A 144,179-nucleotide genomic window follows, 5' to 3' on the forward strand; every position below is an offset into this window, starting at 1 on the left:
ACCAGGGCACCTACCTTGTTCAGCAGCGGGTCCACATTTACCCTAGTCTTCCTTTTACTGCTGATGTACTTGTTAAAGGTCATCTGATTAGTCAGATAAGCATTGCATCTTTCCTTTCAAACAGTGAAGAGGAAAGCATTTAAAACAAGTTCAGCTATACTGAAAAAATGTGTTTATCTTCTGCAGTCATCAGTCTTCTTCTGGTGGCCTTTCTGCAACATGCTCCTCCTGAGCACAGCAATCACTGCAGGTCTTTTCCCATTCCCAGAACTCAGATTCAGAGGGGCTTTCTCACTGGAAATGACTGATTTTCATAGGCTGAACAGGAAGGTATTAGGGAAGCCAGAGGAAATGAGGTTAAGATAGAATAATATGTGGCTCTGAGTATTACCCAAGTACTCTCATATTACTTGAGCTGCTGTTTGTGTGTATGTGGGTGATGAGCAGTGAAGACTCTGCTCTCTGTGTTGTCTGTGTGGCTGATGATAGTGTTGTGTGTGTATCTGCATCTTTGCAATATGTACTCAGCTAGGGGTTTGGCCGGACTTGCAAAAAGGAGCAGCAGCAGCCTGGGCTTGTGACACCAATAACAGCATTCTGATGCTATCTCCTCTTGATAAGGCACAGGTACGTGTCAAGGAGACCTGAAATTCAAGAACTTGAGAATCTGATATTAACAAAGGATGTAAAGTAAGAGGAGAAGTTGGATTATGATGTATAGGGGAACCTTGTAATGCCTTGGACAAAAATCCTACAGGTTCTTTCTGATTTTTCACCCCAGTCATCTGCCACAACCCCAAACTGTATCATCTGGAATTGTTACTTCTAATTCAAAAGGATATCCTTGCTTAGGAGTGTATAATTGTGCATGCTCAATCAGAGCATTTTTGCAGTCATCAAAGGCTTCTTGTTGCTGCTTGGTACCCTGCCAGTCAACTTTCTTCCTAGTTAATTTCTGCAGAAGGCACCTTAATATCGCTAAATGTGGGATAAAAGTTCTGCAATACCCAAAGAGTCCCCAAATGATCTGTAACTGTTTTACTGTGATTGGTAAAAGAAATTGCTGGACTGTTTGCTGTACCTGATTTGATATTTCTCTAATCTGTCCATGTCAAACTATTCCCCGAAATTGTACAGTAGCACTAGGGCCCTGTATTTTCTTTGCATTAATTGCTCGGCCTCAGTCCTGCAAATGCACTTTCAGAAATTCGGCAGCTGCTTCACTTTCTTGTTGTGACTCTGCCATACTCAATAGATCATCAATATAATAGTAAACAGTAATGGTACCCAACCATACTGCTACATCAGCTGCTATCATCAGGTGGCAAATGGAGGGACTGTGTATCCCTGAGGCAATACTTGTAAAGTATATTGCTTTTGCTCCCAGGTCAGGTCTTGCATTGAGGTGTCAGGCAGGGCGGAGGGGGGGGCGCAGAGCTGGTGGAGGGCTGGGGGCGGTTGGCTTTTCTGCATAAATGCTAACTTTTGCCACCAGGGAAACATTTCTGATGTTGTGGTCCCATCTATTTCTGATTGTGGGATAACAGCTTGCACAAAATCATTCCGCTTTTCTTTCCTTGTCGTCCATGCTGTAACTCCTTCCTATTTTGTCGGCTTTCCTTTATTGACCACCCACACAGATGGTCCTGAAATCACAGCCTCAGTTTCCCTCAAGGTATTTCCTAGGGCACCTACAGTACCCATAGCATTTGTCACTGCTGGTATAATCAAGGGATTTAGTGAGGCAGGCGCTCCTCTCAAAAACTGCATTTTGATACTTCTCATCACTGCTACACTGTCCGGCTTGTATCCTGTAAACAACACATGAGGCATCCCCATCTGCTGCACCAAATTAATACCTTTCTTGGTTGCACACCAGTTTCCGAGGGACGACACTATTTCAACAAGTTCTGTGTATGCTGTTAAGACTGCTGCACACAAACACTGATACAACACAGGTGCAATAATGTCTTGCCTGTCAGGACCTCTGACATTTTGCAGCTGAGCATATCCTTGTATCTGATCATGAATGGGTATAAGGCTTAATAAATCTTTTTCACTCTCTGATAAATAGATAGATGCAGCTCCACTATCCCAAGCTGGTAGAATCCATGCCAGTATACCTTCCCCACTCTTTTGCTGATAAATCTCTAAAAATTCCCTTAACTCTTTCGGAGTGCCAGTATGCATGATCTGCACTCCCTTGTCTGCTTGTTCCTGCTCCCCCCTCATTTGAATGAGGGGTTGTGCTACAACCACCTCACTGCTTTTTAAGTCTGCATCAAATTCAAACTCAGTCTCATAGTCTGAGGGTTTACTCCAAATATTTTCATCCCGTTCCTTGGGATCCCATGACCATTTTGTGGTGAGAGCACGAACTTGGGAAATTGAAAGCTTACTTTTCCCATATTCCTCCCTTTGTTTATTAACAATACGTGCTACCAACCTATCTGCATTATCTTGCAGCTCATGGCACCGCTCTGCTTGAACAGTAATTACTTCTTGCGCAATCACCTTTGCATCCTGTAAACTCCATCCAAATGATGGCCATCAGGTGCCATCATTTACTACATAATGCAACAACTTCACGATTAAGAGATCTAAGACCAGTAGGTAACAGCCATCCCGATTTCCCTGCTAATTCACACGAAGAACAACAGCCATGCGGTTTTCCACGGCAACCGATGCATAGCAGTTTCAACTGCCTGGGGGGTAATCACTGCTCCGTCATCTAATTCAGGATATACCTGTGGGGGAGTCAATTGAGCCAGAAAAGCAGCAATGGGAGTCCAGTATTCACTACTGGGCCATCCCGAAATATAGGAAGACAACCCAGTTTCCCCCCCAGCCCACCATTTTTTCCTCAGCCATGGCAAGGTTGTTCCTGGAGCTACTGACTACACCAAATGTGTGAGCCGATGCAGGCAGGACGCAGGAACAACCACAAACCACGGTTGGAAAGCAAGGAACAAATTTAATCTCGATACCTCACAGACCGTGGAATCTCCGAAGCAACACCTGGGGGCAGAGGCACGCAAGCAGGGGACGCGGGCACTGCGGCGTGAGAGAGAGTTCTTGTTATCAAGAGTCCTTGGCAGCGAGAGAGTCCTTGTTAGCAAGTGCGTGCGTGGACTCCCTTTTCTCACTGGTATTTAAAGGGTTCAAACAGGCATAGTTTTCCCACTGTGCTTTGATCTTCTTCATCAACAGTCCAGGATTCTCAAGCGGCTAGATAAGGTGTCCCTGAGTCCATCGCACACTCACCGCACACTCACGTTATCTAAATGCAAGTGTTTTTCTTGCAAGCACCCGAGACTGAATAACAATTAGTGTGATATATGTGTTTTCCAGTACCCTAGGTGTGAGTCACTTGAGCGTATTTATAATCCTCCTCACCAGTCTTCTGTTACTTTCCCACAAAAGGTCTTTTCCAGGTCTTTTGCCACTGTATCTAGCTTCATCTTTTTTGCTTTCTCAGTGACCACATTGCAAAGTGAACATTATCAGCTTTGGAAAAATCACAGTCTGCCTACTCGCACGATTCAATGCTCCTGCAGCACTAAACTTAAACTTTGCATTTGCAGAGCAAACCAAGTATATGAATCAGGAATGTGAATATTGCTGTATCTGTATAGCTGTTATTAAAGCTCAGGTGCCATCTTTTTCGGGGGGAGAGTACAGGGTGAGTTTGCGACTCACCATCCGCGCTAATCATTAGTCCTCCATTTTGCCTTTTATAAGTCATTAGAAGTCTGCAGTAAACCAGTTTAAGTTACTGCCTTGGCAGAATATCAAGGGGAAAAAAAAAAAAGGGTAGAGTTTTCTTCTGCATTGCTGAGCTGAACTACCCCAGCAAAATCTGACAAATACTGGAGCTAGTGGGAGGATATGGGCGGAAAAACACAGCTAAGATCACAGTTGTGAGAAAAGAAGTCTGGAGGGGTGGGCAGTCCATTTTCAGTAGCAGCAAAGTGTTTAATTGTCATCTGTTTATAACTTCATCTTTAAAGACAGATAAATGGAACTGGATGTGAACCAATTCTTGATTCTCAGGTGGCTTTGGGGGCCAATGCTGAGCTCACTATTGCTGCAGCCGAACACCAGTTTGGATATTTCTGCTAGGGGCTGAAAAACCTCAAGACAATGATTGCATAGCTCAGAGGTATAGCACTCAGCTGCAAATCTCAATGTGGTTCCCCTGTGAGTGTGAGTGCACTGTGCTGTTTCTGCACGGCCTTGCTCCCTGTTGTTACAGGTGTAAATGACTGAACTACCTTGTACTGCACTACATGACAGTTTTGATCAAGTTCCTTTAAATTTAGATTATTAAGGCTCATCAATTGTCATAGCAACTCTGTATCATATGGATTTATATTATGAAGCTGTAATAAGGCTGTTGCTCATCCCTTTGAAATAAGGCACAAATCACTAAAGCAGCTTTTCAGTGACAGGACTTCTTTAAGTATTATTCTAACAGAGAAACTGATTTGCATTAAATGGCATGTCTGTCAGCAGAGAAAGACTATCGGATAAGAGTGAAAATTTCTATATGTATGCTATAGACATTTTTATTTTTAATCACACTGTCAAGTCACCTTCTACATTTAAATGCATTGGTGTCATTAAAAGACCCAGGGGAGGTTGTGCAAGGAATTACTAAACTCAGATAGGATGTCTGAAGCTCTTGCTTTTGTCATGCCCATGCCCCATGTAGGGTATGCTGTACAGAAGTTGAGTGCTACTCACATCAAGGCAAATGGAGAACATATACCATATAAGTTGTGGAATTTTTTTTTAATATTTGTTCCTCATTGACATGATTCTTACAGATGTGTAGAACAGTAGCTAAAGTACCTTTCTGTCATTGCTGTGGAGACAATGTATCTGTACAAACCTAGTATACTTAGACTTTTGTAGGGTGCCATTGATCAAGAAAGCGGAGTCATACAAAATCAGCATTACAGACATCTATCAAATGATTAAAAATTAGGTCTCAAAATATAATGCTAAGTAAGCAAGTCCTGGTCTATAGTGAAGGGGAATGTGTTTTATCAGATCTGTTGGTAGCTTATAAAATCTCCATATTTGGAATTTTTCAGAACAAGTTTTACACGAAACCACAGTGATTTGACATTACTTTGGGGAAAGTTCTGCTTGGAGCAGTAAGTTGGACTAGAAACCTGCGAGATTTCCTTACAACCAACATTTCTGTGGTACAGATGGGAAAAAACAGATAATCTTTTAGTCAAGAAAACCATGCTGCATGTTTGCTTTATATACCAACCTTAAAGCCCAATAGTTAGTCTAAGACAGCTACAACACCCTGTAAGGGATGGCCTGTAAATTCCCTGGCGAGGGGCAGAAGGCCCCCCGAGCCTTCAATGGAAGGCCTCAAACACTCGCAAGGAAATAAATAATGCAGGCCTGGCCTTCAAAGAACTGATAAGGCTAACACTTCTGGCACCTGGAAGTGTGGGAGAACTGTCTTGTGAAGACAGGATAGTTCTGCCACTCCTGTGGTGAGCTTGCTAGTTCTCAGTTCTCAAGGCCATTGTGACCGATAAGTGACCTTTGCTTCATTAGCTGCCAAATGCGTATGAAAGCACACACCCTGCATATGCTAATGAAGGTTATAGCGATCATGCTAAACATGTATGACTATGGCACTTGTCTCTCCACCCAAATCATGCTACACTTCATGCTATCACTGAAGTAGAAGCTAGAAACATCCTGAGATGAAGGAAAAAATCCAGCATATTGTATCTGTTGTTGAAAGAACAAGGATGGGAAGAACATAACACAGTTCCAATGTTCTGGCAAGCAGAAGTGAATTTTGCATTTGGACCTATGAATATTAGGTTGGAAGGGTCTAGGCATTTGCCCAGACTGACAGCAGATGTCCCTCTGCTTTATTAATGGTAGCATTTAGCAATAGAACTCAAATGGAAAATTCTCCCGGAAAATGTTATGCTTAACATCTCTACTACGTTTGTTAGTGTAAAATAGACCAATTTACCTGGTCTTCTGAATATTTTCAGAAGTTTTTTTCTCAGTTATCTCCACATCTTTACTGGTAAAGGACACCTTCAGTTTTTGAATTCTGCTGCTTCCATATCCTCAATTCATAGCTCAAAACTTATTGTCATCATGTGTTTTGTTGTTGTCTATTTGATATACAAATGCGTCTGTTTCAGCTTCATACGCTTACATTGCTAGCCTGCCTACAGTCACTCCACAAGAAAGCAAGCAAAACAGCTATTTTTGCTGAGATGTTCTGTCAGTGGTGATAATAGCATTAATTGAATAATCATACAATTATGGAAGTAAATAGTTTTTGCTTTAATCAGGTCTCATTAGCTAATGACATTGATTTGTCATGCCAATAAATGTGAAAAATATTCACATTTAAAGTACTTCTGCTAAATGATCAGCATTACAATTTACTGTTCACAATGAGTTATATATGCCTTTTTGGACTACCATTTCATATTTGTGCATCAAAATGGTAGAGCCTGTATGGTTTGTGATTAAATCCTGTCGTGATCTTAAAACAGGGGTCCATTTCTGTTGAACTGGAAATGCTGATGGTTCATTTGAGTAAATGGAAATGGCTAGACATGAAAACACAGAACCGAACTGCAAAAGAGGATATTCTGTTTTCCACATGAGGATTCAGGGGTCAGCTCAGGCTTGATTTTGCTGACTGCTGTGCTTCTAAAAGACCGTGTTTGATGATTCAAAGGAATGGCTTGGATTGTAGCCCAAACCTGTATGTTCTGTGAGGAAGTAAGATTGATTTTTCGTTGTAGTTGTCATCTCAAAAGTAACATCGATTCTTTCTGTTTCACAATCACACCGTAGTTCTCTCCAAGCTATCACAAAAAATGCTATCTTCATGAACACTTATATCCAATGTTTTTTTCCACTGAAAAATTAGAAAAATATCAAACATACTAAGAAAAGGAAATGTGAAAGGAGTAAGGGAATTGTATCAGTATCTGCAGAGACCGTAAAGACAGATAAAGAGAACAGCAGAGACTGTAACAATTTTGAGATCATAAAAATCCTTTTCCTTCCCCTTCAGCAGTATCTGTACCCTGGAATAAATTTTTATCTAAAGGATGGGTGCTCTGCTTTAGCAGTCATCTGTGAGCAGTGATCTGCCTCTTTCTCTCACTCAGCTGTGTATAGCATGTCTTTTTTTACTTTTTTTTTGTCTATCCCCAGACGCAGCAGATATTTTCAGGGAACAGTCTTGATCCCTGTAGGCATACTACTGCCCTGGATCACTTCAGTCAACATACATTGGAGAAATTCCAATATTCTGGGTAATGTCTAGCTGATGATTCACATCCTCCTTACTCTAAAACAATATATGAAAAATGAATCTAAAGTAATGTGTTTTTTTCTTTTACAATGAAGTTATTAGAAAACAAACATACTATTACATCAGGTCTGAAATCAGGTTTGTTTCTTTAGATAGTTTAAAAAAAATATTTGTAAGGGCTGTAAATTCACAATTTTTAGGAAGCTGAGATCTGATCTAAAAGAATTGTTTTCCTCCCACCTGCCTATGTTCTTCAGGGACTAACATCTGAGACGATCTCTGAGAAATGTTGAAAGGAGATGTTTCAAAAAAGACTAAAACCCTCCCACTTTTCCAGTTGGAACGAGTCTATGAATGCTTAATGCCTACTGAAAAAGAAATCACCTGGCTACGTTGTATGTTCAGACTAGGCAAGTTCACATGCTGGCATAAACTTACACCCCATATGCCAACCTGAAAATTACTCATTAAATGTGTCCTCCATGCCACCAACACAACATGGTAAGAGAACCTGAAGTTCTCTTTAATTAATGACCCTTGGAGTTACATTCTTTGCAAAACCCTTAGAGATACATTTGTTAAGCAGTGTGTAACAGCAGCAATATATAGAGTTAGAAAGAAAAGTTAGAAGGGAAAAAGGCGGGGAGGGGAGGGAGCATTACAGGTGAATAGGTTCTGTAATTCATATGAAAGGCTAGGATGCAATTAAGGGTTGTATAGGGAAGAGAGGAGCTACCATGAGGGGACCAAGGTGGGAAGTAATTGTATGGGGAGTTACAGTGAAAACAGAACAAGGCATTTCTCAGGGGCAAACAGCAAAAGAATAAGAGCCCACAGTTCCAAGTGATAACAACGGGAATTCCAGTTGAACGTAAAATGCTTTCTTGTGAGATTAGCACAACGTTGCAACAGCTACCCAGAGAGGCTGGGAAATCTCTGTTCTACAAAATGTTCAGCACTTGTCTGGACAAGGCCCCAAGCAACCTAAGTTAAGTCTAAAGGTAGCCCTACTCCAAGAAGGCAGTTAGACGACTAAAGACTTCCAGAAGTCTTTTCCATTACATATTATTCTAAGATTCTATGAGTTTCTATACCAAAATAACTCCAGCTACTCTGTTTTGCTGTTCCCTTTGCATTTTGAATACCTTCTTTTTTCCCCCCTCACCTCACCCATCCTCTCCATATATAGCCAAAGTCATTGCCTGTGGCTATAATCTATTCTTATTCACCTAATAAAGGAGTTCTGAGTCCCTGCCTCCACCTGAACAAGGGAACTGACAGACTGATAAGAGGTAGGTCACTGGTGCCTTCCTGCTCCACCACCCTCCCCACCCCTCTCCTATTTCTGCCTGCAAAAGAACAGCATGCTCACCAATGAAAGCAGCCTTCTAAAAGCTAATTTCCCATTTCTATAACACTGATGGGGCTTTGTAATTTGAAAGTAATTATAATACTATGTTGTTTTGTCTATTATACCAGTGACACTGGGACATGCTTTTGTTAAGTAAATCTTTCTTTCCTAAGTGTTTTTTATGCTTTTTCTTTAAAAAATGGCTTGTGATGTATTCTGATCACAGAGAACATGTTACATCTACCAGTATGCACAGTGCTTGAAGTTACTGATTATGCAACACAGACAGTGTCCTCTATTACACTGAGTTCAATTCATATGAATTGGGACACTTAAAGTGTTATTGACAAGATGTTGAAATGACAGCATATATATGTATTTTTTTGTGTAAGTAGCATGTGTGAGATGTATTTTATAGGTAAAGGAGAGTGACTGTTAGATTATCTTCTTAAAGACGGGATTGATTCTTCGTTGCATGTGTGCCAGGTGTGTGCAGTCCCATGGCCACGATCTCATTGCAATTACTGAGACATGGTGGGATAGCTCACATGACTGGAACACTGTCATGGATGGCTACGTCCTTTTCAGGAAAGACAGGCCAGTGAGGTGAGGTGGCGGAGTTGCTCTTTATGTGAGAGAGCAACTGGAGTGTATCAAGCTCTCCCTGGTGGCAGATGAAGAGACAGTTGAGAGCTTGTGGGTAAGGATTAAGGGGCAGGCTAATATGAGAGACACTGTTGTGGGTGTTTATTACAGGCCACCTGATCAGGATGGGGAAGCTGATGAGGCCTTCTACAGACAGCTGAAAGTAGCCTCACAATCACAGGCCTTGGTTCTCATGGGGGACTTCAATCACCCTGTTATCTGCTGGGAAGACCACACAGCCACGCACGTACAGTCCAGGAGGTTCCTCTAGTGTATTGATGACAACTTTTGACACTCAAAAGTGCACCCTCAGCAAGTTTGCCGATGACACAAAACTGACAAGTGGCTGACACACCAGAAAGCTGTGACGCCATATAGCAAGACCTGGACAGGCTGGAGAGATGGGCCGAGAGAAACCTTAAGAAATTCAACAAGGGCAAGGGTAGGGTGCTGCACCTGGGGAGGAATAACCCCATGCACCAGTACAGGCTGGCCTGCTGGAGAGCAGCTCTGTGGAAAGAGGCCTGGGAGTCCTGGTGGACAACAGGATGACCATGAGCCAGCAATGGGCCCTTGTGGCCAAAAAGGCCAATGGCATCTTGGGGTGCATCAAGAACAGTGTGGCAAGCAGGTTGAGAGAGGTCATCCTCCCCCTCTACTCTGCCTTGGTGAGGGAGCACCTAGAGTACTGTGTCCAGTTCTGGGCTCCCTGATTCAAGAAGGACCAGGAACTGCTGGAGAGGGTACAGCAAAGAGCTACCAAGATGATGAGGGGACTGGAACATCTATCTTATGAAGAAAAGCTGAGGGATTTGTGTCTTTTTAGTGTGGAAAAAAGATGGCTGAGGAGGGATCTTATCAATGCTTATAAATACTTAAAGGGCGGGTGTCAGGAGGATGGGGCCAGGCTCTTTTCAGTGGTGCCCAGGGACAGGACAAGAGGTAACGGGCACAAACTTGAACATAGGAAGTTCCTTCTAAACATGAGGATGAACTTCTTTACTTTGAGGGTAACAGGGCAATGGAACAGGCTGCCCATAGAGGTGGTGGAGTCTCCAACTCTGGAGACATTCAAAACCCGCCTGGATGTGTTCCTGTGCAACCTCCTCTAGATGACCCTGCTCTGGCAGGGGGGTTGGACTAGATGATCTCCAGAGGTCCCTCCCAACCCCTATCATTCTCTGATTCTGTGAATATCATGTATCCTTTCCAAAATTATCTTCTAATTGAAGGAAGTTTCTCTTGATTATTTACAATTAAATTTGTATGTGGTAAATTAATTTATGAATTAATATTAAATTTAAGACAAATCCTGTAAGAAATTATCTCTGAGAAGATTCTTCAAACTAGCTCTGTAATAAAAACATGCTGTCTCGGGTAATATTCTTGTCTATATTCTGGACATTTTCAACCCCTATTAAATGTCTAACATAGTGTAAAAAGGCTCTAAATCTTCCAGTTCTGCACATAGCAAGGCTCCCAGAACAAGTCCTGCAAAAAAGAAAATCAAACTATAAGAAAGGCAGGTATTGCTTTTGCAGAGGAGAAAAGCCGTTTCCATCAGAGATGGCATGATAAGCCAATGACTAAGACAAAGAGGCTCCAGCAAAGGCTTGTAGAACATCTCTTATCACACAGACAAAAGGATAAACTGATTCCTACTGGATTAGTGTCTAGAAGGGTAGTCAAACATTTAACCAGGACTAATGACATTGAGCAATCTTTTACCAAAAAGGAAAGAAATAAACTAGTCAGATAATCCCTTTAGGTGTAGCATAAAGAGAAGTAAACAGAGGCAGGACATGTGGGAAGAATTTTAGGCGCCTCGGACAGACTGTGAACCCTGGAGTACCTAACCAATGGGAAACAGGGGAGGGAAAAATTCATCCGGGATTAGGGAATAAAAAGGTGTGTTTCAAGAACTGGAAGTGTGCCTACTTGCTAGGTCACCCGCTTTTGCAAGAACGTGAATAAAAATGTGCTTCACAGAGGATTCTGCCTGAGCCTATTTCATTTGGACCGGAACTTGTTTCTCACAATACCAAGCCAAAAGTGTGAAACTTTAATTACATCTGGCAAGGGCTAGTTGGTGCTGGGAACAAAAAGTGCATGTGAGAAGAGGGTCATACTATATTGTTCTGTAGTGAACCTTGACAACACAGAGTGGCTTTAACGTTGGGGACTACCTCCCTAATCCTACAAGCACTGGAAGTGTAAATTGCATGCTGTGTCTTTCAGAGGCATGCTCAGTGTCTAGGTTTTTTGCATGCTCCTTCGTGTTTTGAGTGACAGGACAATCCCTGAGAAAAGTTTTAATTGTTTTGCTTTAAGATTAAGGTCAGTGTACAGTTGACCTCCTTTCTCTTTTCTCCAGTTGTTACACATCAGAGACAATACTTTGCATACATGTATTTCAGTTTCTTTCTCATGCTCTGTCCTCAGCTCATGATCTTCTTTTCCTGTCAGTGGGAAGGAAAATAGAAGCTTTAAACATGTGTCTGTGTCATTTTGTCATTAGTATTTTAATGCAAAGCTTTGAAAGTCAGTAGCTTGGGTTCAACCCTGGAGGCCATGGTAGGGCCTCTTATTCAAGCCTTGAGAAGACTAGGCTTAGTCTCTGTGGTAGTTACACAGATTTGTGCGATAGCCAAAGAAAGCCTATCAGCCGACTGCACCTGGCCTGCAAGATCTTTGCATATCTATTTCATTAATGCTGACCTAACAGATCCTATGTATGCTGAACTCATTGATGCTTTCAAAATCTTAGTGGTAGGTAACACCTATAATGGCCTTGGAAGCCTAAATTTTGGTTTTGGTCACTGTGATTTGAAGATACTCAGCACTGTAGTAGGCACTCTCAGTTCTTTCTGTGACAGAGAAATGTGATATGCTTTTGATGTGAAGAAAAGCACAAGCCAGTTTCCCAAGGCTGAATGTGACTGAAGTATGGTTATCACTCCAGAACTGTGCCACTAACAATAACAGCAAGGACTTAATCTTTTGACGATGAAGTAAATGGGCAATTGTAGTAAGAAGACCTACATTTCACTGTCATTAGGTGAGAGATAAGGCAGAAAGGGCAGTACACAGCAGTGCTTAACACCTCTCAAACTGGTTAACGAGCTGTTCTGATTAAGTTTTCTTTGTCAGGCAAAAATGACACATTCTTAGTAAAGCCAGGCAAACCCAATTCTTTTTCTTTTTCTTTTTTTTTTTTTGTGAGTTGTCTTTTCTTTTTCTAAACGAGTTTTTTTTCCTTCTTTATTATTATTTTAATATTAAAGATAATAAAGATTCATACAATGGGCAAGAGAAGTGGATAGTTTGAAGTGCTGTCAAAGTGTAAGTTAGATGTGAAAAATAGTGAAGGTATTGTTGGCTTTCGCCATAATAACAAGGCTATAAATCTTTGACTTATAAGGATAACTAACCTTTAGTAAATTAGGAAACATGAGAAACCTCAAAGATAACAACTAACAGCAACTATGAAGAAAAACATCATGAAGAAAAACATCCGAGAGAAACAAAAGAGAACTTCTCCAAAAGACTCCACAAGTGATTAACAGAAGGGAACAGATGCATAGGAGAAGGGAGTTGATGATAATCGATCCTACCAGAAGGAAACACATGCATGGGAAAAGGGAGCTGATCCTACCAGAAGGAAACAGATGCATGGGAAAAGGGAACTGAAGATCATCGATCCTCAGAAACAATTCAGAAGGAAACACACAAATAGAAGAGAAAAAGGACTAATAATAATCAATCATTATAAACAATTACTCTGTCTAAAATAGTGAATACATATGCAATATTGAATGTATATAAGACATGGTTGAAGTGTTAGCTGGTGTGCCTCTGACTTGAGTCATGCACCCAGTGCTGTGCTTTTGCTTTATTGACTTTGTCCCTATAATAAAATAAGTGCCATTTCTGTTTAAGGGATCTGGCTATTTATTACATTAGACAAACAAAGCATGAGTCCTCTTCCAGTTACAGTCAGTGCAGTGATTACTGTCAAAGGAGAAGATGAAAATATTGTTTATCTATATAAATGGAGGGGACTGAGAAAAAAAATCTGTTAGCTTTCCTTACCTTAAAGTCCTAGAATCAGAGAAGTGTTAGTAGAATGACAGCGATATTTGACAGATAAAATCCTAGTCATTTTGTGAGGTAAGTTGTTCATCCTCCTTCCAAGAAAACAGAAGTACTTTAGAACAACAGGGATGAACTACACAAACACTGTATTTTACTGCTGAATTACAGTTTAATTTCATTCTACAAAGACACCATATGATACACTTCCTAGACCATAATCTTTAGACCGTTAGAAAATGGAGGCACCGTACAGTTTTTGTGAAGGGAAAAATAAAAGAAATACATTTCTAAAAAGTGAAAAGTTGACAAATACTCGCAAGATACATCTTCAACTATACTTTATTTGCAGGTAATTAAAAAAATTTTTAGGCAAAAAACTAGTCAATCTCATCCAATACATGATGGAACATGATTTAGTGCCTAACGCCAAACAGACTGGAAAATGGGTAGATAGGACCACAGATAGGTAGGTAGATAGGATGGAGTTTCTGACAAATTACATGTGAATAAATGGTCAACGTTCATACAGTAAAAAGGCTTGATACATACATTTGAAGAGTTATAAGCAGTTAATATTTTAACTATACGCAGGAGATACTGTAAGAAAAACAAAGGGTGTAAGAGGAAAGAAGAGTAAGAGAAGCTACAGACCTTGTATTAATATCAGAAGCCATAGACATTTTTTAAAGACATTAGCTTGTTCCTGCAAATCACGGCATTCTTGAGAATAGTATTTGCAATTTAAAACCTATCTAAAACATCACCAAAAAGAAACACTAATTCTTATTTTTTTGAAAATTATTTTGTATTAAGAACCTTGTAAAGAACTGAAATATGGCAAGGCCAAGAAACACGAATTATCCACCATTTCAGAGACTTTGCATTCATCACATTTAAATACTAGGTGTCTGATTTTAGAAGGTCTCATGCAAAATCCAGCTATAAAAATTCACCACAGAATATTTTCAAGGATAAAAAGCTAATGTTTTTTAAAGCTCTGACAGACATCCAGGTATGAAGGTGAATTTTAAAACGAATAGTCCACATTTTCCAGAGGACATTCAAAAGATAGTTGTTGAAGTTTCTGTAAGTGCCCAGCTCTTATCTACACTTTGCATGGATTATTTACCAAAGATACACTTTGGACAGTTAACGTAGTATATCACTGCCTGGAGTAGTGCCATCATTATCTTACCATAACTGCATAACGAGAATTAAATAATCACAGAACAAATTCCTATTATGAAATGACATTTTTTTTCTCATATACAATATATATATTCATTTATATTGAGTATAAGTCCAGTAATACTATCACAGTAATGTGCTGTAGTGGTCTTTCATAGTGAGAAAACCGCCCTAATCATCTTCAACATGCAAAGCTTGGAAGAACCAGAAATTCACAGTAAGTAGTACAATTTGTATATGCATCTTCTGCCATCCTAAAGTTAACTGGAACACTCAAGACTGTTGCTTATTTTTCCTATATGTCTGACAAAAGCTACAGTTCTGTATACTGTACATTCACCGTGGGATACCAGCCCCCTGTACTATCTGCAAGAAGGATCAGGTTACCACTTTTCACCAGAGTAAGCATTCTAGTATTTAATATAGTAATCTTGTGAACAGTTGTTTCTAGCTTGAAGTTCAGCAGTTCAGGACTTGATAAAATTCTCCTTTTCATCTCTCTGAAAGATCTCCTGCTAGCGCATTTTGTAGTCGTTAGATACTGACATTTCACATAGCTGTCCTTTAAAATCCAAGTCTACTGTGAAATCCAGGTCACGCTGTAAAAAGATTTAAATGTAACATGTAAGTAAGACCATAAATTTAGTTTATGAATTCAGTTATCATTGCTTGGGTTGAAAAGAACTGCAGATTCAAGAAATACCTACTGCGGTTTCTAACTTCTTTTGTTTCTAAATGTTAAAAACACTGAAAAAGCAGGATGTAGGATGTGTAATAGCATTCACCATGCAATCTGTGTTTAGGGTATATTTGTGTATTCTTCTTAAGGCTGATTTAGTGTCCTGGTTACAAGGAGGAAGCTTCTGAAATGCTGTGCTATCATGCATATAACAATGTTTTCTGTAACAATTTTTTAATGCTCTTAATCTAGGGTAAAGGGCTTTCATGCTAGGAGTTATTCCAGAATATATCTAGTAAACTTCCCATTGTAGAGAAGCCCTCAGTCAGTTTTTCTGTTCTAATGACACGTTTTTTGGAAAGAGGCACTATATAGCCCTACAAAACGAAGCTGTCTCTCTACAAGCTTTTGAAAGGTTTCATGTTTCAGAAGAACAATGCACTAACAAATCCTTTTGAACCAAGGTGGTCTCTCTGTCTCTTGATAACTACCAAGAAGACATTAATTTTAGCACCTAAATCTGCATTCAGGTGCTTACTGCTGTGCAAGTAAATTTGAAATATTTTATTCATTTTTCCCTCAAAAGAAAATTGATACATTCAGCCCCAAAGAAAATGTTCCAGTCCCCCAAGGACAACATAAAGGTGGGAAACAGACTATTTTCCTTTACTTTCACAGGAAACGATATCTTCAGGAGTTAATGTGTTTGTTTTAATGCCAAGTTTATTTTGTGTTTGTTTCTTCCCCTGTATCAATACTACTATGAAAACCATATCCAAATTTTGTATTTGGTACAAAAAAGGAAAAGTAATGCAAAAAAAAGGAAAGCGATGAAATGTTAAATATTTGCTGCAATATTTCAATAATTACAACAACTGCATGGATGGATTATAACCAGGCTATTTTAATGGCTGTATGTTGTAATAGAACATGAAGAGATTCTGCTCAAAGTTTCTGGCAGAAAATGGTGCCAGTGTTTCTCCCAGGAGCCATACTTCTCATGTCTTTTTCACTTCTACACAGGCATAAGTTGTCCATCAGACCATGTCTCATAGTCTCCTTACAAGTTAAAAGAAGCACTGAATAACTGACATACTTGGTGAGGGATTCAGCCCATAGCAGAGAAACTGAGGAAGTTTTCACCAGTCATGATAGTGCGATATCTATGCATCATGCTTTAGTCTTAAATAAAACATCTGGATTTTCTGTGGAAAGCCACAATTTTTAAAGAACCATATCACTTGATTAGTGAGTTCAAGTACATTTTATCACTGAGTTCATATAGATGTTCACCTGAAATCTGTTATTTAATTTCCTAAAGAAGAGTTCTGGGGCTGAGTGGGAAATCCAGCTATAGATATGGACTTTCCTCTTGATCATCCTGTGTTGGCAGAAGGGATCTTACCACTGATTTTAGTGACAATATGAAGAGACCCTTGCCTGCTCGTGTCACAAAATTTGAGCTAAGCTGATTCCAGAGGACAGCTGACTTGGTGATGACTTGAATCATTTCTTTCTTCCCATGATAGTTTGTTTGCAGGCTGATTTCTGTTACATTAGCACTGCATTATCATTGCTGTTACCAGCTTTGGTGAAGCCGTGACAAGAGCTCTTACTAATAAGTATGAATTTAGAGCCTTTAGCACGCTCATTGTTTGACTTGTACACATTTTATTTACTGCTGATTATAGTTTGTGATCAATAGAGTTGCAGTTAGAATCAGTGATGCTGACTCACCACATTTTTTGCATTTGGTTTCATCGATATAGTCCCATAGATTTCTTCTCCTCGTCTCACCGTTAAATAGTCCTCTAAGTAGAAGACAGTTTGCTTCCAGTGAGTATAGGGAGCATCAGGTGCTAAAAGATATACGTGGGTATTATTTATAGAAATTTTATCTTTGTCTTACAAATCAAATTAAGACTTGGTAACAATTGAAAATAGTCTTTCTTCTCATAAAGTGCTTTAACTTATATAATATATTAGCAAACATGCTTTACAAAAAACACAATTCTATTGACTGTCAGTGAGTTATCCTCTGATTTTTACTGGAATATGTCAGATGTGAATCATACCCAGCAAGAAGAATTCCACAAAGGTGGTTACTGGGCATGACAGGCACTTTTTTGATACTTTCCTTTCAACCCACATATTTTCAAATTGGGGAAATCTTTACCACTATGTGCTTTAAAAGTCAGAAGTCTAAATTAGTTCAAAAAACAATTACACAAAACCATGAGAGAAAGGTTCATCAAAAACTATTAATCACAATGATACAGATAAATACTTTGACTCATGATCCTGGAACAGCAGATTTTATAGTTTCCAGGAGGATACAGCTGGGGAAAGGGCACTTGCACCTTGACCTGGCTTTGGACTTTATAAAGGCATATCCTATGGGCAACTTGCCAGAGATGGATACTGGTCTAAATTACTTTCTTTGTATCACTTTGATGACCTTCTGCTATTTCAGAGTTTTATTTTACTTATTTGTTTTTATTTCTGATTTAAATTCAAATCTTGAGCAGTGAGGAATGAACTTGCGTTGGTTACTTCTTGTTCCTAGCATTCTTGCAGTTAAGAGCATCTAGAAACCCAAGAATAGCTGTACAATTTCACAGACTTCCTGAGGTGGCAAAAAGCCTCTGATAAATTTATTTTTCTTCCATTTGTTTCCCCAATCACTTTTTTGATGCAGACACAGGCCCACTGTATTGAATCATGCTAATAATATCTTAACACTGTTTAATAAAACAATTATTTCTTTTCATTCCAACATCAATGATTCAAAAAAATATTTGGCTTTAGAAATTGTTTGCGACTGGGGAAATAATGAAGGTTTTTTTAAAACTGTCAGGACCAGAATTTTTATCAGTTCTTTTTTTCCCCAAAATTGTAGAATCAGAAGACTGATATAAACAAACTTTTGTCAGAAACTGTGTTGGCAAACCAGTATCTTGCAAAAAAAGTATTTTACCAGATAATTTCTGACTATGTGTTTAGACAGTTTTAATGACTGTTAATCTCAATAGCTAAATGGAGAGATCTTCTTTCAGGAGTTCAGATCCAGAATCTGCTTTCCCTTTGGATGTCTCTCTAAAATTTGTAACCGAAAACATGTTAGACCAAAACTAAACTGAAATTATATTTTAAATCATAACTGCAATCTTGTACACACACATGTGCACACACTCTTATGCAGAGCTATCTTCCTTAGAAAAACCTGACATGTCTGGAAACTTGTGCTCCATGAACAAGGGGTGTGTGTAATGTAGGCACAGATCTTTAAATCCACTCTAAATCACACACTTACTTTCTCCATAATTAAAGAAAATTACATATCAATGAAGTAGCACTTCCTCATGTCCTACGAACTTGGATGTTTTACTGAATTCAGTAGAGCTTTGCCAACAGACACTAGCTGAGAATCCAGACCAGTCTTCTAGACAGTTACAGAAGGCCAAATGACCTTTTTATGGAGTAACTTGTTCCACACCTACCTTATCATGTTGTGCTGAATAGAGATTGAGAACCACTTTGTAAACCTCCTGCCTACACTCATGCTAATATAGGTCAGGATGATTAGCCAGATTTGCTGCAAAGGCATACTTCTGACTAACGTTCAGTCTTTTGCTCACCAGAATGCAAGGCTCTTTTCTAACAAATCTGATTTCTATCCAGTTGGCCCAAGCAATAGCATGGACTTATTTGGTTCCAGATGTAGGACTGCTGCTTTGCTGAACTTCATAAGGTTCTAATCAGCCCATTTTGAACCCATGTAGTTCTCTCTAAATAGCAGCCCTTTCTCTCCAGCCTATGCTCCTCTCAATTTGGGATCATTAACAAATTTTCTGAGAGTGCACTCTATCCCATCATCCAGGTTGTTAACAAAGATGTGGAACAATATTTAACCTAATGTTGGTCACCTGTTGGATGCTACTAATAACTGGCCTCTGGTTTGACTTTGCTGATTGACACATTTTTAGCCAATTTTTCACCCACATTATTGTTCACTTACCCAGTCTGTATCTCACCAATATAACTGTAAGGATGCTATGCAAGGTTGTATAAAAGGCCTTGCTAAAGTCAAGGTATACAACAGTCACTTACCCAGTCTGTATCTCACCAATATAACTGTAAGGATGCTATGCAAGGTTGTATAAAAGGCCTTGCTAAAGTCAAGGTATACAACAGTCACTTCCCTCATCCACACAGCTGGTCATCTATAGAAGGCAATCAGATTGTTCGTGTATAATTGGCTTTGGTAAATCCACGCTAGCTGCTCTCAATCACCTTCTTGTCCTTCATATAGCTGGAAATAGTTTCCAGGTGGATTTGTGTCATAACTTTTCCAGGAACTGAAGTGAGGTTGACTGGCCTGTAGCTCCATGGATCCTGCTTACTGTATTTCTTGAAGATGGGTGTGACGTCTGTCTCCCCCATCCCACCCCATCCCTCCCCATCACCATGACCTTTTAATGATGTTAGACGGTAGTCTTACAATGACATTGACCAGCACCCTCAGCATGCTTGGATGCCTCCTGTCTGGTCCTACGGACTTGTTTAAGGTTCTTGTAGTCCTGATCACGTATCTTGAAGCACAACTTGTACTACCAGTTTCATGGTATAAAAAACCCTACTTCTCCAATGGCTGTAAGGCACCTCTCCCATTACTTTATATACTTTGAATAGCAAGTAACCCCTCCACATAAATAGTACTTGTCTTAGTGCAATTAGAGGGGCACCACATGGGACCCAGAGGAAACCCTGGACCTAGTACTGTGCAGAGGGATCACAACCAATTCGTTCCCCCAGGTTTCAGAGTGGTCCCTGGGTTTGCTACAATTGGTGATATGGCTGTAGCCTCATTTAGAATCATAGAATCATCTAGGTTGGAAGGGACCTTTAAGATCATTGAGTCCAACCATCAACCTAACACTGACAAAACCACAACTAAACCATGTCCCTAAGCACCACGTCTGCCTGTCTTTTAAATACCTCCAGGGATGGTGATTCTACCACTTTCCTGGGCAACCTGTTCCAATGTTTGATAACCCTTTCTGTGAAGAATTTTTTCCTAATATCCATCCTAACCCTCCCCTAGCATAACTTGAGGCCATTTCCTCTTGTCCTATCGCTTGTTACTTGGGAGAAGAGACCGACCCCCTGCCTCCCTACAACCTCCTTTCAGGTAGTTGTAGAGAGTGATAAGGTCTCCCCTCAGCCTCCTTTTCTCCAGACTAAACAATCCCAGCTCCCTCAGCCGCTCCTCATAAGACTTGTTCTCCAGATCCCTCACCAGCTTCATTGCCCTTCTCTGGACTCACTGCAGCACCTCAATGTCTTTCCTGTAGAGAGGGGCCCAAAACTGAACACAGTATTCAAGGTGCAGCCTCACCAGTGCCGAGTACAGGGGGATGATCGCTTCCCCAGTCCTACTTTCCACACTATTCCTGATAGAGGTCAGGACGCTGTTGGCCGCCTTGGCCATCTGGGCACAGTGCTGGCTCATATTCACCCATCAGTCGACAAACACACCCAGGCCCTTTTCTGCTGGGCAGCTTTCCAGCCACTCTTCCCCATGCCTGTAGGGTTTTTGTGACCCAAGTGCAGGACCTGGCGCTAGGCCTTGTTGAATCTCATACCATTGGCCTTGGCCCATCGATTCATAGAATCATAAAATGTGTTGCGTTGGAAGGGACCTTTAAAGGTCATCTAGTCCAACCCCCCTGCAGTAAGCAGGGACATCTTCAACTAGATCAGGTTGCTCAGAGCCTCATCAAGCCTGGCTTTGAATGTCTCCAGGGATGGGGCCTCCACCACTTCTCTGGGCAAACTGTTCCAGTGTTTCACCACCCTTGTTGTAAAGAACTTCTTCCTAATGTCTAATCTAAACCTACCCGGCTCTAGTTTAAAACGATTGCCCCTTGTCCTATTGCTACATGCCCTTGCAAACAGCCTCTCCCTAGCTGTCTTATAGGGCCCCTTCAGGTATACTGGAAGGCTGCTAAGGTCTCCCTGGGGCCTTCTCTTCTCCAGGCTAAACAATCCCAACTTTCTCAGCCTGTCTTCATAGGAGAGGTGCTCCAGCCCTCGGATCGTCTTCGTGGCCCTCCTCGGGATCCGCTCCAACAGGTCCATGTCCTTCTTGTGCTGAGGGTTCCAGAGCTGGACACAGTACTCCAGATGGGGTCTCATGAGACCAGCGTAGACGGGGAGAATTACGTCTCTTGATCTGCTGGACACGGTTCTTTTGATGCAGCCCAGGATGCAATTGGCCTTCTGGGCTGCAAGCACACATTGTTGGATCATGTCCAGCTTTTCATCCAAGAGTACCCCCAAGTCCTTTTCCTCAGGGCTGCTCTCTATCACGTCATCCCCCAGCCTGTATTGATAACAAGGATTGTCCCGACCCAAGTGTAGGACCCTGCACTTGGCCTTGTTGAACTTCATAAGGTTTGCTCGGGCCCACCTTTCTAGCTCGTCCAGGTCCCTCTGGATGACATCCCATCCCTCTGGCACATCGACCACACCACTCAGCTTAGTGTCGTTGGCAAACTTGCTGAGGGTGCACTTGATCCCACTGTCTATGTCATTGATGAAGATGTTGAACAGCACTGGTCCCAGTACAGATCCCTGAGGGACACCACTTGCCACCCCTCTCCATCTGGACATCGAGCCATTGACCACCACAATCTGGATGCGACCATCCAGCCAGTTCCTGATCCACCAAACAACCTACCCATCAAATCCGTATCTCTCCAACTTAGAGAGAAGGATGTTGTGGGGGACAGTGTTAAAGGCCTTGCAGAAACCCAGGTAGATGATATCCGTAGCTCTCCCCTTGTCCACTGATGCAGTCACTCCATTGTAGAAAGCCACTAGGTTGGTCAGGCAGGGCTTGCCCCTGGTGCAGCCATGCTGGCTGTCTCGAATCACCTCCCTGTCCTCCATGTGCCTTAGTATAGCTTCTAGAAGGATCTGTTCCATGATCTTCCCAGGCACAGAGGTGAGGCTGACAGGTCGGTAGTACCCAGGGTCCTCCTTTCTACCCTTTTTAAAAATGGGTGTGATGTGTCCCTTTTTCCAGTGGTCCTGGACTTCACCTGACTGCCATGACTTTTCAAATATCCTGGAGAGTGGCTTGGCAACTATATCAGCCAATTCCCTCAGGACTCTGGGGTGCATCTCATCAAGTCCCATAGACTCGCGTATATTCAGGCTTGTCCAGATCCCTCTGTAGAGCCTTCCTACCCTCAAGCAGATCAACCCTCCTGTGTACCTTGGTGTCAATGCAGCCTGCTCAGATCCCTCTGTAGAGCCACTTTGATTTGGATCAAAAAAGGCCAGAATGAACTTTGGTTTTAGAAGAAGCCCTTGTCAAAACCACACACACAACTTGGACTTGAAAATCTTAAGAATTTGACTTTACATGGATATCTGGCTAACAGCTCTTCCTCATTTGCATGCAATGACATCCAACCTTTATTATTTGGTGGGCCATACAGCCTGCTGGAGAAGTTAGATGTTCAGAGAATTGGCAGTATAGCAAAGAAAAGCATTTAATAGGAGAAACGTAGCATTTGCCAAGTGACAGGAGACAGAATTTGGAGATATAGGAAGCCTTTCCATGCAAGCCTCCAAGGAGGCTGAGCCACCAGCAGCTAAGAGATCTAGTTGCAGAAAGAACGATGAGAAAGGGCAAATCATCAAAGCTGAAAGGTTCTTAGAATGGCAGTGTGTGACTAAGCATTCAGAACCTCTGAAGTAGCATCCTGTGGGAGCTACAGATAGTTTAGAGAAGCTAGGTTTTCAGGCACTGATGATGAACGCCATTTTTTATAAAGGTTCAGAACTATTGGAGATTGTGACTCCTTTCCCCTCTTTTTTTGTCACAGGTAGGCACAAAATACCTTGTACATACATTTTCAAGTTGAGGTGGGTCTGCAAAAAACTCTTTGTAAGAAAAAAAAACATGCCAAACGATATCTGCCCTAGGCTTTTGTCCTGATGTAGCCTCTTCTCCCTAATACTATTTAACCTCTCTCCTTCCTCAAGTTCTCACTTCCTATGTGCTAAGGGAAATTAAGCCCACCTGCAGTGGTCTTGCAGAACATTTTCTAAGTGCCTGAATAAGCCCTCTTTATTCCATACACCCAAAAGGCAAGAAAAGTCAAGAAGTCCTTATCCCAGCCACCTTTTGATATACTGATACTAGAGCAAGTCTATGTCTACTCAGCAGACAAGCAACTCCTTGCAATAAAATAATGGGTCCTTTTCCTTGACACTTTTTATGCCTATTCACCAAGATGTCTAAGAGTCAAGCAAAGAATATCTGGGTTTGAGGGCCAGATTTGCTGACGGGACACATTTGACTCAGAAACATTAATAAAATATCCTAATTTATTCAATGAATATTTCTTAAAACATGTATGTTCATATGCATACATAAAACAGAAACACATTCCATTATTCCTTTGCAGATGAAGGCACATACTGAATGATATAAAAGACCTTTCATGTAGGCAATATAAGTACTAAGGTAGGTTTCAGTTAACATCACAACACAGTAAGTACACCCTTTGTGCTAAGCTATTTTTTACAGAAAACTGGAGGTTTGACTCTATTACCTTTTAGAAAAGACTAATAGGCTGCCTCCTGCTGAAAAAATCAGCCTTCTGTGGAAAAAAACCACACACTTAAAACTTAAAAAAAAGTGTTTTCCACCTTAGATTATTTTTTTCAGCACAAACTCAGAAATATTAGCACTTCAGGATACCACTGCAGTGCCTCACAGATCGTTCATGTCTCCCAGCTATGCTTTGTTTCCCAGCACATACTGATGCCTGTCGTGGTGTAGGAAATACAACACATTTACGACACATTTATAGAACGACCAGGGAAACATAGTTACTGAAAAACATAAGAATATGAGGGGCCAAATAACATTATCCATATTATTATACTTCTAGAATAAAACATAAATATTTTAACAAAGTACTTTGAGCTTTGAATCTCATGTAAAGTGTTGAGAGTTCCTGTGAAGTATTAAAAAAGAGATTTCTAATAATTAACTTACATCAGGTCCTATTTACACCTGAGTTGTGTAATGGTGCTAACTGCAATCAGCACCAACTGTAATATGTTGTTCTTGTCATTAAAGAAGACATGAGGTTTTTACATTTCTTACAACAAAGTCTGGTTTATTCACCCTGGTAAAGAATGCCCTACAGGAACGGAGTTATTCCTTTAAATATCTGGTCACCAAGGTAAGTTAGTGTTTCACATATGGGTTGTTAGAGCTGATTTACATAAGCAGTATGTGTGTGGTTGTATCCTGGAAAAAAATAATGTTTTTTTTTCCTAAAAGACTCTGAGATAAGCAAGAGCTTTTGTTGATTTTTGGATTTTGGGGGAGACTAGGAAGCAGGGCTGCTATCTCACTGAGCTGTCAATTCCCTGTCTAATCTGAGAAACTTGACACAAGATTTAGATATGATGGGCATAAACTCCTGGGTCATAATTCCCACTGACCTCTAAGCTAGGTAGCCATTGTGAAATCCTGCCTGTTTTTGCAGAATTCCTACAAGCAGTTGTCCTTTTCCCATCCTGCTCACCTCCCTCAAAATGACAATAATTTTTATCACTGAAATTCAAACCTGGTGGTACAGTAAACTTTCATGTACCATCTGACCAGTAGCACTGATATACTGCTGGCAATATAAATGAAATCAAAAGAAATACAAATTACCTGTAGAAAATCCCATCTTTTTGTGGCACTTTGTAAATTCAATATTAAAATAGGTGACCAAGGCATGAATGTAATCATTACGCTGAATTTGGAGGCAGAATGCAGAAGTAAATGCCAATTCTTCAGTCTTCACTGTATAAATATCTACTTCCTGTTTTGAGGAGAAAGAAGAATCCAATTACATGCGGATGTCTGGGACCCTAAGGTAAGTGTCAAGTGATGTACTTAAACATTTTATTTAATGATCAGCAACAAAGACAACTGGCAGCCCTTTAACACTGTAAAAAATAAATGATACATCTGAATATATCAAATCAGCAAATGATGCAGTTACCCAACTAAGTTGACAAAGTGTGATAAGAAAGGCTACTCACAAAAGAATGTGTGTCCTTGGGTATGGCAGGGAGGGGCTGCGGGAGCTGGAGGAAATCAAGGCAAATCGTGTTTTGACAAATATAGGCACAAAGGATGTTGAAATGGAGATACAGGTTGCAATTCTAAGACCTTTTGTCATCAGGTATTGTCAGCATGAGGAAAGATGGCAGAGTTGGCTTTTTAATAAAAATGAACTTCTGATTTGTTTCAGAATCTCAGAAAGGGAATGTGCTTTGACTGTGTCAAGCAGCCAAAACATTTGAGGCATGACAGAGGCCTGCTTTTTGCTGATAATGCTTTCTAGTCCTGATAACAGAACTAGACAGAAGCAAATAATGTAAATTGTACTGTGGCTTGATTGCACTAGTTGGGAGCAATGATGTAGTCTCCAAGATTGCTTATTTCTATCAATATTTAAATCTCACTGTTCAAGACTTAAACTGAGTTTTTTAGATGGATCTGATTTTCCCAGCTAGGTATGGCTTTTATCTGGGTCGTTTCCAAAACTCATAGTTATGATACTGAATAGTCTGAAACACTGTTAATTGTATTCCAATGCTATGGGAAATGTTTCCTATCAGTGCACTTTCTGATATCCTTCTAAGTGGATCTGGCTTCAGTGCCCTTATTGTCCTTGTCAGGGAATATTTGGCAAGAGCCAGATACCCCCAAGATATTTTTGTCTCTATTATTTGGAAAGCCAGTATTAACAACAGAACTACTCATGCATACAGAGAAATAGAAACTCAGTAGGCAGAAATCCAAATGTCCTCTACTCTACCAACATAAGCCAGGAATCCTATCACTGATCTCACCAGCAATACTTAGACTCACAGTGCAAAAATGGAGAGCAGAGTCTAGAATGACCATTAGAGGGCTCTTTTAGTCTCTTTTAGGACATAATAGAGGGCTCTTTCAGCAATTGTATTCTATAATCTATGAGAAGTCTGCAAAAACAGACATCAAAAGATGCAGCCATAGTTTAGTTACCAAGGTCTTTGCATGGAACGCATATCATGTGTTTCTGAGACTTAGAGAACCTATGGTGGGTGAGCTGATTTAAGCAAGCTATAGTTTTGGCCTGTCTGATTAGCAATATTGTTCAAGAATAAATTAACCATAATGAAAATTATTCTACTATTCTTCTACTATACTTCTATTATACTTCTACTATACTTCTATTGCAACGGCACCCTGAGTTACTAGTGCTTATAAGTGACCATGCTTATAAGTGGTCATTTAAAGCTGGGATAGCCTTAATTTTTTTTTTTTTTTCTCAAAAGAAGGTAAAAAGAAAAAAGCATACTAGGAATAAGAATTTCTGAAGTCTCCTGGCAGACTTCCATATCAGCCTGCAAAATTTGCTTTGAAAAGCTAGACTGGACTGATGTATGGTAGCTGCAGATTTCTGTAGTTTTTCGTGGCTTTTAAATGGTATCACTGTGGGGAAATTGTGAATTAAGTCCGATGATGAGGCACACAAAAGCGATCTAGCTCCCTCTCTCTGAATTGTGTTGGCTCTACAGGGTAAAGTGGAATCAAAAGGAGTAGGAAGTATTTTTTTTAGAGAAGTTAGTGGAAATATCTCAGAAATATTGAACATATGTGCTGGATAAAATGATAGTCACTTCTGCAGTTATTTTTTTAAGGACAGAAACATGGTTTTTTACTCTGCAAGATATGAGACAAATGGGGGATTTTTTATTAATTAACATAGTTTTGAAACCGGCCTGATCATGTTTTGGTGATCTCTTTGAACTGCGCTCTGGCTAGTATATATTCTTATATTAAATGTCACTGCTTATTGAATGTTAACTACAGCTAACAGCACAGGGGACAAATGCTATCTTTGCATAAAATAAGCGGAAAAGTGGTGATTTACCAGATTTCATTCAGATTTCAAAACCACCACCACCACCAAAATGTGCATAGTAAGCACGGATCTGATCAAAATACTGCTCTTAATTATACTAAAAGAATTAAACGGAGAGCATGAGCATGGAGATCAGTTAAAAATTCATATCTCAGTTAATGTCTTGTTTTGGTTGGGTTTTTTGTTTGCTTGTTTATTTGTTTTTGGATTTGCGGTTGGGTTCCCTCCTCCCCCCTCCCCCCACTTCCTCTCTCCCATTGCACCAGCTGTCTTGGTTTAGACAAAGAGGGAACAACATAGGATGGAATGGTGAAGGCAGTGCTAATCATAGCAGGTAAAGGTGCTGAACTGATGTAGAAGCTGGAGGACAGGTGGCATTGGTACAAGCAGTACCGCCAGCTTGAGGAAAAGGTTTGGTCTGAAGGCTGAGAAGTAAAATTAATTGCTAGGGAAAGGAGAGAAGGCCAAATCCCCTTTTCTAACAAACATTCAGAAAATTACCTATATTGTCAGTTGCACACATACATACCGATGTGAGGGAAGCACTGAATGAAATAGTCAGCCCTGAAAACCCATTCATTTTCCAAAAGATTTTTTTTTTTTTAAAGAACGCAGAGAACTAACAATATTAATGTGGGGAGAGAAGAAACAACATTAAATTCTTGGTGTTTTGGGGGAGCAGTGAAAGGAAGAATAGAGTATGTTTTGGCTGAGATTGTTTTGGCTAGATTTTGCGGCATATGTTGGTTTTCTATTAGATGAAATAACAGGGAAGGAAGTGTAGCTATGGCTTCTAGATAACAGAGACCTCAGTACTCCTGCCAGTGCCCCTCTTCTGCCATCTTCTCCTGTTTGCACAGAAGGAAATGCCTGAAAATTACTAGGATATTGTTTGGTTTTGGGGGGGAAGGTGGGAATAGGCAGAGTTAAATCTGAGGATGCTGAAAGGGAAGATTGTGGACTGTGGGGAGAACTGCTGGAAAGGAGAGAGTGACAGGAAAAGTCACTTAGGAAAGAGAAGGGAGATTTTTCATGTAGACAAAAGAGTAGAGAAGAAAAATGAGAAAAAAAAAAGAGCAGTGTTTAAAGAAGGATGGAAAATGAGTGGCATAGGTGCCTCTTGCTTTACTTTAGAAGCTGGGAGAAAGGAATGTGATTAGGGAGTTCACTGAAATTGCAGTGGAGCAAAAAAGTCTCGTGAGGAATGCCTTGTCCTAAACCTTATGGGTCAAGATTATTATGGGAGAAGAACATGGGACCCATTGGAGCTCACAGACAAGTGCCTCCCGTGTGTGGCTGTATCCCTCTGAGCAAAAGTACCTTTTTGCAGAAAATACTGCAGGTCCTTTGAAATAAGGCTTCATACAGGTGAATCGTGATATTTCCAAACAGTGGAAATTTCTCAAAGAACTGGATATTTGCGCATATAGGTCAACTTTTTTTTTGTTATTATGCTATGTTATCTCAGAAACAAGAATGTTGCATAGATTTTTTTAATTTTTTTTTTTTGTGCAGGGAAGGCAGTTTTTGCTTTAAGTAGCATTAAACCGTGTAATCTTAAAGTGGTGCGTGACCTGCAGGAGCTTTAAACTGTTCCTGGAAAGTGTAGGACAAATGGGAGCACAAAAGTAAATTTATTTCTTTTTTTTTGTTCTTCCTCTCTGGCTTGATAGGGGAGAACATTCAGGAAAGCCCAACAGTATTTTTTATTATAAACTGCATGTGTCATGTTTTTCATTCTTGTTCGGTTTTGTGAGTTTTTGCCACTCTCTTCATTGCAGGTTTTTTAACATGGAGAGAAAGTTTTGCGTCATCCCAAACCCATTTGTATTTCTCCAATGAGAAACTCTACTGAGTTTGAAACAAACTTTTCCATTTTTTTCAGGCAGTGTTACTGAAAGCACTAGACACTTGTACATTTTTCCTGAGATCAGTTATTCACTCTGGTGGTTTGAAGATGCTTTGGTCCCGCTATCCTTCCTGTCTGATTTGGTTTGGAATTAAACCCAAGGACTCCTATTTGTCAGGAAAACTCCTACGCCCCTGGGATATATTTAAGAGATGATTCAAATGGGAATTGCTTCCACAACAGAGATGATCCCATTCCCTGCACGCAACCACCACCGGGCACATGCAGCCTAGTGGCTAGAGTGCCTAAAGGATTCAAGACTTGGGTTACATCCAGTTCCTGAAGAGTACAAAGGAGGAAATTTTACTCAAGTCTCCGTCATTCTAGATAAGTGTCATGGTTACACAGCATGCAGGGGTTGATGTCTTATTTTGCTGATAAATAACTGCAGAAGCTGACTGGTCTGTCAGGAATACATCTAGTGACTAGTCCATCTACTGACTAATGTACAGGGAACCCAGACTCATCTGGTAGGCACCTTAAGTTAGCTGGCTTTGCATTGAATACATTCCTAAAAAATCCCTCTGTGAATCTCATATGAATAAGCTGTGCCATCTTGAAATGCTATAATAAAACATTTGAATAATTAAACATTATTGGTTTGTTTATTCTAAAATGTTTTCTTGGGCTAATATTCTCTGAAATCACAAATATTTTCAGGATCAAAGAAATGCATTTTATATTAATAAACCATGTGCAAAAGTAAATTAAATTAACAAAAGAAATGCAGCCTCAGGTTTTTTTTTGCTTCCACATTGCAAGCTTGAACAAAAGCCTTTCATTGAAAATTTTCTCTTTTTTTTAGTGATAACTTTGTGAGATTAGGGACAGATTCTGGAACTGAGAGTGGTTTCTACTTGTGTAGTTATTACCCACTTTGCTCCCAAGGTGCCATTACATGGTAAAGCACCATTCAGTGTATGGATAAAAGATGTCAGCCATGTAGAATTAAATATAAAAACCAAATAGGAATGGTTTGAAAAATTTTGTCTGTCTTCTTAAACCAAGTTATTTTCAAAGACCTTCTAAAGAAAGCATTAGATTTGCACTTCATTTAAGGGCATGCATCGTTTATAACTTTTTATTCCAGAGAAGCCAATCCATTTTGCTACCTGATCTCTGACTCTCCAAACATATTTTATGCAGTCTAAATAACTGTTTATTTTATGTGCATTGTAATTTGAAATTGCTCTGGTTCTGGCTGTTTTCAGACACAAACATCTCGTGTTCCCCTCAGGGCAGATGGACTGTGCATGCTTAGGTTCTCATACAGAATTTCAACACCTGTTTCTTTTTGCTGCTTTCAGTAAAGGTTCTGCAGACTAAAGGTATGTCTTTCCTTTTTGCATATGGTAATACTTAATGCTGTGCTTCTTACTGGCAAAAAGTGAAAGGAAAAAATTAGAACTGAGTCTTTGGGATAAACGAGCACCCCGTTGGATTCATGGACCTGATCCTACCACTACTATTGTTGCGGATAGTCTTATTCATGAGAGTAGTCCCACATGAGAAGGATTCCTTCACATGGAAGGAATTTCAGAGTTTTCATGTATTGCTGCAGGCTATAGATTATTAACCTGGTCTTGTGAACAGGGAGTAGCGACCCTTCCGTCTTATATGTAGAACAGGGTACAAGCTAACCTCTGGCTGCAGATGGTAGGGCTGGGAGAGCACAGTAACTTTCTGGATAAGGCTAAGAATTAGGAAGTTAGACAAATAAATTAGATTCCAATTCTGATTTCATGTTCTGGAGTAAATTAGAGTTATTTCATCAGAGCTGACCAATTCAAAAACTGCCTTTTTTTTTTTTTTTTTTACTGCAAACAGAATTAATTTACCTCTTCTCCTCAGCAGCATTCCATCAGTAATTTCCAAACTCTATTTACAAAAAGGTAGGGCAATTAAAATTCATATCTAAATACACCATGTCTTATTTATCCAGTATTTGCACATGTATAATTTTTAAGTATCTTAAGTTGCAGTTAGCAGCCCCTAGATGAGTATAGAGTCACAAAGAACATCTTCCTTTTGGGTATTCCATAACTGACCAAGGTATCAATGGTCATGATTAGCTCAGGTGACAGTACTGGGCATGTGCAACATACTAGTACTGACTAATTTAAAACTGCACAATTTTCCTTCTTAGTGTGATACCATTCTATGATGATGGCTTCTGCAGCTGGTTAGAACCATACAAAGATAGTAGTAAAACATAAGCAGCAGGTCTCCAAAGAATCCTACAGGTAGGTGTAAACATTCATAATTAGGTATATTTGGAATTACCAAACCTTTATTAAACAGGCATTGGTCACCACTTGCTTTGGATCTACTATGTCCACCAAAGGCTCCTTCATGGCAACATCCCTAATACAGGTCATGTCAAAGCCGTACACATTCTCCCACCCTGTCAATGCAAATGGATGTGTCAAACATTAGCAGCAATAATAAAAATATTTTTTGTTTCCCAAAGCATCTTTCATTTGAAAGAATTTCTACCATCCCCTAACTTTCAGGTCTCCTCTTCAGCTCTTATCTCCCTGACCCAGTTGTTTATGCCATCATTGCCATTTTACAGATAATGCAGTTGTGGAAAAATAACCCCTCAATGTACATCTTTGAACAAGTGGCTCTTGTTTTTTGGTATCCCTAAAACTGTGTTATATCAGAGTTGATGATGATTTTCATGGCTTTAAACCATGAGAGTGTTGCCCAAAATCATATAATATGTCAGGTTGAGACTTGGGAATAGCTGCTGAGATTATTCTATCCTTTCCTATCCATTCTGGTTAATATTTCCTTTTTTCAGTCAGCAGTTTGCACGCTCTTTTAATTATTTAAGTAGTCTTAGTTTCAGCAAGTGCTGAAAGTGCAGAAGTACTGTCAGGACTAGAATTACAGGTGTGTTTCAATATTTGGGGCACACCAAATTTTAATCTGCATGTATATCATGACAAAAGAGCAAAATGTCCCCTTTCTAAAAGATTTAAAAGCCATGCTTCTATATTTGAACTGTTATTCTGATTATTCCGATAAATGCTTCTTATCTTGCCGAGTATTTTTTTTCTTTTTTTTTGAACAAATAGTACCCTAGGGAAGAGTACACTGGCTTTGTTTTTCAGATTGCTTAACAAAATGAAAACAAAAATCTCCAAAAAAAGTGAAATCTTAGACTTATGAATCATATGATTCAAGGTCCATTCAGTGGAAAGTCTAAGTTGAATACTGGAGGAGTTGAATACTCAGGAGGATTGGGCCAGGCTCTTTTCAGTGGTGCCCAGGGACAGGACAAGAGGTAATGGGCACAAACTTGATCATAGGAAGTTCCATCTAAACATGAGGAGGAACTTCTTTACTTTGAGGGTGGCAGAGCACTGGAACAGGCTGCCCATAGAGGTGGTGGAGTCTCCAACTCTGGAGACATTCAAAACCCACCCAGACACGTTCCTATGCAACCTGCTCTAGGTGACCCTGCCAGAGCAGGGTTGGACTGGATGATCTCCAGAGGTCCCTTCCAACCCTACCATTCTGTGATTCTGTGATACTGTGAACTTAAAAGAATGTTTGAACACAAGCAAGGTAAACCAATAAACAGTAATAGTAAGCATGTTTGAAATGTCTTGGTTTTTCAGAGCACAGCATTTTAGCTCCTGGTGTTCCCAGAGGACTATGACTGAAAATGTAGTATAAGCAGAAAATGTGCGTATTTCTAAAATGGAACAAATCTGGACATGAACAGTTCTTTGATATGTTATCCCTTTATTGGGCTGTGAGTTTCTCAATATTTCAGGGGAGCTGATGATCAAAACTTTTGTTTCAGGCACCTTGAGCATGTGGGAACTTCGGATTATACTTATAGAAGCCATATGTTTTTATGTGGTTACTCAGAAAAGACTAACTAGGAAACCCTAGGAACCCTAGGGACAATTTATTAACAGTTGTTTTGCTGGGGCCTCCATCACTTGATGTGCTTTAGCCTATGTGGAATGCCTTTGAAATATATGTCCCAGTCTGTATTAGACAGAGACCTGTCGCAGGAGTTAAAAGACAAAATGATATGTTTTACATATGTTTTAATTATCTATAGTAGTATTCTGTGGCATTAATAAAGCTTGAGAAACCAGAAGTCAGATCTTTTTTAGAAACATCATATTGCATTATTTCTTAATCAACATGATGGTTCTGGAGTACCCTTTGAAATGCTGAGCCCTGCATCTCACATGAAGGCAAGACTCTATCCCCCTTAAGAGAGAACAGAGAAAGATGAAAATTTGAAATGTAAGGAGACATCATTAAGGGTTTATAAACTGAAAAGAGAGACAAGATGGTGGTGCAGATAGGTAGTGAGATGCAAATAACTGAAGAAGACACAGAGGATATAAAAAGTGAGGGGGGAAGGGAAATCAGAAATGAAATCAGAAAAGAAAGTGTTTTAAAGGAAACCAACATTTTAGAAGTGAAAAGGGACCTGAAACATTTTTTTTTAAATGATGAAAAAACAAACCAGTTGAAAACAGGTGTATTGTCTGTGAGAAAAGAAAAAGGCTCATGGCCTAGAAAGGAAGGGGTTCAAAAGCAAGGTGAAAGAAGGCATAAGGGATTCTTTTAGGCCAAAATGGCTTTGATTCCTTTACAGAATCCTGATGCATTCTTTTTTAATCTGTAAATTTTGTAAGGAATTTAGCTATCAAGGTCATCACATAACTGAGGAGAAAAACCTAGGCTGTTCTTGAGGAGTAGATGCAATTCTCCCTGGCACCTACGCAAACATCTTGTCACTCCCCCACTACACTGGGCTTGCTTTTGACCCAAAATGGCAGTTTTGACCCATTGGCAGTTCTGTGTATTGGCACTGAATTTGATTACAGAAACACCAAACTTTCTTTTCTGAAAGGAGCTGAGAGGCAAGGAATGAGTTGTTAGGCATTTTCATTTAAAGGTTGACTGAATCCATTAATTTTACCTAAGCTTTTGCATGTATCCTTAATTAATAAAACTGCTTAGGACATTTGTGGTTTTTTTTTCCCCCTAATGGAAAATGCCTTTAAGTGAAATTGACCAGCTCTGAAAAATAAATAAAAGCCAAAAAAACAAAAAAGAAGAGTGAAATAATGTAGAACTTACTAATTTCATCAAAACTATTATGACCAAATAAATGCAAACTCGGGTGACCTGGGGGAGAACAAGTTGATTGTGAACCAGGAGTATGGCATTGTGGTGATGAAGGTGAAAACCACATGATATGAGGAATGTCCAAGAAAATGGGATTTGCCTAGCTCGGCTTAGCAAAGGCTAATGGTGGGATCTAGTTGCTATCTGCTGCTACTGAAACAGAGAAAAAGTCAGATTTCCTTCAGGTGACAAGGGACAATGAAGGCAAGTTTCAGCAAAGAAAATTCTGACTGGATATTCAGAAACATGTTTACTCATGAGGGTGCTTCAGCATTTGAACAAGCCCAGAGAAGCTATGGAATCCCCACCTCTTGACTCTGCAGGGCACGGCCCTGAGTGACCTGCTTTAATGTGAAATCTGGCCTGCTTTGAGCAGAAGGCTGGACTAGGTGACCTGCAGAGGTCACTAACAGCACCAATAATTCAATTAAACTTCAAGGGGAAAAAAGAATTAAATGTAAAGGAAAGGTTTAGAATTTTTTGCACATCAAAGCAAAATGGAGATTTCATTTAAAAATTGTCACATAAATTGTTTAAAAAAGTTAAAAGAAAATTACATGTTTTTTTCTTCTTGACAAGCATATTAGTGAGATATCATTTTTTCTATGCTTATTTCTTAACATTTACAATTAATTTGCATCTTATTAATGTTTCTGTTCATGTTATTTTAAAAACAAAAAGCAGTATCAGGATGGCAAAAGAATATTACCAATTTTAATGGTAGTTATTTGTGATGTGGCACCATTTAACAAAAGAACAACAAAACTAAATCTAAAATCCACATTTTAAAATAGAGGTTGAGGTTTCAGTATAACTCTAAGCAAGGTCTACATCAATTTATTCACGCATCTTTCCTTTGTGCATATTAAATTACTGCAGGTTTCCTGAATTTATCACCAAACTAGGGTTTTCTCAGATTTCCTGGCATTTGCAAAACTTTGCCAGTGAAGAGATTACAGTAGGCCACTATAAATCAAATATTTTAGGGAAAAAAACACAGAAAAGGGTTACTGTTAAGTATTTACTTACAGTGAATTTTGAAGTCCTTGTACTGTCTGTCTTCAATTGCTACCACGTACAAAGCAGCTCGGTCTGGAAACATTAGCCCTCCAGGTTTCTGTTGATGAATTGTGGGGAAATGGATCTCGTAATCTATTCACCTGACAAAGACATCACATTTTGAACTGCACATACAAAAACCAGACAAGCAGACTTGCATGCCTTTATTGTTTTCCTTCAGATTGTCACATCAGCTTCAATCTCAGCAACTCTTGCAGCCTGTGGCAATGTCGTTAGATAGTGTCTATATGAATTTCACCAGCAGTTAATTGTAAGCAAAGCTCTTTTACTGAGATTCTGTTCGTTAATCTTTTTGTTAAAGCCTTAGAAATGGCACTCGGAGATGTAACTGTGTCTTGTTACGGTGACAGTGGGAGAGGGGAGGCTTGAAGTCAGACAATAAATGACGATTGCTCCAGCAAGGAGTATGACATGCAGAGCACCTACCAGCCACTTGTCTCGTGCGAAGATGACTGTGTTTAACATTGACTCATAGAACAGACAGTAACCCATCCACTCGCTGATGATGATGTCTACTTTATCCACAGGTAATTCAACTTCTTCGACTTTACCTTTAAATATTGTGATTACTGAAAAAAGAATCCAAAGAAATATGTTTCACATAATATAACACCTTATGGTGAATGTCAGGCTGACCTTTTCAATATGATTCTCTTCTTGAATGCCTCTAGATAAGGGGTGTCTCCAAGCGACTCGATGGATTTTATACTATTTTAAAACTACTTGCAATTAATATAACAAACAAAAGTTTTAGTATCTGTATAAAAGGAAAAAAAGAAAAAAACCCCTCAAACCAAATAAAACCCATATATAAAAACCAACAGAAAAACAGGCCTTACCTGGTTACCTGCATGATCTTATTTTACATGCCCTTTGGAATTTGGAAGATTTCTAGATCTTTGACTAACTAATGCAAAGAATTCACCTAGAATCCTTTAAACATCCCTGTATGTTTACAAGTACATGATCTCATCACTGACATATTAGACATTTATGGAACTAGGATCTAATTCTCATCTGCTTTTCAAAGATATTATTCTGGCTTCACAATGAGGAAACTAAGGCTTGTTTCTTCCATGAATTCTGGGGAGCTGACTCAACTGAGAAAGTCAGATCTAGCTTGACGCTACACAAACAAGAACTGTGTACAAACACAGTTCTCCTGTGAAAAATCATTTTTCATTCCTTTCTGCTTCACGACTGAATCTTTTATAACATACTGTCATTCTCACCCTGAATCTTCTGTCTGGTTTAGGCTTGCGTAATTTTCCACAGTTGTCTAAAGTGAATGCTGGAAAACATTGCTGTCAGGTATTTTGTCACCAAATTAGTTTCAAGGAAATTAAAAATGCTGCTATAAGTTTGATGTAGTAGAATACCATATCCTCAGAGACACTATTACAACACAGGGCATTAAATTACTGGCAGTACCATATACTACTTACAGGAGACTGGGTATGCACTGCAAAAGCAAATCGACAAGCAATTAATAGAACTGGTTGATACTAGAACAGATATTTTGCTTAAAGGAAAACTAAATGCTGGTCCATATTTAGTTCAGTTGTAACAAATAATTTCCTTTTAGGATCACTACACAACTTGCTAATTATTCTTGCATTTTTAAAAATATGTTTCCTATTTACAAATGTATTCCAATTTCTTAAGACAAATAATTTTCATCTTGTATTTGTCTGCCCTTTATATTGTTTGTTGCAATGGGTAAAGTCTCATGGTTCTGGATTCTTCCTTGACAAGGTAACTGATGCACTTGAAAATAGGAATAAAGTGAGTAGGGAATATTTTACTTTCCATTACTAATTGATAAGATTACTGTATTACTCTTAATAAATGTCAATTTTAATGATGGCAATTTTTATTGATGAAAGTGGTCAACATTCAGTTATAGGAAGATGAAGGTACTTTCACTTAGCTAAAACTAGGTTAGCTGTTTAAGAGTGGGTTGAGTGATTTTTAGGACTCAGGCCAGGGAAAATGAGGTTTCATCTTTCCAAAATACATGCACTACTAGTATTACTCTAACCAGATGTGTCCACTTTATTTGTGTGGCAAACTCTTAATCCAGACTGGCCCCCTAAGAAGCTGCGAACACTCTGATTCAGACTGGTAACACAAAGTATCAGCTGGTAAGAGCAACCTGATTGGAAAAGAGTGAGTTCTCTTCTTCTTCCGTGTTTTAAGCTTCCTTTCACAGTTAGTAGCTCAATAGTTCATCTGTTGTTATACTGAAGACTCTTCACGTCTATAAGCTCTAGCCATGAGTTCTCTTTAGTTCTCTTTTCTCCTGAGAACTTTCACTGCCACAATTCATTTGGAGTAAATTTTAGCACTGTTGACAGCTGCCAGAGCGAAACACTTGCAGACTTTGAAGCCCTCTGTTTGTACCTAGAACAGTCGCAGTGTAAGCAGCAGCAGCAGCAGTAGCAGAAGTTCCTCCCACCTCCCTTCACTTTGATGAAACATGTTCATAAGGCACTATGTGGGAACAGATTGTACTGTCCCCAGCTTCATTGTATCTGTTCTGAAAATGGGTTTTCCCTTGGTTCAGCCCCTTTTGCTGACTCTGTATTTCTCTAAACAATTAGTGGGAAAAACATACAAATTTCCACCAGCAACAAGATCCTTTGGCTCAGTACCTGGTTGTATTAAAATAAAAGTGAAAGTGGGTCAGTGTCAATTGTGCAAGTGTAAATGTTAGTTCAGGTGTGTAACTTGTTTATATTAGAGACCAAACTGCAGTCTGACAGGCTGCTGAACCAGCCCAGGTAAGTCCTCTGACAAAGGGGAAGGGTCTCTGCTTCTTCCTCCACAAGGAAGAATTCTTACATAAAATTCTTATGTAATTCTCACATGAAAATTCTTATGTAAATTAATTCTTCTTTTTTCCAAGGACTTGCTCCTTGGAGAAACAGGAGGAAGAAGCAGAGATAAATACCTTCTGCAACCTCTGGAGCACACTCGATCCTTCTTATTTATTCTGACAATGGTCCCTTCACACACAATTCCCGTTGCTGGAAGTCTAAATGCGAATTATTTCTGGTATGCTGGCTGTGTGGCTATTTGACGAAAGGCCATTCTGGGAATATACGGGGTCTGCACCAAAGGTGAGATCCACAACTCATTGTTTTAGTGCCTTATCCTTACTGGGGAGGCAAGTATTTTCTGGTTCTTTGCTTCCTTCTTTTTCTGGACCAAAAGTTGCATACACTGGGTGGCCTCATCTCCCACATCACTGCTATTTCTTTCACACCATACCACTTGAATATGCATGCTGTTCAATAAATTCTCCTCCCAAACAGCTCTGTGTTAGTCAGAAGCTGCCAGTGACAGCAATAAAAATTAGAGCAGATCTAAACCAGACAAGAAATCTATTCCTGCATATGTGCTAGCATAGCAGCACTGCAGACACAGCTAAAAGGGGGGGTGGGGGGCAAATGATACAGTCTAGCCAGCAAAGGCATGCTCTTCACAAAGGGCACTTTTAAACAAGAACTGTCTCACAGCCTCAGTTAAAAAAAAGACTGATTTTTTAGGTTGTTACAAAGATATCTTGTGTGCAGTGATTTGGAGGAGGATTGAAGACATGAAACAGAGCTTGCTGGAGATTTTTTGTTATGAGTTTTCAGTAGGTTTGGGGAGTATTTTTAGTGGTTTTTTTTTTTTTTTATTTTTTTTTTAAATTGAAGTGTTTCCGCATCCCTGGAAATTTCAACAGTTTTTCTTTCAAGAAAAAAAAGTTTTCTATGATACTTTTATTCTGAGAATTGGACATTCTAATTTCTGTGAGTGTGTATATTTCAATATGATTTTTTAAAAAACTATTTTTTCAAAAACTATTTTTTCTAAAGTTGGAAGTCAGAAGAAATTCTTAGTGAAAAATCTGTATTGATAGGGAATACTTTTTGCTTTGTACCTTATTTCAATTTGAATGTAAGTGCACGTGTGTGTGTGCAGCGATTCTACTTAAGAGATAAGGTAGAATTCAGATGGCAGAATTAATTTGAAAAGTTCAGCTTTAATATGGGGCCTCCTGTCTGCTTTGCCAAATCAAACTGCCCGCTGATGAGTCCTATTTGCTTCTGTTGTCTGTGAGCCTAGAAGTAAATGTAGAGGTAACTCCTCCCATGAGGAACTGTTGTAGTGCCTTGAATTAGATGTTTAGTTTTGTATTTACATAAGTAAATTACACAAAACTACCATTTACAAATAGACAACACAACATAAATTTATCAGAAGTGAAACAGTTATCTTCTCTTTCTCCTGAAGAAATTTTTATATATGCCTTACTATTGTCCAAGTGGTTGGCCTTGATAATTTTTTCTGAGTAGTCAGATATACTTGAGCATTCGATCTAGGAAAAAAAAAGGAAAGCAAGAGGAAGAGTAATTACGTGTTAGAGATCTCAGCTGTATTAATAAAACCAAAATCTACTAAATGCAGCAAAGACTGTACAGAGCATGTAACCATTCATAAAGAGTAAATCAAATGTGTGTGAGGCAGGATTATGATCAATGATATCTTAATATTTAAACTGCAGTCTGTGTTTGAGTTAAACTGGCTCATATAGAAAAGATTGTTTTTAAAGCTGTTGAGATATGGAAAAAAAGAGATCCTAACTACAAAATTACATAATTTATTAATCATATTATTTAATTTATTCCTCCTACTTTAGAATATTGCCTCCTCCCCCAAAAAAATCTGCTGAAGGGAATGAATTAGCATGGTGCTACATTTCCTCAGGTATTCTAAAAAAGAAATACATTCAAACATCGTGAATGATGTTAAAATTCAAACTATGCCAATACTGGTCTGTGTCAAGGAGCAATTGCTTCGTGAAAAATCTATCATCTTTGGCAATGCATGCTATCAAAAAAAAACATTTTGCACATAAGAAATTACTGAAATTATTGTATTTACAAAAACATCCAGACCTGTATGTCTTTTCTTATGCTTTTATTAGGAAAGGAATTACAAAGTAATTTCTAGTTTTAGATTTGCCCTTAAATTTCTTAAAATCTGAGTTCTAGCATAAAGTCCATGTTTGTAATGACCTTTGATATCTTTTAGAGAAATACTGCATTCCATTAATCTCTCTGGTTTTTGTGCCCTTTTAAAACCATGAAGGCCAAAGTTGCTGGTAGTCACCTAATCTGTTCCTAAGTTACATCTTCCAAATTTGACATTAAACTGCTGATAACACTTTGTATAATCCTTGTCTCTCTAAGACCCTATGAGAATGTCAAATACAATTATATTATCTCTAGTGAGGTGTTTTATATGTCCAGTGAATTCCATTTAAGCTCTAAAAGCCAAACTGTGCTTCACCTCTGTGGTGGCACTCACAGATGGCAGGACAGCGGATGGAAGGACACAAAAAGCCCTTATTCTTTTTATACAGCCCATGAAACAGCTAGACATAATAGCAGTTACAATATCAATCCCTGTCCCCATGGGAACATGAGCATTAATTCTACCTAGCTTGCCTGTGGATGCAAACTGCTCCTTAAGATGTCTGACTCAATGGCCTGAACATAAACCAAAATTGGCATGTAGAAAGGAACACCAGAGTGCCAGTCCAGAGGCTCCAAGAAAGAAATCCCTTGGTGAGAACTCCATCCTTTTTCTCCATCCAGCTGCTTCTACCTTTACTGTAAACTGTATAGACTATATGTCTTATCTGTACTTACAGCCATTATAACATACTCAGTTTTCCTCTCTCTGTCCACATCTGTCTGGCATTTTCAATTCCATTGCCCGTTCTTTCTGCTTGTTTTGGATTATTTTTAAATAAAGTATGGGTATGTAGGTATTTGGAGGTGGCTTTCCAACCTTTCTAAAGAAAAAGATGCAAAGAAATAAAAAGCTCTATTTCATGAATGACTACAAGTTTCTAAAAATCAGCTTCATTCTCAAAGAAGCAAAATAATAAAACAACAACTCTCAAATGTTCTAGGAAGGAAGATATATTTCAGAAAATAAACTTGCTTTAGGGTGGCTGCTACGGTTCTTCTTTACTTTGACTTGGACTCTATACTGTGGTAAAACTTTATTTTAAAAAACAACTAATTTCAGAAAAAGAAAATGCTGAATTTGGTAGCTGAAGAAATAGTAAAAAAAATCAGTGTTGTCAGTTTTTTTCCTCAGTTCACTTTCAAGTCAGTGATCTGCTCAAATCTGTCCAATTTTACAAAGCATTTGGATTTTACAAAAACTGTGTGTTCCAATAAAATATGCCCATACCTCAGTTTACAATCGTAGAATCATAGAATGGTGTGGGTTGGAAGGGACCTTCAAAGATCATCCAGTCCAACCCCCCTGCCACGGGCAGGGCCATCTTTCCACTAGATCAAAGCTCTGTCCAACCCGACCTTGAATTCTTCCAACCATGGGGCATCCAAAACTTCCCTGGGCAAGTTTCTTCAAGAAAATTTCTTCCTTATATTGAATCTAAATCTGCCCTCTTTCAGTTTAAAACCATTGCCCTTTGTTCTGTCACAACAGGCCCTGGTAAAAACTCTTTCTCCACCTTTCTTATAAGGCTACTGTAAGGTTTCCCCAGAGGCTTCTCTTCTCCAGGATCAACAACCCCAGCTGTCTCAGCCTTTCTCCTTGGGAGAGGCATTCCATCCCTCTATTTTTGTGGCCCTCCTCTGGACCTGTTCAAACAAGTCCGTGTCTTTCTTGTACTGTGGACCCTAGAGATGGATGCAGTACTCCAGGTGGGATCTCACCAGAGCAGAGTAGGGAGAGAGTATCACCTTTCTCAACCTGCTGGTCACACTTCTTTTTATGCAACTCAGGATACAATTGGCTTTCTGACCTGTAAGCACACATTGCTGGCTCATACCCAATTTTCCATCCACCAGTATTCTGAAGTCCTTCTCTGCTGCTCTCAATCAATTCATCACCCAGCCTATACTGACATTGGGGATTGCCCTGATTCAAGTGCAGGACCTTGCACTTGGCCTTGTTCAACTTCATGAGGTTCAAACTGGTCCAGTTCTCAAGCCTGTCAAGATCCCTCTGTGTGGCATCCTTTCCCTCAGACGTATCAACTACACCACTCAGCTTTCTGTCATCTGCAACCTTGCTGAGGGTGAGCCTTTGCTTTCATTTTACTTCTCAGTCTTCAATCTAATGCTGTAAACGTCTTCTCTTTTACTGGGGTTGTTTTCTGAAACAGTACCACTTTCCCAGATTTCCTTTTCCCCTGGGCTATGTCCTCATCACCACCTTTTTTTTATCCAAATCAGCTAACATCTGACATGTGCCTTCATTTTATGTGTCTGTTTAACTCCTTCTTACCTACACTGTCTTGTTTGTCTGAAAATATGATAGAATTCAGATAATTCTACTGCAGTGATTGTCCTGAATTTTGTATGACTAAATGCAGCAGATGAACCAAGGTTTCAACTGAATGTATTTGTCTATCCCTTACTCTCCCCTCCCAAGCACCAAAAGCCACATGCCAATCCCATCTCTACATGTCTTACAACAGGTCCCCAGTTAGATGAACATCGTTGCATGATCTACTGCTATTGTCCCATGATGGTTAGCAGTCAGAGCACATGAAGAAAGAAGAAAAACTGAGAGGGCTGCTTCTGTTCAGCTTGTAGAAGAGACCCCCCCCAAGCTGAATTGCTATCTTCCAACTATCTAAAAAGTGCTTGCAGCAAAAACAAAGTCAAACCCTTCTCTGATATGCACAGTGACAGGACAAAAGGAAGTAATCATGAGCGGTGGCAAGTGAAATTCCTGCTGATTGTAGCACTGGAATAGCTGCTGAGAGAGGATTTATTCTCCATCCTTGGAGATTTTTCAAATTGGACTGGACAAATATATTCTAGCTGCCAATTCTGTATATTGTTTCATGCTTAGATGCCAAAACTGGACTGGATTGAGCAACCTGATACAGGTTTAAACTTAAGTCTGCTTTGAGCAAGAGGTTGGATTAGATACTTCCAGAGGTCTTCTAAACTAAATGTGTCAGTGATTCTATGATTTACACCTCTCAAAGACCCAGAGATGATTCTAGCAGTTGGCTGAGATAGTGGCAAGGAATACGTTCCAACAGTGAGTAACAGGGGATAAGAAGGACCAGACAGGGTAGTAGATGAATTTGAGTGATTTCAGCAGCACCGTAGTCAGAAAACCAACACTCTGCATTTGTCAACAGGTCCCACAGCATGCTATTTGAAAAATCACTCTAACTGTATAGAAGAAACTGGAACATCTCAGCTCTATGTAATAACTCATGGCAAATGTTTGCTTTTTAAAAGGAATACTCATGGTTTCCACTAGCACTCTTTGCCAATGGGACCATAAAGTCTAAATTTGACTGTAAGATTGCCACTGCCAGATCTCTGAAATATCTGCTTTTCCAACATAAATACAACTCTGCAGCTTGCTGTGTGACAGGGTTCATGGTGAGGTAGCTCATGTGACAAGAAGGGTGAAACTCTTAGGCTGCAGCAGAGGAGTTTCACACCTAAGTGAGTTCCTTTGAGAGCTAAGTTTCCTGGATAGCACACCCCTCAGCTTCAGCATGGGTGAGCTGATACTCACTCCATGGGTGAGCTGATACTGGTGTGACATTGAGCTTTATTAATGCCTGATGTACAGCCTGAACTGTAAAGAAGTCCAAAGCAAAAAAACCAAACCAAACCAAAACAAAAACCCAACAAACAACAAACCTGTGGAAAATATTTTCTTTTACTGGGTGAATTCTTTGCAAGCAAGCTGGCTTACAGTAGAATCAGATAAGCACCAGTGCCAGCACAAGGGAGGGAGGAAGATCATATGGCCACAGATCTGGGAGACAGGAAGGTGGGAGCACAGCATCATCATTTTGTATATGCTTATACTTTTAGGGCACTGCAACATCCTTGTGTGAGACCTGCATTCCTGCATCAGAGAAGGCTACAGGTTATTCTCTCTGAGGCTTTGAGATAGTAAATTGTGTACTTGGTTTACAAGATATTCAAGCTGCCAAGTCTGTATATTGTTTCAAGCTTAGACGCCAAAACTTTTGCTAGCACCTTCTGATTTTAGCTATCTATACTTCTGTGCTCTAGTCTGATCACTCACTCAGAGGAGGCACTCAGAATTAACACTGGATTTTGAAAATATAAGCCTCAGAACTGAACAGGAATCCTTGCATTTCATGTATCATTACCAGTAATAAAGATGCACAGTTTAGATACCGAGTGACATCAGTGTCTTCAAATACACAGATGTAGCCAACTAAGTTTTAGTAAACAATTTTGTCAAAGAAGTGCATAGAGAAATAGAATCTGGTTCCCCTTCTCTTTGTTGTGTTGTATCTGCAGGGCAAACAGAAGTGCAAAGCAAAAAAATAATTGTATTTGTCATTTTAGAGTCAGTACAAATAACTGAATATACTTAGGAAGCAAATCTATGCTCACTCGAATGACTTCTCTGCAGAGAACTGTACATTCATGCTCCTAGAGTTTAATGTATTTAAGGTAATCATTCCCTTCTGCCTCTGAAAAGTGTTATCGTTGGCACAGAAAACATGCACATGCTTTCCTGCATGATTCTGAGTTGTAACATACAGGGATAAGTGTATTAACGAAATTTGTTTCCACGACTACAAAGTTGCAGAATTTAAGACTTTAAAAAAGCAAGATAGCTCCTTTGACCCCTCTGAGTAGGAGTGAGTCCCATTAACATTTTTTTGCAGCCAAGAAGAAATGTGGATATGTACCAGATCTTATGTTCCACATAAGAAAAGACATTATATCTCTATTTGGAAAAGGCACACTACTGCAGGTCATAGAAAGCAACAGAACTCCACTGAAGCCACTGAAGCCATACAAGATCTTGGAGAGAAGAATTTCAAACCAAGACAAGTAAGAAAAGATAAATCACAAAGTCCAAGGCAAAATGCACAAACATACTCAAAATAGGAGAGAAAGTCTTCTTACCCCATACACCTTCCTGGCTCCTGCCTTTGCAGCAAACATGGAGAGGATTCCCGTGCCACTTCCAACATCAAGGACAATCTTATCTTTAAAAACATGTTTATTGTGATACATTGAGTTTCTATATGTTAATGTGCGCACTTCATCCTTTAACATTTCCTGTGATGAACAAAAAGCATTATGTTATTATTTGAAGTGCTTATATGCATTCAACACTGCCGCTGAATGCATTCCCTTACTATAATTTAAGCATTATTAACACAAAACCTGAAGAACTTTTCAGATACTTTGGGGTGCATACATCAAAGCAACTGTAAAATGCTAGCTACTTAGAATTGAATTATTGAGAAGAAGTATGATGTCCTTTGTACAATTTTATTTCCATAAATATTACTTCACTGTTACAATTGACAACCAGAATGTAATCTAACCACAGCACTGCTTTGGCATAGACAGAAGCCATACAGAAATCCAAAAATCCAAGCCTTCCTTTCACAACCTCAGCAGACAGACTTTCTGAGGTTCCTCTTTGAACACAAAAGAAATCATTCCATAAACCATTATAAGACAGCAGTCTTGATAGCCTTGCCCAAAGTCATGCAGGAAGTCCATACCTGAGCTTAGAGATACTGTGCTGTATGGTACTCCCTTACTGCTCTTCTGTTCACTCATTTATACAACCAATTTCCAGAAGATATTAATGTAAAACCTAGACCACTATCTCACTATTTTAAGTTGTCATTGTTAGGTGCTGATTTTTGCTTCACTGATAGCAGCAGTACATGCATTTCATTCTGTTAACACGTTGCTCTCAAGTGTGCATTTATCAGTCAAACTATATCAATAAAGAGCACTGAGGTCAAGACCCAAGTGCCATTTTTAAGAGACGTGTAGGTAATTTAAGACAGAGTTTAATTTTCTCAAAATGCTTCTGTTAGGTCTAGAAGGGTGAACTTTTGCTTATACTACTGCCATCATTTCATATTTTAAGCAAGTAGGTAAAGGAGTTTTTGCATTTCAGGATAAAAAGAATCAGTTCACTGCCCAGCAGTCTGAAGCACTAGTGCACTGAATCATTACATATATCAGTTGGTCACTTACCTGTCTTGGCAGAAGACCATATATACTTAATAAGTGTAGTTGAATAAAAGACTATTTTTATCATCATAAAGCATGGTTTGGCACCAGGGAAAGAAAGAGGCACAGGAAGAGTCCAACAAGACTGGAAAGGTGATGGAGCACACCCTCATGGAAACTGTTTCCAAACATACTAAGGACAAGAAGGTGATTGGGAGTGTTCAGCATGGATTTGGAAGTGATCGACCACTGATAGCTTTCTATGGTGAAGTAACAGGCTCTGTGGATGAGGTAAGAGGAGTGGAGGCTTGTTTATCTTGATTTTAGGAAGACTTTCAACACTGTTTCCCATAGCATCCTCATTGGAAAACTGATGAAATACGGACTACATAAATGGACGGTGAAGTGGACCGAAAGCTGACTGAACTGCTGCTCTGACAATGTTGTGATCAGCAGCACAAAGTCCATCTGGAGGTGAGTCACTAGTGGTGTCCCCCAGGAGTCAATACTGGTGCCAATATTGTTGGATATTTTCAATAATAACATGGATGATGGCAGAGAGTGCAGTCTCAGCAAGTGTTCTGTTGATAGAAAACTGGGAGGAGTGGCTAATTCACCAGATGGTTGTGCTTCAAAACAGAGGGACCTCAACACGCTGAAGAAAGGACTGACTGGCATCTCAAGAAAGTCAACAAAGGGAAATGCAAAGTCTTGCACATGGGGAGGAATAACCTGATGCACTAGTATAGGCTGAAGACTGGCTGTCTGGAAAGTGGTTGCTGAAAATGACATTGGGAACCTGGTGGTTTGAACATGAGCCAGCAAATGTGCCCTTGCAGCACTTTGGGCTGCACTAAAAAAAGCATCACCAGCAGGTTAAGGGAGGTGGTTCAATGCTGGTGAGACCACATTTGGGGGCCTGAGTCCAGTTCTGGATACCCCAGACAAGAATTGTTGGAGCAGATCCAGCAAAGGTCCGAGAACATGATTTAGGGATTGGAGCATCTGACACGTGAGGAGACACTGAGAGAGCTAGGATTGTTCAGCTTGGAGAAGAGAAGGCTCAGGGAGATCCTATCAATCTGTTTAAATATCTGTTCAGTGGGCATGGAAAGAAGGCAGAAATAGACTCTTCTCAGTGGTAATCAATTAAAGAACAAGAGGCACAAATGACATGAACAAGTTTTTCAGAGCCTTGTCCAATCAGGTTTTAAATATGTCCAAGGATGAAGGCTCTATAGCTACCATTTTACTAACCTCCCAGTAAAGAATATTTTTTTCCAATTAAGTTTGTGACCATGACATCAAACAGCTCCTTCAGCCCTGGTGGAGACAGCACATCAGGTCTCATAGACTTATGTATGTCTGATTTGTTTAAGTGATCCTTCTCTGTTGAGGGAAAGTCCTTCTCACTCTAGACTTTGCTACTCATCTTAGGGACCTGGGATTCCTGAAGGTAAGTCTTACCAGTAAAACCAGAACTGAAGAAGTAATTTTTCATGTCTTTTGTCACCAGATACCCTGCCTCATTCAGCAATAGTTCCACCTTTTCTCCAGTTTTCATTTTGCTGTTAATATATCTACAGAAGCCCTGCTTTGTTACCATTCCCATCCCTTGCCAGATTCATGTCCTGTCCCCTGCAGAAGCGAGCCTTCCACTACTGTCACTTCTGCTTGGCTCAGGGCCAATTGGTTCTGATGCTTCATTGTACAGAACTTCTTGCCCCTCATCTACAATGAAGGCACTGAACTTATTCTGTAGCTAGAGATCTGCAGGTGGATCATGAGTCTTCCTCCTGTTGCCAGAAGTCACAAGTTTCCAGCCTTCACCACCAGAGAAGTTTCCACTTCCAAACCTAGTACGTATAGACTCTGACTGCCCCTCCTTTCAGTACAGTTGGGGATTTAGGCTCTTGTACCTTCAGGATCTTAGAGAAGATCCAGTCAGCCTCTTCTTCATGTCACTGATGCTGCAAAGTCTGCCAACCTCCTCTAGCAGCTCCTTCAGCTGTTGACACGGATTGTCTACCAGTGCACACATCCTGCAGGCAAGGAGGCAACCTCCCACTTCCCAGTCTCAGCAAGAGGCCCCAGGTACTCCCCACACTCCCCGAGACCTACAGAAATGCATTCTTCCATCAGAAGCTCAATCTGATTTGAGGTCTCTGATGTTCTTCAATATTTCTCTTAGCTCTCCTTCCCACTCAATTGTTTCTCTATCTTCTTTCATTCTTGGATTCAATTTCTGAATGCTACACTGGCGAGATGTAATTGGCAGACTGAAATCTTCTGTTTATGTATATGCCCCACAAACAATTACTAGAGTAATGGAAATAGATATTGTTTGTTATGTGGTTTGTGAAAAGCAGCACTGATTTCACATTGTTGGCCTTTTTGCATCCTAGTCTTTCAGATCCCATCCTCTTGGGTTACATAAATGTAAGATATTAGTGTCTTCTTTAAATTGGTCTTGAGTCAACTTTTTGATAGTAAATATGGTCCACTGTGTATTTTGGACTCTTTCTAGGAGTGTATTTACTGGAAGCTATTGGGTTATATGTTCCCATTAATGCAGCCTGTGCATTCGAGTAACATGCCACGAATCAAGAAATTACTTGGCTTTCCATGTCAGTTGAGTAGCTGTACTGCTGGCATCTGTACTCAAATATGCAAGAACAAAAGACCTAACTTAGCAATAAGGTAGTTTCCATGTGTGGTTGGGTTAGTTAGCTGCCCTCATAAACGCACTAAATGGATGCACTCATTTGAAGATCACCACTAGATGGATAGGTAATATAAGCTCTGTGGAGAACTCATATACATAAGGATCTAACTGGGACAGAGGTTTTGAGTACAGGTCTCTAGAGAAGTGGGTGGTATCTTTGGCACTTAACCACATTATACAATCTTTTGAGGAAAGGCAGAGGAATATAATAATGAGCAAGTGGGAGGGGGATAAATAACTAATAAATCAAAGAAAAGATGATGATGATGATGTAATAATTGCAGAAATAAAAATAAACATTACCTCATGAATTCCAAAGTGAGCATAGGAATCAAAGTAATAATCCCTGGATGTCATCTCTTCTGGATTGATGAGCTTTGCCATCTTGCCTCGGCCTGGGCAGCTTGGTTGCAATGGGACATGTATAACAGATTGAACTGGCTTTGGAACAACAGTAGGCTGAGGAGGCTGGGATGGGATAGGGCAAACCTATGAAAATATAGAATATTATTAAAAGGCACCATGAAAAGAAAACATTTCTCTCCGTGTCTAGCATAGTGATATCATTGTAAGTAGCCAGGAGATAGTAAAACCAAAGACATCTGGGGTATCATAAGTGAAATTTAGACTGCCTTCTGTTCCTGCCTCTTTAACTTATTTGCTGTGTCTTGGAAAATTTCCGTAATGGCTTTTTCTTCGATGTTCCTCTGCATATAGTTACATCAGTGCAAAGTAATGGCAAATTATTGGTGTTGGCTGAAGTGGGTGACTCCAAATATTGACACAAAGCAGTTAAGAGCTAGGTTTTCTCCTTTAGTGTCTTTTTCTGTCAAACTGCCACAGCTTTGTAAGAGGTAAGTTGTAATAAATAAATAGTTCCCCTGCAAAGAAGAGGTCATAATCAAATGATTTTGAACACAGTGTTGTCAACAAGGACAGGATTCACAATCGATTCTCTATTGCCAGGTAATATATCTGGCTGTATTAATGAGGTAGGTCTGAGAATATTCACAATATCTGAAAGTCTCTGACATTATCTGAAAGACACTCAGCTTGTCCAGAAAGCACTGTAGGAAGCCGTGTGGGATATGTGATCCCTTAATTAAGTTTCCTGTTCTTGGGAGATGCAGGTGTTACCAACACCCCCTGGCCCACTGCACTTCATTTTTCCTTGCATATTGCATCTCCAACACCAAAATTCCAACAAAGCCAGAATGCTCACACCCCCTGGACTCAAATTTGATACCTGTAGCATCTAAGACAGAAGACAGAATGTTGCACAAACATAAGACACAGGTCATGGTCTTGCCCGTAAGTACCTCTCTATCTTTCATCCTTAACATGAAGCAAAATGCTGAAAACTGAGAAAGACTGAACAAGATGCTACAGCTTCACATGTGCACTAAGTCATCTGCAAATTATGGGTCAACGACTTCATATATTAAGAAGGTCGATCCAACTTAAAATATGTCATCTCCTCTTGCAATTTTTTTTAAAATTTTCAGATATAGTAGATTCCCAGTGAGGACTAGATTTGCCTGAATGGCTCCTAGATACTTTTATAAAGTTGACTCTGTATCTTCTATCGCTTGATACTGCGAGACGACAACCCCTGTACTGCCTCTGAATAGCATCAATTAGCCGAGTTTAGTTTACTTCAATATAAAAGAAAACCAACACATTTTTTCCCTTGTTTATTTGAAGATTGAAATGTGTCATCTTTTGATGGGTTCTTTGGTCCATCTGTGAAAAATGAATACTAGTGATTTACGTTCCTGTAACACCTTTGTCTCCAAAGATCCAGAAGTGCTTTATTTATAGGGTTTTTTCTGTTTCTGATGTTTTTGACTTTATCATCTCACCCAGTTCACCTCCTACCCAGAATACAATTGTTCTCAATTGGTATTTGTATTTCTGTCCTGTCTAATTTTAAAATGTCCATCTGCAGTAATTTTTCTTAAGAGACTATTTCATTGCCTGTCCACTGCAAGCAACACCTTGACAGCTCATTCCAAATGACAGCTCTTACAAATTTAATCCTGATATTTTTAATCACATATTTGAGGTTATATCCTAACACATTTCTCCACTGGTGTACACACTATCAAATTTTTGCTGTTACCTCGCCCTGTAACCCCTTCTGTATTTGTCTGCTGGTTTACAAAGACTGAAACTGTAGATGTTTGGAATTTTGTTTTAATTTAATATGAACTCTGTAAGGTCTTACCCTTTTCTCATAAATCTCGTCTCCACATCATTTTACAAGCGAAATATGTAAACATAACAGTCATTGAACTCTTCACTCTTTTCCTGTCTTAGGTAAGAAGGTCTCCAGACACAAGATAATACATCACAGGCAATTGCTCAAAAGCTACCTACTGTGGAGAAGATCTGTCAGTTTTTGTAAATGAAACCAAAGGAATATTAACATTTCTGTTGCTGTCAAAATACAAATTCAGATGTGGTTTGCTGTACAACAGAAAGCACTTTCTACAGGAAAAGAGACTAGTCTTGAAGATGAATCTTCTGTCTGGGTCCCAAGCAGTGTCAGTTCCACTCCTGGCTGCATGGAATTTGTCTAGACAGGATCATGAGAACAAGGGTTATTCTGACTAAAGATACAGAATGAAACTAAATTCAGCAACTCAGGCTAGGAAAGTTGTCTGAATGGTTTTGTTTGCTGTAAAGGAATTTACATTGTTATCTCACAGTCTGCAAGACAGATGAATTCTGATACAGCCAAGGAGTGGCAAGATAACTTCTATTAAGCTATTGAGGCGGTATTAGACCCTTTGACTCACAGTACTTTTCAGGTTTCTGTAAAGTACCTGAAGACTTACTGCTCTCAACGGTCCATCTACATCTCTGCCAGACAGTACATATCCCATGTTGCTGAAGAAGTAGAAGCCTATTAGGTCTGCTTCTTAGGTCTTAGTTTGTAGCCAAGAAGCCCGCGGTAAAATGTGTTGATGGTGGTTGTGTCACAATGTTAGGGTGTGAATACCATTAGGTCCTGCCCTGTCCATCCAGTGCTATGGGTATCATAGCCTCATGCAGAAGGGGTAATAGAAAACCGGATAGGGGTGGTGATCTTCTCAGCCAGCAGCACTCTGTCACAGGGACCTTAAATTAGCTGCTTCAGGCATATTAACACAGACCTTTCAAATTAAAATGATATAATTTTTTGCAGCATCTGTAATACCCACTGCTGTAATTTCTGGGTGTAGCACTGTAATTCTGAATCTCCAAGGCAAGATCACAATTACAAGAATAATTTTGTGAACAGGGCTCAGGTAATCCCTCTGTCATAGATTTGCTATAGATGCTGTGAACAATTTCAGTCAAGAGTAACTCATGTCTTATGACAACAAATACCTGGGGAAACATACAAACACAGCAGACAATTACAAACTAAAGAATTGTAATGAAAGCTATTATTTGTATCAGGAACAATAAAGTCTTCAGGCGTATAGCTCTGTGCTTGCCAAACTAGAAACAACTAAGCTTTTAGGGATATGGTATAACTACTTCAGGAGAAAACATGCCTCCAAGAGAAAAGCTATCATGGAAAGACTGCTTCCTGTATTCTTTCCAAAACCGAAAAGAATCCTTGACATGATTTACAAGCTTAGCACATATATACCGTACCTGTCAGAAAAAAACCTCATCTTCTCATTAATTCCGGAAAAGGGAAAGTATCTGGGGGTAAACTTCACATCAATGAAAAGAATCTAACAAATTCTATCTGGATAACCCATGTTTATTACAAATACAGATTCCAGGCTAGCTGCACATAGTTCCAGAACACTGGCCACTGCTAATGAAGATGAAGTCTGAAAGAATGCAAGCGGTTGCCTCAGAATGCATTCACCACTGTGCTAAACGTGCAGCACTATTTTTCCATCTCCCATTTGCTACTGAAGATAGAGTTGGAGGGTCTGAAGGATCTGAGAAGCAATCTTTTTCTACCATTGCTATAGGACTTCAGTCCTCCTGCTCTGTACCATTTCAACACTTAAATCAAAGGAAATTAGGGAAATATCTTCCTACTTTTAAAAATTAAATAAAGTTTCTTTCCTCTTTGTAGACAAGGTTGGTAGATTACAGATACATCAAAGGTATTAGCACAGGACCACTTTTTAAAAAGTTTTGAATTCTTAAAAAAAGGGAAGATTCATAACTCTCATTCATTTCTCAAACTCTCACATCTGAACATCTTGACATAAGTTTCTAAAACAAATATAGGTGACTTTCAGACATGTGGAGTTGCCCACAAGCATCAATGGAAACTGTTGAAATTCTTCTTCCTTGACAACTGCTTCTAAGTCAACATGGACTTATGAGGCTATCTGGATGTACAATTCCCATGATACAAGAGAGAACTGGGTATTCAAAAATTACAGGCTATTTTGAAAATGAGCCTTTTATATATATCCATCTGCCTACAGAGAAGAAGCTGGTGAAATAAGCCTAACTCATTTTTTTAGAAGGTTTGTGACAAAAGCTGAGGTGTAGAGTAAAAATAAACTTGAATTTCAATGTTTGTTTCTTGATATTACTATGGAGACGCAGGGCTGAAGGTTAAAATTCCAATCCTTGTAAAACTGTTGTTCAAGCTGCAGCACTTTAGCCTTGGCAAATTCTTAGCTATTTATGATATTTTTATGGCATTGAAGAGGTTACCAATAGCCTCTGTCTGGAAATGCATACCATTTCATTAAGAAACTACACTCATTAAGAATGGAATTATAGTTTAATATGATTAAATTTCAGTATTCTCTTATTTATAAACAAATGTTTTTTATCATATCTAAATTTTGATTATACTTATTTCTTGGGCCAGACAGCTTTCTGTGTCAGAACGACTAGAACAGAATATGCCTAGCACCATTTTCATTAGTCTGAATTTAATAATCCACACCTTTACCATGTAAGCAAGCATGCAAGCATCACCTGTTAGGCACTAATCATAGTCCCAACAATGCAGCTTCTTCCTGCTGCACGTATAAAGGCATAGCCAAATATAAGAGGTATTTGGTATCCTCCTGCCAAAATTTAGGCTTACTTCTACAACAGCTTATCGGACGTCATTACACAGTGGTACAGGCTAAAACCCGCTGCGACTCCTTTATCTTTTGCCCTTTTGAAAGAAGTCTTTGTCACAGGTTTGTGGGAGCAGATCTTAAGCGATGTTTGGATTGAGCAAAGAATCTGCTCCTCACCTACACGCCAAGGAGACCAGGTCCAGTGCAGTTAAGTCCGCACTGGGAAAGGGAATGGCGGCAAAGACAGCCGGCAAAGGGGCTTTTTGGGGGGCTTTTCGAAGCCCGGAGAAGCGGCTGGCCTGTGCCGGGAACCGGCAGCTGGTGGGCGGGCGGCTGAGGAGCCGTGGGCGGAGCCAGCACCCGCGGCGGCAGATCTAAACGAGGTGTACCCGCCGAGACCATTCCCCCCTCAGAAAAGAAGCCCTTCGGGAGCGCTCTGAGCAAGCAAGCAGGGAGCAGGCGTCGCTCAGGGTGTCACCCGGCAGCACCGCGGCAAGGGCGGGCTCCCTGGGCGGGCAAACGGGGTGCGGGCACAGAAGTCCGATGGCAGCAGTTGGCGTGAGAGAGCGCCGAGAGACAGCCCGCTCGGCCAGGAAGCAATGGCATCCGCTCGGAAGAAGACCGCGGCGTCCGTGAGCTCTGCACCCACCGGTTCTGGTGCAGCTTCCCAGCCGGAGCTCTCGTGGGAACCTGCTGCCACCCCGACATCGGAGCTCCTCCGCTTAGTGATGGAGCTCGGGGAGGAGGCAAGCAGGCTGAGGGCCATCAGGGAATGCGAGAGAGAGACAGATGCTCCCGTGGTAGAAACCTGGCAGACAGACAGAGCCCCTGCTACAGAGAACTCCCTGTCCTCTCTCCGCCCGACTGAATGTGTGGCTTGGGGGACAGGGGCCAATGACAAGAAGTTCCTGCTGGCGCAACAGGCGCTGCAGTCGCATCTGCCCAGTGACTACCCCACCTTCCCAGATGCCATTGCATAACAGGTACAGTGCTCTGCAAGGGCAACTGGACAATGACGAGGATGATAGTTCTTCCAGCTTAGAGGTGTCATTGCGGTCTAGTTGGACCACCATGCATCAAAACCTCTGCAGTAAAGAATAAAAGATGGGTCATCGTCACAGGTGACTCACTACTGAAGGGAGCGGAAGGCCCTATATGCAGACCAGACCCACTACACAGGGAGGTCTGCTGCCTCACAGGGGCCCAGGTTAATGATGTAAAGAAGAAGCTTCCTTCCCTAATATGGCCCTCATATTATTACCCCCTTTTGATCTTTCAGGTAGGCAGTGATAAGGATGGAAGAGAAGGCTCCAGGGAGACCTTATAATGACCTTCCAGTACCTAAAGTGGGCCTACAGGAAAGATGGGGAGGGACTCTTTATCAGGGAGTGATAGGAAGAGGGGTAATGGTTTTGAACTGAAAGAGGGTAGATATTAGAAAGAAATTCTTTACTCTGAGAGTGGTGAGGTACTGGAATAGGTTGCCCAGAGAACTTGTGGATGCCTCATCCCTGGCGGTGTTCAAAGCCAGGCTGGATGGGGCTTTGAGCAACCTGTTCTAGTGGGAGGTGTCCCTGCCCATGGCAGAGGGATTGGAACTAGATGATCTTTAAGGTCCCTTGTAACTTGAACCACTCTATGATTCTTTCTACTTGCTCTAAGTTTATTAAGCTAACTGGCTTTTGTTACATGTGTAATGTGTGGTCTCCAGACTAACTATACTGTATGAACAGTAATGAAGATGGAGGAAGAATCATAGAATCGCAGAATGTGTTGGGTTGGAAGGGACCTTTAAAGGTCATCTAGTCCAACCCCTGTCTAGGCAGAGCTCAAAACTAAGTTAGGAGATGAGGGCGTAAAGAGCACATCATAGAATAATTTGGGTTAGAAGGGACCATAAAGATCATCTAGTCCATCTGCCTGGTAATGAGCAGGGACATCTTCAACTAGATCAGGTTGCTCAGAGCCCCATCCAACCTGACTTTAAATGTTTCCAATTGAAATCTACCCTCTTTTAGCTTAAAAACTTACAGCTCAAACTGTTACCCCTTGTCCTACTGCAACAGATCCTGCTAAAAAGTTTGTCCCCATCTTTCCTATAAGCCCTCTTTAAGTACTGAAAGACCACAATAAAGTCTCCCTAGAGCCTTCTCCAGGCTGAACAACCCAAACTCTCTCAGTCTGTCCTCATAGGAGAGGTGTTCCATCCCTCTGATTGATTATTTTTGTGGCCCTCCTCTGGACCTGCTCCAACAGGTCCATGTCTTTCCTGTGCCGATGGCTCTAGAGCTGGACGCAGTGCTCCATGTGGCATCCAGGTTGGCTTTCTGGGCTGCAAGTGCACATTGTTGCCTCATGTCCAGCTTTTCACCCACCAGCACCCCCCAAGTCCTTCTCCTCAGGGCTGCTCTCAATTCCTTCGATTGTATTGATACCAGGGGGGTTGCTCTAACTCAGGTGCAGAATGCTGCACTTGGCCTCATGAGGTTCACATGGGCCCACTTCTTGAGCTTAACCAGGTCCCTCTGGATGGCATCCTGTCAACCATACCACTCAGCTTTGTGTCATCTGCAAATTTGCTGAGGGTGCACTCAATCCCATTGTCTATGTCATTGATGAAGATTTAAATGGTACTGGTCCCAATAAAGACCCTGAGGGTCCATGTTTACTTGCAGGAAACAATATTTCATTAGCTTCCCTTCTCATGGAAAAACCTTTTTATACCAAGGATGTGAAGTTCACAAGGAGTGCAAAATGGTGAGAAATGGCTTCCAACGGAGATCAGGTGAGCCAAACATTCAACCGCAAACAGACATTACTGCTTGTAAACCAGGATGTTATATATATCTGCATTAGGTACATGTTTTCAGGAAGCAGGGCCTTCAAAGACCAGTAAAGTATGTTTGTCTTTTGTTCTGGATTTTATTTTTCTTAGTGGAGGCTTTATGTTATGGTATTTCTCAAAATCAGAATGAAATTGCCAGTTCCTCAGCATCTATAAATCTACTTTTTGCTTGATAAAAATTAGGCTCAGTTTATTTTAAATTGCATATAACTAGGAGTTCAATGCAACTGCAAATCTCTCTAAACTCTGAAACTGCAAATCTAGCCAGACAGACTCTGTAAGAAAAGTAGGAGAGAGAACTGGTCCTTAAGACTGCTTACTTTGAAGCTACTCCATTTTCAGGCACTTCAAAGTGAAGTGCTGCTCTGAACTTTCTACATGGAGTGTAGAAAATAATAAATACTTAAAGGGTGGGTGTCAGGAGGATGGGGCCAGGACCTTTTCAGTGGTGCCCGGGGACACGACAAGAGGTAATGGGCACAAACTTGAGCATAGGAAGTTCCACCTAAACATGAGGAGGAACTTCTTTACCCTTGAGGGTGGCAGAGCACTGGAACAGGCTGCCCAGAGAGGTGGTGGAGTCTGTCTCTGGAGACATTCAAAACCCGCCTGGACGTGTTCGTGTGCAACCTGCTGTAGGTGACCCTGCTCTGGCAGGGGGGTTGGACTAGATGATCTCCAGAAGTCCCTTCCATCCCCTACCATTCCGTGAGTGTCTGAAATGCCAGATGAACCTGTCATAGACAAACCTGTCCATTTATTATCAGCAGGAAATTCACTGTCCTTTACAGACAAATATAGGTTACAGTACATTACAATTGCTACATGTTATCCCTAAGATATTGGTGATAGTAAAAATATTGTGAAAACAGAGGCACATTCTGAAGTTAAAGGCTCTGTTGTTTGCTTTAGAATAAAGCCTCTGTCCAGAACAACTGAGACTGAGCAGTCATACAAGGAACTTGATTATACATTAAGTGTCCAAATCCTCAAAAAGTCAAACTAAAAGATGCAAGCAGGTCTTCAGTATGAAAAAGGCATGGTTGGCATACGTAGGCTGCATCAGAAATAACACTGAGTAGCAACAAAGAATGCAAAGAACACAAAGGTTTGCAAATCTGTTATTTGTTGTTTGAAAGTTAAAAAGGATTTTAGATAACTAAAGGTAAGTACAACACAGGAACTGTGATACCTTTGTGGATCTGACCCAGTACTATATACTGTCAAGATTATTAATGGGGACTATCTACTGGGGAAAAGACAGAAGCTTAATGACAGGTCACAAATTAAGCAAGCAATTTTCCAGTTGGGTATAAGGGAATAATTCTTCCCCCTAAGAGAGATTAAGCACTGAAAGAAGTGCTTAGAAGGTCTGTGGGGTCTCCAACCTTGTAGACTGCAAAACTCAGATGGAGAAGGTCCTTGGCAGCCTGATCTACGTTTAAAGTTATCTCTTATCTGAGCAGGATGCTGGACTAGATGATCTCAAGAGGTCTCTTCCACCCATATTATTCTATGATAGTAAGATACAGACAGTTATATTTCTACTATGCAGGAGATACAGGTGGCAATGGCAAGATAAACTTATAAACCTGACCCTAGTGTAGATTATGGGGTGGGTTATAAATCTGGGTTTATAGATTTATACACACAATAGGAAAAGAACCTGTTTTCATGAGATTAAATAATGCACTATAAGAAGAACACGAGGACATGACGCTCTGGAGTGAAAAGCTTTTGAAGCTACATGTAACAGAACTGGACTGAAACGATAGGAAATGAGATGACAGAATGTAACAACATGAGTGATGCTAAGTATCTAGCATTTGTAAAAGTCTGAGCAGTTCTAGACCTTTCCATGTGCCAGTGCAGGTAATAAAAATGTGCTTCATCCAATCTGCCTTCTTGCCCGCTTACCGCACATTAAAGCGTAGCTTCGGTACAGCAGCAAAAATCAGGCGACAAATTGTAGTTATGGATGCTGACATTTAATTGAAGTTGTGTTTCTTTTTATAAAGATGGAGATTTTGAAATGCATGTAGAGTAGAAGGTTAAGTGCAGGGCATGAACAGTCCTAGTTCAGCACAGAACTGAAGGCCATAGGAGAGAAATGCATTACTATTAACTGAAATTTACTCTTTGCAAAGTACCTCATGAAATGATAGCAAAACATTATTTAAAAAGTGCTGAGAGGTATCTTTCTTTAGGACAAGGTTGCATTTTTATTATCTTTGGCATGTGATAGACCTAATGTCTATTATTTTTTTAGATTTAATGTCACAGACTTAAATGCAACACTTCCTTGGTTTATAAGATCGCTGTTACAAGGAACAGCTGGAGAAATGCCTTGAGAAATTCCCCTATATTATGTAGAGCAGATGGTCTATCATTAGACTCTGTTGCCCATCTGTTTGTTTGAAGCCCCTTAAGCCTCATGAGGAGTGAGCTAAGTTGCACGGTGAGGAGTTTCTCAAGTGTTGGCTAAAGTATCAAAACTGCTCCTATTGTGAGTCAGACAGTTTTGAAGCTTCAGCTCGGCAGGGAATCGTGTTTTAGAACTGTTGCCCTCTGGTGGATAATATTAAAAGTGAACTACACCTGGCAGATGGCTAAATTCATTCTTCATTTCATCCGGTAGAGACCTTTGCCGGTGGTCTAGGGGCACCTAGAATGTGGCCCTTCTCTGGTTGCAGTGCTCCAACAGGTCCGTGTCTTTCCTGTGCTGAGGGCTCCAGAGCTGGACACAGTACTCCAGGTGGCATCTCATGAGAGTGGCAAAGAGGGGCAGAATCACCTCTCTTGACCTGCTGGCCACGCTTCTTTTGATGCAGCCCAGGATATGGTGGGCCTTCTGGGCTGAAGCGTGTGGATAGATATAGTATATGGATATGTACAGCATATGGATTTGTTACAGTGTAGTGGTCTCTGTCACAAGTCAAGGATCTGAAAAGCAGAGAATTAAATAAAGGAGAATTTTAAAACTCATGAAGGAGGCAAGGTGTGATGTTCTGTGGCTAGATGTTCTGCGGTTTTGTTTCCATTCTTCAGTATAATTAGGAATGGAAGAGGTGGATATACTCAAGCACACTGGTAATTTTGACAAAAGATGGACACCTATAACTAAATCTGTCAGGCTGAGAAATAAAGGCTAGACCACCAGGGCTATGGTGTTTCTGAGAGACACTCCAGACTTCTCAGACTTTTTCTGGCTCAGTACCATATATCAGGACACTTATGAACGGCATGCTTTCTAACAGACCTCTTCTGAATTTGGTACCTCACTAAGGAGTATGGGCTTTTGGTTGTTGTGTGTTACAGCAGCCTTTCTCCTGTTCCAGAATCCAGTCTGAAAAGTTGGCTCTGGTGTGTAGATCAGAGCAACACAAATTGCAACCAGCAGCCTCATAAGGCCAGTGGCTCTCATAGGTTGCAGCTTCTGGTCTCATACAGATTTACAGCTACATCTGGCACGGTAATACTGCAAGTTCCTGCTTTCCACTGGGGCATCCCTTTTAAGGATTCATGAAAGGCAAATAAAACCAAATGATGAAAAAAAAAATTCCCTCCTACCTTCCTATTGTTTTAAGCCTCTGCTTTTCTGACTAAAGAAGGTGAGAATTTCATTTAATTTCATCATTCTTCATTCATTTGGTAGAAGCTGAGACATTACAGTAGTGAAAAACAGGAAGGTGCCTTAAGGAGTGGTCCTCAGCCTATCAGTGTTGACTGAGGGAAATTCTGATATCATCATAAGAATTTAAAATTAAAAACTGGGGTCAACTGTGAGAGCTAAGAATGTTATTGCCAGCCATATGTTACGTAATTGGTATTACTTCTATCAAAATCTGAAGTGCACCTAATACCTAAAATAGCCATTAAAGGCCAGGGAGCACTTAAACTGACTGACCACCATAGAATACTTTTCCTTCTCTTCCATTCAATTATGCAGAAAAAAAGCAGTGGGTATAAACTATGTTGTATGTCTTCCTGCAACAGATTTTCCTTCTGAGATTTCTGGTTTTCAGGAATTTTGACTCTTCTCTTTGCAGCACTACATCCAAAACTCTCTAGAACAAAAGCAATCAAGATGCACAGATATAGGAAGGTGAAACAGCCTGCTGTTCTGACAGGGCTATTAGAGACTTAGCTTTTACAGTAGTTCAGAGGAAGGTTTGAGGTATGTCTATTGCCTGTCTATTCTTGAAAGTGACAAAAGAGGAAAAGCTGATAGCAGAATCTTCCATTTGAATTAGGCTATAGCCCCTGGGAAATAAAGAGCTTTTCCAAGTTTAGTGTCATTTTATTTCTGATTTGCCTTTCATGGAGTTGCACAAGGGTAAGAGATATCTCTGCATTAATAAAATGCATCAGGTCTTCCAGCTGATTTTAAAATATTGGTCACAAACTCAAGGAATCTAAAAATAAACCATATCAATTTCATTCCTGGGCATTCATTGGAGAGTCACCTCTATATTTAGTAATGACAATTGTTAATATTAAATACTCACTACTTGCACTGATACTGATATTTTAGTGTCCCATCTGGCTTGATCGGGCAAGCACTTTGATACCACCAAGTGACACTCAGCTATGTTGTGCTCTTCAGGGGCCAAACTCACACTACCACTTCCATTTCCCATGATCAAGTTTGGCATAGCAGAGTGAGAAGGTTGTGAAGGTATCATGTTGCTGGAACAGCAACAGCTTAAACTACAGTTGTTAGTCTTTCCCTTCCCCTTGTAATCTGCAATGCAAGTAGTCAAACAGCACCAGTCTTGCCTCATTTTTTGAGACAGGATGGAAACCCTCAAATTTATGTGTGGCTGTCTGAGTGGAGTCTTCAAGTCCTGCCAATCCAGCACTAGTTCTAGGGTGCCTGGGTAGTGATGCAGTAGCTGGAACAAGGGTAATAGCTCGTCCTGTGTGCACATGAACACTGGTAGTTCAAGGTTCCTAGTGAGTGATGTTCTCTGCTGCTGGGGTAGATTTAGCACTTTGTAATCGAATAGGATGAAGAAATTGTTCCATGCTGTGTTTCCCTGGGAGTAGGTCAAAGCCTATATGGTTATTCAGCAAGTCATGATTCAGTTCTTCCTCCTCCTATAATGTGGGGCTCAATAAATAATGACGCAGTATTCTAGGACTGCCTTTGCACAAACTAGTTGGACTAGCTGGGAGAAGGATCTAGGTTTATCACTGCTCTGCCCTTGTTGGCCCCTTCCCTTCTGTATGTGCATCAGAGGGGACTCATTAGTGTCACTTTCTATCGTGTTGCTCACAGTGTAGATAGACTGCACTGGCAAATAAAAAGACTGCCCTTTCACTTCTCTGCAGCGTCCAACATTCAGTGTCCAAGGCCCTGTAAAAGAAGCTTCGATAATGTGTGGTGGGTCACCCGAGTAAGCTGACATAACTCCACATAAATTCTGATTTACAGACTATTTATCATCATGGCTATGAAGCCATTAATGGTGCATAGGGATCTACAGTCAGAATGTTAGGGGCCTGTTAACAGATGGTAGTTAGCTGTATTTAAGGATGACTAGGCAATTCAGCTCTTTCTGTGAAGGAAAAAAAAAAAAAGAATATAATTTTAAGGACAAGGTGATTTTCTGGGGCATGAAACGCTAGCTTTGGTGGCAGTTGTCTTCATTTTGTGATCAACTATAAGCCAGGTAACACATGCTACTGTTATCTGGAAGCAGTGAGCTGAAATGTAAACATGACTGATGATTTTTATTCATTTCCAAGTGAAGACAGATATTCATGTGCCAGATTACTTTAAAATTCCTCACATCACAAGGCACGGCTTGTTGTAGAAATAGCAACAGAAGTTTTTCCTAAAACTTGTACTGAAAATACCAAAGTTGAATGCAGTGAAGAGGAAGAATTTGTTGTGGAACCTTGCGTAAAGAGTTATGAAGCTACAAAGCCAGAGATGTATGAACTTTCCATTATGATTTTCTTATTGGTTGCTACTATCAACCTATGCAGCAGCAACCAATAAGAAACCAGGATTCTTCCTACACAGAACCAGTTTCCAGTGATGTACAAATAAATAACAAGTGATATACCCCCTTATGAGAAACTCCTCAAGATGGACACAAAATGGAAAGGAAACAAAAATAGCTCGGTACTTCAGAGCTACTTTACATCACCCTGGAAAGTGCATGAAAATCTGCTGAGAAAAGGGAGGGGGCTACAGCCCCCATTATCAATACGTTTCTTGTAGGGGAAGTAGCTGTACCACTAGACAGCCTCTTCCCCACCCCATCATCATCTTGACTGACTCTCTAGTGACATAGAGAACAAGAACCAGAAAGTGCTAATCAACTACAAAACCAGTTATTTTTAGGCCCTTTCTCAGTATCAGGCGGTAAGCTGAAATTCACATGAAAAAGTAGAGCTGTGCTATTTTTAGAGGCTAATTATTAACAAAAATAACCAGAGTATTCTAGATGTACAAATTATTTTCTTAAATTAGCAGAAAAGTTAATGGAAGCTCTCCTCTGCTTAGCAAATTTCTAATGCACTGATGCCTGAAAGTCACTTTGCATCTGATATCCCAGTCATTCTCTTCGCCTCTTCACTGAGCTTCAGATATTTCACAACAGTTCCAGGAAGACATTATATGCTATAGGCTTTACTGAGCTTTAGGATGGGGGAGGGGAAAAAAATTTCCAATTGATCACCTACTCCATGTCCTACCCAAACTTTTGATCAGTGTAGTTTCAGATGTAGTTCAGCTCTAGAGGAGGTCTCTGCTAAGAGGTATCCAGGTTTATCCATTATTACTTTTTAACCTCAGCAGGATAAATGAGGACAGAAAGAAGATCAAGACTGAGAAATGGCAGCACCTGAGCTCAAGTGCCAGAGAAAATCAGCACACTGATTTACAGTTCAGTGCAGCTTCAGAACTACCAGCAAACAGGCACCAACATTTAATAGAAATCCCATATTTGGCACTTTCATTTGTCAATTAGCAAAAAATAGTCTGTTTCCCTGCACAGAGCAAACTTTGCCACTTCCTTTGGAGCTGTAGCTCACTGGATCTTAATATGTTATAGCACAGATTTTATCTTTATTACCTGTCATAACCAGACAGACAGGTTTTTTGTTCCCTGTATTGATTTTAAGTCCATGTCACTGAGTGACTTTGGAGTCAGCCATCTCTTAGCGTGAGTTGTCAGAGTATTGCATCCTCTTGTGACTGTCTAAACTCCTACAGGTGGAATGGGACTCTCTGAATGAAACCCTACAATGAAAGAAGGCTCACTGGAGATGGTCAAAGGGAGATGTGCACATGAAACTCGAGAATAATGCAGGGTGTGACTGACCACAGCTGTTGCAAAGAAGCTGACATTATCTCAACACAAAGAGGACTAAATGGTGGCCTTTGTTTCAAATAAGCAGCTATCAACACTTGAGTGGATCAGCTGGTGGTTTAAATATTTCTCCCTGAGTTCATTAAAAGAGTGTGAATATCTCCCTGAGTTAGCCAGGCTTGCGTAGGGGAAGTTGAACAACTAACAGAATAATTTCAATGAGAGTGTTGTCCCAAAGCACGCTTTGGGACAACAGCAATGGACTTGGGCTGCTTTCAACTCACATATTGCTTCCTGATGACTAGGGACACCCAGCATTATGACAGTGAGCATATTACAAAAACTAGTAATGGGAATCACATTGGTGTTATGATTGAACTGCAACTCGAATTCCTATATTTTGTTAAGTGTAACTTACATTTGTATTGTGTTTTCAGTGTATTTTGTATCACTCTACTAAATCAGAAATCCCATGTAACATAACTGTCTTCAAATAAGACATTAATAAGACGTTCGATATTTAACGTTAAACCGTCCATGCATGGAATATCTAAAAGAAACTGGTGGAGAGAGTATTGGACTCTAACACCTATCTGTAACTAGTATTTTCATTTGTAATCATTGGAATAAAATTCTTGTGAGGACATTCAAAACTTTATTTTTACCAGATGCGAAGGGCCCTTTTACTGGACGTGAAGGAAAAAATCATTGGGCGAAAACTGGCAGAAAACCTTTAACTTGTGCTCAAGAGCCCGAACTGCTAAAACAAAAATAGTAGCTTTTCTGCCTCACAAGCATGGTTAAGTGAATAGCGGGAGGAAAGTTATGAATCTATTCTCTCTTGGGCACTTGTAAGTTCAGGAAGACACTTCCCCTTAAGATTTACAATGAAGAGTGCATCTTCTTTTCCCTCTCCAGGCTTACTTTGGAATGAGACTGTATGAGTTTTATACTGAATGGTTTCAGGTTAGTTAAAATATCACAGTCTACCTTGAACCACCTCCATTGCTATTCATTAAGGGGCTGTCTCTATCCTGGCTTTTGCTGTTACCATTTGCTTTCCCTTTCTTGCTGTTGCCATTGTCATAAGGGGTTGGGTGTTTTGTCTCAGTCTTCCATTGATGCTGATTCATAAGGCAGCATATGTTACTGTGTGCTGACAGCGTGTGCATGCTGGCTAAGGCTGAATGGAAACCCTTGCCTGATTTATGTAGACAATGTAGAATGCTTTGTCCGCAAAATCCAACCTGTGACTGTCCTGACAGTTGTCAGTGCCTCTTTGCAACAAGCAACTGCTACTTGCACCACACTGCGTCGGCTGAAGCTGAATCCTTCCTGCACGTCTCAGGCATGCAAGTGCAGCCTACATTCCGCTATGCCATTTCTGTAGCTCCCACACACCCTTTCATGCTTTTCTGTTGACATCCTGTGTGGGTCCTGATTCCTCCTTCTTGTGAAAAGCTTTGTCTCTGCCTAGTGCATTCACTAGAGCACAAGGGCAGCAAGAATTGCATGTACATGCAAGAGTGGATCATCTTCCCCTTTACTTATGCAGTAATAGAGAAGTAATTCAAATGATTGGTGTAGAATCACTACAGACTGAAGAAGCATTGTCACTTAGAAGAACTGTAGAGCAAAACGGAAATTACTAGAGACAACATGAGCAGAAAATGCAACTGACAGTAGAAAGACCTGTGTAACTGGGCTTCTGTTCAAAATAGTCTTGCATTGATACTGTGTAAATCAGTTGATTACCATAAAGACTGATGTTCTCTGATTAAAGTGCTTCTGACCTGTGATTTGCGCTGATTCATGTGACTTTTCTTAACCTGAAAAGCTTAGAGTGAATCTCAGCTTTACAAAGGTTTTTACTATTCACAGTTGTCAAGAAACCTTGAAAACACTCAGTAAAAGTTTCTGAGTACTGAAAGGCCTATAAAAGGAACGCACTGACGCAAATTCAGTGTCTTTTTTTAGCCAGGCTTATCACCTTTCCACATACAAAGTTGGCATTATTGTTCTTTAGCCACAGTATGCGCACAGCATGATGTACAGCAATGCAAAATTCTTTATTGCACCAGCCCCATCTGTGTTCCAGTGGTGGAACAGGCCTTCAGTTTCTCTTGCCTTGTGACGTGCTCAAGGATAGGCCAAAGGAAAAAAAAAATCCATCAAAATCTGTGCATTGTCTAAGAGGTCTGTGAGCAAAGGATAGGACTGAAATTTTTGCTTGCTAGTTTTCTGAACATTAACATGATTTAAGGAATAGGAAAAAAAAAAACAGAAGAGAGAAAAAAAAAAAATAGAAGTAAAAATAGTGTTTCCCTATAGCCTGCTGCTGGCCATGTCACTGTATTCAGATCTGCCAAAGCTGATTTATCTTTTTCATGAATCTCAGGATCACAAGAACAGCATTTGACTCACTGCAGTACTACTCATACCTCATTCCCAAGAAAGAAACCTCTTTCCCAGCCTGTCTAGTGGTGGTTGTTGGAAGCTACAATAAGTTAACATGGAGAGTGGGAGAAGATTCAAGGTTTTATTGATGTGGAAAGGTGCTTTTTTTTTTTTCCTTTTTGGAACATATCAAGCCTCTTGGGATCCTGTTTCTTTAAATATTTCTCCTGTTCATGGAATGACTGGCAGCTGAGTGGGATAAAGGAGAAGAAGAATCAGCTCTCACTTCTGAACTGGCAGCACATTCAGAATTAATTGGGAGGAAGAGCTTTCTGACAGGAAGAAGATTCTAAAAACGTGAAAAGCAGAAAAAAATGGGATTTTCCATAGGACTATGAATCAGGGGAATATGTTTTCAGGAATGTCATACAAATGAAAAAACACTGTGTTTTGTGTCTTAATATTACTGAAGGTTGGCAGCTGAGCCACTCTAGGCTCTGTCAATGATCAATAGAAAGAAAGAGGATTCTTTTAGGTATGATTCGGGTTTGAGATGGGCAGAGTTGCCATTCAGAGGTGTTTGTCTCTGTTGATTAGACAGGACAAGTAGGCCACCAACTCAGACATCTTGTTAAAGCATTTGTATTTATGTGAGCAGAATCCAGGTCCTAGTTCACCCATGTAAAGTAACATAATAACAATAGAAAATAATAAAGATTTGTTGATCCAATGATAGAGAACATCAAGACCCTAACCAATGAGTTGTGCATATTTGTTAAAATAGCATGGAAAACAAATTACTGCCATCAAGAAGATCCCAATAAAGTGACTTGAATAACTCTTGAACCTTTTCAGGAACTTAAATATTGCAAAAGGCTTTTAAAAGTGGGTTTTCTTGAGATACTGAATCACTGGAGGTAAAACCATTCAGCACCAACTTAAAAACAGTGCTTACTTTTCTCCTTTTACTGACAGCATAGTAATTTTCAGCAGAACTCTGAAGCGTGATGCGAGTCAGAGGAATGCACTGTTCTGCCACCAGCAGCACAAGTGACACAAATTGTACATCACAAGGAATAAGGTTTCTTTTGAAGACCATAACATGAAGAAAGATCTGAATGATTAAAAGACGAAGGAAGAACAAAGGAAACTGACAACAGCATTTCCCCTACCTCCTTAAAAATGTCCAAATAAATAATACCATCTTTATTCTACCTAGGATATCTCACTATAAGCAGATGACTAAGTGAGATTTTGATCTTAAATTGGTGTCAGAGATAGTAAAGTCATATCCAGCAGTTAAAAGACTTAAACTAATGCAAAGTGATAAAAACTAAGTATAGAATTGTTGGCAAATACATTAAGTAATTAATTGTCTTGATTTCCTTTGTTCTGGATTGTGCAGACTACAATCCAGCAACTGTAATAAATAGTTGGTTCTTTTCATTTTATTGAGACCTCAGTTCATGAGGTGTAAAAGAAAACATAGTCAATAGAGATGTGAACATATTCAGCATTTCACAGGACTGAATGTTTGAGGAAACCCAAGGTCTGTGTTCCTTTGCTACAGATTCCTAAATTTGCCATATTTTTTAAATATCAACCAAAGAAAGAAAAAGAATGCAATGCATGAAAAGTATACACATAGATCATAGCTTTCTAATTTCATTTATATCTTGTGTTTGATTTCACTGAATCACAGAATCACAGAACAGTTATGGTTGGAAGGGACCTCAGGAGGTCATCTGGTCCAACCCGTGTTCAAGCAGGGCCACAACAGGCCAGTTGCCCAGGGCTACATCCAGATGACTTTTGAATACCTCCACAACCTCCCCGGGCAACCTGTGCCAGTGCTCTGTCATCCTCACAGTAAAAAAGTATTTCCCGATGTTCAGATGGAACCTCCTGTGTTTCAGTTTGTGCCTATTGTCTCTTGTCACTGGGCACCACAGAAAAGAGCCTGTCTCCATCCTCTTTGCATCCTCCCTTCAGGTATTTATATACATTAATGAGATCCCCCTGAGCCTTCTCTTCTCTAGGCTAAACATTCACAGCTCTCACAGCCTCTCCTCATATGAGAGATGCTTCAGTCCCTCAATCATCTTTGTGGCCCTTTGTTGGACTCTCTCCAGTATGTCCATGTCTCTCCTGTACTGAGGAGACCAGAACTGGACACAGAACTCCAGGTGTGGCCTCCCCAGTGCTGAATAAAGGGGAAGGATCACTTTCCTTAACCTCCTTTGTCTAGTGCAACCAAGGATATCATTAGCCTTCTTTACAGCAAGGGCACATTTCTGTGTCCTGTTCAACCTAGCATCCACCAGGATGCCCAGGTCCTTTTCTGCAAAGCTGCTTCCAGTTGGGTGGCCCCCAGCATATACTTGTGCATGAGCTTGTGCATGAACTTGTGCACATGTGTACTTTGCACTTCCCCTTGTTGAACTTCACGAGGTTCCCATCAGCCTATTTCTCCAGCCTTGATTTGCTTATTCAAATTTATTTGGATGTAAAATCAGTGTTTGAGCTATTTTATGATTTGAGATCACCAAACAAGGAAACAGGCAGAAACAGGAATCACATACCAGATTTCCTCTTTCTCGAAAAAAATATCATTTCTCTGTTGTTATTTCGCTCTTCCTATAAACTTATAACTCACAGTCCCCTTAGTGGAGCTGTAAGTGGTAGTAGCTTTCAAGAGAAAATTTGACCCCCAGTGGTCTTTGTGTTTTTAATTGGGATTAGACTTTCACACCTCTGAAAAGTTTGCAAGCAATGAAAAATGTCAGATGCAGTCAAGAGGCCCTAAATATAACATATGGCCTGGAAAATATAAATAGTGCTTTATAGAATATGCTTAATATTGATATTCATTATCATGACATATCTTATAGAAAAATGTATTGCTAATGACTTAGGAGAAACTAGCTGCTAGAAAACTGTTCTTATTCTTTATACAACAGCTATTCTGTGCACACAGTACAATTCAGAACTGCTAAATCCTGTTGAAAATTGTCACCTTAACTAGGTACTTGTAGCATTTACTTCTGTCCTTGCAGGATTGCACTGGTCATGGATTTATGTAGGGATATAACTTCAGCTTTGAAGGAAGACAGGTCTTGATGATACATAATGAAGAGCGTAACAGTGACTTCATGATTACTATTGCTTTGAGATTCTAAATGAAGCGAAAGAGATATCTTATTTTTTAAGACTTTAATGACTTAATACATTATCCATATTTGGCACAGTTAATCCACAAGGTACAACCATGCCTGATCACTGCAGTCTGGCCTAGCTTCTTGTATCTTCCTATTAAATCTTTTCTTAAGCATCCCTCTGCGTGTGCTCGCTCTCTGTCCCATGTGGACTCAGTGCCGGCTACCGGTGAGACCTGTGTGTGCGTGAGGGAAATTTGGTACCAGCTCCCGGGGTCAGACCAGGGCCCCTGGCCTGTGGTACCAGTGAATGGAGTGAGGGAGGTCTCCATGTCAGCTACTGGAGCCGGTGGGGATCTTGAACTCCCAGCCACCAGGGCGGGAACAGCATCTGTTCCCAAAACCAGCGTGAGTGAGGCAAGCGAGGAGCTCAGCACCGCTGGACCGGGGTCACGGGCCACTGCCTGTGTGCCTGGTGCTGGCTGCTGGGGAGAGAGTCTGTGCCTTCCCCAGTTCTGGTGTGCCTGGGGCGTGCGGTGCGTATTCACCAGCGAACTTTATGCCAGACTAGCCAGTGGCTGGGGGTGGCCTAAGGTCCAGACCAGGGTCCCCAGGCAGAGGGTCTGTGCTGGTATGCCCGGGGCAATTTGTGAATGTGGAGTGCATGAAGAACGAATGTGTGAGTGCTGTGTGTTTGCAGTGAGCACCAAGCTGGACCAGATGGCAATCGGGTCCCTGTGGGGTGGGTAAGGGGGCCCAGGATCCAGGCCCAGTGCTGAGTGGGCAGAGGGGCCATGCCGGTAATTAAGGGATCCACAAACATGCGTGTGTGCTTGTGAACCTGGAAAGTGGGGATGTGTGTGTGCCTGCACTAGTGACCTTCTGCCTCCACCCACTGAAGAGGAAGCATGGGCTTGGCTGTCTGTGGATTGTCTTTTACGTGAGTCCTGTATGTAGGGGTTTTTGACGGCAGTGCCTTGTCTGTGGAAGCCTGTGTGACTGGCCATGTTGGTGTCCTCTGTGTGTGTGTCTGGGATACATGCGTAGCCATGTCACTGGCTGAACCTGCAAACAGGAAAGCGTCAGCCATGTCCTTCAGTCTGGGCAGAGGCCCTGAGTCCCCAGGGCACCAGGTTGGGCTCCAGTGGCCAGGCAGGAGAGGTCCTGGGCTGGAGGAGGCGGGACAAGCTTTTTACATCACTTAACAGTATGTAGGCAGAGAAATATTCAGAAATTTACACCTATGGTTTTAAGAAGTACCCATTCAGCTCAGTGTCTTCCTAGTTGCTGCACCCCACTCTCTGTAGCCTCCAACCTCTCCTCCTAGGGGTTCATCAGTGCCCAGATGTGTAACCCTGGCTCAGGCTTATGAGACAAATTCTAAATTGTAAGACAGAGTTTTGACAAGTCCTGTAGCATAGAGCCATTAAAGATAAAATAAGGTGAAATACAAATTTTAAGTTCAAGGATTCAGGAAGAAAAAACAGTCATGTGAAGAGATATAACATGCTAAGGGAGTCTAAAGATGGCAACAGCAACATGAAGTATGAACATGAAGCAACATGAAACAACATGAACGTTCCCAGCAGCAGAAGAATCTGACCCTTTGTGGAATAAATACTAAATTGGCTAAAAAATACAAAAGTACAGCATTGTTCACACATTAAGGAAAAGTATAAAATCAAGAGGCTTCTGAGGTAGAAAATAGCCGCAGCTGGCATGAAGGACACAACATCTGTGGTTCCCTGATAAGCTACATGAGGTACGGGACGGGATGCAATTATTCCGTGGCTTTACCTTATGATGTATAGCGGATACAGGAATGGGATGATACCATGAAACAGATAAGCTGCCAATTAGCTGCCCGCTAGATGCTCAGAGCCAACATTTTGTCAAATTTTGATGAAATGCTGTCCTTTGTGCGAACTTTGCTCATTATAATGTCATTATAATACCAAAACACACCTCCATCCCGAAGGCTACCCGCCTCCAAGGTGCGACCACTCCTTCTTGAGTCTGCGCCCTGAATTTCTCGTAAACTATACCTTTAATTGTGAAGCGAGAGAAATTTACACCAATCATGATAAAAGTATGTATGACTAAAGTCACTCAAACTCCACCTTGAAGATAACAAATAGTATAAAAATAGCCCGAGAGAGGGGGGATACCCAGGGAAGACACCATCATAAAGAATTACATCACTGACTTCTGGGATCAGTCGACGGGCTGAGCCTCTCTTCCCCCCCATAGGGACGCCTTTGGGTAAGACTTAGATTATACCGAGTGCTTCCTCGGGAAACTTAGAAATTTCTCTAGAGACTCTCTTTTCCTACATTTAAAGCCAGGCTGTATCGTTTATAACTTTGTCGCGCGTTTTGTATATGTAACAATACTTCCGTTTGCACGTGCTTTGCAGACAGTGTATTTATCACCGGCAATCCTAAGAACCTATATATCTGTTGTTTAAATAAACTGCACTTTTTTAAGTAGCTAGTCGTTTTGGTTTCTCACTGAACGCGACCAAAGACTCGAGAGTGGCCGTGCTAGTTCATGAGCACGACTAGACTGAAGGTGCAGTCCACTATTAGTGTATCCAAATCGTAATAGTTTAATACATATTAAACGCGATTGGACTGATAGTGCTGAATTGGGCATCACTCAGAATTTAAACCTAGCCGCACCTAGCCTCCCACCTCGGTGAGGAGTGTTAGAACGCAAGGGGGTTTATCTTCTGCTAAAACCGCTTTGCCCCTTTTCACGCAACAGAAATTTTGGCGTAGTCAGCAGGATTGCCATGGATAAACTGCTGCAAAAATATGATTGTGCCCCTTCCCAGGCTGGGAAGGAGTGGGCCCGTAAATTTTGGAAGGATGAAGAGAAAGTGGTGGAACGTATTGAAGAGTGTCGGGTTTCACAGAAGCTCAGAGCGGGGAAAGGCAAAGGTGTGATTTGTGCGGTGTTAGGTGCCTGTTTATCTTGTGCACAACAAGAAGCTAGGGAAACCCCTGCTCCTAATCTGATTTCAGCTGTAGAATATGCAACCCTGAAATCGGAGAATGAGGTGTTGAAGTCATCAGTAGCCTTTCAAAAGGAGACAGGAGAAAAATTAAGAACTCAAGTTGACAAGCTTGTGAGTGAGAATGAATGTTTAGGAAACCGGAATGCTCAACTTGGGAGTGAAAATCACCAACTTAAAATGTTATTGGAAAGGGTGACTGGGCTCTTAGATAAAATGCAGCCCTCGACCCAGGTCCAACAGATTCGTAAATTAATGTGTTATCCAAATTCTGGAACCCAGACCGGAGATTTTTGGTCTAATAGTGAAGATGAGGAAGAAGATGAGGAGGGAAGGACTTTTACTGTGAAATCTCGAGTCTTTCCTTTACGACCTCTGATTAAAACTGAAACCACAGTTGATGAGGATGATGAGGAAGTCCGCAACACTGTGCGTACTATTCCGTGGACACCAACAGAGTTAGCAAAAATAAGGGAAAAATATTCGAGGCGGCCAGAAGAATCAGCTGTTGAGTATGTGTGGCGAGTTTCTTCTGAAGGAGGAGATAGAATTATGTTGAGTGAGGAAGAAGCAGGAGACTCTTGGGGACCAGGAGTGTTTTTAACTACAATGGACGGGGATCATAATTATTCCCTAACCGCTCGAGCAGCCTTTTGGGCAGGTGGTATGGATCCGCGAGAGAGGGGAGAGCCATTAGAGATTAGAGCTACAGGCTACTCTGAACTGTTTGCGGCGATACGGAAAGCAGCTTGTCTGCAAGCCATGTATGACAGAGAGGAATTTCGGAAATCCCCAATGTCAGCTGCTATCGACCCCGATCGATTAGCCCCTCTCATCCGTGGTCTTCCCGATTGCCTGAAGCCATTTGTTGTTCGTACTCAAGATCGTATACGAGAGGCTCGGGATGCTCATGGGCGGGGCCGGCGTCGCTACATGCCCACCTGGAATGAATATGTACAGGAAATAGACCAATATGGGCGCCGAATGGGCTGGGCCAGCCTAACTAGCGAAAAATCCTCCGAACACCCCCGAAAGGTTCGCCAAGTCCGAACTCACACTCAAAACCCCAAACCGGTGGAAAGGTTTAAGCCTGATAAGGACCGGAATGAGTTGTGGCGTAAAGCCCTACAATTAGGGGTGCCCCGACAATTCTTGCACGGTGTCCCTACGGGAGATCTCCATACACTGGTCCAATCTCTAACTAGAAAGAATAATTCGGCTGGGGAGAAAAGTCTAACCAGAGAATCCCCAAGCTGTGAGAAAATTGTGCCTTCTGCACCGGAGCGTAATTTGATTGATTTGTCAGAGTCCCAGTCAAAAAACTCCTATCCCCGGGGAGGGCAGTGAGCCACCCTGTCCGGCGGGTACTAGCTATTCAATGGCTCTCTCATAAAGATTCTGAACCTATTATCGCCATTCCTGTCGGACCCCGGAGGATGTCAGTAAACTTTATTATTGATACCGGAGCCCAAATGTCTACAATCACTAACGAAATGGCACAACTTCTAGGTATAAATCCCACCAGACGCAGAGTCAACTTCGCAGGAATTGATGGTGTGGTAAAAACATGCCCCATTGCAAAAATTAACCTCTGGTTGCCGGGAGAGCAGCGGATGACCAGGGCGGAAGTGTTAGTGGGTGCCTCGCGTACTAACCTCCTAGGATTTGACGTGCTGCGTGGGCGAATGTGGAAATTCCCAGATGGAACTGTGTGGAGTTTTGCAGGATGCGAAAAAGTAATAGACACAGTGAAATTGAGTCTCTTGGAAACTTCCATGCCTTTACCTCCCTCTAAAATCACTAATGTCCGGCAGTATCCACTGCCTGCAGCTGCACTTGCAGGAGCAGACGGGGTGGTATCAGATTTAGAAAAAAGAGACATCATCAAGAGGACTCACTCACCTTATAATTCACCAGTGTGGCCGGTAAAGAAACCAAACGGGCAATGGCGTTTCACAGTAGATTACCGAAAGTTGAATGCCAACACTGCACCCCTCACTGCCGCAGTTCCAAATATTGCGGAAATTGTGACAATGATACAAGGAGCTGCCCATCCTTGGATGGCTGCCTTAGATGTTAAAGACATGTTTTTTATGATCCCCCTCCTTGAGCAGGACAAAGCGCGGTTTGCATTCACGTGGAAAGGAGTCCAATATACCTTTAACCGACTTCCACAAGGATACAAACATTCCCCCACTATTGCTCATAATGCTTTAGCTAAAGTGCTATCAGAGATTCCTGTTTCACAGGGATGTACGGTATACCAATATATTGATGACATCCTAATAGGGGGAGAGAACCAAGAAAGTGTAAAAGACATGATGGAGAACATCCGAAAAACATTACTTGATTTAGGATTGGAAATTCCAGACTCAAAGTGTCAGGGACCTGCACAGGAAGTTAAATTCCTGGGGGTCTGGTGGATTAAGGGAGCTGCTTCTGTCCCTCAGGATACCCTGGAAAAAATAGAGCATGGACAGAATCCATCCAGCGTGAAGGAGTTACAGCAAGTTCTGGGAACTTTAAGTTATTGGCGTAAACATATCCCTGGCTTTTCCATCATTGCTCGCCCCCTTTATAGTTTGCTCAAAAAGGGTAGATCCTGGGAGTGGACTAAACAACACACTAATGCTCTGCAATTACTAATAAAGGAGCTAAGGTTATTCCAACAGCTTGGTCCTATACATCCAACTGACCCTGTCCACGTAGAATGGGGGTTCAGTGAACATGGTTCCCATTGTAATTTATGGCAGAAAGGACCAGCAGGACCGGAGAGACCATTAGAATTTAGCTCTCACTCCTTCAATGATACTGACAGCAGATATTCAGACCTTGAGAAGGGTTTACTGTCCCTAGTGCGAGCGTTGCAATGAACAGAGCAGATAAGAAGAGAACAGAGTGTGATCATTCGTGGACCTTTTCGCCTCCTAGATGTGGTCCGTAAAGGGACAACACCACCAGCTGGCATTGCCCAGAAACCTACAGTTCGAAAGTGGTATGCTTATTTAGAAGGCATTAATGAAATCATGCCAGTCTCTGAAGGCAGTGTTAAAGTATCCAAGCTGCAAAAGGATATAGATGGTGCCCTATTGTTCCAATCCCCACCAAATAGACCATCTCCGATCCAAGAAGCTCCTCCTTTGAAGGAAGGCAGTGATCTTACAGGAGTGTGGTTTACTGATGCGTCATCTCACCGTGAAAACAATAAGTGGAAATATAAGGCCGTAGCACTGGAAGTAGCAACGGGAGAAAGAGCGATGGAAACAGGGGAGGGTAGTGCACAAGTAGGGGAACTCAGAGCTGTCCTACTAGCTGCACAACATGGAGCCACCTCCATTTACACTGACTCATATGCTGTTTTTAAAGGAGCCACTGAATGGATAGGACACTGGGCAGCCAATGATTGGCAGGTGAACAGAGTCCCGATTTGGGAGACGGACAGTTGGAAGCAACTGTTAGAAATAGGAGAACAGAGAACATTGCACATTGGTTGGGTAAAAGGCCATGATCGTTCAAACTCGATCACTGCTCAATTCAACCAACAGGTAGATAGCCTCACGCGGCTACAGCAAATTGACATTGTAGATGATGGTCGGGAATGGGAACGCTTACTTGAATGGTTACATGTTAAACGTGGCCACACAGGCCGTGCTGACCTGTATCAGGAAGGTCTAGCCCGGGGGTGGCCTGTGTCGGTTAAGCTGTGCGAACAAATAGTAACTGCCTGTTCACAATGTCGCCTACGACTCAGCAAAGATCATCCGAGTAAGGCGCCTCCCTTACACATTCGGGACAAGAAAACGTTGTGGCATTCATGGCAGATTGACTATATTGGGCCCTTGAGATTATCAGGTGGGAAAAGATATGTCCTGGTAGGAGTGGAGATTATCTCCAGCCTCAGTATGGCCAGCAGTTTCAAATCAGCTACCGGGGACAACACAGTGAAAGGCCTAAAAGGGTGGTTCAGCACACTTCCCCTTCCCGAGGAAATCCAAAGTGATAACGGTTCACACTTTACCGCTTCGGTGGTACAAGATTGGGCCAAAGAAGAAGGGATTCGATGGGTATTTCATACTCCCTATTATCCCCAGGCTAATGGCATTGTTGAACGCACCAATGGATTGGTTAAGCGTTTTGCAAAAACTCATGAACCTGGTTGGCATTTGCGATTGGACGATGCCATCTATCAATTAAATAACAGATGGAGTGGAGACGGCTGTCCTAAAATGAAAGCTTTCTGTGTATCTGCCAATATTATCTCTCCAAAGGCTCCCAATGAACCGGGAAAATACCCCAGAAGATTTCACCCTGGGCAACCTGTGCTAGTGAAAATGCCTCAAATTGGGACGGTACCAATGGTGCTAGCTACTCCCAAAAATCTCTATGCATGGGAAGCCAAGGACTGTTCAGGGAAGATACACCGGATCAGCACCCGGTGGATCTCACCTTCTTTTTAACCCCGTCGGTCGAATAAGACCGAGCAGATTTTCTTTTCCTTTGTGTCTTACAGGAACCTTGGATGAGCTACGGATTGGCCTACGCTACCTTTGAGTGTCTCCAGGGAATCCTGACATCGATCCTGGCAATAATACTATTTTTATTATGTATGGCTACCTGGAGGCCCAAATTCTAAAATGATGAATTGGCAGATGGAATTGATGCTATTCAGTTTTACCTTTTTATTCCCTGTTGTTTGTAGTCAGAGAGACCCAGAGTGGCCATGGTCTCAAGCCTTTGTTAAACACAATGCGATGGCAGGTACTAGAAAGGGAGAATTGAGTTTGGCCACTGTAGTTCTACAGGAAAATGAGGTGTTACATGAGTGGACCTGGAATAGTTGGTACCCAGTCCTGAAAGGTAAGGCAGGGGTGGAAGCCCGAGTAGGGTGTAGAATGATCAACGGCTCAAACCATGAGAAGGCCATGAGAATAGAGATATTTCGCCCTCAGAACCCACGCTCAATGACAACAAAGCACTGTGTCACCGACAAGTGGGATTGCTGGTATAATTTTACTCTTGTTGAACCCACTCTTGTAACTTGTCGTTGGCAACAGGATGAAATAGCGCTGCTATTTGAATTCAAGATAGACGTAGCACCTGACCTTTGGGATAATGCATTGTCACGGTACACTGCAAGCACCGGAACACCAGGAAACAAAAGGGGTTTAAATCTCTCCACTCTGGTTATACAAGGAAGTGAAGTATATTCCAGAGATAAATGGAGATGGAATGATTCACTTCAAATGGCTAAAATCGAGGCCACCCTTGGAAAGAGAATACACATTGGTTGCCGATTTATCAATGGGTCTACTCACCACAGGCCAACTTTAATTAAAACCATCTATGTAGACTCTACCAAACCAGACAAATACAACACTGACTGTTACAAAATTATGGAGCCAAATTCAGATTGCTGGCACAATTTCACTTTTATCAAACCTACAATAGTGTATTGTATTTGGGGCTACAGGGGCACAGAATTGTTATTTGAATTTATGATTGACTCAAATACACCTGAACTTGCCGAAATAAATCCAGAACCTACACCCCCACAAACTCTCAAAGGCGTACCTTCTAAGCCCTCCATTAGTCTAACTCCTTACATTTTCAACATTGGCCCTTATGTTATTAAACACACAGGTCAACAACAGATACTGTTTAATCCCACATATTCCCTCAAACGAGTAGAATTGTCAATGCAGATTAAAATCTCTGCGATCAAACACACTTGTTTACCATTCCTAAGTACATCTTATGCAGGATGGTCAGCATGGTTACGCAGACGAACTTTTGCCACTTCACAACGACTGAAGAGGGATGTGACTGGTATCTTAGGAACAGGCCTGGGAGTCTTAAATAGTATAGATGCTGAGATACTTGCCAACAAACTAGTCACAACCACTACTGATCTGGACAAATTAAGACGTCCCCTACAGTCCTCTCTATTAGCATTGGGAAACCACCAATGGCTTTTATCGAATATATTGCCTCAGTGGGAAGAAACGGGTGAAAAAGACCATCAGCTGATCACAGATGCACTTGGTACAACCCAAAACAATGTTTCCTTGGCTCTTAGTTGTATCCAAGCCCAATTGTGGATGCAATCTATGACAGCCGCAATCATAAGGGAAGGTGAAGAAGGCACCTTGCCCACCGAAATTCGAAAAGTAATATGGGATAACGCAATTGAATTTGAGAAAAAATTTCAGTCCTGGTGGTATCTGGTTAACTTCACCTATGATCCCATTGAGAGCAAGGCCACAGCTTTTGTCTTAACAATACGCAATGCTTTGGTATACACCATATACCCAATCATTGCGCTGGGGTTGAATCACCAAGGAGCCATACTCTATCCAATAGAGCACAGAGTGTGGGCACAACAAAATGAGAATAAGTGGCAAACTGTTGATGTTGACGCATGCGTTTCACGAGACCAACAAGGATTCATTTGTGAGAGTAATACCCTGAAAGCACAAGACATTTGTCTTGACACCAACCAGAATGTTTGTCACTTTGAGATACATCCCGATGAAACCCCAGAAACTGTGCTTGTATATATTGGGAAAGGGTGTGTTTGCATGAGGTCTCCCTGTAGTCTTGTATTCATAGATGACATAGTAGTTGATATAAGTAATCACTCAAACCTTTGTGTTTGTAACTTTACTAACATTATCGGATGTGACTTCAATTATTCAGCTCCTGTTACATCTTTTCAATTGCTACAATCTAATTATACATTGATTCGAGATTTGTTGCCTACCCCCATCGGAATGAATCTCTCACTGGTGAAGAAGTTACTACAACACGATGAATTGAAGCGACTGTTGAAAGAGGCCCAAGAAAATGGACAGAGAACTTTGATTACCGTCCATCATGATGTTGAAGAAATACACCGAGTGCTGGAAAGAGTCAAGAGAGACGGAGGACATGGATGGGGAGATACTCTTTTTGGATGGTCACCGACAGTTACAGGACTTTATAACAAGATGCACCATCCTGTTGTTGTTTTACTAATACTCATTGTTTTGTGCTTCGCTTTGACAATTGTTTTGTATGTTAGACTTTGGATTATGATGAAAAGTTTAACTCATTTGATCACTCCACGAGATGTATTTGCACTTGATATCCCTCACCACAATAAAACATGTGATCTTTCCTATCAGTATTGAGTATCGTGGAGCTTGAGTGACTGTAGTCACGGGGTGGATTATGTGGAATAAATACTAAATTGGCTAAAAAATACAAAAGTACAGCATTGTTCACACATTAAGGAAAAGTATAAAATCAAGAGGCTTCTGAGGTAGAAAATAGCCGCAGCTGGCATGAAGGACACAACATCTGTGGTTCCCTGATAAGCTACATGAGGTACGGGACGGGATGCAATTATTCCGTGGCTTTACCTTATGATGTATAGCGGATACAGGAATGGGATGATACCATGAAACAGATAAGCTGCCAATTAGCTGCCCGCTAGATGCTCAGAGCCAACATTTTGTCAAATTTTGATGAAATGCTGTCCTTTGTGCGAACTTTGCTCATTATAATGTCATTATAATACCAAAACACACCTCCATCCCGAAGGCTACCCGCCTCCAAGGTGCGACCACTCCTTCTTGAGTCTGCGCCCTGAATTTCTCGTAAACTATACCTTTAATTGTGAAGCGAGAGAAATTTACACCAATCATGATAAAAGTATGTATGACTAAAGTCACTCAAACTCCACCTTGAAGATAACAAATAGTATAAAAATAGCCCGAGAGAGGGGGGATACCCAGGGAAGACACCATCATAAAGAATTACATCACTGACTTCTGGGATCAGTCGACGGGCTGAGCCTCTCTTCCCCCCCATAGGGACGCCTTTGGGTAAGACTTAGATTATACCGAGTGCTTCCTCGGGAAACTTAGAAATTTCTCTAGAGACTCTCTTTTCCTACATTTAAAGCCAGGCTGTATCGTTTATAACTTTGTCGCGCGTTTTGTATATGTAACAATACTTCCGTTTGCACGTGCTTTGCAGACAGTGTATTTATCACCGGCAATCCTAAGAACCTATATATCTGTTGTTTAAATAAACTGCACTTTTTTAAGTAGCTAGTCGTTTTGGTTTCTCACTGAACGCGACCAAAGACTCGAGAGTGGCCGTGCTAGTTCATGAGCACGACTAGAGTGAAGGTGCAGTCCACTATTAGTGTATCCAAATCGTAATAGTTTAATACATATTAAACGCGATTGGACTGATAGTGCTGAATTGGGCATCACTCAGAATTTAAACCTAGCCGCACCTAGCCTCCCACCTCGGTGAGGAGTGTTAGAACGCAAGGGGGTTTATCTTCTGCTAAAACCGCTTTGCCCCTTTTCACGCAACAGAAATTTTGGCGTAGTCGGCAGGATTGCCATGGATAAACTGCTGCAAAAATATGATTGTGCCCCTTCCCAGGCTGGGAAGGAGTGGGCCCGTAAATTTTGGAAGGATGAAGAGAAAGTGGTGGAACGTATTGAAGAGTGTCGGGTTTCACAGAAGCTCAGAGCGGGGAAAGGCAAAGGTGTGATTTGTGCGGTGTTAGGTGCCTGTTTATCTTGTGCACAACAAGAAGCTAGGGAAACCCCTGCTCCTAATCTGATTTCAGCTGTAGAATATGCAACCCTGAAATCGGAGAATGAGGTGTTGAAGTCATCAGTAGCCTTTCAAAAGGAGACAGGAGAAAAATTAAGAACTCAAGTTGACAAGCTTGTGAGTGAGAATGAATGTTTAGGAAACCGGAATGCTCAACTTGGGAGTGAAAATCACCAACTTAAAATGTTATTGGAAAGGGTGACTGGGCTCTTAGATAAAATGCAGCCCTCGACCCAGGTCCAACAGATTCGTAAATTAATGTGTTATCCAAATTCTGGAACCCAGACCGGAGATTTTTGGTCTAATAGTGAAGATGAGGAAGAAGATGAGGAGGGAAGGACTTTTACTGTGAAATCTCGAGTCTTTCCTTTACGACCTCTGATTAAAACTGAAACCACAGTTGATGAGGATGATGAGGAAGTCCGCAACACTGTGCGTACTATTCCGTGGACACCAACAGAGTTAGCAAAAATAAGGGAAAAATATTCGAGGCGGCCAGAAGAATCAGCTGTTGAGTATGTGTGGCGAGTTTCTTCTGAAGGAGGAGATAGAATTATGTTGAGTGAGGAAGAAGCAGGAGACTCTTGGGGACCAGGAGTGTTTTTAACTACAATGGACGGGGATCATAATTATTCCCTAACCGCTCGAGCAGCCTTTTGGGCAGGTGGTATGGATCCGCGAGAGAGGGGAGAGCCATTAGAGATTAGAGCTACAGGCTACTCTGAACTGTTTGCGGCGATACGGAAAGCAGCTTGTCTGCAAGCCATGTATGACAGAGAGGAATTTCGGAAATCCCCAATGTCAGCTGCTATCGACCCCGATCGATTAGCCCCTCTCATCCGTGGTCTTCCCGATTGCCTGAAGCCATTTGTTGTTCGTACTCAAGATCGTATACGAGAGGCTCGGGATGCTCATGGGCGGGGCCGGCGTCGCTACATGCCCACCTGGAATGAATATGTACAGGAAATAGACCAATATGGGCGCCGAATGGGCTGGGCCAGCCTAACTAGCGAAAAATCCTCCGAACACCCCCGAAAGGTTCGCCAAGTCCGAACTCACACTCAAAACCCCAAACCGGTGGAAAGGTTTAAGCCTGATAAGGACCGGAATGAGTTGTGGCGTAAAGCCCTACAATTAGGGGTGCCCCGACAATTCTTGCACGGTGTCCCTACGGGAGATCTCCATACACTGGTCCAATCTCTAACTAGAAAGAATAATTCGGCTGGGGAGAAAAGTCTAACCAGAGAATCCCCAAGCTGTGAGAAAATTGTGCCTTCTGCACCGGAGCGTAATTTGATTGATTTGTCAGAGTCCCAGTCAAAAAACTCCTATCCCCGGGGAGGGCAGTGAGCCACCCTGTCCGGCGGGTACTAGCTATTCAATGGCTCTCTCATAAAGATTCTGAACCTATTATCGCCATTCCTGTCGGACCCCGGAGGATGTCAGTAAACTTTATTATTGATACCGGAGCCCAAATGTCTACAATCACTAACGAAATGGCACAACTTCTAGGTATAAATCCCACCAGACGCAGAGTCAACTTCGCAGGAATTGATGGTGTGGTAAAAACATGCCCCATTGCAAAAATTAACCTCTGGTTGCCGGGAGAGCAGCGGATGACCAGGGCGGAAGTGTTAGTGGGTGCCTCGCGTACTAACCTCCTAGGATTTGACGTGCTGCGTGGGCGAATGTGGAAATTCCCAGATGGAACTGTGTGGAGTTTTGCAGGATGCGAAAAAGTAATAGACACAGTGAAATTGAGTCTCTTGGAAACTTCCATGCCTTTACCTCCCTCTAAAATCACTAATGTCCGGCAGTATCCACTGCCTGCAGCTGCACTTGCAGGAGCAGACGGGGTGGTATCAGATTTAGAAAAAAGAGACATCATCAAGAGGACTCACTCACCTTATAATTCACCAGTGTGGCCGGTAAAGAAACCAAACGGGCAATGGCGTTTCACAGTAGATTACCGAAAGTTGAATGCCAACACTGCACCCCTCACTGCCGCAGTTCCAAATATTGCGGAAATTGTGACAATGATACAAGGAGCTGCCCATCCTTGGATGGCTGCCTTAGATGTTAAAGACATGTTTTTTATGATCCCCCTCCTTGAGCAGGACAAAGCGCGGTTTGCATTCACGTGGAAAGGAGTCCAATATACCTTTAACCGACTTCCACAAGGATACAAACATTCCCCCACTATTGCTCATAATGCTTTAGCTAAAGTGCTATCAGAGATTCCTGTTTCACAGGGATGTACGGTATACCAATATATTGATGACATCCTAATAGGGGGAGAGAACCAAGAAAGTGTAAAAGACATGATGGAGAACATCCGAAAAACATTACTTGATTTAGGATTGGAAATTCCAGACTCAAAGTGTCAGGGACCTGCACAGGAAGTTAAATTCCTGGGGGTCTGGTGGATTAAGGGAGCTGCTTCTGTCCCTCAGGATACCCTGGAAAAAATAGAGCATGGACAGAATCCATCCAGCGTGAAGGAGTTACAGCAAGTTCTGGGAACTTTAAGTTATTGGCGTAAACATATCCCTGGCTTTTCCATCATTGCTCGCCCCCTTTATAGTTTGCTCAAAAAGGGTAGATCCTGGGAGTGGACTAAACAACACACTAATGCTCTGCAATTACTAATAAAGGAGCTAAGGTTATTCCAACAGCTTGGTCCTATACATCCAACTGACCCTGTCCACGTAGAATGGGGGTTCAGTGAACATGGTTCCCATTGTAATTTATGGCAGAAAGGACCAGCAGGACCGGAGAGACCATTAGAATTTAGCTCTCACTCCTTCAATGATACTGACAGCAGATATTCAGACCTTGAGAAGGGTTTACTGTCCCTAGTGCGAGCGTTGCAATGAACAGAGCAGATAAGAAGAGAACAGAGTGTGATCATTCGTGGACCTTTTCGCCTCCTAGATGTGGTCCGTAAAGGGACAACACCACCAGCTGGCATTGCCCAGAAACCTACAGTTCGAAAGTGGTATGCTTATTTAGAAGGCATTAATGAAATCATGCCAGTCTCTGAAGGCAGTGTTAAAGTATCCAAGCTGCAAAAGGATATAGATGGTGCCCTATTGTTCCAATCCCCACCAAATAGACCATCTCCGATCCAAGAAGCTCCTCCTTTGAAGGAAGGCAGTGATCTTACAGGAGTGTGGTTTACTGATGCGTCATCTCACCGTGAAAACAATAAGTGGAAATATAAGGCCGTAGCACTGGAAGTAGCAACGGGAGAAAGAGCGATGGAAACAGGGGAGGGTAGTGCACAAGTAGGGGAACTCAGAGCTGTCCTACTAGCTGCACAACATGGAGCCACCTCCATTTACACTGACTCATATGCTGTTTTTAAAGGAGCCACTGAATGGATAGGACACTGGGCAGCCAATGATTGGCAGGTGAACAGAGTCCCGATTTGGGAGACGGACAGTTGGAAGCAACTGTTAGAAATAGGAGAACAGAGAACATTGCACATTGGTTGGGTAAAAGGCCATGATCGTTCAAACTCGATCACTGCTCAATTCAACCAACAGGTAGATAGCCTCACGCGGCTACAGCAAATTGACATTGTAGATGATGGTCGGGAATGGGAACGCTTACTTGAATGGTTACATGTTAAACGTGGCCACACAGGCCGTGCTGACCTGTATCAGGAAGGTCTAGCCCGGGGGTGGCCTGTGTCGGTTAAGCTGTGCGAACAAATAGTAACTGCCTGTTCACAATGTCGCCTACGACTCAGCAAAGATCATCCGAGTAAGGCGCCTCCCTTACACATTCGGGACAAGAAAACGTTGTGGCATTCATGGCAGATTGACTATATTGGGCCCTTGAGATTATCAGGTGGGAAAAGATATGTCCTGGTAGGAGTGGAGATTATCTCCAGCCTCAGTATGGCCAGCAGTTTCAAATCAGCTACCGGGGACAACACAGTGAAAGGCCTAAAAGGGTGGTTCAGCACACTTCCCCTTCCCGAGGAAATCCAAAGTGATAACGGTTCACACTTTACCGCTTCGGTGGTACAAGATTGGGCCAAAGAAGAAGGGATTCGATGGGTATTTCATACTCCCTATTATCCCCAGGCTAATGGCATTGTTGAACGCACCAATGGATTGGTTAAGCGTTTTGCAAAAACTCATGAACCTGGTTGGCATTTGCGATTGGACGATGCCATCTATCAATTAAATAACAGATGGAGTGGAGACGGCTGTCCTAAAATGAAAGCTTTCTGTGTATCTGCCAATATTATCTCTCCAAAGGCTCCCAATGAACCGGGAAAATACCCCAGAAGATTTCACCCTGGGCAACCTGTGCTAGTGAAAATGCCTCAAATTGGGACGGTACCAATGGTGCTAGCTACTCCCAAAAATCTCTATGCATGGGAAGCCAAGGACTGTTCAGGGAAGATACACCGGATCAGCACCCGGTGGATCTCACCTTCTTTTTAACCCCGTCGGTCGAATAAGACCGAGCAGATTTTCTTTTCCTTTGTGTCTTACAGGAACCTTGGATGAGCTACGGATTGGCCTACGCTACCTTTGAGTGTCTCCAGGGAATCCTGACATCGATCCTGGCAATAATACTATTTTTATTATGTATGGCTACCTGGAGGCCCAAATTCTAAAATGATGAATTGGCAGATGGAATTGATGCTATTCAGTTTTACCTTTTTATTCCCTGTTGTTTGTAGTCAGAGAGACCCAGAGTGGCCATGGTCTCAAGCCTTTGTTAAACACAATGCGATGGCAGGTACTAGAAAGGGAGAATTGAGTTTGGCCACTGTAGTTCTACAGGAAAATGAGGTGTTACATGAGTGGACCTGGAATAGTTGGTACCCAGTCCTGAAAGGTAAGGCAGGGGTGGAAGCCCGAGTAGGGTGTAGAATGATCAACGGCTCAAACCATGAGAAGGCCATGAGAATAGAGATATTTCGCCCTCAGAACCCACGCTCAATGACAACAAAGCACTGTGTCACCGACAAGTGGGATTGCTGGTATAATTTTACTCTTGTTGAACCCACTCTTGTAACTTGTCGTTGGCAACAGGATGAAATAGCGCTGCTATTTGAATTCAAGATAGACGTAGCACCTGACCTTTGGGATAATGCATTGTCACGGTACACTGCAAGCACCGGAACACCAGGAAACAAAAGGGGTTTAAATCTCTCCACTCTGGTTATACAAGGAAGTGAAGTATATTCCAGAGATAAATGGAGATGGAATGATTCACTTCAAATGGCTAAAATCGAGGCCACCCTTGGAAAGAGAATACACATTGGTTGCCGATTTATCAATGGGTCTACTCACCACAGGCCAACTTTAATTAAAACCATCTATGTAGACTCTACCAAACCAGACAAATACAACACTGACTGTTACAAAATTATGGAGCCAAATTCAGATTGCTGGCACAATTTCACTTTTATCAAACCTACAATAGTGTATTGTATTTGGGGCTACAGGGGCACAGAATTGTTATTTGAATTTATGATTGACTCAAATACACCTGAACTTGCCGAAATAAATCCAGAACCTACACCCCCACAAACTCTCAAAGGCGTACCTTCTAAGCCCTCCATTAGTCTAACTCCTTACATTTTCAACATTGGCCCTTATGTTATTAAACACACAGGTCAACAACAGATACTGTTTAATCCCACATATTCCCTCAAACGAGTAGAATTGTCAATGCAGATTAAAATCTCTGCGATCAAACACACTTGTTTACCATTCCTAAGTACATCTTATGCAGGATGGTCAGCATGGTTACGCAGACGAACTTTTGCCACTTCACAACGACTGAAGAGGGATGTGACTGGTATCTTAGGAACAGGCCTGGGAGTCTTAAATAGTATAGATGCTGAGATACTTGCCAACAAACTAGTCACAACCACTACTGATCTGGACAAATTAAGACGTCCCCTACAGTCCTCTCTATTAGCATTGGGAAACCACCAATGGCTTTTATCGAATATATTGCCTCAGTGGGAAGAAACGGGTGAAAAAGACCATCAGCTGATCACAGATGCACTTGGTACAACCCAAAACAATGTTTCCTTGGCTCTTAGTTGTATCCAAGCCCAATTGTGGATGCAATCTATGACAGCCGCAATCATAAGGGAAGGTGAAGAAGGCACCTTGCCCACCGAAATTCGAAAAGTAATATGGGATAACGCAATTGAATTTGAGAAAAAATTTCAGTCCTGGTGGTATCTGGTTAACTTCACCTATGATCCCATTGAGAGCAAGGCCACAGCTTTTGTCTTAACAATACGCAATGCTTTGGTATACACCATATACCCAATCATTGCGCTGGGGTTGAATCACCAAGGAGCCATACTCTATCCAATAGAGCACAGAGTGTGGGCACAACAAAATGAGAATAAGTGGCAAACTGTTGATGTTGACGCATGCGTTTCACGAGACCAACAAGGATTCATTTGTGAGAGTAATACCCTGAAAGCACAAGACATTTGTCTTGACACCAACCAGAATGTTTGTCACTTTGAGATACATCCCGATGAAACCCCAGAAACTGTGCTTGTATATATTGGGAAAGGGTGTGTTTGCATGAGGTCTCCCTGTAGTCTTGTATTCATAGATGACATAGTAGTTGATATAAGTAATCACTCAAACCTTTGTGTTTGTAACTTTACTAACATTATCGGATGTGACTTCAATTATTCAGCTCCTGTTACATCTTTTCAATTGCTACAATCTAATTATACATTGATTCGAGATTTGTTGCCTACCCCCATCGGAATGAATCTCTCACTGGTGAAGAAGTTACTACAACACGATGAATTGAAGCGACTGTTGAAAGAGGCCCAAGAAAATGGACAGAGAACTTTGATTACCGTCCATCATGATGTTGAAGAAATACACCGAGTGCTGGAAAGAGTCAAGAGAGACGGAGGACATGGATGGGGAGATACTCTTTTTGGATGGTCACCGACAGTTACAGGACTTTATAACAAGATGCACCATCCTGTTGTTGTTTTACTAATACTCATTGTTTTGTGCTTCGCTTTGACAATTGTTTTGTATGTTAGACTTTGGATTATGATGAAAAGTTTAACTCATTTGATCACTCCACGAGATGTATTTGCACTTGATATCCCTCACCACAATAAAACATGTGATCTTTCCTATCAGTATTGAGTATCGTGGAGCTTGAGTGACTGTAGTCACGGGGTGGATTATGTGGAATAAATACTAAATTGGCTAAAAAATACAAAAGTACAGCATTGTTCACACATTAAGGAAAAGTATAAAATCAAGAGGCTTCTGAGGTAGAAAATAGCCGCAGCTGGCATGAAGGACACAACATCTGTGGTTCCCTGATAAGCTACATGAGGTACGGGACGGGATGCAATTATTCCGTGGCTTTACCTTATGATGTATAGCGGATACAGGAATGGGATGATACCATGAAACAGATAAGCTGCCAATTAGCTGCCCGCTAGATGCTCAGAGCCAACATTTTGTCAAATTTTGATGAAATGCTGTCCTTTGTGCGAACTTTGCTCATTATAATGTCATTATAATACCAAAACACACCTCCATCCCGAAGGCTACCCGCCTCCAAGGTGCGACCACTCCTTCTTAAGTCTGCACCCTGAATTTCTCGTAAACTATACCTTTAATTGTGAAGCGAGAGAAATTTACACCAATCATGATAAAAGTATGTATGACTAAAGTCACTCAAACTCCACCTTGAAGATAACAAATAGTATAAAAATAGCCCGAGAGAGGGGGGATACCCAGGGAAGACACCATCATAAAGAATTACATCACTGACTTCTGGGATCAGTCGACGGGCTGAGCCTCTCTTCCCCCCCATAGGGACGCCTTTGGGTAAGACTTAGATTATACCGAGTGCTTCCTCGGGAAACTTAGAAATTTCTCTAGAGACTCTCTTTTCCTACATTTAAAGCCAGGCTGTATCGTTTATAACTTTGTCGCGCGTTTTGTATATGTAACAATACTTCCGTTTGCACGTGCTTTGCAGACAGTGTATTTATCACCGGCAATCCTAAGAACCTATATATCTGTTGTTTAAATAAACTGCACTTTTTTAAGTAGCTAGTCGTTTTGGTTTCTCACTGAACGCGACCAAAGACTCGAGAGTGGCCGTGCTAGTTCATGAGCACGACTAGACTGAAGGTGCAGTCCACTATTAGTGTATCCAAATCGTAATAGTTTAATACATATTAAACGCGATTGGACTGATAGTGCTGAATTGGGCATCACTCAGAATTTAAACCTAGCCGCACCTAGCCTCCCACCTCGGTGAGGAGTGTTAGAACGCAAGGGGGTTTATCTTCTGCTAAAACCGCTTTGCCCCTTTTCACGCAACACCCTTCACCACCTGCTTCATGATTACCTGGCCAGCAAAGACTCTGTGTGTCTTATGTTAGGAATGATAAGCATATTAGTGCTTTGCCTAATAACTTGTTGACCCCAACTGCCTTTGATATGTTAGACAATAAATAATTGCTTTGTACTATTGAGAGGAATATATTCTACATACAAGAGATTCTCTGGGGATGGTGAAAGGTGGTTGAACAGAGTGACTCAGAGGGAACGATAGTAACAGTGTCTAAATTTCTGAAGAGGTTTTTAGAAAATACATTTTTGAGAACCAGGCTTTTACATATTTCTCAATGTATTCTTACTGGCAAAGATGTTCAAATCAATGACTTCTGTGAGAGTAACTAAACTGTATTTTATGCATTTTAATTGAGTTTTACTGACTTGCAAGCGTGCTGCCTTATTCTCTGACCTCTGAGATGTGTAGGTGTTACAGAATTTAAGAAAACAAAACCAGTTACATTTAATTGCTGAATCAAAGGTGTGAATGCTTGGAAGTGATCTAAAGTGAAACAGATGGGTATTTTTAAATGCTCCCTTTCTGAATTGGGAGTTTGTATTTCTAGCTGCTCACGAGGTTAGTTGAATTTAAACTTACTTTAGAGCTTTGTTAGCACTGTAATTGAAATGTGAGATTGTTATTTCAACTTGAAATGGAAGGCTATATATTCCTGTAATTCTCCTAATTAGAGAACTAAATTAGAATTAGACAACTAAACTGAATTTTGTCAGAACACCCGTACAGTGGAAGCCAATGAATACAAAGGATGTTATTGAATGAAAAGCTAGCACTTTTCTGTGTGTCCTGGTTACAGTTGGGATAGAGTTAATTTTCTTCCAAGTAGCTGCTGTGTTTTGGATTTAGTATGAGAATAATGTTGTTAACACATATTGGTTTAGTTGTTGGCAAGTAATGTTTACACTAATTCAAGGACTTTTTCATCCTGCCATAGAAACTGAGAGGGAGCATATACAGGACAAGCTGGTCAAAGGAATATTCCATACCATAGACGACATGCTCAGTATATAAATGGGGGTTGGCTGGGGGGCAGGAATCCACGATCACTGCTTGGGATAGGCTGGGGAACAGATCCTCGGGTGGTGAAAGCGATTTGTGTTGTATCACTTTATTTTATATATTCTTTTACCATTATTAACATTATTATTTTTTTCTTTTCCATTACTGTTCTATTAAACTGTCTTTATCTCAACCTATGAGGTTTTGGGTTTTTTTCCCCTTCCTTTTATCCCTCTCCTCCCTACCCTATTGGGGGTGGAGGGGTGTGAGCAAGTGGCTGTGTGGTCCTAGTTGACGGCTGGGGTTGAACAATGACACTGTGAAACTGCCTTTTTAAACATAGAGTTTCTCTGTCAACAGAGAAATATATATATATATATATATATATAAACTATTTATGTGGTATAAGACTTTAACCAGGTTTTATCATTTTACAGTATATGAGCCCACATTGGCACAGTACTGTCTTCTCTGACCTCGTTCTAATAACATGACAACCTGGGTGCACAAAGAAATGAAAGTCACAGCACAATAAGCAGTTTTAATTTATGTAAATACAAAACATTGTATGTGTATGTGTATATGTATATATGCATATGTATATATATACACATAGATTTGAAGGGGAAAGGGGATGAAACCAGGCTCTTTAGAGGTAAGCCTGGGGTGTGCCAATGTTCATGGAACAGTATGCTAGTGAGGTCCCTTGGTCTGCTGACTCAGTGAAGGTAGGGGATGGAGATCCATGCAGCAGCAGAGATGTGAGGGTCACTGATGGGTTAGAAACTACAACCATGCCATAGTTTCTAACGCCATACCTGAAACCATAGTTTTCAGGTAGAAATTAGGGCTTCTCACTGCAAAAAGATGGTGGGACCAATAGCACCTGAAGTGCTTCTACACTAATGCATGCAGCATAGGCAATAAACAGGAGAAGCTGGAAGCCATTGTGCAGCAGGAAAAACTGTGACGTAGTTGCCATCACGGAAACGTGGTGGAGTACTGTAATGGATGGCTATAAACTCTTCAGAAGGGATAGACAAGGAAGGAGAGGTGGTGGGGTGGCCCTGTATATTAGAGAGTGTTATGAATGTCTAAAACTTAATGATGGTGACAACAGGGTTGAGTGTTTATGGGTAAGAATTAGGGGGAGGGCCAACAAGGCAGATATCATCATGGGAGTCTGTTATAGATGGCACAACCAGGATGAAGAGGCAGACAAAATATTCTATAAGCAGCTGGGAGAAGTCTCATGATCACTAGCCCTTGTCCTCATGGGGGACTTTAACTTACCAGATATCTGCTGGGAATACAGTACAGCTGAGAGGGAACAGTCCAGGAGGTTCCTGGCATGTGTATCTTCCTGATACAGATATTGAGGGAGCCGACTAGGGAAGGTGTCCTGTTGGACCTGTTGTTTGTGTACAGAGAAGGACTTGTTGGGGATGTGACGGTTGGAGGCCATCTTGGGCATAGTGATCATGAAATGACAGAGTTTTCAATTCTTGCAGAAGCAAGGAGGGGGGTCAGCAGAACTGCCACCATGGACTTCTGGAGAGTGAACTTTGGTCTTTGCAGGAGCCTTATTGACAGAGACCCTTGGGAGGCAGTCCTGAAGGGCAAAGGAGTCCAGCAAGGCTGGATATTTTTCAAAAAGGATGTCTTAAAGGTGCAGGAGCAGGCCATCCCCATGCGCCAAAAAATGAGCCATCAGGAAAAAAGAATTAACCTGGCTTCTAAAGTTAAGGACAATAAAAATGTTTCTATAAATATATTACCAATAAAAGGAGGATTAAGGATAATCTCCATCCTTTATTAGATGGGGGTGGAAACATAGTGACACAAGATGAGGAAAAGGCTGAGGTACTTAATGCCTTCTTTGCCTCAGTCTTTAGTAGTAGGACCAGTTGTTCCCTGAGTACCCAGACCCCTGAGCTAGTACATGGGGTGGGGAGCAGAATGAAGCCCCCATAGTCCAAAGGGAAATCTGAGTGACCTGCTACAGCACTTAGACATCCACAAGTCTATGGGGCCAGATGGGGTCCACCCCAGGATACTGAGAGAGCTGGTGGAAGTGCTCACCAAGCCACTTTCCATCATTTATCATCAGTCCCGGCTAACTGGAGAGGTCCCAGTTGACTGGAGGTTAGCAAATGTGACGCCCATCCACAAGAAGGGCCAGAAGGAGAATCTGCAGAGAATCTGTCAGTCTGACCTTGGTGCCAGGGAAGGTTATGGAACAGATCATCCTGAGTACCATTACAGGGCACATGCAGAACAACCAGGTGATCAGCCCCAGTCAGCATGGGTTCATGAAAGGCAGGTCCTGCTTGAAAACCTGATCTCCTTCTATGACAAGGTGACCCGCTTGATGGATGAGGGAAAGGCTGTGGATGTTGTTTACCTGGATTTTAGTAAAGCCTTTGACACCATTTCCTTCAGCATTCTCCTGGAGAAACTGGCTGCCCATGGCTTGGATAGGCGTACTCTTCGCTGGGTAAAAAACTGACTGGAAGGCTGGGCCCATGGAGTGGTGGTGAATGGAGTTAAATCAGCTGGCAGCTGGTCACAAGTGGTGTTCCCCAGGGCTACTGGGGCCGGTTCTATTTAGTATCTTTATCAGTGATCTTGACAAGGGCATCAAGTGCACCCTCAGTATGTTTGCAGACCACACTAAGATAGGTAGGAGTGTTGATCTGCTTGAGGGTAGGAAGGCTCTACAGAGGGATCTGGAAAGGCTGGATTGATAGGCCAATGGTATGAGATTCAACAAGGCCTAGCACTGGGTCCTGCACTTGGGTCACAAAAACCCCAGGCAGCGCTACAGGCATGGGGAAGAGTGGCTGGAAAGCTGCCCAGCAGAAAAGGGCCTGGGTGTGTTTGTCGACTGATGGGTGAATATGAGCCAGCACTGTGCCCAGATGGCCAAGGCGGCCAACAGCGTCCTGACCTCTATCAGGAATAGTGTGGAAAGTAGGACTGGGGAAGCGATCATCCCCCTGTACTCGGCACTGGTGAGGCTGCACCTTGAATACTGTGTTCAGTTTTGGGCCCCTCTCTACAGGAAAGACATTGAGGTGCTGCAGTGAGTCCAGAGAAGGGCAATGAAGCTGGTGAGGGGTCTGGAGAACAAGTCTTATGAGGAGCGGCTGAGGGAGCTGGGATTGTTTAGTCTGGAGAAAAGGAGGCTGAGGGGAGACCTTATCACTCTCTACAACTACCTGAAAGGAGGTTGTAGGGAGGCAGGGGGTCGGTCTCTTCTCCCAAGTAACAAGCGACAGGACAAGAGGAAATGGCCTCAAGTTATGCTAGGGGAGGGTTAGGATGGATATTAGGAAAAATTTCTTCACAGAAAGGGTTATCAAACATTGGAACAGGTTGCCCAGGGAAGTGGTAGAATCACCATCCCTGGAGGTATTTAAAAGACAGGCAGACGTGGTGCTTAGGGACATGGTTTAGTTGTGGTTTTGTCAGTGTTAGGTTGATGGTTGGACTCAATGATCTTAAAGGTCCCTTCCAACCTAGATGATTCTATGACTCTATAATTCTATGTATAAAGACACATACACATTGTAAGTAAGCATATTAAAGTGTCTTTAAGGAACTGCATACTTTTCTGTGTGGCTGAAATGACAAATGCTCACAATGTTAAGGCAGTTATTGAATAAAAAATACAATAAAATAGCATAGTCTTGCTCATTCAGAATACTGTTGCATATTGCATTTCCCCCTATTATTTCCTTATTTACAGGCTGTAAAAGGGTGAATTGATTCACTCTCCTGATGGCCTTCTGCTACCTCTGCCTACAGTTGCTTGATTCCTGACATTTGTTGAATCTGACAATAGGACAATGAAGTGCAACAAGAAAATATTCTGCAAGTACATAGGCACCAAAAGAGAAGGCAGGGAAAATGTGGGCCCATTGCTAAATGGGGCAGGGGCCCTGGTGATAAAGGATGTAGAAAAGTCCAAGGTACTCAGTGTGTTCTTCATCTTAGTCTTTACTCTAAGACCAGCCTTTAGGAGTCACAGTGTCATTCTGTGACTTTTTGACACTAAATTTAAGTATATACTTCTGCTCCTCCTGCTTTTATGGAAATGAGCAGCTTCTCTGGATGTTGACTGTATGTCCCTATCTTTCCTCCCTCCTCTCCCTTCCTCCCTCCCTCCCTTTTCACTCTCCGTCCCTCTCTTCTTCTTTCTGTACCCACCTGTCCACCCACTTTCCTGCCTTTCTTCCCTCCTTCTTTTTCTTTTCCACATTCACGAAATAATTTCATTATGACCTTTGACCTCCAGTAAATTTACAAAGCATGTTCTGTTTCATGACTAAATATAGTATTTTCCAGAACAGGACTTTTACTTAAGGGCAACTTCATGTTTGCCACTTCTAGTCCCAGAAATCTAAGAGATCATCAGACTTACACAGAGCAGAAAAGGATTTAGCTGAAATTTTAGTCTGTAACATACTTTCTCGCACAATAAAATATGTTCCCTTTTTTGTCTTCTCTGCACAATAGCTGTTCTTGTACCTCAGTTTTGTTATTTCACATCCTTGGTCCACTTCAGGTTTGCAGAGGACCTGTGGGTTATATCGAAGCCAATGGAACTGAAAGGGCCCTTATCTTTTCTTAAGGCTCAACAACACAATAGGCAGAGCATCCCTAACGACTGTTGAACAGACCCTGCTGCCTGTAAATTCAGCTACTCCTAAGTTTTAAACACTGTGACTCCTAAGCAGGCAACTATATTATGAAGCGGCTAACGCTATCTCATTTGATTTCCTTCTGAAACAGCTGTTCCAGCTGTACAGTTACACAAGGTGCAAACTGTGGGCAAAAAGCAGTGCTGCTTTTCAGATTTGACCGCTCTCTTTCTAGGGGAAGTAAGTAAGAAATTACTAACCCAAAATAACAAATTGAAACGTGCCAGATACACAGCTGGGCTCACTCACAAGGGATTTCTGCAGAATACACTTTATTGACACTACCTGGCCATGTGCATTTAGTCAGCTAGTCTTCTCCTATAAAGTTCTTTCTGTCAATATTCTTCTTTTTCATTCTCATAACATTTCTGCAGAGTTCTTAGTTAAAAGGAGGTAAACAAGGTGCTATATAATAAAATGGTCACAGGCCTGAGAAGATGACCTGTAAGGAGAGATTACTTTGTGCTGAACTTGTTTGATTTGTGGAAAAGGAGGCTAAGGGACAATCTAACAGCAGCCTGCAAGTACTTGAAAGACAGTTAAATAGAAAATTGAGGCAAACTCTTCTCAATAGCAGTAGATGAGATAACGAGGTGCAAAGGTCACAATTTGCTGTTTGGGAGGTTCAGGAAACTTTTTCACTGAGAGGTCTGTGCAGCACTGGACGGTTGCCTACAGAGGTACTGGATTCTCCATGCTTGGAGATTTTCGAGACTTGGCTAGAGACAGCAATGGCCACGATCTAATGCTGGTGACTGTTCTACATTGAGCGTGAGGTTGCATGAGATGTTCTGTAGACACTCTTTCTAATCAACACTTCTATGTTTCTGCAATGACACTGAGTGTGATCCCTATTTATAAAGGACTTAGTGGCATTACTCCTCATATATCCTGATGTAACTGAGATGAGAGCAAAAAAAAAAGTACATATCCTCTACTTCAGACAGGGTAATGTCTAATATAGGGCACAATCATGAGGTCCTCAAATAGAAGTAGTTTAGAAGGAGTTATGGGAAGGGTTAATTACTTCCCTATTTTTGACCAAGGAAAAGAAAATAAGCAGCTGGTCTTTATCCCACCTTGGGGTGAAGCTTCAGGGCAATGGATTGATGAATAGTACAGGGACGCAACTAGAAACTGAAACAGATGGCAGGATCTCCTCTCCTCTTTTCTAAGTGAGAAATTAAGGTCCACAACAAAAAAGGTTTGGGCTGGTAGATTGTTGTTGGAAGGCCCTGGCTTGGTCACACATTATTCTGGGGTCTGATACTAGGTTTGAGCTTTCTGGTGCTATTAGAAGCAATGAAAAATAAACTGTATGGCCAGAAAAAGACAAGAAGGACAGAAGAACTGCTAGGCCATAGGTGACCTCTTAAATTTCAGTTTAAAACTGAAATACTAGGAGTGATATAGTGCCCATCCTCTCACAGTCACTGAGAAGTGAGAAAGTTGTCTCAGCTCCCGTGCAACAGGTTGAAAGCAATAGCATGCTGAGGGACTCCATGGAGCCAGTCAGGCTGTGATTAGTCAGCAATTGCTCCATTCTGGCATGGTGAAGACACCCTTGTGGCCATCAACTCAGCCACTTAGTGGGCAATCTCCTCTTTGCTTCCTTGAGATGTGTGCTTCCTGTTTCTGTTGTTTAGAAGTTATTCCCAAAGAAGAAAGAAAATATGGAAAGGACAATCCCATTTTATCCTAAAATTTAGACTGAAATAAAGCTGGCATTAAAGCTGTTGAACAGGACAGTAGGTAGCAGGATTCTGTGGAATCAGAGGTGGGAGCAACTAGTTTCATCATTCACCCCCTTTAGCTGTTCATCACCTCATCTGTAAGCGGAATAAACTTTTTTGCAAACTTGGAAAGGCTGAGGTGAAATCTTATCAAAAGATTAGGCTGAATGCCTTTTTATCTTTATGTATTTCTCTGCTTTGTCTGTACCAGTAAGGGCACAAGCCTTCATCTTTCGCAATTAGGCTCAGGCTGAAGCTCTGGAAGGCAAGTGAGTCAGTCTTGCTAAGCTCACTTTCAGCATGGAGGTAGAACAACTATAAAGGTAGTCATCTACTCTTCTCTGAAGAATTTGGTGCTTTTCACAGACTGAGCTTGGAAAAAAGAGTTATTACTTCTGTACAAAGTGCTCATTAGCATGGAACCTCACTTTTAGCATTGCCACAATGACACAATATGATCTGGCCCATGATGTCACCAAGATGAACCATGCCCTTTCTAAAAAACACCAGTCTTCTTGACACTAAAATGCTGTTCACTAGAACAACCCTATGCTGGCAGAGGATAAGATATCTTTATTTTGAAACTCTGCTTTGAGTGGTTGCTGTTATTCTTTGTTTAAGCATAAATATTTTTTGATCCTATTTATATTATTAATGCCAACCAAAAGTTATTTCTTCAATGGGGCCAAAATATTATGGTCAATGTCTTGAATTTTTAGTATTAAATTTGAGAATGGAATGTAATGTATTTAACTACACTGAGATCTTCAGCTGAGCTAAATTAATGTTCTGCACAGCTGAAGTTCGTAGGAGAAGATGGCTCAGAGTCATATTTTTGCTCCCCACTCCTGAGTTGGCTAGAAACCAAAAAAGCCTCCATGACTATATTAGAACTGCCTTGTTACTAGCCTAATTAGTCCTAGTAGGAGCATTGTACAGGATCAAAATATGGTGAAGTGGAATACTCCCTGCTTTAACTCAGACCTGCTTCTATAGCCCTTGGGGATTTGACTACACACACAGTGAAAGATTCTTCACTGACATCATGGGTCAGCTTTCTGACTGCCTTGTCAGCAGTGCAAAGCATCTAGAGCATATGGGCACTAGTCTGGTCTCTGTAGCTCACCTATACTACTCGCACACACCAGCTACCACAACTTTTCCCGTTCAAAGTTGTGACCTAGGCATGTGGCACACCACTTAGTGAGGCTGAAAGGTATGTCATAAACTGTGTCTTCAGCTACCTAACTGACACCATGCCAGATCTGTCATGACTTCTGTTAGTGCAAGAAGTACACGACATAGCAGCGCTATTTCTCTCTTGGGTAAACATCACCCACTCATTAATGTTCATTCATATACGGTGTTCTAAGCAATTTAATAACATCAAATAATACTATTCTATGGCACCTTTCACCAGTAAATCACAGAATTCAACAGTATGAATGGGAAAACTCAGAGGGATTAAATTATATCTCCAAGATCATCCAGTGTAATAGCCAGGAACAAAACATATGTTTACTGAATAAATTCAGTCCACCATTCTCTGTTAAGCACGCTCTTGTTCTGCTTCTGTTCATTTGTACTTTGATAACTTAGGAGGAGAAAACCCTCTTCCTACTCATGACTCATGACCTACTCATGACAAACAGAAGCTCATGATTTCAACAGATTGTATAATCTCTTCTCCCCTCAGCAGTGGTATGGCTGGATTTCAAACAGATAGGACATTGTAATCTTCCCACTTCTGATAACAGAGCATTTACTTTCACAGACCTGGATCTCATGGTACTGCACCAGTTATATTCATCTGTATGGGGAAGCATGTCTATTATGACTGTTACCCTAAATCTTCAAAAGATTTTTTTTTTCTCACCAAAACCCAGCTTTGTATAATTCAGGGAGGACTCCATTTTACTACCATTAATAAATTACCTAATGTCTCAATTCTTAGCAGTGAAACAGGCATCTTTTCTCTCTACAGACACTGCGAAATCTTCAGCGTAAGAATAGACTTTTATGAAGTTACTATGCACTCGCATTGCACAAAACCAGCCCAGTTTCAGGTTCTAGAATTGTTTCAGTCAGCGGCTAACCTGTTTTGTGTAGATGTATACATCTGTTGGATGTGCGCATAGACCCAGCCACTTTGTGCTATTCCCTTCACATGGCATAGGTTCACAAGATAAATTAAGGCACACTTCTGAAATGTCGCTTCTTTCAATTTGTTTCCTATCACTGATATCAGGCCTACTATTAATATGGCTTCCATTTAATACATTTAAAATAAAAAGACTCAGAAACCAAAAAATACAGTAGGTCAGTACCATGAATTTGCAGAATCTTTGTGCATATGTTCTGCAAAGAAAAAATTCTCTTTCACTTTGTTTTCTGTCTGAGTGCCTTTAACTATTTGCAGAGAACACAATTCTGGATCTGTTATTTATGCAAAGAGTCCTGTTATATTTAGACAAGTCTTCTTTCATGACTTACATACAGAGGATCTTTGTTGTATCTTGAGGAGAGGTTCTACAGCTTTTGTTCCAATGGAACTTCTCTTGCAGTTCATGGGATGGCCAAGGGGAATAAAGATTTTCTGAATCTTTTTTTCCCTGCGCACTCCAAACAAGGATCTGAAACCATTCTAGCAAGCTCCTATTAGTGGGACCCCTATGGCTTTCATCAAGCTTCTAAATAGAAAAGACTTATGGTTTTATTCCCCTTGACTTTTATTTTTTATACCAAGCCCTGTGTACTCTCAGGCTGCCTATAAACACATACAAAAAACCACCGGTTCCACTTAAACTCTGGCAGACAGACTGATATCAGGCTGTTATCAGTACAACAAAATTACAAAACTATTCTGAGCCTGATCCAAGATCCAACAGCACCTGTGGCAACACTTCCATTCACTTAACTATATCTTGTATCAAGATATAAGGCTATGGGGATACTGGTAATGTAAATATCTGTACAATCTGGTACGATGGGAGCATGCTTCTGTTAAGTTTCCTGGTAACACAAGGTGTCCTCCTTGACGGGAAAGTAATGCTAGTGAGCTATTGCTTTTCTTCTCTCTTGTATTCTTGTTTGAGGAAACACTGAGCATTGTCTTACTGTAGCTTTGGTTTTCCCTTGTCTGTATTTGTTGTAATCATTTCTTTAAGTTCTTTAGGCTAATGAGCTAGCACTATGTTCATCAGAGGGTAGTTAAGGGAATAAAAAGTGTCTCATGCAGTGTCTGTTCTTTGTCTTAATGTATTTTTTTAAACTGCCTTACTGCTGGAACAGAATACTTGCCATATTTGACCAAAAGTTCGAGTAATGCTCTTAGTTGTTGTAGATTTAAAAAAAATAATAAAAATTTTACTATGAAGTTGTAACAGGAGTAATTGGCTTGAATCAATCTGATTAAGAACGAGAAGGTTTTTGGAGGGATTTGGAAGTGGGACATTTTGACCATTTATTAAATGTTTTAACTCTTCATTTCTCATTATAGCAAACATTTTTTACATCACGCCTATCACCATGGCATTCAGAAACTTAGTAAGTATCAAATCATGCTTATTACTAATACCCCATTGGTTTCAAATGAAGCAAATTCATATCAATTCCTAATTTTCTCTCATACAGTGATAAGTCCAAAAGTGAGATGCTTTGTCCTGTATTCCTTCTGCCACAGAACCTTTGCTAACTTCAGGAGAAAGTTAGAGAAATACAAATTTGAAGGTCAAACTGGGATCATATGACTTCGCTAAATATAGATGTAAAAACTGACAAGTGAAAGATCTTCAAAGGTCTTGGCATATTTTGCTTGGCACACTTCTGTGTCTTAACATCACAAGTATGAAAATTAATAAAATAGAAAATATCTTGGCAGGTGTTACGATGTATCTCTTCTGATTTTTTTTAAAGTACAAGCACAACAGGATATGCCTAATCTGCAATATTTTCACTCTCATTTCACAAGTCTGTCACTGATGGATACTCTGAGGAGAGGAAGCACGGCATTTTAATATTCTCCTAACCTGTATGCAGCATTGGAATGAAATTGTCCTTGTTAAGAAAGTCTTCTCCATAAAATGACATTGCAGTGTATGCAGCATTGCACAAGCAGAAAGACAAAGGCAGTTAATCAACAAAAATGTACTAATAGTGAACTAAAATACAAAAGGAATATTTAAAGAGTTCCTCTACCCTATTTTCCCTGTCTAAAGAGAACATCCATTGAAAAATGGCTTTGAAAGGAACTGGCTGTGCTCGTACATTTCTCCTTGCAATGCTGCCCAGGATCCAGGGACCTTTAATGCAATATGTGCTGTCAGTACTGTGACAGTTTACAGATGTGCAGCCAGACTTCTTGCTATTTATAGATGCCTCTTCTGCAAACAGTACTCCATAGGGTTGTAACACAGTAGCAGCAGACATGTTCTTTGATTTAGTGCTTACATTACATTCATTTAAGAAAATTCTGCTCTTCACCTGGCATGGCAAAGGAGGCATACTTATGAAGATTAAGCAGAGCGCCCGCTATTAGGAAGAGAAAAGTGGAATTCATGACGGAGCAGGACACCTAGTGGGTAGACTATCTTAAAGGAGGAGATGTTTAAAAAATAAAGGGGGGGATAGTCATGTGCTCACTCACAACGAAGTAGTGCTTTTGTTCTTTATTTCCTCTGCAGGGCAACTGGGGAGGAGGGTCAGTGCTGCCTGGGCAAAGCTGTTGAAGTTGGTTGGGGTTCAATGTCCTCGAGGGTCTGTACGTGTCTGTGCTGCATGTCGCTTACCCATGCGTTAAAGAGTTCTGTCAGAGTGCAAGGCACGGTCTATTAATAGAAACAGGGAGTTCGGCATACTCTTGCACCTTAGCCTGTCTCCTTCTCACGTGCTCACAGAGAAGCTCGGATTGCCTCCTGCATCCTTATGCTTTTCCAGATCTGAGACTTCACACACATCCCTAGAGAAGTCTCAGTGGGGTCAAGACAGCCCTAGACAAGTAGAAAAGGGCTGCTCAGCCCCAATGTTGCTGAGATGGGAAAGGCTGAGGAAACCGAAGGTAATGCGGCGGGGGAGGGGTGGGGGGGGGGAGGGGAATTTCTTGCAGAAAACCTGAGAGCTCGCAGGGTACCCTCTCGGCCCGAAGGCAATGCAAAGCTATTCTCGGCATTGCTCAGGCCAGCCGGGCGCAAGGGGGAATGCACCTCCCGCCCTCCGCCACCGCCTCGGGAGGCTCCGCATGCCAATATCCAGGATTCTGCAGAGACACGGATACTCCGAAGTCCCCCAAACAATCCTAGCAAAGGCTCCGCGGCGTTCTGCCTGGCGAAGAGCACTCAGAGCTGGCCAAAGTACTGTCGCAAGAGACCTTCTCTGTCCCTTTCAGCCTCCTCAAACACGCAAATAACCGTCCCCCTTCCTTGCCGCCGCACCAACCTTCATCTCCCTCCCAGTTCCCCGTAACCCGCACGGAGCCTCACCCCCGCCCGGCCCACCCAACTTCTCGGGGAACCAGCCGTAAAGCGGCGGCTTCCGGGAAGCAGCCCGAGCGACAGGAGGGTTCAGCGGGGTGCCAAGTTCTCTGCCTAGGCGGAACGGGGGCGAGGGGGGGGAGCATGCAGGAAATCATGGCAGCAACGGAGACAGGGGCTAGCCGAAGGAGCCTGGAAAGTTTACCTGCCCTTACTGCTGCTTCTGCTAAGGGATCTGTGCTCGGGGCTGGGGGAGCTCGGGCGCCGGGCTCTTCCTCGCATCCTTACCTCGGTGCTGTCGGCAGCGTTCTCCGCCATTTTCCTCCTCAGGAGCAGGCAGCGGGAGGAGTGTTTCATTCCCATAAGAGCTAGCCAGGGGGTTGGGGCTTGGAGGCTGGTGTTTTGTTTTGTGTTTTCAAAGATCTCTAAACACGGGTGTGCGCCAAAGAATAGGGAGAAAAATTATATGGAAAATGGCAATAAATCAGTCAGCTTTGTCCTTTCTGCGTCGTCCACGGGAATGTTTGTCTGCTCTTAGCATCGGGAGCTCCTCGGGCACTTTCAAGTCCTCCTCTTTCTCCCCTCTTCTCCACCTCCAGCGAGCTCTTGGGATGGGCAGAGAGAGGCAGCACACACTCTTCAGGTTAAACTAAAAGGCTGTCGGGCTGTGAGTCCTCCCCTTCTGAGAAAACAGTCGGGCTAAACAGGAGAGAAGCACCAAATAAGCTGAACTTGGGCGTGCAGTGACCAGCTGGGCATCTTTGTGTCCTGTGGCTACTCTTCCAGAGGCAGAGGGAGCCAGAGACAAAGCAACAGGACAAGGAAATCATAGCCCTTTATTTTCCTTCTTTGGGCTTCTTTCTTTCTCTCGAGGTCCCAGGAAACTTCCTTTAAAGATGGTCACAGAATTTGCTACCCTCTTTCTATGAATGTCTTCTGAAATAGTAATCCCTTCTCCCTCTCCCTTCCCTTCCCTTATCCTATCACTTCTGCTCTTGGGCAGAGCTTGGTGCCCTTTTCTGGGAATTACATTCACGTGTCTTTTGTAGAAAAAACCCCACATTCTACCAAGCTCCCCCCACCCCTCGCCTACACCCTCTAACACACAAGCACGCATTCACATGGACACACACACACGTTGTCTCCCTTTCACACAACATGCACAGTTTCTTTTCTTCCCCATCCCTCCTCTTCTTTGGAATCAGCAACGCTTTTCTTTGAAAGGACTCTCGGCAAGGTTCTTAGAGGGCAACTGAAGAAGCCTGCTCCAGCTTCTTTCCTCCGAGTTAAGTAGCAAACCTGCTTTCTTAATATATCTTCTCGTGCGTGTGCTCCCAGCTTCTGTTTTAGGTGAAGTTTTTCAGCAGGATCCACACTCCATCAGATAGCCATGAACTGTAGAAGTACAGTCCCCATCCGGCTGCAGCTCCTGCTGAAAAAGCTGGGGGAGGAAGGGGCGGAGGGAAAGGTCTTGCTAGGGAGGGAAAGGGCTAAAGGTTCTTGAACTTCTTTTTAGCATTTTCCTAATGACGTATTCCACTGTGGGAGTGCATTGCCACCTTCCCCACACGTTTATCATGCTTTCACTCCTCCGTGCGCTTTCTAGTTCTGAGTTGTCAGCTGGGTGGATTAGGTTTACCTCACTTGTGTTGCTGTGGGTAAGGGCGGGAGAGGGGGCGTATTATATAATTAATCCTTCCAACTTCACTTTCCGCAGCTCCATCTCCAGCCCACTGTTCTCACGTTTCTGTTTTGTTTTTATACGGAGGAGGTGAGAAAATAATGCTGGTGTGTGGGTGTGTGTTCGAAGGATTTCAAGGACCAGAACAGGACTGCTGCTCTCTGAACAGTTTGAAATTGTTTCCTCTGGGGGTGCTAATGGAGACCTGAAGAAGACGTTTGAAAGATTACTTTCAATGCATATTTTAAGCACATAGCCAGCTCACATGCTAGATCCGTAACAGATTATGATAGATCTGGGGTTTTGAATTTTTGTCCCCTGCTGTCTATTTTAATATGTTTTAATTAGACTTTATCCTCAGATGACCTCTGGAATGCAGACATACCATGAAGTACTGCCAAAACAACAGTAGGTCCCTGGGCACACAGGAGGCTGAAATATTCCTGAGGGTCAGGGAATGGAGATAGAGAATGCAAATTAAAGAGCAGAGAGCAAAATTATTCTCCTACTCCATGGGGATCAGGAGGTGAGGCCAAGAAAATTAAATTAAGCAAATTTCTCCGTTTTACTTGAATGACACTGACAAATTCTTGTTCAGACACGGATCAGTAGATATGCAATAAATTTCAGGGATTTCTAATAAATCACATAAAAGTAAGCAACACAGGGAAGTGGAAGATGTGTGGTATGCTGAAATGTCAAGTGACAATGACTGTGTGCCATGTAGGGCACAATGGTACCATATGAAAAGGTTTCAGAATATGAGAGTATGTTATAGACACACGTGCCTTACAGCTTGAGACTGGAATTCTGTGAGATACTTTGCAGAGCCATTTGATCATTCAATTTTTCACAAGCCTCTGATTTCCTGCTATTCCTTTCAGCTAACATTTATTCTAACACCTCAAGTTCTTTCATTAGCTCCGCACCACTATTTTTTTCAATAATCATCCACACCTCCCTTGTTTATAAAGTATAGTTTTATTTCACACCTTCTAGGCAGGAGACTCAAATAATGACAGAAGTAGAAGCGGACCATGCCCTCTTTTCTTTGGGACATTAATAGAGCTCTAGAAGCTCTTAAAGCCCTTCAAACATGAAAACCCTTATAGACATTGCCTATATAAGCTATTTTAGAGTGTTCCAAAGCTACCCTCACAGTCTTGGGCTATGGAATTCTTTCTCATTAAGTACTTCAATTTCTAGGTAGACGGATAAGGAAAAAAATAATCTGCAAATAAAAATCTAATGTCTCTGCAAACTTTGTCAGAATCTTTTTCTCTGCTATGTTGTATCTGGTCATTAGTGAGTGCATGAAGTTTTAGTCAGCATACATTTGGGCTAACCTACATAGTTTTAGTGTGTCTTCTCTATTTTCAGGTGATACACACAGCTAAACTTAACCTGATTAAATCTTTTAAAATAAACCAGTGTTCTATGCAGTGAAAAAGAATTAGATTTTTCAAAACTACTCCAGGACATATTTTTCAGTTTGCTCTGACAGCTGGGTCTGTATTTCTGGTACATCTCAATCACTCTTTAGTCAGCTAAATGAGGCATCAGATTTTCAAAAGCACTCAGCAACTGGCAAAACTGGCAGTCAGAGATTTAATATATCCTTCTTCTTCTTCAGATACTGCATGACTTGCCCTGGCACCTGTTTTATCCTCTTCCACCTATTTGTCAACACAGATGACACCTGACTGCTCATCCTTCAGTGTGTTGCTGGTGCTTTACAGATACCAGGAAAACCTTCCAGTATCGTGGTTTCCAGCATAAGGATGAATGTCTTGGTCCTGAACTCCTTTGGAAATCTGTCAGATGGTTGGTGTGCTTACTCCTCCTTTTATGTTCTATATGTGATTGAGGAAACTGCTTCGAAAACACACACCGTTTGCTCTGATCTGTTTTATCCCAAAGGAACTATTTTTAATCAGTCATGGGTAGAAGTTATTCCTTGCAAGAATACTTTAGCAATATCAGTTAAGAGGCTGAAAGCGGTGTGTTTACACACAGATACTTTGCCAGTCCTTCAGTTCGAATACGGGCCTCAGTGCAAGTTCCTGTTTATACTGAAATTCACAGGAACACTGAACCTGAGGAATATGAGCTTTCATACTCTTCAGAGGATAAATTCTGCCCTCAGACAGCGGAATACAGATCCTGCTGACATCTGTGATTATGTAGAGGTGAGAGTTGACTATTGCAACTGAGCTTGGGAACATATTTCTGATCTCGTTTTGTTAGATCTCAAGAAAAAGAGTACTCTCATGAAGAAAATGTCATGGTAGTAAAAGTGCATTTATAACAAAGTCAGGAGATGTCAAAAGTATCTTCTGAATTTAAATATAAAATGGATAAGTACATGTGAAGGTCACAAAGTGTTACAAATGGAGTGGAGTGGTGCTGAAGAGAAAATGGAAAGGGAAGATTTTGTTACTTCAGATTTCCAATAATAGCAGCTGTGGTTGAGGCTGCTTGGCTGCCTGCTGAGTGTGGCAATAATACTGTGCTGGCCCTCAGAATATTCAGACTTGTTGCCAGCTTTGTCATTAGCTTGAATGAAATCCAAATGTCTGCAGTTGAGGTGAGATGATCCTGTGCATTGGTACAGACTGAGAAATTGCATAGCAGTCTTGATGGAAAGCATCTGGTAGCATGAAAGCATGTAGCAAAGTTCTGCATAGGGAAGCACAGGGTAGCCATGGTAGGCAAAGAAAAGCAGTGATGAAAAGTCTGAAGACAGGAGAAGGTAAAATAGAATAGCACTTTGTGTCACAGATAATATTCATGTGGCCTGGATCAATGTTGAACTGTTACATTTATTACACGGTGTCCTGGTTCCACCAGGGATAGGGTTAATTCTCCCCAGGCACCAGCATGGACACATGTATTCCACCCCATGTGAGCCATGCCCACTCTGAGATGCCGGGGGAGGGGGCAGGAAGTTGCCACGGGGGAGCGGGCTGGGGCATCCCGGGTCCGGTCATGAGCGGTGGTTCCGTAATCGTGTTTGTACATTCCTCTGTCCGTGTTGTTGTTGTTGTTTTCTTGTTCCCTTTGCTGTTCTGTTAAACTGCCTTTGTCTCAACCCATGAGTTTTGCCTTTTTCTTCCCATTCTTCCCTGTGGGAGGGGAAGCTTGAGAGAGTGGCACGTGGTTCTTTGTTGCCGTCTGAGGCCAAACCACGACACACTGGAATTTTCTGTCATATAAAACAAAGTCCTTTCATTGGGTCTTCCAAACCCTCCTGCCATCTATTTCTGCAGGTTTGGCCATCTCTTCCCCAATCACTTAGTCACAGGTCAGAAAGAGGATTAAACCAGGAAATGTCACCTTTCTTAATACCTTGCATCTTGATGAAAGGAAGAAAACAGGTCATAATCAACCTGGAAAAGACACTCTCGCTTTGCTTTGACCTCAGACTTTAGCAGAAAGACTGGGCAAGAAAGAAATGTGCCTTTCTTCCTTATTGTTTGTTTAGAAAAGTGGGGAAGGACTTTCCACAGAGACTGGAAGGAACCATTGGGCTATAAACCCACTTCCTAGTGAAATGAGAAAATACTGTAGCAAAAATCTATTGCTGCTCCAAAATCCCTACCAATTTTTTTTTTCTTATCTGATCAAAGCAAGACATGGGGCAGGATCCTTTCGAAGTATCATTTTGCATTGTTCTTTCAAGTTAATAGCACTATATGAATTCATAACAGCTGTGATATTTGCCCTCTAAACGAAAAACTGTGATAACTGATGAGCCAAGGCTAACTAGTTCTCATAATATTTTTAGGTTTTTTTTCTTTTCTTCTGCAATCTTGAGAAATTTACTGGTTTTGAGTGATGTTCAGTCTTTACCTGCTGTTGAAGGTGATATAGTTGGTCAGAAGGTCACAGTGATTTCCTTTGCCTCAAAACATACATTATGTTTGGCATTTTCTCCAATCTCTTCATGCATCTTCTATCCCGACTATGTCTCTCAAAAATGACAGTAGGTCAAATATTTCTCTTATTTCCTGCAGTTCTCAAATGTTCATTCTGAAGATTCTGAAGTGAATTCTAATTGACACCGCGGATTTAAATATTTTATTTATGCTGTTCCTTCCTGGTCCTTTAGCTTTCCTCATTAACTTCTTTTTCCCATGTATCATCATCTTCTTGTCCTTCTTCATGAACACTAACACATTCCAGCTTTCTCCTGGGAATCACTGCAGTTTTCAACCATTGATGCTAGGTTTGAGTGCGGAAGGGTCTATCAGAAGATAACTGATCTCAGATGCTCACTGCCACAAGCCAAGAATATAATAGAATAATAGAATGATTATAATTGGAAGGGACCTTAAAGATCATCTAGTGCTAACCCCCTGCCATGGGCAGGGACACCTTCCTTTAGAAGGTTTAGAAGTTGCTCAAGGCCGCATCCAACCTGGCCTTGAACACTTCTAGGGATGGGGCATCCACAGCTTCTCTGGGCAACCTGTACCAGTGTCTCACCACCCTCACAGTAAAGAATTTCTTCCTAATATCTAATCTAAATCTCACCTCTTTCAGTTTGAAACTGTTACCCCTCATCCTATCGCTACGGTCCCTGACAAAGAGTCCCTCCCTATCTTTCCTGTAGGCCCCATTTAGGTACTGGAAGGCTGCTATAAGGTCTCCCTGTAGCCTTTTCTTCTCCAGGCTCAACAACCCCAACTCTCTCAGCCTGTCTTCAGAGGAGAGGTGCTCTAGCCCTCTGATCATCTTTGTGGCCCTTTTCTGCACTCGCTCCAGCATATCCATGTCCTTATAGGGAAGCTTAGGAAGAGTGGGCTTGATGAATGGACAGTAAGGTGGATAGATAACTGGTTGAAAGACAGAGCTCAGAGGGTAGTGATTAGGGGCACAGAATCTAGTTGGAGGTCAGGGACGAGTGGTGTTCCCCAGGGGTCAGTACTGGGTCCAGTCCTCTTCAATATATTCATCAGTGACCTGGATGAGGGGATAGAGTGCACCCTCAGCAAGTTCGCCGATGACACAAAGCTGCGGCGGGTGGCTGACACACCAGAAGGCTGTGACGCCATACAGAGAGACCTGGCCAGGCTAGAGAGTTGGGCAAAGAGGAACCTTATGAAATTCAATAAGGGCAAGTGTAGGGTGCTGCACCTGGGGAGGAATAACCCCATGCACCAGTACAGGTTGGGGGCTGACCTGCTGGAGAGCAGCTCATCTGAAAGAGACCTGGAAGTCCTCGTGGACAACAGCATGACCATGAGCCAGCAATGTGCCCTTGTGGCCAAGAAGGCCAATGGCATCCTGGGGTGCATCAAGAACAGTGTGTCAAGCAGGTCGAGGGAGGTCATCCTCCCCCCCTACTCTGCCTTGGTGAGGCCGCACCTGGAGTATTATGTCCAGTTCTGGGCTCCCCAGTTCAAGAAGGACAGGGAACTACCGGAGACGGTGCAGCGGAGAGCTACCAAGATGATGAGGGGACTGGAGCACCTCTCTTATGAAGAAAGGCTGAGGGATTTGGGTCTCTTCAGTCTGGAAAAAAGACGGCTGAGGGGGGACCTTATCAACACCTATAAATACTTAAAGGGCGAGCGTCAGGAGGATGGGGCCAGGCTCTTTTCAGTGGTGCCCAGGGACAGGACAAGAGGTAATGGGCACAAACTTGAGCATAGGAAGTTCCACCTAAACATGAGGAGGAACTTCTTTCCTGTGAGGGTGGCAGAGCACTGGCACAGGCTGCCCAGAGAGGTGGTGGAGTCTCCTTCTCTGGAGACATTCAGAACCCGCCTGGACGCGTTCCTGTGCAACCTGCTCTAGGTGACCCTGCTCTGGCAGGGGGGTTGGACTAGATGATCTCCAGAGATCCCTTCCAACCCTATGATTCTATGATTCTTATGGACATGGCTCCGGATCTGGACACAGTAGTCCAGGTGGGGTCTCATGAGAACTGATTAGAGGGGGAGAATCACCTCCCTCGAACTGCTGGCCATGCTTCTTTTGATGCAGACCAGGATGTGGTTGGCTTTCTGGGCTGTGAGCACACATTGCCGGCTCATGTTGAGCTTCTCATCAACCGACACTCCCAAGTCTTTCTTCTCAGGGCTGTTCTCAATCCATTCTCCACCCAGACTGTATTTGAGCTTGGGATTGCCCCAACCCATGTGCGTGACCCTGCACTTGGCCTTGTTGAATTTCATGAGGTTTGCACAGGCCCTCTGGATGCCATCCCTTCCCTCCAACATGTTGACCACACCGCACAGCTTGATGCCATTGGCAGACTTGCTGAGGGTACACTCAGTCCCACTGTCCATGTCACTGACAAAGATGTTAAACAGCACCAGTCCCAGTTCCGACCCCTGAGGAACACCAGTTGCCACTGGTTGCCACTTGGACATCGAGCCCTTGACCGCAACCCTTTGAGTACAACCATCCAGCCAACTCTTTATCCACCAAGTGGTCCATCCATCAAATCCATGTCATTCCAATCCTCCACCTGGGCACACCTTTTGCAGGCAGGTCTGACACCTATCCCTGCCCCAGGAGAAAGGTCGAGGCACCTCCTGCAGTCTGACTATATATGTCCGGGGCTCAGATAATTCAGTGTTAATTTATAGAAACCTTGTCATGAACTGAACCCTTAGCTATGCTTACAGATAATGAAACAGCAGAGAACTACCTTGTCCCTTGCAAATTCATCACCAGAATGTTTATATTTTTATAAGGTTGTAGACTTAATTTTATTTACGAACAGAAACTCTATTTTGCAGTCAAAAACTGAAAACTTAATCTAAATTTAACCAAAATGTTCCTTCCATTTTTTTTTTCATTGTGATTGCTAAACTCTTAAGAAGTTGTAACTGGGTCAGCTAGAAGTCCTACTCTAACAACTTCTATAAAGGCCACTGAAGTGGGTCTCCAATCCTCTATGGATTAGAGGAACTAAGCAGGTTACTGAAAATTGAGATTACTCCAATGGCAGAGATAAATGGGCATAATATCATGGTATTTTAGATGCTGACCTGCATAAGTCATTGGACAGCTTTTTCAGTTTGAACCTAGCTTTTTGAACCATTACAAATCACACGCACTCAGAACAGACAACAAAATACCTCTGAAGTTTGATAGCAAAGTCATCTTCAAGTTATGAGGGGCCTAAGAAATAATATGAGAATATTTTCCCAGATAATGTAAGAAAACCATGGATATACTGGAGTGAGTCCACTGAAGGGTCACAAAAATTATTAAGTAACCGGAGGGCTTTCTCATATGAATATAAGCTTACAGCACTTGATGGGAGAGGTGGTAAAAAAGATGGAGAGAGACTCTTCTCAGTGGTACCCAGCAAAAGGACAATAGGAAATGGGCAAAAATTGAAATACAGGATATAAAAACATAAGGAAACCCCCTTCGTTAATGTGAGATTGCCCAAAAAGGTTTGTTTCGGAGTCTTCTGCCTTAGACATCATTGCAGTTTAACCTCAGACGGCAACAAAGAACCACATGCTTTGCTGCAAGCAGGACTTCCTGCCCCTTCCCTGGCAGCTGCTGGCTACAGACTGGGCATGGCTCACATGGGATGGAATACCTGTGTCCCCTGCCAGATCCTGGGGAAAATTAACCCTATCCCTGCCAGAACAAGGACACAGGTGAAGTCAACCAAGTGTAGAGAAGTGAGTTAAGCAATAAGATCAAAGCGAAGGGAGAAAGTCTTTTCCATGTTGATTATGACCTCTCTTCTTCCTTTCATCAAGATGCAAGGTATTGTTGGAATACCAACGAATATTGTTGGAATAGAAGAATACAGGCTCTTCATGAAGGACAAGCAGGGGAGATGAGGAGAGTGTATTGCCCTCTACATGAATCACCGGCTGGAGTGCATGGAGCTTAACTTGGGGACAGATGAGGAACTGACTGAGAATTTGTGGGTCACGGTTAAAGGGAGGGCAGGGACAAGTGGTGTTATAGTGGGGGTCTGCCACCCGCCCAGAAAGACTGAGAGAATGAGACCCTCTAAAGACAGACAGGAGCAGCCTCATGTTCACAAACTCTGGTCCTCATGGGGGACTTCAATCACCCTGATACCTGTTGGAGGGACAACACAGCAGGGCATAAGCGATCCAGGAGGTTCCTGGAATGCGTCAATGATAGCTTCATTCTCTAGATAGTGGAAGAGCCAATGAGGAGAAGTGCCATGCTGGACCTTGTTCTCACCAACAAGGAGGGGCTGGTGGGGAATGTGAAGCTCAAGGGTAGCCTTGGCTGTAGTGACCATGAAATGGTGGAGTTCAAGATCCTCAGGGCACCAAGCAGGGTGGACAGCAAACTCACTACCCTGGACTTCAGGAGAGCAGACTTTGGCCTCTTGATTGACCTGCTTGTCAGGGTAACATGGGAAAAAGTACTGGAGAGGAGAGGGGCCCAAGGAAGCTGGTTAATATTGAAGGATTCACCTCCTCCAAGCTCAGGAGTGATGCATCCCAAGAAAGAAGTCATCAGGCGAAAACGTCAGGAGGCCTGCATGGCTGAAGAAGGAGCTCCTGGACAATCTCAAACAGAAAAAGGAAGCCTACAGAGGGTGGAAGCGAGGACAGGTAGAATTGTCCTCAGGTACCAGTACCAGGGATCAGGTTAGGAAAGCTAAAGCCCAGATAGAGTTCAATCTGGCCGGGGACATCAAGGGCAATAAGGCAGGCTTCTATAGGTATGTCAGTGATAAAAGGAAGACTAGGGAAAATGTGAGCCCTCTATGTAAGAAAATGAGAGACCTGGTCACCCAGGACATGGACAAGGCTGAGGTACTCAATGACTTTTTTTGACTCAGTCTTCACCAGCAAGTGCTCTAGCCATTCTGCCCAAGTCACAGAAGGTAAAGGCAGGGACTGGGAGAATGAGGAACCGCTGCTGTAGGAGAAGGCCAGACTTGAGGACATCTAAGAAACACAAAGGTGCACAAGTCCATGGGACCTGGTGAGATTCATCTGTGGGTCCTGAGGAAACTGGCGGATGAAGTTGACAAGCCACTATCTGTCATATTGAGAAGTTGTGGCAGTGCTGTGAAGTTTCTACTGATTGGAAAAGGGGAAACATAACCCCCATTTTTAAAAAGGGGGAAAAAGGAAGACCCAGGGAGCTACAGACTGGTCAGTCTCACCTCTGTGCCTGGCAAGATCATGGAGCAGATCCTCCTGCAAATCACACTAAGGCAAATGGAAAACAAGGAGGTGATTGGTGACAGCCAACATGGCTTCACTAAAGGCAAGTCATGCCTGACAAATTTGGTGGCCATCTATGATGGTGTTACAGCATTGGTGGATAAGGGAGGAGCAACTGACATAATCTACCTGGATTTGTACATAGCACTTGACACTGTCCTGCACGACATCCTTGTCTCTAAATTGGAATGACATGGATTTGATGGATGGACCACTTGGTGGATAAAGAGTTGGCTGGATGGTTGTACTCAAAGGGTTGCGGTCAAGGGCTCGATGTCCAAGTGGCAACCAGTGGCAACTGGTGTTCCTCAGGGGCCGGAACTGGGACTGGTGCTGTTTAACATCTTTGTCAGTGACATGGACAGTGGGACTGAGTGTACCCTCAGCAAGTCTGCCAATGGCATCAAGCTGTGCGGTGTGGTCAACATGTTGGAGGGAAGGGATGGCATCCAGAGGGCCTGTGCAAACCTCATGAAATTCAACAAGGCCAAGTGCAGGGTCACGCACATGGGTTGGGGCAATCCCAAGCTCAAATACAGTCTGGGTGGAGAATGGATTGAGAACAGCCCTGAGAAGAAAGACTTGGGAGTGTCGGTTGATGAGAAGCTCAACATGAGCCGGCAATGTGTGCTCACAGCCCAGAAAGCCAACCACATCCTGGTCTGCATCAAAAGAAGCATGGCCAGCAGTTCGAGGGAGGTGATTCTCCCCCTCTAATCAGTTCTCATGAGACCCCACCTGGACTACTGTGTCCAGATCCGGAGCCATGTCCATAAGAATCATAGAATCATAGGGTTGGAAGGGATCTCTGGAGATCATCTAGTCCAACCCCCCTGCCAGAGCAGGGTCACCTAGAGCAGGTTGCACAGGAATGCGTCCAGGCGGGTTCTGAATGTCTCCAGAGAAGGAGACTCCACCACCTCTCTGGGCAGCCTGTGCCAGTGCTCTGCCACCCTCACAGGAAAGAAGTTCCTCCTCATGTTTAGGTGGAACTTCCTATGCTCAAGTTTGTGCCCATTACCTCTTGTCCTGTCCCTGGGCACCACTGAAAAGAGCCTGGCCCCATCCTCCTGACGCTCGCCCTTTAAGTATTTATAGGTGTTGATAAGGTCCCCCCTCAGCCGTCTTTTTTCCAGACTGAAGAGACCCAAATCCCTCAGCCTTTCTTCATAAGAGAGGTGCTCCAGTCCCCTCATCATCTTGGTAGCTCTCCGCTGCACCGTCTCCGGTAGTTCCCTGTCCTTCTTGAACTGGGGAGCCCAGAACTGGACATAGTACTCCAGGTGCGGCCTCACCAAGGCAGAGTAGAGGGGGAGGATGACCTCCCTCGACCTGCTTGACACACTGTTCTTGATGCACCCCAGGATGCCATTGGCCTTCTTGGCCACAAGGGCACATTGCTGGCTCATGGTCATGCTGTTGTCCACGAGGACTTCCAGGTCTCTTTCAGATGAGCTGCTCTCCAGCAGGTCAGCCCCCAACCTGTACTGGTGCATGGGGTTATTCCTCCCCAGGTGCAGCACCCTACACTTGCCCTTGTTGAATTTCATAAGGTTCCTCTTTGCCCAACTCTCTAGCCTGGCCAGGTCTCTCTGTATGGCGTCACAGCCTTCTGGTGTGTCAGCCACCCGCCGCAGCTTTGTGTCATCGGCGAACTTGCTGAGGGTGCACTCTATCCCCTCATCCAGGTCACTGATGAATATATTGAAGAGGACTGGACCCAGTACTGACCCCTGGGGAACACCACTCGTCCCTGACCTCCAACTAGATTCTGTGCCCCTAATCACTACCCTCTGAGCTCTGTCTTTCAACCAGTTATCTATCCACCTTACTGTCCATTCATCAAGCCCACTCTTCCTAAGCTTCCCTATAAGGACATGGATATGCTGGAGCGAGTGCAGAAAAGGGCCACAAAGATGATCAGAGGGCTAGAGCACCTCTCCTCTGAAGACAGGCTGAGAGAGTTGGGGTTGTTGAGCCTGGAGAAGAAAAGGCTACAGGGAGACCTTATAGCAGCCTTCCAGTACCTAAATGGGGCCTACAGGAAAGATAGGGAGGGACTCTTTGTCAGGGACTGTAGCGATAGGATGAGGGGTAACAGTTTCAAACTGAAAGAGGTGAGATTTAGATTAGATATTAGGAAGAAATTCTTTACTGTGAGGGTGGTGAGACACTGGTACAGGTTGCCCAGAGAAGCTGTGGATGCCCCATCCCTAGAAGTGTTCAAGGCCAGGTTGGATGCGGCCTTGAGCAACTTCTAAACCTTCTAAAGGAAGGTGTCCCTGCCCATGGCAGGGGGTTAGCACTAGATGATCTTTAAGGTCCCTTCCAATTATAATCATTCTATTATTCTATTATATTCTTGGCTTGTGGCAGTGGGCATCTGAGATCAGTTATCTTCTGATAGACCCTTCCGCACTCAAACCTAGCATCAATGGTTGAAAACTGCAGTGATTCCCAGGAGAAAGCTGGAATGTGTTAGTGTTCATGAAGAAGGACAAGAAGATGATGATACATGGGAAAAAGAAGTTAATGAGGAAAGCTAAAGGACCAGGAAGGAACAGCATAAATAAAATATTTAAATCCGCGGTGTCAATTAGAATTCACTTCAGAATCTTCAGAATGAACATTTGAGAACTGCAGGAAATAAGAGAAATATTTGACCTACTGTCATTTTTGAGAGACATAGTCGGGATAGAAGATGCATGAAGAGATTGGAGAAAATGCCAAACATAATGTATGTTTTGAGGCAAAGGAAATCACTGTGACCTTCTGACCAACTATATCACCTTCAACAGCAGGTAAAGACTGAACATCACTCAAAACCAGTAAATTTCTCAAGATTGCAGAAGAAAAGAAAAAAAAACCTAAAAATATTATGAGAACTAGTTAGCCTTGGCTCATCAGTTATCACAGTTTTTCGTTTAGAGGGCAAATATCACAGCTGTTATGAATTCATATAGTGCTATTAACTTGAAAGAACAATGCAAAATGATACTTCGAAAGGATCCTGCCCCATGTCTTGCTTTGATCAGATAAGAAAAAAAAAATTGGTAGGGATTTTGGAGCAGCAATAGATTTTTGCTACAGTATTTTCTCATTTCACTAGGAAGTGGGTTTATAGCCCAATGGTTCCTTCCAGTCTCTGTGGAAAGTCCTTCCCCACTTTTCTAAACAAACAATAAGGAAGAAAGGCACATTTCTTTCTTGCCCAGTCTTTCTGCTAAAGTCTGAGGTCAAAGCAAAGCGAGAGTGTCTTTTCCAGGTTGATTATGACCTGTTTTCTTCCTTTCATCAAGATGCAAGGTATTAAGAAAGGTGACATTTCCTGGTTTAATCCTCTTTCTGACCTGTGACTAAGTGATTGGGGAAGAGATGGCCAAACCTGCAGAAATAGATGGCAGGAGGGTTTGGAAGACCCAATGAAAGGACTTTGTTTTATATGACAGAAAATTCCAGTGTGTCGTGGTTTGGCCTCAGACGGCAACAAAGAACCACGTGCCACTCTCTCAAGCTTCCCCTCCCACAGGGAAGAATGGGAAGAAAAAGGCAAAACTCATGGGTTGAGACAAAGGCAGTTTAACAGAACAGCAAAGGGAACAAGAAAACAACAACAACAACACGGACAGAGGAATGTACAAACACGATTACGGAACCACCGCTCATGACCGGACCCGGGATGCCCCAGCCCGCTCCCCCGTGGCAACTTCCTGCCCCCTCCCCCGGCATCTCAGAGTGGGCATGGCTCACATGGGGTGGAATACATGTGTCCATGCTGGTGCCTGGGGAGAATTAACCCTATCCGTGGTGGAACCAGGACACCGTGTAATAAATGTAACAGTTCAACATTGATCCAGGCCACATGAATATTATCTGTGACACAAAGTGCTATTCTATTTTACCTTCTCCTGTCTTCAGACTTTTCATCACTGCTTTTCTTTGCCTACCATGGCTACCCTGTGCTTCCCTATGCAGAACTTTGCTACATGCTTTTTCACCTTCTCTGACAGTCCTCCACCTGACCTCCTTCTGTATTCTTATTTTCTCTTCCTCTCCTTATTTATCCTTATACTTCCTGTCCATTGATCAACTGGAGCACTGCTATGGTCTCCTACTTGAAAGGATGCCAGATTGTCAATGTTTGAAGTAATTCTTACCTATTTCAATTGGAATCATCACAGCTGCAACTTTATTCCGTCTTCGTCCCCAAAAGATTATTTTGGGGAGAAAGTTTTTATCAGAGGAAAAAGGTGTTCTGTTAATGTATGTCCTTAGCTTTATCTTTAGCAGATCCGATATTTCACTCAGGCACAGATATGCAACTGAAAAAAAAAAGGCTTTCCTTGATGTATAAAGCACAAGGAAAGGTTAGGGTTTTTTATATGACGAGACATTTCTTTTGCTAATATTGAATGTTTTACTAATTTGCTAACTTTTGCTAATTTTAATATTTTGCTAATATTAAAAGGGCTGTTTTCCTTTTTTTGTATTATCTGACTGTACAAAGAGGAGTTTGGCTCATCCTAGTTACAATCCTTAAAGCCACTACTGGTTACCCCTTGACCTCTTCTTCACCAAACCAATCCTAAACAAGACCTGGAACACATTCAGGAGACGGAACATGCTGGTTTGAGCACCCCACGGATATTCAAAATTCTCAAAATCTGTCATTCCTGGCCTGAAGGAGAAAAGGGAGGCAAAAGAGGTGGGGAAAGTGTCACCCCCTGTGTCAAAAAGGACTGTCATGGTTTGGCAACAAAGAACCATATGCTGTTGTCTCGAACTCGCCCCGCCACGGAGAAGAATGGGAAGAAAAAGGCAAAACTTGTGGGTTGAGACAGAACAGCAAAGGGAACAAGAAAACAAGAGCAATAACACAGATAGAGGAATATACAAACACGATTACTGTACCACAGCTCACCGATCAGACCCAGGACCCCCAGCCCGTCCCCAAAGGGACTTCCTGCCCCCTGCCCTGTCAGCTACAGACTGGGTATGGCTCACACAGGATGGAATACTTGTGTACCTGCCAGAGCCTGGGGAGAATTAACACTATACCCGCTGGAACCAGGACAGACATATTCAAAACATGGCTATAAATGGCCACAAGCAACTTTCTGTAGCTGACAGTACTTTGAGTTGGGGGTTGGACTAGATGATTTCCAGAGGTCTTTTCCAGCTTCAGTGATTCTGTGATTCTGTGTGCTTTGGGAAGATCCATGAAAATCAATTAGATGGCTCTGTCAGGTCTGGCAAATAGCTGTCTGTCTTCTTGCTTTCCATATTACTCCTGAAGCCTTGAAAAAAGATTATATATCTACACTCTTATACCAAGCTGATTTGGTAAGTGCAGCCAATGTTTTCACAGAAAATATATGCTGAGAGAATACTGTTGCTTGCATTCTGTTCTTGAGTGCTCAGAGGAGAGATGGCATGTAATTTTGTTTGAAGAGCTAAACGTCCTTATAATGCCAACCCCCATAAACTATCAATGGGTAGAGAACATTGTATCTGGGCACACAGTTTATCAGAAGGAAAATTAAGTAACACTCTCAGAATCATGAACCTGATTATTTACTGAAATGAAATGCACATCACCAGCTTCCATTCTATCTTGTCACTTTCTGCTCTAGTGTGATAGCTTTTAAGAAACTTTCCTTTCTGAGAAGAAACCTGCCTTCTGCCTTATATTGTTTGCTGGAATCTGAAATGGAATTTCTATATTTAAATGAAAGATCCATTTCTCTTTCATCTGCCTTGCTTTTCTCTCCTGCTAGATTATAACATACTTAGCAAGTCTGAGGTGAAGACCAGATAAGTAAAAATATCGCTATTCATTCAAACAAGATGTTTTGTTGCTTTGTAAGTATCAAATCTTAGTTGTTTCTTCTTAGGCTGCAGTCTGTGCTTAAACTTTTTAATTGCTGTGTCACATAGGGTTAAAGGAATTTAACTAGACCACAGATGAAGTTGCAACAAGTGAGAGAGGTTACTCAGCTCCTTTCTTTGCCCAATGGCAGGCACTCTGTTGTCTTGGTTTCTGTCACTTTCTGTTTTTCACCCATTCTCAAACTTCCTTTATTTTTTTTTTTCTTTTCTTTCCTTTCCTCTCACCTTTGTTGAGGGATAGACTATGGATTTCTTTCCAGATTGGAAAATGCTGGAGGTATTTATTTGCCTTCTTCAGTGATATGCATACAGCTTTGGGAGCACACTTGTAAAGCATTTTAACTGAAAGATCTATGAAAATCGCTCCATGGCTGTGTCAGGTCTGGCAAATAGCTGTCTGTCTTCTTGATTTCTCTTCCATAACTGTCTTATACAGCAAGTCCTTGACATGGTTTAACCGCAGCTGGCAGCTAAGACCACACAGCCACTTGCACAGTTCTCCCCCTTCCCTTCAGAAGGAGAAGAGGGAGAAAAGATGGGGGAGGGGAAGGGAAGGGAGGGGAGGGGAGGGGAGGGGAGGGGAGGGGAGGGGAGGGAAGGGAACCTCGTGGGCTGAGATAAAGACAGTTCAATAGAACAATATCAGAAAACGAAAATAGCAAAAGCAGCAGCAGCAGCAGCAACAACAACATTAATAATAATAATAATAATAATAATAGAATATACAAGACACAAGTCACTCTCACCTCCTGGTAAATTGGTGAATTGGCACCTAACCGAGCAGTGGTTTCAGATTCTTCCCCCAGCCATGCTAACCCCCATTTATATAGTAAACATGACATCTATGGTACAGACTATTCCATTGTTCTGTCTATGCTCAGTCTCAGCTTTACTTAGCAACAACTAAAACAATATGCATTATTGACATTCCTTTCACAGCAATCACTAGAAAGAAAATTAACTCTTTCCAGCTGAAACCAGGACAGTCATGCTGCTATATGTCTCATAAACATAAAAACTAAGAAAGTTTGATCAGTACTGCATGTATTTAATGAGGTGAGAGCAATGTAGCTTATTTTGCAGAACCAGTGTAGAACTTAGCAAAAATGAAGTCATACTTCTTTACAGTGTTGCCTGATGATGGTCCCCAATAAATTGAATACAATCATGCTTTGGCCAGGTTATATTGTAGAGTCAGCACTGTGAGGTGCCTAAGATGATTCTTCTGGTTGAAAACAGAGCTCAGCCTCCTGGGTTATTGATCTGGTTGTGGACTTTGGCAATTGATGTGGTTCTGGACTTTGGCAGAATCTAGAGATTCTGCTATTTCATTTGTGGTCCCTGCCAGAGAGAAAATTGTCTTATTTACACTAAACTCTGCATAACACAGGTATATTGCATGTCCTGGGTGTTAATGGTGCCCATCTTCTCTCTTTCTCCAAACTAAATGAAATAGAAGATGGTAGAAGCAAAAGAAACAAAATTGAGAAGAACATGAACTTTATATGTGGTATACTTGTATTTTCTTTCAGGGAAAAAAAAACATTTTATGAGCAGTGCATAATGGTTTTGCTTGTAGTGTTCATAAACCTGCTTGACATAATAAAAACCCTCTGGAAATGTATTGGCTGTCATTCGTTGAAGTTAGAGAAGTCAGTAGAGAAGTCAGTTAGTACAGCAGGGTTGTTTACAGTTTGATGACAGTGAAACTTGCTTCTGAGAAGGGAGAGGGAAGGGGAGCAAGAAAATAGCTAGTCCTACTAAAGGCAAGGCCAAGCTTCCTTAAGCAAAGAACTTTTGATACTATCTCTTTTTGTTACACACATGGCCTACAGGTGCCTGTCAAGCTCGGAACCCCATTTTTCTAGGTATTGCCTTTCTGATTCTGCTTTGGTAGTTTGCCACTAAGTAGATGAGAGCAAAGCATTATTTCCCTGATTCTTCCATTACACTTGTGCCATAGACCTCAAGTGAATTAGATGCAACATACAACAAATTCCAGGAGGGCTGGGCCAGAGCCAGTTTTCAGGACTATTTCAGTAGCTGACAGGATCTTCCTATCCATAAACCTAAGAACTGGCATGCTGGAAAAAACTTGAAACAAAATTCAAGCTGCTAGATCAAAACAGTACGTAATTAAAAATGGAGGATTTAGAAAAAAAGTGATGCAGAATTAGAACTCTTTTTGCTACTAAGCTAACTTGTGTGATACATTCTTTTTCATTAGGAACACTACCTACTCAGTGTGGAAACAAGAATAGAAAATGGATGGGTTTAACAAGAAGAGGAAACCACTGCAACTCCATTGAAAATGTTCTTATCTTTACTGCAGTCTTGGCATCTGCAAGAGGTTTGACAAAATATGTAATCTCTTAATGACAAAAAATCTAACGAAGTGGCACATTCTGTCCCTTGCGCTTGGTACATTCTGGAAATAAATACGAATGATGATTTATAAGTAGTAAATCCATGTATGTACCAATTTCCAAAGAACTACCAGCTTGGTGAGGAGGAGAAAGGAAACCTACAGCAATCTAAAACACAGAGGATTCATGTTGCAAGTAAATTTAAGGGACGTTTTTTAAAATGGCATATGAAAGGTCACGTTCATTCTGTATGAGTATAAGCTCAGGAAGAATTTGAGACATACTGGTCTCAAAAACAGTACACTGTTCTGTGTCTTTTGCTGTCAGGATAAATAAAAAAAAAACACAACAACCTTAAACCACCATGAATCCTATAATGGTCCCTGCAAATTATGGTCAAACAGAAGATAAACCTTGAAAAACAATTTTAATGGGAAAGCTTATTTAAGTTTTTAACACCTATGGGTGAAATACACACATAGTTAGAAACATTAGATTTTCATCTTGCCTCTGCCCCAATTTAATAGATGATTTTATCTGTCTTCCAGTTTTGCATTCTATAATATTAATATCTAAGTTAATATTAACCTATAATATTATCCTGCATTTTGGGGTGTGGAGAATTAGTTGATGGCAGTACATGTTTTGTGTTGTACTTGTTTAGACACAATACAAAAGTCTCACTAAGGGCAAAGCATTATTTAAAGCACTTATTCGACATGACACAAGGATGGGAGAGACCGCCTGGATTATCATTTCAGGTACTGTAATAGGACATCATCAGATATTACAATGATATTTGTAATATCATTGTAAAAACCCATACCTTCCATACCTGCTGGGTGTGCACAGCTTTCTACTCATATAATTGGCTGAATAGAATCCTTTTATATTGGTATCGGGAACAATACTGGTTCTTTAGTATTATTAATGTTAATTAGTTAGTATCCTATTTAATCTATTTATATTTCAGCCCTCATGTTTCCTTGGTTTTCCCCAATTCCCCTTCCTGAGTGGGGAGGGGTCATCAGGTGATAGAATAGTTGTGTAAACGACAATAAATTGTTGTGGGTTTCTCAAACCATAACGGTCTTTAGCAACCATATTTTTAATTAGCTGTGAGTATACATGGAACAGATGGCTCAGGATGACCAGGCTTCAGAGCACAGTGACAAGCCATGTTGGAATATCCTGATTAGTAATTTATATTTTACAGTTTTCACAGGCTTCTGCAATGGTCACAAACTATAGGACAAACTTGAATTTCTATCCTATATCACAATTAAAACTTAAACTTCAATAAATCTTGCCACAAGAACCATTCATGATTGCTTTCCTTTTAGAGTGTTTTCAGATGTGAGAATTTTTGTCTTACACTTACAACTATAGTTGTGCTGAAGATAAAACAGCTTTTAGATATAGCAGAGTATCACTCAGAGAGGCAAAATAATTTTGAAATGTCTAATCTAAAAATATATAAAATACATTCAGCCCTAGGGAGTAACCAAGATTAGGCTAGTCTATTTGACAATACTCTACTTGACCATGCCCTTGATCTCTTCTGCTTTCTTCCTTTTGCAAAGCACAGTTTGAGAACTCTTTGCTCTTTGGTACTTCAAATTTTAAGATTGTATTTGACAATGAAGCATATTTGGTTTGCAGAATATGCAGACACATGAGTGCTATGGCTTCAGGAGGAAGGTAAGGCTTCAGGGGTCCGGCAGCAGGGCAAGAAGTTATCAGGACCACCACCATCAAGGAAGAGAGAGCACTATGCAGCAAACTTTCTATTTTATATTGAATGTGACATTCATGGCATGAAATAATCCTGTTGACCAGCTTGTGTCAAGTGCCTGGGTCTCACTCCTCCTCATCCCAGCACCTGGCATAGCTGGCTATAAAGTAAATATTTTCATGAATTCAGCCACTAGAGTCTTGTAAAAGTGCAGTTTTCCCAAGCGTTAGAATAAAAATTAGCCCTCTGTTGCTCAAACCAGGATGAAGACTAACAGTTCTGTATATGTAGTGATGATTAGTTGTCATCATTTTGTCTGGATTGGCCAACCAGAATGACAGATCGGGATCAAAGGCAGAGGAACAGACAGGGTCCTCCTCCGACATCAGCCATTGAAGAAAGAGAGTTGAGCTTTTGATCCCTTAGCTTTTATACTGAGCGTGATGCATATGGGATGGAATACCCTGTTGGTCAGTTTTGGGTCACATGTCCTGTCCGCTCCTCCCTGCATGTGTGACCCCCTATGCTTTTCCGCTTCCGACCCTCTAATGGAGTAAATAATGAAGTTAACCGGCCTTGGTTGTTATAGCAATAAGTATAAGTAAGAGCCTCTCTGCGTACCATTCCTTGGTATAATCAGGTCTTATCACTCTGAGAGTGAACAGTTTCTGAACAATATGCTGTTAATTTCAGAGTTTAGTCAGTTAGAAGAGGCCCAGCTAAAAAGCAAAATTACAAAACAGAAAATTGGTTCTATTTCACCTCAAACCAGGACATTCTACCCCTTATTCCGTACCATTAGTATAGTATAAGTACTGTTACCAAGAATTGTGTTGCTGATGAATTAATTTAGAAAAAATATTAGTTTTACAGTTTACAGCTGGCCTGATTTCTCAGTTTTCTAAGCACTGTCATTCCAGCAATCACTAATTCCTTAACTGATATATAATATACAGATATATTCATTTGCAACAAATTACAGACACAGTGTAGCTGTGTATCTTGGCGGTGCCAATGAGCATGTTCAGCACAGTCATTAATTCTCTAGGTGATTGAGGAACTGTGCTAGTTTCGGCGGGGATAGAGTTAATTCTCCCCAGACTCCGGCAGGGACACAGGTATCCCATGCCATGTGAGCCATGCCCAGTCTGGAGCCGGCAGCTGCCAGGAGAGGGGGCAGGAAGTCGAGGCTTGGAGCAGGCTGGGGGTCCCAGGTCCGGTGGGTGAGCGGTGGTTCCGTAATCGTGTTTGTACATTCCTCTATCCGTGTTGTTGTTGGTGTTTTCTTGTTCCCTTTGCTGTTCTGTTAAACTGCCTTTGTCTCAACCCACAAGTTTTGCCTTTTTCTGCCTGTTCTTCCCTCACAGCTGTGGGGGGGTTGAGAAGCGGCCGCGTGGTTCTTTTTTGCCGTTCGAGGCTAAACCATGACAGGAAGTCTACAGGTAGTTTCTGCTGGCTGAGACAACTAATTTGAGACAATGGATTGACATGATATGAGGTGGTTGACCGAACTGAAGTTGCCTTCACAACAAAGTATTTGACAAACCATTGCAGAAGCTCTTCAAGTGGGAATTTCAGACAGTCCTGGAAATTCTCCCAGGCAGTTCCTGCTGTGTATAAGCCAATTGGCAGGCACTATTAGTATGGTATTGTCTCAGAGATGCCCCCAGTTAGTTGCTGCTGCAGAACTGATCAAACTGTACATAGATAAGATATTTGTAACTAGTCATAAGAACTGTTCTTACAGATACAGAAATGGTCACACATAACGCTTAAGACATCTAGACTAGGTTTACACACAAAAGACTGTATGCCAGCTTTATAAGAATTCAGAGAGCAGCAGTTCAGTGAGTCTCATCTGATTCAGATGAAGATGCCTTTGGAAAGATACTTGCAACAGAGCCTTACAGTGTCACTGTAAAGACACCAGCTGACCAACCTGTTAGAGAGATTTGATTTCCTATGTGGATATTATGCAAAAAATCCCAATGAATCAGTATTTTTTAAAAAGCAACTGTCTTATGAGTGTCCGTAACACCCATTCTCATGTACCTTACCTCCATTAGAATGTTCATTGACAGAAGGGGAAATTTGTGTTGCTCAGAGGCAAACTTCCTTGCTGAGATGTAAATACTTACTGAGCTGACATGACTAGACTAATTATATTGGTATTGGAGGCCCTGAGTTTGACCTTTGATATACTGCTATGGAGTTGTTAGGGATGTAACATTTATTAGTTAAAGTGCAATTAGGCAGGCGTTACGAAAATACATGTAATTGGCAGAAATAACAGAACTTAGCTATTAAAGGATATTTGCCTGGCAACTCGCTACACTAATCAATGTATAGCACCTCAGAGCAGTCCACCAATCATAAGGTTAAAAATCCAGAAGTTGCTCATTCACCTCAGCCTGAAGGGGAGAAATCTACCTTCTGGAATGCCTAACTCTGGAGTGCCTCCAGAGACATCAGTGACCAAGCTCATGTGGCCAGAACCACTTTTAACAGCCTACTCTTCCAGAACACGGATGGTCAGCTGCTGCACTTGTAAGCAAGGTAAGAGGAAACAGAAATAACCACTGCTCAGTAACATTGTAGTGTTTTCTGCATCAGTAACCACTCTTTCAGAACAGCAACAAATACCAAAACTCCTTCATGTGGATCCAATTATTGCATTAATTCAATCAATGAATGCTTTAGCCTGCCCTGATCTAAAGTTCAACAAAATCCCATGCACTGTGATCTGGAGAAAGTGGCAAGTTGGTTTTTTTTGGGTTATTTTTTTCAAAATCTGCAAACTTTTTGGAGTAGCTCTGTACTGGCTTTGTGGGCAAGGTCTGTTTTCCAGAAAGACGTGCAGTTATTTCCATTGAGACTCCTACTTCAACATCACAAGGACAAATTTGACTGTGCATGCAGGAGTGGAACAGTGGCTCAAGAGGAACAGGGGTTTTAATCCCTAGATCACAGAACCAGAAATTTGCTGAAGCTCGTAGTTATAGAAATTATTGTCTTCTAATGGGCATTTATGTGAACCAGTGTATGAAATGATTTTGCAAGCTCAAGATACAGCTTAACGAGACAATTTTCTCAATGGCAAGGCCAGTTGTCCATTGTTACCTTTTTTGTTTGCTAGCCCACTTGAATGTGTGGATGCAGGTTGATCTAGATCAGGACACTGATTAGAATAACAAAACAAATGTTTTTATTTTTTTTTCTTTTTATTTTCTTTTTTTTCTTTTTCTTTTCTTTTCTTTTTTTTTTTTTTTTTTCTTTTCCAGGAGGTGTGGTGGTGTGCTTTTGGAGGGTTTATTTTTATTGCATTTCATTTACTAAACTAATTCACTGTATAGCTGAAAAAAGAGCTGTACTAGCACAATGTTGGGGCTACTGGAGTGTAGGTCCAAAAGGCAAGGTACAGAAATTTTGTCCATAGTACTAAGGAAAATGTGACTAAACCCATAGTTTCAATCCTGTGTTTATGGTGGAGGTTTTGTTAACACCTGTAACAGTAATATCAGTAAAGATTCCAAAATTATTCTGAATATGCCAGTAGGTTTCTGTACATGGTCACTTAGACACTGACTTTCTCACTTTTGATAGGTTATTCTATCACCAGAGGACTGACTTATTTCAGAATGAAGGACATAGGTTCCTGGTAAAATCAGCTCCTTGAAAGGAATTGCCGTATGAACATCACCAGGGAAAGGTGTGGGAGTAGCACCGGGGAGGGATGAGAAAGTGTTTTAAACTACCCAGAATTTGCATCCTGAGTGTTCCTGCTGCTGTGAGTAATACTGAAATGATGAAGTTCATTCTATCAATGCATTTCTGCTAATTATTTATATTATTCTTGCTCCACCTGTGATATTTTGCATAACCAAGAGCTCCATGGAAAAATGTCATTTCTTTTTTCCACATAATTACATTTATTTTCCAAAATTTAAACAAACGTCCAAATTTCCATGCAAGAGAAGACATCTCTAAGCATACTCCCATGTCTTCATATTGTCCACAGTTTTGTGGTGTTTGGAGAAAACACAGAATGCTTGAGAACATGTCTTTTCTTCAGTTCCCTTGTATAATTCAAGAGACTTTCTGTAGCCCTTCAGACTATTTACAGCTCCTGAAAGCTCCCTTAGGCCCTTGATCACAGGCTAGATACTACGACATTGTACCAAATCGTATTAAATGTCATTGTTTCCCAAGAGACCTTGAGCCTACTGGAGGTTCTCTGTACAGGAGAGAGCTCTGGTCTAAGTCAGCATCTATGGCTGCTTCAGTGGGACCAAGCAAGTGCAACAGGAATAAGATTATGGCCCGTCAGATGGTCTTAGGGTAGTTTCTTTTTGAACTACATTTCTGATGTAGAAATGTTGATAGAATTTTTTTTCAAGTTAATAAAAGCATTAATACTTTTCTTGAACAGAGTTGATTTCATTTCACTGGCTGAGATCTGTAAGCAAACCATATATTTTAAAGTAGACTCATACACCTAAACTGAAGACTAAATAAATGTTCAGCTATGGAATTTGGATAATGAGGTGAAGTCTCTGTGCTCAAAGAGCAACTAAGACTGGCTTTGCTATCTCTTCTGCAACCCAGGGGAGTGAAGGCTTGTCTGGCTATCATAGGATACATAAATAACAGGGTGGTCTTGGGGAGCCAGGACAGCCCTGCTTTTCATCAGCAGAGACAGTAAAATCAAGATAACAGAGACTTTGTGTAGCTCTTTGTTTCCTTGAGAGGCTACCATGCCCGGTAATTGACCTTTGCCTCATTACCTGTGAAATGCATATTAAAGTTGACACCCCTGTATATGCTAATGAAAATTTTAGAGATCATGCTAAACATATGTGACTATAGCACTCATCTCTCCACCCAAATCATGCTACACGTCACCTAGGGTAAGGAAACCTTGTAATTTTGGGGATAAAAGGGTGGAGAAAATGACTGTTAAATTGGGAGAGAAGAAACTTGATACGTGACGGACCAGTCGACGGGCTGTGTTCTCTTCCTCCACCCCAGGCAGGGACGCCTTTCTGGGTAAGCACTGCACCTTTCACCTTCTGGTGAATGTTACCCCGGGTTGTTGTACTATCGTTATTTTTGCTAGCAATATTAACCTTAAGTAATTAGCGCTATTGTAGTTAGTGAATTTATCAACGGCAATCTCGAATCTGCGACTGCGCTCTCAATAAAGTAACTAATTTCGATTATTTGTGAATCTGATTCAGTGAAAGTCCTTTGGTGGGACTCTGATAGTAAATCAGTGAAAGTCCTGGGACTCTGACAGACAAATATCGAAACTACAGTCCTTTTAACGCGACATCAGCTAGTAGATAAAAAGGCAAAGGTTGTTGCTTTAGTCAGAAGCAACCTGAAAATTATACTTCTGAATCCTGGTGAAGACAACTGCTAGGTTGTTGAGACTACTGACCACTAGGCGGGTTATCTTGCATCTTATGCCTAAAAAATCATGCCCGCAAATGCTTTCAGGAGCCAAATATGAAAATGTGTCTAATAACAGTACAGTTACTTCTGAGGATAAGAAGTGAATGTGATATATTAGACAGGAGTGAAAGAGAAGGCTGATATCTTCAAGGATACAGTGGCTATTACAAAATCATGTAGAGATCAGTCATCATTATTGCACGAAAGGAGACTAAATGAGTTAACCTTATTTTATACCAAAGCAGAGGCTGAGAGGGGAGAAATTACTCTATCAATACACCAGGAACAAGCAGAACACCAGGAAAGCACTGTCTCAGCTAAAAGAAAAAGTTGACACAAGAGCGAAAAGGTTTAAAGTTGCCATGAATAATTTTTTGTTAGAAATTAGTAGCAGCCCTCTGAGTAGGAAATCTGGAACAGCCAGCTTCTAGGGGAAGCAGGGTAAGCAGTCTTCCTAGTTTTAAGACAGCACATAATATCTTATGAGCATTTGCTGAGATAATATAAACGAGTGCATTTTTTTTTACTTGCCATACTAGCACTGACAAGATAATATAAGCACAGATGAGATCAATGTCAGGTCATTGCAACTCCAAATTAGAGGCTATAGCAATTTTTACATGATTTTTCCATTTTATTTTGAACAACGTAAAACACAAGGCTACAATCAGCCAGTAAATTTTGCTGTTCCTGCGCAGACAAAAGCACCCTTTTCATAATACTTGCAAGTGATTAGCTCCGGGTGCTTCTTTAAGATTCCCCATGCGTAAGAAAACTTTTCTGACATCTCTGAAACAAACCGCTACTGGTGAAGTAGCATGGCATGACCCCAAATGTAACAGCTGGATAGAAGCCTCCCAAGTTTACGATGTCTAGTATTTTGGATTCAGATGGGGGAAGAAGAATTTATGTCCTGTTGCCCACCAACACCAACACCAACATGAGGACTTTTCCACAAAACATCAGCTCAAACTTTACCATACAGCAGATCAAAACGTTAGCAATTGAGAGGTGAGTGGGGCTGGCAGGAATGCAATACCCACAGCACTGGAATAACATCAGTGAAAACACTGCCTTTGAAATAAGGCTTCTGGTTCAAATATGGCACTATACTTTGCAGAGGCCATCATGCATTCCTCTCCATGTTGATGGAATATATGAACAGGCTTATTGACCTCCACAGCAGAACTTCAGCTGGTGACTCTCCAGTAATATGCACAGCTTTCAGAAATCAGAGCATAAAAGACATAAAAAACCTTATGCTTTTTGTACAGAAGGCCAGTTAATGTATATTTTCAGGGCTCATCCATGGGTTGCCATTAAGAAATTTCCCTTTGTGGTAGGTATCACTGCTCCACGTTTACGTGGATCTTGTAGAGCGCCAACTAGCAGGGACTTTTTAATTCATTGTTGTGCTGTGTTCCAACTGCCAGTAACAATGATCATTATTATTATTATATACCATTATTATTTATTAATTATCATTAGAGTGACAGACGATAAGCCACTCTGTGTTCCTGAAAACAAACTAAATGTCAACATCATCAACATTAAAGACTAGACAGAATATAAACAACATTACAGGGTGAGGTGGCCTCTTGTTCAATCTCATTGATCCCTAACTCCACAGACACGATCAGACTTCTTTATAGTGCCTGTATTATTGGTGCAGCCCAATCCCCTAAAACTCATTGCACCCCGCACTTCTTATGATGTGATCAGGAAACTTGTAAAATGGGAATGTAAGCCTGTTTTTTTTTTAATTTAATATTCTTCCTAGTAATATTTAAACTTGCCATATTAATTTAATTATATCTTATTTTAAAAGTGTATTGTACAGGAGGACCAGAAGGGACTGCATAGCCTTAAAATACTTGCATTAGAATAGGAAGATGTGGCTTTCCTTTCTGTCCAATCACAGGACACTTTGAGACTAAGTGGGAATATGACATTTCAAAAAAATGGAGTCCTCCAGGGGGGCAAAAGGAGGTGAGGTAAGCTGGTCATGTGACCAGAAGAGGTCGTCAGGGATCAGCAAGAGCTGGCAGCTCCCTCACAGATGGGCAGCTGGAAGCTGAGCATGGTACCAAGGCCAGGAGCCTCATCAGCCAGGGAAGTCCTGGAGGGTTTGGCAGGGAACCATCTGAGCCATCTTTTGGTGTGTTGCATGGTCAGGCAGAGAAGCATCCATAAATCTCCTTGGAAGCCCCAGCATGCTTGACAGGGAACAATCCAAGTCATGCCTGGTGATGTTACCAAAATCTGTAATGAAACTATGACTCTCTAAACCAGGTTTGTAGTTTAGAAAGCTGACATTAGTTTATTTATGGCGCCGGGTGCATGGGGGATCTCTCCTCCTATCATGCATACCCATCAGAATTCTCCACATGATTTTTATACACATTTTACAATATCATTATAATATTAGTACCTCCTACCTATATTTGATTGGTTAGTAATTTACATACAATTATACCATCAAGTTAGAGCTACCGTGCATGCTCAAGGGAAGGGTCTTCTCCTGGGTAAGGGCCTTCTTGACCTATGGGTGTGATTTTTAGTGTCTTAAATAAGTTAGTTCAACTTAGGACACTAAGAATTTTCACTTTCCTGCCAAGTTGGCTAAACTTCTCAAAATGTGTAAATTAGTACCATCCTCAAGGTCCTTATGCTCAGTGTGCTTCCTCAAGAATGATACAATACTTGCCTCCCTTGATTAGGAGTTCTTTTCATTAGCTCATGCTTGATAAATTCAAGGATAGAATCCTCGTTATTTGTGAGAATACACATAAGGCCTCTCAACACTAGTTACTAATAACATTGAAGGGATATGCTTTGGTAACAATGAGCCCCAGCTGGCTTGGTGGGAAGCTTCCAAAGTGCCCCTGGGGACCCCCAGAGGGCATGGTGCAGAAGGGTTCTTGCAGTCTCTTAAGACCCCCAGGTGACAAATGAGATTGGTGGAGAAAGGTCCAAGCCACCACCCCATGGGAAGCCTCAGAGGCTGGGTGGGCATGGTGGGGAAAGCTTCAAGTCACCACTGGGGACCCCTAGAGGATTTGGCAGGGAATAGTCCAAGATGACTCTGGGAGGGCAAGCTTGGCCTGGAAGGAGACAATTAACCCCTAGAAGCCCTGACAGGCTTGGTGGGGAAGGATTCTTTCTGTCCCTGGAGAACCCCAGATAGTGCTGGGGGGTAAGGGTCAAAGCCACCCCTGGGGAGCCCTGGAGGGCCTAGTGATGAAGGATCCAGGTGACGAAGGCGCTAAGCTACCCCTGAGGAGCCCTCAAGGCTGGGCAAGGTTGTTGGGGAAGGATCCAAGCCACCCCTGTGAAGTGGTGGAGGGCTTTCTGGGGATGTGTCTAGTGACTTAATGGTGAGGAGTTAGTGATCCACATACCAGTTAACCTGAACAGGCACAAACCTATGCTGTGCTAGGCTGCATATATAGCTAGGCTGCATGTATAGCTTAGCCATCAGGCCTGCGTTATGCTGTGCAATATCCCTTGGCCACGGGATAATTTAGACAGTTGATTGTAATAGAGGAGCCTGTAGGCAGCTCCCACCTAGTTGGCAATTACAACAAAAGTCTTTGTCTTTACCTAAGAGTGCACATAAGAAAGGTCACTCAGAAAGATATATTTCTGGCACTAGTACAGGCAGGAGTGCCTAGGGAGCAGATAGATAGCAAACCAACTTCTTGCTTATGGGGCTTGAATAAATAAGTAAAATCAAAGAAGGAGTCAAGGAAACCGTAGAGCACTGTAGCAAGAATCTCACCTGCACCACCCTCTGTAGACAATGAGGATACGACTTCCTTCATTGTTCCCATATACTCTGATCTTTTTCTTTGGAAAAGAGGTTAGGGATTGGGTGGTCCCTCTCCGGTATAGCTAATAAACAGAGCTCGCTGGGCAGAAGTGTCACCCATACGTACCATTGCCGTTGTAATACATAGGAGCTGCCATCATAAACAACAACTTATGGCTCTTCTTGATACCACAAATAAATTAACTTAATTAATGGAAATTCATCCCAATATTAACATATTCAGGGAGGCGAAAGAACCAAGTTTTTATAACCTTGCAACTAGAAGGATATTCACCCTTTATAGCTAGGTTGTGTTAGGAGAAAAATATATCATGTCAGCTCTAACGTAAAAGAACTGAGGCTACTGAAGTTCCATGCCCTCAAGTCCAACCAGCAGCAAGTGTATTCCCAACAGGCACAAACATACAGAGCACAAGTATACAACACATACATACACATATAGATGGTCAGCCACACAGATCAGACTCGCATGTGGAGTACTCACATGGACAGACAGCACCAACATATGAGTCCCGAGGCTGCAGCCCTATTCCATTTGCTGGTACAGACCAATACACACACACACACACAAGGCTGGCTGGGGCTCCCATGCTCCCAGTGGCCAAGCGCCATGTAGCTCCCAGACCACTTCACCTATAGGCCAGCTAGTCCACCTTGAGCTTCCTAGTGCTTACACTCGCTAACACACTTGCATTCGCTCCAGTTGCTATTGCCACAGACACATGGGCTGCTATGACCCACGGTACCACTCCAGTTGCCAGCACTTAGGTCCACTCACTCCAGTCTCTAGTTGCTGGTATCACAGACAAATAGGCCCCTCCAACCTGTGATCTGACTCCAGTTGCTGCTCTCAGAGCCCCATAGACACTGCCCCCCCGCCCCTTGCCCTCCCCAAGCAGACTCCTTTACCCAGGAAAAGGGTTAGAAAGGAATTTAATAAGAAGATAGGAGAGACTACACTGATGAGGCACAGGGCATGGTAAGACAACTGTACCAAACAGCAAAATATTTGTCTGCAACCAGCCCTTTTTATCTCCCTAGCCATCTATTTTCACACACTGGTAAAAGAATATATGAAGTAAGTGATGCAACACAATTTCTCACAACCTGATGACTGATTGACCAGCCTGTCCCAAGCAGCAAATTCCTGCCCTCTGGCTAACCCCCATTTATATACTGAGCATGACGTCTATGGTATGGAATATTTGGACAAAGGAACTTTGGCCAGCTTGTCCTGTCTATGCACCCTCTCAGCTTCTATGGGAAGCTGAAAAAGTCCTTGACTTGATATAAGCACTACTTAGCAATAACTAAAACAATATGTGTTATCAACATTATTCTCATACTAAATCCAAAACAGAGCAGCTACTAAGAAGAAAATTAACTCTATCACAGCTGAAACCAGGACATCATTGAACTTCACAGCTGTGCCCTGGAGCCTGGAGAGCCTCAAAGGGAGGGGAGCATGATGCTGGCCTGCCAGGCCTAGGAGGTGTGGGGGACTGGCTAACCACACAAGCCTGCTGGGCTCCAAAGGAGGCATGAGTTCAAGGGAAGTGGGGCACCTTACTGGGCTCGAGGTGAGGTGATCTCAAGGGGAGCAGAGCACCACACCAGGCACTGGCTGCAAGTAGCCTCAAGGGAAGTGGAGCATTCTCCTGTGCCAAGTTGACCAGGCAGCCTCAAGAGGAACAGACCCCCACGTCAGGCCCCAGAAGCGGACCAGTCTTGATGGAAGAGGGCCTCCTTGCTAGACCCTGGAGGTGGGGCAGCCTTGAGTGCCCTGGAGGACAACAGGCCTCTCTGATGGACCGTAAGGCAGGGCAACCTCAATAGGAGTGGGACATCACTCCAACCTACCAGACCCCAGAGGCAGGGCAGCTAAGAGGGGAGTGGGCCATCCACCAGGCTGGGTACACCAGGTGGCCTCAAGGAGAGCAGCCCTCTTCACTGGGCCCTGGAGGCAGAGCCACCTCAACAGAAGCAGGGCACCATGCTGTTCCACTGGGCCCCAAGGTGGGGCAACCTTGAGGGGAGTGGGACACAACACCATGCCTTCGAGGTCCCCCTGCCAGGGGGGGAAACCCCATCAAGGACACTGGGTGGCCTCAAAGGTCCAGGCCCCAGAGTTGTGAAAGCATTGAGGGTAGTGGGCCTGGTCCAGGAGCTGGCATGCCCTTGACACAAGTGTCCTTTCCAGCAGATCCCAAGGTGGGGCGACCTTGATGGATGACCAGGCCTCCTTGCCACATCCTAGAAGCAAGGCAGCCTAGAGGGAAGCAGGGCACAATGCTGAGCCCTGGAGATGGGGTAGCCTGAGAGGACCAAGCTCTTCTGCCAGGCCCAGGAGGCAGGGTGGCCTCAAGGGGAGCAGGGCACCATGCTGACTCACTGTGCCCAGCAGGTACAGTGACCTTGGTAGGAAAAGTGCAACGTGGTCTGCCTGGTCCCAGAGGCATGGCAGCCTTGAGGGAAGCAGGGTACAACCATGGCCTTCTGGAACCTGCAGGCAGGATGGCCTTAATGGGAGCAGAGCACTATGCTGGCCTGCAATGCTCAGGATGCACAGCAGCCTTGAGGGGAGAGGGACACCACAAATGTCCTCTAAATGCTAGTGAGGATACACTTGTAACACTGTATCCAGTTTTTCTCCTCTCCCTCCAGTCCAAGAAAGATGTGGAGAAGCTGTGTTGGTCCTATGGAGGATTAACACAATGGCTAGGGGTGTTAACGCCCATCTTGAAGTTGAGTTTGTTTATAATTACGTGAAGCATAGTTTAGAAGGATGACAGAGCAAAACTCTTCCCTGCAAGGGTAGCTGATACAATAAGGACCAAGGGGCTACATATTGCTTGGGAATTTACCCAAACTTGTGAAATGCTGCTGTAATCTTAGAGGAAACAAAAACATTCATTGAGTAGGACAGCACTGGAAGATGTCACCCAGAGAGGCTGGGTAATCTCCATCCCTGTCCATTTTCAAGATTCAGGTATGGAAAGCCAGTCACCTGATATGGTGTTAGCAACAGTCCCACTCCAATAATTAAATTGGGGTGGAGACCTCTGAGGTTCACTCTATTCACTGCTTCTGTGGTTCTATGATTCTTGCATTATTAGTTGCTAAGTGCTTCTTTATTTAACTGAACCTTCTTTTTATGTAACAAATATTAGTGGCTTCAAGCTTAAAATTTTCTTACTTGCATCACAGATTCATGACAGAAGAACACAAGTCCACTGAGCTTAGTGTGGCACAAGAAGTCGTATTTGGCAGACAGTTGTATAGACGTAAGTAAACAGAAAAAAAAGTGGAAAGAGTTCATTTTAAGTGTGTATGTGAATAAATTTCTAAATACCTTTGAGTATTAGAAATATCTGGGATCAAAAAAACCCATTAAGTACACACTTTAACAGTGGTCCCATTTAATTTATGTGCCTAAGCATTCTTCCTGGCCAGGTTTGTCTGAACTGAAGCTTAAAAAACAGTTTAAGAATATGGGCTTAATCTTTTTCTAACCTATCATGATATAGGAATGATGTAGGTTTTGTAGTGAGGCACTAGTGAGCATCAGATCCACTGACCACAAGGCCAATTAAATAAATCACCTTTTTCTTATAGTTCACATACAGTGAACTGCAGAATGTAGGTAAAAAGAAAACTAGGGACAGTGGAATGAAACATGTGTTCATATGGAGTGAAACATACGTCTGTTTCACAGACAGCTGAAAGTAGCCTCACAATCACAGGCCTTGGTTCTCATGGGGGACTTCAATCACCCTGATATCTGCTGGGAAGACCAAACAGCCAGGCATGTACAGTCCAGGAGGTTCCTGCAGTGTATTGATGACAACCTTTTGACACAGGTGGTGCAGGAGCCAACAAAAAGAGGTGTACTACTGGACCTGGTACTGACAAACAGAGGGACTGGTGGAGGACATAAAGGTTGGGGGCAGCCTTGGCTGTAGTGATCACAAGAAGATGGAGTTCAGGATCATGGGTAGTATGCACAAAACAACAAGTAGGATGGCAACCTTGGACTTCAGGAGGGCTAACTTTGACCTCTTCAAGAAACTGCTTGGAGAGATCCCATGGGCTAGGGCTCTGGAAGGTAGGGGGACCCAAGAGAGCTGGTTGGTATTCAAATACCGCTTTCACCAAGCTCAGGATCGGTGCATCCCTAAGAGCAAGAAATCGGGCAAGGGAAGCAGGAGACCTGCATGGTTGAGCAGGGAGCTTCTGAAAAAGCTCAAGTGGGAGAAGGATCTTCACAGTACGTGGAAGAAGGGACTGACCCCTTGGGAAGATTACAAGACTGCTGTCAGAGTATGCAGGGATAAAACAGGGAAAGCCAAGGCCTCCTTGGAATTAAACCTGGCAAGGGATGTCAAGGTCAACAGGAAGGGTTTCTTCAAATATATTGGAGGCAAAAGGAAAACCAAGGAAAATATGGGCCCGCTGTTGAATGAGACAGGTGCCACGGTGACAGAGGATGCGGAGAAAGTGGAGTTACTGAATGCCTTCTTTGCTTTGGTCTTTACTGCTTGGGCCAGCCCTCCAGAGTCCCAGACTTTGGAGGTAACAGGGAAAGTCTGGATGAAGGGACTCTCCGTTGGTTGAGGAGGATCAAGTTAGAGATCAATTAAGTAAACTGGGTATCCACAAGTCCATGGGTCCTGATGGGATGCATCCAAGAGTGCTGAGGGAGCTGGGGGAAGTCATTGCTGGGCCACTCTCCATCATCTTTGAAAGGGGCTGGAGAACAGGAGAGGTGCCTGAGGGCTGGAGAAAAGCCAGTGTCACTCCAGTCTTCAAACAAGGGCAAGAAGGAGGACCCAGGAAACTACAGGCCAGTCAGCCTCACCTCCATCCTTGGAAAGATGATGGAACAGCTCATTCTGTGTGCCATCTCAAAGCATGGGGAGGAAAAGGAAAACTATCGGAAGTAGTCAACACGGATTCACCAAGGGGAAATCATGTCTGACTAATCATGCTATTAATCATGTCTGACTAATCTGATAGCCTTCTATGATGGCATGACCAGATGGATAGATGAGGGAAGGGTAGTGGATGTTGTCTACCTTGATTTCAGCAAGGCTTTCAACATGGTCTCCCACAGCATCCTCATAGGGAAGCTTAGGAAGTGTGGTTTAGCTGAATGGACAGTGGGGTGGACTGAAAACTGGCTGAAAGACAGAGCTCAGAGGGTCGTGATTAGGGGCACAGAATCTAGTTGGAGGTCAGTAACAAGTGGTGTTCCCCAGGGGTCAGTACTGGGCCCAGTCCTCTTCAATATATTCATCAGTGACCTGGATGAGGGGATAGAGTGTACCCTCAGCAAGTTTGCTGATGGTAGAATATTGGGAGGGGTGGCTGACACACCAGAAGGCTGTGACGCCATATAGCAAGACCTGGACAGGCTGGAGATCTGGGCCAAGAGAAACCTTAAGAAATTCAACAAGGGCAAGGGTAGGGTCCTGCACCTGGGGAGGAATAACCCCATGCACCAGTAGAAGTTAGGGGCTGACCTGCTGGAGAGCAGCTCTATAGAGAGAGGCCTGGGAGTCCTGGTGGACAACAGGATGACCATGAGCCAGCAATGGGCCCTTGTGGCCAAGAAGGCCAATGGCATGCTGGGGTGCATCAAGAAGAGTGTGGCCAGCAGGTCGAGGGAAGTCATCCTCCCCCTCTACTCTGCCCTGGTGAGGCCACATCTGGAGTACTATGTCCAGTCCTGGGCTCCCTGGTTCAAGAAGGATCAGGAACTGCTGGAGAGGGTGCAGCAAAGGGCTACTGAGCTGATGAGGGGACTGGAACATCCCTCTTACGAATAAAAGCTGAGGGATTTGTGTCTTTTTAGTGTGGAAAAAAGACGACTGAGGGGGGACCTTATCAACGCTTATAAATACTTAAAGGGCGGGTGTCAGGAGGATGGGGCCAGGCTCTTTTCAGTGGTGCCCAGGGACAGGACAAGGGGCAACGGGCACAAACTTGAACATAGGAAGTTCTGTCTAAACATAAGGAGGATCTTCTTTACTTTCAGGGTGGCAGAGCACTGGAACAGGCTGCCCAGAGAAGTGGTGGAGCCGCTGTCTCTGGAGACATTCAAAACCCACCCAGACATGTTCCTGTGCAACCTGCTCTAGATGACCCTGCTCTGGCAGGGGGGTTGGACTAGATGATCTCCAGAGGTCCCTTCCAACCCCTATCATTCTGTGATTCTGTGATTCTGTGTTTCAAACTGTTCTGGTCATCTAACAAGTTGCTAGATAATACCACAGAGAGTATCTGTTAAATCATGGCTAATAAAGAATATGACTCAACTATATTTTATCTTCTTTGGTTTTGTGACACAAAAAAATTTAAAATCTGGCTTTTTATTTTAGAAAATTTTGGTTTCAATGGTTTCCAAGTGAAAAGAGTAATCTGTTCCTATGACGGAATAAAAAATCTGCCAATCTCACTTATTTAGATTTAGGAGTTTTCTTTGCCAGGTTGGAGTTGATATTGCATATTGATGTCTTAAAACTCGGGATTTGCATTTTCACAACTAGGCACACTATGTTGCCTAGTATGTTAAGTAATGTCACTGTATATTTACCACAGGGAATAATACCAGACCACTATAGCCGAATTCAATCACAAAAGTGGTGACAAGTCAGTTTTCACCCTAACAAGAGAACATCACATTCCCAAAAGCAATGAAAAATTTACTCTGCTCATCATGCCACATGCACTGCAAAGTGGAGCTGTACCATGCCAAACTGTATTATTTGTGTTAATTGTTTAATTATGATCTTTTTCTTGATTACATCCAAGCCAGTAGCATATGTTTTCTATTGCTAAATGTTGATGCAGCTCAATTTTCACTCCTTTCAGCCCTGCCCCTTCTCTTTAAGACCTGCTAGGTAGTTTCTGCTTGGTGTTGGCATCCGCTGTCTTCCTTTGTCCAGGCTTCCCTTGTTCCATGAAAAACCTATCAACCGCTACGATTTCTGGTCCAAAGACAGATGAGTGTGGGTAGGCTGACCTTGAAGAGAAATTAAAGATTAACTACTTCAGTCAAAAGCAAATGTTGATTTTAACAGTCAATTGTAAAAAAAAACCAAAACAAAACAAAAAACAAAAAACACCACAAATGCAGCTATCCTAATTAAACATGAAGGACCTGATTCTCAGATCCCTTGAGCTAAAGGTACAAAGCACAGGCCAGACAGCAACAGTATGTTTTGCATACACGACTCCTGAAGAATCACTATCATTGGAGCTAATAAGAAGTAGGGCTAGAAAAGCTTTCCACTAGAGGACGGTGAGAATGCTTACTCCGCTTCAGGATTATGAATATTGGTTACGTAAGAACTCATTCTTCATAGGGGAGATGAAGGAATATCTAGCTATTTTAAAATGATAAATGAATTTTTCCTTCTTATCTTGACTTTTTCTCTTTTTAACGTATACAATTTACAAATCCCAAGAAATCTGTCTAATCTGTTTATAAAGTGTCATATTAAAATCTATGCTAGAGAATGCAGGCTGATTGATATTGTATTAGAGACAGCAGATCTCTGTGTTTGCTGATAGGAAAGGGTTTAGTTCTGGGTGCTTTTTTTTCTAGGGAATTTCAATGGGAACATGTTTGAGCAAAAAAAGCTAATAAAAAATTTAAGACTTGTTTACTTTTTGAAAAACTGTAGATATTTCTGCCGCTCCTACCTTTTAATGGTTTCTTAGCCAAGAAAGACATATTTATTGCTTTCTCTGTGTATTCTTCCTCTATAAATTAATCCCTCCAAACAAACCAAACAGAATTTTTTTTCTTTCTCTTCCTTTAAACTATTCCTTTATGGGAATATCTGTCTCTAAGGATATGTAGAGGACTGCCCACAGGACTATTCTATCAGCTCCAGGGAGAGAGAGACTACTGCTGTGTGTTATCAAACTTCAATGGCACAGGCCTTTTTTGCTGGCATACTCCTTTAAAAATTTACCTGATTTTTAATTCTTCTCTTTAATATTCTTGAATCTAATGTTGATTTTCTTTTTGAATATTTCCTATCAATCAGATATCTGCCTCTAAAGTTACATTTTCTGAAACCTATTCATTAACATACTCCTAACACCTTTAGCTCCCTTTAATATCTTCTGGTTTTATCAGTATTTTGCAAGACCTCATAAAATAGACTTACTTTTGAATTTGACCAAATCCATTAGCCCCTTTCCTACAAACACAATCAGGGATAATGAAGAATGTAACCACAGTAATGAAAACTAAGCAACTCTGAGACTCCTTAGTGATCCTTAAGTTTATCACATTTCATTTCAAAGCCTCTTATGTTTCCTTCACACACCATTACAGTACTTCCTTTCTATATCTTAATCTCCGTTTGAATAGGGATTTGCTTCTTAAATACGAACAGTGCAGAAAAATCTGCCCCAGAAGGAAAATACAGACATGGCAGAGAAGAATTCTAGACTCTAAGGGTAGTAGAACACTGTACAGCTAATGACAAAGTTTTGGCAACCGATGCTAGTCCAATGAGCTGGGAATGATAAATGAAATTTATCTCTATGTCTATGCTTTCATGGGAGTGAGATGACATATCAGTAGTTCCTCTTACCAGATCTTTGAACCTTGTAATTTGTAGATCTGACTTTGTGATTTCAACAGAGGAATTTTAGCCAGTACTATCACTCTGCTAGGTGCTATGGAGAGCTTTTTCTTCTCACAGTTTGAATACCTGCTTTGCAGTGCACTTAGAAGGGTCTCACTGCTGTCTCACTTTAAGTACATGGAATGCTCTGGGTTGGACAAAACACCCTCCCTTTCCTTTTTTTCATGGAAAAAAGAAAATAAAAAGAAAGTAATGATATTTTAATTACCTGTCAGAAGCCACCACAGGAATTTTAAAGAAGTAAACAGGAATTTTAAAGCAGAAATTAATATGCAGCTCTGCTCTAGAAATGGCTATCTAAAAATGGTTCTTATGCAGCATGTTCTTCTTGATATAATATAACCCAATATAACTTCAGCATTATTGTAAATTTGCATCTTTGATTTCAAGGTGAAATTTAAATTCTTGGTTCTGAAAGAAAAAACAGGCCAACCCACGAAAACTCACTTAGTTTTCAATCAAAGCAAATATGCTAAAGAATATCGGAGACAAAGCATTTTTTTCTGGAAAGAATCATATTTTATCTGTGTGGGGACTGTGAATACAAACATGGTTTGTGCATCACTATCAACGGGATGACTTCTACCGCTGGTGATTGAACACAACCTTGCTTTTGTAGGATCAACTTATTATGGTCTTTTTCAACAGTAAAAGTTTTCATTAGATCATTCCATAAGAAAAAGCACGTGACCCCAAAGGAACATCAATTTATTAGCACAGCAAATGAGCTAATCGAATTAGACACACCCTTCTTTGTCAAACATAAGTGAATCAGAAAAATTTCAAAGCACTTGCCTGTTCCTCCTCCAAGTCTGTATCTTTCCTTTCAAAACAACTGATCACAGCTTTATTTGTCTGAGTTCTGTTTAAGGAACAGAAGGGCAATCTACAGTATTAAACACCCAGCAAACAGTAAAATTAATTAACCTACATGTCATAAAAATCATCAGCTAAGGAAAAGGAGAAGCTAGACCAAACGATAATAGATTAGATTACTTTTTCAAGTACTGCAGAATCACACAACACAAACAGACATCCAGTGACAATTTAGATAAGAACCTGGGGCTTCATAAGCAAGCTCTGGTGTTTCCTTGCTAAAGGGATAGCATTACCGAGCTTCTTTTTGTCCTTGCTGATAGAAACTTTTCAATCAACCACTGAATAAAAAGAAGACAACACATGCCCGTTTTTCAAACTCTCCAGTTCGCAGTATGGTATTTTTCACCAAACCTCTTTTCTTGACAGAGGTTTTCCGCTGAAGTGGTTAATATGAAGGCCTTGTGTTCCCTCTGATCACCCTTACTCCCATGACAGATGCTAGTGGGGTAGTGGCCAAGAGTTACAGACAGGAATCTCTTGAACTGACAAAGCAATAGTCAGCAGATTCTTCTGTCAGGGGCTTTAGACTCCACAAAACTATTTTCCAGAGTTTTCATCTCATATAATGCCAAGTTCAGTACATCTTCAAAAAGGGTAGCCTGTTCATATATAATCCTCTGCTTTAATAAGCCTAATCCCAGGATATACTGTCAGTCATAAATCTAAGCACTTTGTTACCTGGAGAACCACTGTTGTTAGTAACTCTTTGTGACTCCAAATATGCAGGCATTAAGTAATGTGAATCACAGGAATCTTTTTTCTTTGAGAAAACAAAGTAATCAATTGAGAATCACTCTACTTGGGAAAATACATTGGGATGGGCTCTCTTTTTGACAAAAGGAACTTTTGCTACTGACTATGTGTACTCTGAAAATGTAATTCTCTTAATTGTGAAAACCTAAACCATAAAAGCCCTAAGTTAAATATTAGGATTCTGTCAGGAAAAAAAAAAGCTAAGATTATATAAACCAAATAATCTTTCATTTACAATGCCATTGGAAAATGTATTTTCTCTTTAGGTGTAACTAGGAAAATTAAGCTCTGATCACAATTTTTCCAGATTTACTCACAGAATTTGCTACTAAAAAGAAACTCTGAAATGAAATAATTCTTCATGAGTGTTATGTTCTGCTTATGAACGTTCTAAAATGAGATAGAGCTTCTCACAACCTCTTAAAAAATCCATCAAAGCCAGTGATGATCAGATTCTGTGTAGAATACATCAACTGACAATGCACTATTCATGTGTCTCACTATCTTCTGTTCAGGTTTCTCCTGTTCCCATCAATCCACCAGTTGCCTTTGGCAACTAGTTCTGTATCCTCTAGATACAGAAACAACAGTCACTTCATTTGAGTTGGTTCATCTAGGGCTGCTTAATGTTTGACTTATCCAAAACAGAAAAAAGGACCAAAGGTGTTAAAAAACCCCCAAACACCAACAAAAAAACCAACCCCAAAACAAACCTAGTTTTTCTTTTACATTAAATCAGGCATGGTGATCCAAATGAATGTATTTCTCTTCTGTAACTATATCTAATAGTTGTCTTTCTTATGGAAGGATTCC

The 144,179-nt window shown here is 41.9% G+C and overlaps 1 protein-coding gene across 3 annotated transcripts; it reads right to left on the reverse strand.

Annotated features, from left to right (window-relative positions):
• Positions 1-13,580: 13,580 nt before the first annotated feature.
• Positions 13,581-104,307, reverse strand: PRMT8 (protein arginine methyltransferase 8). 3 transcript variants are annotated; one of them, XM_063321940.1, is made up of 11 exons: positions 104,214-104,307; positions 103,203-103,613; positions 49,510-49,695; positions 45,408-45,563; positions 39,748-39,811; positions 35,869-36,011; positions 35,392-35,479; positions 31,482-31,597; positions 25,037-25,187; positions 17,023-17,144; positions 13,581-15,205 (listed from the first exon to the last, which is right to left on the reverse strand). In XM_063321940.1, the coding sequence occupies exons 2-11, from the start codon at positions 103,275-103,277 to the stop codon at positions 15,122-15,124; spliced, it is 1,185 nt and encodes a 394-aa protein (XP_063178010.1). In that variant the 5' UTR covers positions 103,278-103,613; positions 104,214-104,307; the 3' UTR covers positions 13,581-15,121. The 3 variants fall into 3 exon arrangements, with proteins under 3 accessions (XP_063178010.1, XP_063178011.1, XP_063178012.1); XM_063321941.1 differs by lacking the exon at positions 104,214-104,307 and having other exon boundaries at positions 103,120-103,255; XM_063321942.1 differs by lacking the exons at positions 17,023-17,144; positions 104,214-104,307 and having other exon boundaries at positions 103,203-103,970.
• Positions 104,308-144,179: the final 39,872 nt, after the last annotated feature.

The sequence above is a fragment of the Chroicocephalus ridibundus genome, unplaced genomic scaffold, assembly GCF_963924245.1.
Source record: "Chroicocephalus ridibundus unplaced genomic scaffold, bChrRid1.1 SCAFFOLD_37, whole genome shotgun sequence".
NCBI classification, from domain to species: Eukaryota; Metazoa; Chordata; class Aves; order Charadriiformes; family Laridae; genus Chroicocephalus; species Chroicocephalus ridibundus.

Excerpts from the sequence above, each read along its gene's own strand:
- PRMT8 (XM_063321940.1), bottom strand. The coding sequence starts at position 103,277 with ATGGGAATGAAACACTCCTCCCGCTGCCTGCTCCTGAGGAGGAAAATG. Across the intron at positions 45,564-49,509 it reads CTCACTTTGGAATTCATGAG|GAAATGTTAAAGGATGAAGT; the intron begins GTAATGTTTATT and ends TGTTCATCACAG. Across the intron at positions 39,812-45,407 it reads GAGCCAGGAAGGTGTATGGG|ATCGAATGCTCAAGTATATC; the intron begins GTAAGAAGACTT and ends TTTTTTTCCTAG.